Source organism: Brachycentrus maculatus, unplaced genomic scaffold (genome assembly GCF_059751285.1).
Source record: "Brachycentrus maculatus isolate JH-2025_06_01 unplaced genomic scaffold, ASM5975128v1 h1tg000261l, whole genome shotgun sequence".
NCBI lineage: Eukaryota > Metazoa > Arthropoda > Insecta > Trichoptera > Brachycentridae > Brachycentrus > Brachycentrus maculatus.
This window is the reverse complement of record NW_028281012.1, coordinates 883,533-1,027,711: the sequence shown is the minus strand read 5'-3', so window position 1 is coordinate 1,027,711 and position 144,179 is coordinate 883,533. Positions and strand designations below refer to the sequence as shown.

General features: G+C 33.5%; 7 protein-coding genes across 11 annotated transcripts; 6 read left to right on the top strand and 1 right to left on the bottom strand.

The window, feature by feature from the left end:
* The first annotated feature begins 23,400 nt into the window (after positions 1 to 23,400).
* Positions 23,401 to 25,258, top strand: LOC148305806 (rhythmically expressed gene 2 protein-like). The gene has a single exon (XM_088266055.1). It carries the CDS (start codon positions 23,474 to 23,476, stop codon positions 24,212 to 24,214), a length of 741 nt encoding a protein of 246 aa, XP_088122181.1. The 5' UTR covers positions 23,401 to 23,473; the 3' UTR covers positions 24,215 to 25,258.
* A 9,063-nt stretch (positions 25,259 to 34,321) lies between these two features.
* Positions 34,322 to 42,847, bottom strand: BtbVII (BTB-protein-VII). Its single transcript, XM_088266090.1, has 6 exons — positions 42,709 to 42,847; positions 36,842 to 37,019; positions 35,803 to 36,125; positions 35,466 to 35,697; positions 35,279 to 35,369; positions 34,322 to 35,202 (listed from the first exon to the last, which is right to left on the bottom strand). Exons 2-6 carry the CDS (start codon positions 37,010 to 37,012, stop codon positions 34,526 to 34,528), a joined length of 1,494 nt encoding a protein of 497 aa, XP_088122216.1. The 5' UTR covers positions 37,013 to 37,019; positions 42,709 to 42,847; the 3' UTR covers positions 34,322 to 34,525.
* Positions 42,848 to 47,215: 4,368 nt separating this feature from the next.
* On the top strand, positions 47,216 to 68,935 carry MED23 (mediator complex subunit 23). The gene is made up of 17 exons (XM_088266068.1): positions 47,216 to 47,381; positions 49,176 to 49,420; positions 51,986 to 52,118; positions 52,622 to 52,804; positions 52,890 to 53,668; positions 53,771 to 54,174; positions 54,269 to 54,443; positions 54,519 to 54,682; positions 55,880 to 55,998; positions 56,783 to 56,970; positions 58,184 to 58,364; positions 59,006 to 59,151; positions 60,133 to 60,356; positions 61,930 to 62,166; positions 63,083 to 63,527; positions 63,808 to 64,014; positions 64,718 to 68,935. Exons 1-17 carry the CDS (start codon positions 47,340 to 47,342, stop codon positions 64,878 to 64,880), a joined length of 4,035 nt encoding a protein of 1,344 aa, XP_088122194.1. The 5' UTR covers positions 47,216 to 47,339; the 3' UTR covers positions 64,881 to 68,935.
* Positions 68,936 to 72,710: 3,775 nt separating this feature from the next.
* On the top strand, positions 72,711 to 101,258 carry fax (failed axon connections). Of its 2 annotated transcripts, none has more exons than XM_088266018.1 (6): positions 72,711 to 73,086; positions 96,466 to 96,601; positions 97,189 to 97,391; positions 98,641 to 98,778; positions 98,897 to 99,214; positions 99,663 to 101,258. In XM_088266018.1, exons 1-6 carry the CDS (start codon positions 72,814 to 72,816, stop codon positions 99,744 to 99,746), a joined length of 1,152 nt encoding a protein of 383 aa, XP_088122144.1. In that variant the 5' UTR covers positions 72,711 to 72,813; the 3' UTR covers positions 99,747 to 101,258. The 2 variants fall into 2 exon arrangements, with proteins under 2 accessions (XP_088122144.1, XP_088122143.1); XM_088266017.1 differs by having other exon boundaries at positions 98,632 to 98,778.
* A 5,074-nt stretch (positions 101,259 to 106,332) lies between these two features.
* LOC148305802 (uncharacterized) lies at positions 106,333 to 114,765 on the top strand. Its single transcript, XM_088266092.1, has 3 exons — positions 106,333 to 106,517; positions 108,157 to 108,265; positions 112,007 to 114,765. Exons 1-3 carry the CDS (start codon positions 106,510 to 106,512, stop codon positions 113,168 to 113,170), a joined length of 1,281 nt encoding a protein of 426 aa, XP_088122218.1. The 5' UTR covers positions 106,333 to 106,509; the 3' UTR covers positions 113,171 to 114,765.
* A 3,296-nt stretch (positions 114,766 to 118,061) lies between these two features.
* LOC148305801 (uncharacterized) lies at positions 118,062 to 126,419 on the top strand. 4 transcript variants are annotated; one of them, XM_088266073.1, is made up of 5 exons: positions 118,062 to 118,259; positions 123,293 to 123,376; positions 123,907 to 124,095; positions 124,275 to 124,419; positions 125,272 to 125,432. In XM_088266073.1, the coding sequence occupies exons 3-5, from the start codon at positions 123,982 to 123,984 to the stop codon at positions 125,304 to 125,306; spliced, it is 294 nt and encodes a 97-aa protein (XP_088122199.1). In that variant the 5' UTR covers positions 118,062 to 118,259; positions 123,293 to 123,376; positions 123,907 to 123,981; the 3' UTR covers positions 125,307 to 125,432. The 4 variants fall into 4 exon arrangements, with proteins under 4 accessions (XP_088122199.1, XP_088122196.1, XP_088122198.1 ...); XM_088266070.1 differs by lacking the exon at positions 125,272 to 125,432 and adding an exon at positions 126,195 to 126,419 and having other exon boundaries at positions 118,063 to 118,259; XM_088266072.1 differs by lacking the exon at positions 125,272 to 125,432 and adding an exon at positions 126,195 to 126,419 and having other exon boundaries at positions 118,063 to 118,259; positions 123,183 to 123,376.
* Positions 126,420 to 127,642: 1,223 nt separating this feature from the next.
* Positions 127,643 to 143,815, top strand: Adat1 (Adenosine deaminase, tRNA-specific 1). Its single transcript, XM_088266095.1, has 2 exons — positions 127,643 to 128,809; positions 143,250 to 143,815. The coding sequence occupies exons 1-2, from the start codon at positions 127,803 to 127,805 to the stop codon at positions 143,533 to 143,535; spliced, it is 1,293 nt and encodes a 430-aa protein (XP_088122221.1). The 5' UTR covers positions 127,643 to 127,802; the 3' UTR covers positions 143,536 to 143,815.
* Positions 143,816 to 144,179: the final 364 nt, after the last annotated feature.

Sequence of the window (144,179 nt, the reverse complement as noted above, 5' to 3'; positions counted from 1 at the left end):
GGAATGCCCAGAAAATTTAGGTACTATATCCCAGCAGAAGCGGCATATTTTTAACTTAATTTTTACCCGCCACAGGGCAGAAAGTGTTGTTTCTGCATTTTGAAGAAAAGGTATTGTTTAATTATTTTTCAAATGGAGAAAAAACCTTCAGGTTTTACTTAAAAAGATCTGTTGCATAGTAAAAAGTTCAACAAGTGGCTTGATATTTATTTTTAATATATTGTATTATATTTTTAAACTTTAAAAACGTTCTACTGAAAAATCGAGTTGTTTGATTTATGACGTTCTTGAAAGGAGTGAGCGACATAACAAAATTAAATTGAACTCTGAATTTATGTACCTTTTATAAAATATCTGAAACAAATAATTCATTATCAATAGTGTATGCGGATGAGGGTCGAATAAAACGAAAAATAAGAAGAAAATCAACAATATTTATTAATTTATTTATTTTATTGCCCTCAAACACTGGATTTTACCCCTAAGGGAGAGAACACTTGCAAGGGAGACATCGAAAATATATCAAGATATATATAAAATATTTCAACAGTTGCTATATACCTAATTACACAAAAGATATATGGAAAGAGCTTTGAGTAATCAAATCCACAAACGGAATCAATAATGCCGGTGAACAACTAGTTCGATTTTTTTATTCGATCGCCAATCACTGATTTGCCTGTCGCTGGCTGGCTTAAGTAAACATTTTAAACACTGCATAATGTACACCATTCTTTGTATTAATGAACATCCATATCGCATAAATTCTCTCAAGTTATGCATATGGAGTAAATTAATAACCGTCATTTGTACATCAACAATTGTCATATGTCGAGAACTGCCGATATAATGTAATCAGCAATACTTATGTACTTACATATTTAGTAGTTTATTCGGTCCATGTTTTACATAACAAAAAAGTAATTGGTTGAAGTTTTTTTATTTATTTATGTAATTTTTATTCCTCACTCACAAAACGGTTATTTCGGAGTACGACTGAAGAACAGGGGATATATAATGGAAGGGGGTTCTGATTTCTCCCAAGGTCAAGATCAACTGCTAACAAAATACTTGAATACTTAAAATACTCATTATTTTTTATCTGCTTTAAATTAAATATAAATAATAAGGATAAGATCCATTTTACCTACATTAATTATGTAAATATTATACCTTTAACATTAACAGAGTATTTTATGAACAGCAATAACAATCCTTGGGAGAATAAAAAAGATGTTGGAACACCTCAATAAAGATCGGCTGTCCAAACTCAAAACACATTAAGGGACATTTTTTTTGTACTACATTTTTTTGCATTTTTGGACTCAGTAGATTCTACTTAGTCCAAAAATGCAAAAAAAAAAGTACTACAAAAAAGATGTCTCTTACTGTGTTTTAAGTTTGGACAGCCGAGATGGTACGACGACATGTGGGGGGTAGAAACGCTGCCCGCTGTGGAGGGTAGAAACTGGCTGCAAACAGTAAACACCGAAAACAATGGAAGGATACGGAAAAGGTCTATATCCAGCAGCGGTGGACAGAAGGCTTAAGAAGAAGAATTACGAAAAGGAAGTATCAATTAAATAATTCATATAAGATCTACGAAATGAATACATATAAAATTAAAGTAATTGATATTTTTATAACAGTATTTAAATCATTTCTAGTTACTACTTATACAATATAACGCTTGGAACTAGGACCATCGCATAGCTTTCGCTACCATTACATCATTTCTCCGCGGGGATAAGCAGAGAGGATGGAGCCACACACACCCGTCCTGACACACTTCTAACTTAATACAGACATACTTAGACAAATAAGGCTTTGATTGATTTAGTGATACCATGTCGTTTTCTTGTATTTCTCTCTCATTCTTATTTGACTAATACATAACATATTTCTATCACTCTCCCGTTATGACTGACAGTCTTATTTTCACCTTGCATTAAAAATTGACGTTCACACACTCAAAAGGATCGCACACAATCGAAATAGTCTTTATTATTCCAATGTCATGTTTTACTTCCACGACGCAAGTTTTTACATATTCCATGCAAGCTCCAAGGATACCATCTATGAAAATTTAAAATTGTTAGGTAAGTTAATACATCAGGGCTTAAACGAAATATAAATACTCATACGAAAGTGAAGACAAATTATAAGCCCTGATGTATTATTAACTTAATATAAATTATAAATTCGTCGTGTAGATAAATAACACTTTTCTTCTATTCCCAAAATATATAGATTTATTTATTTCTCTTTGTAACCATTTACTCCTGATAATACTCATCAATAAGTAGCCTCAAAATACCAAAGTCGTCAAAAATATAGTCAAAATCTAGAAGTAAAATATATTCACCTAAATCACGTTAACGCTTTATCTTTTACTGTAATTTTAATCCATAATCATTTACTCTAAGCTGATGAGATTGTTTTACAATTTATTTACATACCAGAAATGAATTTTTTATCGTCGTTGAGATGTGATATGATAAATTATATTTCACAGAAAGGAAAAAAAACAGAAAATCTGTCCCAAAGAAAGCTGACGTGTCCCAAAGAATCTCAAATCTGCTCTAGAAAGAGAAAAAAAGTCATCGATACTTGTAAAAACAGTACTATTTGTATAACATAATATAGAGTTACTTAAAATTACATTTCGAATGATATTAAATATGATTAAAAAAATAACTAGAACCAATTACTGGGGGGGGGAAACCCTATTATTATAACTAATAATAGTTGAATTTCACTTGGTAAATATAAATTTTATAAACAACTTTGTTTTTAATCACTTTTTTATTGGAACACTTTTTCTCCGACCGATTTCGACAAGAACCTTGTCACTTGTCATCGTCAGGGTTTAACATGTAGGTACTAATTCTAAAACATTGAAATACTCATAGTTATAAAAAAGTGGTTAAAAACAAAGTTGTTTATTTTATTAATTTTATAAAATGTGTCACAATTTCAAGAAAAACATTGAAAAACATTCAAGAAATATTAATTTCACTTAAAAATCTATTGTGACACGTGTTTCGATGCATTTCGCATCATATTCAAACACCGTATTCAAAGTCACATTTAAATTAAAAATGAATCAATATTACCACAAAATGACTGCCGTATCAACCCTTCACTGCATAGTGTATCAAATTTGTTACATACCCAAAAGTTAGTGTTAAAACGTTCTTCAAAAATATAAGCAACCATTCTTTGTTGTTACTGATTAGATACATTCATAACTCACGTATATAGTTCATAATTTAGCCAAAAGTGGCGCTATGAACGCCAAAATAATAACTTCGAAGACGAACTGTCAATGAAGTCATGCAGTCATGCAAAAATAGTCATGCAGTTAAGGGTTATGTAAATAAATAATCATATTAGTATATTAGCTTAGGAAAATACTTTAAGATCCTCTCCAGCAAAGAAGATCTAGGCGCCTTTTTAACCCACTTGAAGGTGACCGGATGATGCAGGTAATGTGGCGGGGGTGGTCTCGCCGGGGTGAGGGGGGCGGGCGACCGCGGCCAGGAGGGGATGGGCGGCCGAGGCCGCGGGGGGGAGTACTTCATCTGCTCGTTGACTTCCACGGCCAACGAGTTGTAGGGCCTCCTAGAAGGCAGCGAAGGCAGCGACGTCTTCACGAAGGGTCTCATGCTTTGCAGATGGTGAGGAATGATGTTAAAAAAACCAGGATCAGGGTCTGAGGACTCTTCGTGAACTTCGTAAGCAGCCGCGTGAAGATCAACAGAAGGGTTATTGAATATTTTGGGCGAAGAAAACCCCATTCTCTTGGCGTGATCTTCTTCTCTGTAGTATTTCAAGTGTCCTGCTGACATACTGTTGATATCCGCAAGCAGTTTGGCGTGCTCCACTTTGAGCTGGTCGTTCACATCCATCCTTCTATCTGCTCCGCTTTCTATTCGTTGATCCCTTTGTCTCTCTTTCGATTCGGAACCGTTGTACTTCTTGGGAGGTTTGTGCGCACCTTCGAAAGCCTTAGTTCTATCGGGTGTCTTCGGCCTCCACTCTCCTGCAACAATGAGTTGGAAAGTTGTTAAACCTGACAGGTCAACCGCAAAGTGTAATCGATTTGGTTTCGCGATCGTTCATTACTATTGTCGGATTCACGGATCTTTGATCATTTGGATTCGATTTGATTTTATTGCTCGTAAATGGCTGATAAGCATTAAGCATTAAGCGCTGTAAAGATTAATCGAGATTGTCACAAAAAAAATTAGTGTTTTCTTTAACATTGAAATACAACGTAGTAGACTCAAAAAATCAGTGTTTAATTAAACATTTAATACAAAAATTAAAATGGAGTTTTACAAATTAAACGCCAAATCCATAAATATATAAATAACTCATATTATTTTTTGACATCTCATCGAAGATGAAGAAGAATATGGAAGTCTAAGCATTTACGGGGCTGACAACGGTCATAGGCTGGTTTAAGTGATAACTTTACACACGTGTAACATTCACCAATTCTGCCCATTATTGACAACCACTTTACTCAAATTCTTGGAAGTACTATATATATGAACCAATTTTGAAACATTATTCTTGAATCACTAGAACTTCACTAGAGACATCTATTGGTGTGATGAAAAGAAGCTTTTTTTTAGGTGAATGCCCAGACTTCCATATTCTTCTTCATCTTTGATGAGATGTCAAAAAATAATATGAAAGTAACTCCTGTAATTGGCGATAGTCCAGATTTTGTGAACAAGTTTATGGACACACTCAAAATGTTGAATATAAATAACTCATTTTTACGTTTTCTACATATCGCTCACTCCTTTCAAGAACGTCATTTTTTTAACCTAATATTTACCCGCTACAGGGCAGAAAGTGTTGTTTTTGCATTTTGAAGAAAAGGTATTGTTTAATTGTTTTTTCAAATATACTAAATATTTTTCAAATGGAGAAAAAACCTTCAGCTTTTACCTAAAAAGATCTGTTGCACAGTAAAAAGTTCAAAAAGTGGCTTCATATTAATTTTTCATGCATTGTATTATTTAACATTAAAAACGCTCTCCTGAAAAATCAAATATTTTGATTTATGACGTTCTTGAAAGAAGTGAGCGATATGACTATATTATCTTTTCACTGTAATAGCAGCCCTGAGAATGTAAAGGTAATTTGTACGATGGGCACAATGTAAGACATATTATATAAGGTACATAACATATATCGTGTGTCGGCCAATGATTCTCTATGTGACGGTATTGATTCTCTTTATATCTTCCCTAAGTCTAGGCCACGTTGCTGTCCATAAATCTGGATTTGTGGAATGAGTTAATATCCTGTATTTGCTGCAAATGCCTGTGAAATACAGAGGGCTTATTGGAATCACGTTTGGAGCCATTCGACCTGATTAATTTTAAACTATGGATATTTTTGTGACATTGCTTTTTACGTGTCACTGTATCTAAACTACGCATGCTTGTATGAGTAGTGGTATTTGACTATGAGCAGTGGCATGCACAGAGAATTAATAAGGATAGGCAGTAGAGGTAGGTAGTAAGGTAAGCTAGGTACTACTTACTAGGGTAGGCAGTAGATGTTGGTAGAAGGTAATCTAGGTACTACTTAGTAAGGTAGGGTAAGTACTGGTTGCGTTTTTATATGTCACGCGGGTAAGTTAGGATAGGCACTGCTTTTCTGCCTATATGGAATGCACACCGCTGACTATGAATGGTGTAGGCATATCATTGTATAAAAAGAAATAAATAGTTGATAGTAAAAAATGTTTGATGGGATACAGCTGACGTAAGTAAAGAAGTTCAGAGTTTAGGGCATTACTGTTGAATGGGAAAATAAATGGAGGTGAAAAAGTAGGTAGGAATGGGAGAAGAGCAATGGGTAGGGCACTCGGTGATGTTGTGAACAAGTATTTGGACACACTAAAAATGTTATGAATAAAATATAAATGTGAATAAAATAATAACCTGCATAAAATTTTATAATCATGTTTTCGGGCGTTTCCCAGTATGTTAAATAATCCGGTTAGGATTTTGCATAGATATAAATTTAAGGGTCTCTGCTACATAAAAGCTTTCCTAACTCAGCCATAGATAGCTCTAGTGAACTCAAATTTACAGTGTCATGAGATAATTAATATATGGTGGAGTATTGTGGTTGTCATGGGTAAAATGGTGAATGTTGCACGTGTGTAAAGTGATCACACAGACTTTCATAGTCTTCTTCATCTACTAAACTATCTACTTGTCAATATCTCACTGTGCTTATTTATGTACTAACTGTTTATATTACTTTGTTTTATGTTGTACCATTTGTAATCTCTAGATATGTATATACATATCGCTCACTCCTTTCAAGAACGTCATAAATCAAAAAATCGTCAATTTTTAGTTATGCATGTTTCGGAATGCCCATAAAATGTACTATATCCCAGCAAAAGAGGCATATTTTAAACTTAATATTTACCCGCTACAGGTCAGAAAGTGTTGTTTTTGCATTTTTAAGAAAAGATATTGTTTAATTATTTTTTTAAAATTTACTAAATATATTTCAAATGGAGAAAAAACCTTCAGGTTTTACCTTAAAAGATCTGTTGCACAGTAAAAAGTTCAACAAGTGGCTTGATATTTATTTTTAATACATTGTATTATTAAACATTAAAAACGTTCTCCTGAAAAATCAAGTTTTTTTATTTATGACGTTCTTGAAAGGAGTGAGCGATATGTTTTAAAATATAAATGAGCGTCTTGTCACGGATTCTGCTTAGTGAAGTGTTCATCCAAAATATAATAATGTATTGTAAAAAGCAATAAATAAATAAGTAAATAAATCTAAGTTGAGATATCAGAAATGAAATAAAAGTAAAAACGGTACCAACCTTCTAGTGCACATTTATAGTATCTTTTGGAAGCTCCTTGATAGTAAAAAGGATGCAAGTAGTGCTGCAAAACAATAAATTATTATGTTATTAGTAAATCAATACTAGAAAATGGAGCCATTTCGCATTAAATGAGGAGAAAGTTCAAAAATTAAGTAATTCATAAGGTAACAGACCGCTTAGCTAGTTGGTATAGCAGCGGACTTGACATCCAATGGTCCCGGTTTACAGTGAAACCTCGATATAATGGACCTATATTTAACGAAATTCGGATAAAACGGACAAAAAATCCTGTCAAATGCAACGTCCTGTTAAATATATGCTTAAATTCAACTGTCGCCGCATCAAAAAACTTTTTAGCGGAATAAAGTTTTGTTTGTACTTTTGAAGTTTTGAGACATAATTTATAATTATGTCTCAAAACTTTACCACTACTAACCGCCAAATATAATTTCAATTGACCATTAAATAAAAAAAATATGCCAATTAATAAACTTTATAGTATTGAAGTAAAACCAGATCGGTCATATTACACACTGTGCGAGTGTCCGAAGAGGTTAAATAGAATTTTGTTTGTGTTTTGTATCGCTTATTTATATCTAAATACAATGTTCAATTTTTTATTTATTAATTTTAAACTTTTTTATATAATGGGCTTTAACTGATACCCCTTCCCTCCAATTAGTCCATTATATCAAGGTTTAACTGTACTTTTCCTGAGACTGTCGTAATAATTTCCTTTATCAATAATTTGAGACAAATACTATATGTATATCCATCTGCCACCGTGACCATTATAACACATATATACTTATGTACGTTTACGCAACATTTTAAAGGATACATTCAATTCCGCGGATAAGCGAAACCGCGGGAAAATATACACGGATAACAATGACTTATTGCTTTTTACAAAATTGTAATTTGCCTACTTAATTGAAGACGACAAAATATTATGAATGTGCTTGAAGCAGGGACGCATTTACCCTGAAAGAAAAATTCCTGAAAAAATACAAAATGTAATTTATGCTTTTTATTTCGTTGTGCGCAGAGTCAACACTTGAAACAATTTACAGTAGACTTAAATATGTAAATATTTGTTCAGTTTAGACATGTTTCTCAAGATGTGAGTCAAGTAAAGTAAATTAATTGCAAAAAACGGGAAGGGGAATGGAAATGTAATTAATACGGCATTAAAAGTTCAAACCAACAATACCATATATATGGTATATGTAAGAAGAAATAAGCAAAAATAAGAAGAAATAAATATTCTAAAAAACTAGTTTAAAACTAAGTGAAAACATCCGATTTACGAAGTCGCTGACGGTACGCATGTAATGTTTTTTTTTAGTTTTTACATTTTAAATGACGCTAAAAATGAAGTGAAAAAAAAACATTTAAAAAAATCTTTCTAAAGTTGTAATGAAACTTAATCGGAGAGTTATTTTTTCCCCACTCTAGAACTACTTCTAAGACTAAATCTCATCAGAGCGTGCCAAATGTTTGTGCTACAATCGTTATTGGCGGTATGACTAAACTGACCATTTATTTTTGTTCTCAAAACGGGACATCTCCCATTTTTACGTAATAGTACGTATATTCAAGAAAACACGTATTTTTTCATAGATTTCATGTATTAATAAAAATAAAAAGCGTTGATAAAGAAAATAAAAGGTATATATATATAATATAAATATGAAATGAATAAGTTGTTTTATATTTTTCTGATGAACTTTTTTTTAAAGTTTTTTAAGGGTTTGCTTTTAAATAAGAATGGAATTCACATTATTTTTTGACATCTCATCCAAGATGAAGAAGAATATGGACACACTCAAAATGTTGTAAAATAATGGAATTCTTGACAGGATTTTTAAAAATTTATCTTAACAAACAGCATCGCTTTAAGTACTCCAATTTAATTGTGTTTTTTCTGTCGTCCGCAACTTATTCATCAGTGAAAAAACTCTTTCTACAGGCGATACTCTTACATCTTTCTACCGTTGATTTTTTGCACTTTTTAAAAACTTGTTACCGGGTGTTGTTCTTTTTTTGAAAACGGGGCATATCGACGTCCCGAAACTTTACTCGGAGACAACGGGACATGCTATCTAAAAACGGGACGGTCCCGTTCAAAACGGGACGTATGGTCACTTTAGGTATGACTCCGCAGGTGAACTTGGAAGACACTTATCAGACCGTGGAAGTATGATAGACCTATTCCCGTACCATCTAAGTTGATGTTTTAAAAGAAAAGGGAGTGGGTTCTTCTTGTTTCTTTGGGTTTTATATGACAAGATTACAAACAAATATGCACAGATGTCATTGTTATACAAGTTTCATCATACCAACTATCAAACGGACTTCGACGTTCATTAGGGTCGATACTCCTTTGAGGAAAATTCGCGCAGACGTTCATTTACGTCCATACTCCCGGAAAAGTTAAATCGTTGCATCTACTTCTGATATTTGGCTAGTTAGACTGTACCGACTACTTGAATAGTTCAATAATTAAAGCAAAACTGTACCTATATAGTTAGACTATTGACCAGTTTTTTTTTCTATTTTAGCGAGGTGGTAAGGGAATAATAGTTCCAATAGAATCAAAGATTAGTTTATTAAAGTATGCGAACGGTTCTCATCTGTCAATGTTTGCCCACCATTTGATAACGCTTCAACTAGGACCATTTTTACGTTCGAGAAATGAGGGCTGCGTGCTGTAAATTTCGCCAGCAAGTCACCATATTGATACAAATAAAATAGTAACGGTATCGCCAATAATAAGGAGAATCTTGAGAAAAATAAATATCGCATTTTTTTTCACTATCCGGAATGTCAATAGAAACTTTCAAAAGAACGCCAATCTTTCACAAATGTGTTTTGAGGTAAAAATAGCAAATAAAGTAATTTGATTAAAATGACGCTAAAAAATTACCGTTTTTCATATTTCACAAATGTGTGGTGACGTTAAAATAGCAAATAAAGTAATTTGATTAAAATGACACCCAAAAAGTACTGTTTTTATCTTTCACAAATGTGTGTTGACGTAAAAATAGCAAATAAAGTAATTTGACAAAAATGACACTAAAAAAGTACCGTTTGAATTAAAACCATTCAGTTGATAAGATACGTTCTTATTTTTCATTTTTTTATTACATTTCATCGTATGTTTACGCAGAATGAACCTTAAAAGGTTTTCCCAATATTGAAATAAAGAATAAACAAATAAATAAACAGGCAAAAGGTGTTTTCGCTCAGGAGTGAAATACCTTGTAGGCACAATGAATTAAAAACGAACGCTGAGATCTGAAAATCAAAAAGTAAAAATTCATAATACTTCTAACCCATATTAGCACCCAATGGCAAACAAGTTAAGCAAATACAAATTTTCGTTTCGGTTAATATACCTTCATGTGAATAATTATCAAGTTGATCCAACCATCCGATGCGGTGCCCTATGCACCATCTGGTCAAAATATTTAATACAGGTAAAAGGGAAAGGAAAACCAAAAAATCTGAAAAAAATATATTATTTCACAACAAAAAACATTAATTTTTCATTCATCGCCAAAGAATCCAAGGATCGCTAGAAAACATTTTTTTTCAGATAATTTGTTTATTTTTTTCAGGGCATCGATTCTAAAGGGAATTAATTTGAAAAAAAAAATCATTTAAAAAATAAATTCGGTAACTTCAACATCTCGACTATATGGATCGCCTATATACAAAATTAAAAAATTGTTAGGAATTATTACTAAGCAGTAAATATATCTACATAGTTAATGCTACGACTATACGACCGAACACAGGAAATTTATTAAAATATTTACATAATTAATGTTAGCCGGGAAGGGCCAGTCCAGTAATTATCATTATTATACGAATTCAATCAAAACTCTTAATCTCTAATATGAACTAGGTTTTGTTAGATGAAAAGAAGCTTTTTATTGAGCAGAAACTTTTTTATTAGTATGTGAGGTCCGAATCCTGGATTATAATCACAAACACGAGAAACACCAGAAAATATCATTTTCATTTTTATTGTAATAGCTAATAATTTGATCAGTTAATTTATTTACAACATTTTGAGTGTGTCCAAATACTTGTTCACAAATATGACGGTCTTCAGCCCCGTAAATGCTAAGACTTACATATTCTTCTTCGTCTTTGATGAGATGTCAAAAAATAATATGAAAAATAAATCGTATAATTGGAGGTAATCCAGAATCTGTAATCCAGAATTATTTGGACATACTCAAAATGTTGAACTAAGTTTAATGAAATGTATTTTCTAGAACTAGTTAAAATTGAATTCGGGTGTTTGCTTTAATTATTATATATATATATATATATATATATATATATATATATATATATATATATATATATATATATATATATATATATATATATATATATATATATATATATATATATATACATATATATATATATATATATATATATATATATATATATATATATATATATATATATATATATATATATATATATATATATATATATATATATATATATATATATATATATATATATATATATATTGTATGTAAGGTCTAAGAAAACAACAATATTCAATAAAAATAGACAATTTTAACTAGATGAAGAATATTGAAGTCTATTTACGACCTAAGGCCTTGGTTAAGTGATCACTTTAGACACGTTTAACATTCACCAATGCTACCCATGTTTAAATATAATATATAAAAAATGAAAAATAATACTCCTAATAGGTAATCCAGATTTGTAAACTAGTATTTGGAAATACTCAAAAATGTTTTAAATTTTAACTAGTTTTAACTATATTTTCACTAGAGAATACGTATATAGCAACTACGATAATACATTGTGATGCATTACTAATAAATTTATATATTATAGTATTAATAATATTAAGAAAAAATAATATTGTATATACATTTTCAATTACCCCGTATCCGATCCCTTGAGTAATATCGGTACTTTTATATCCATGGATACTGTCGGCTGTTTTTTCAACGTTTTCACCAAGAGACAAGCAACCAAAAGCGCACTGTAATACGAGGACTGCCAAGATGTGGAAGGCGTGCATCTTGCAAGCAATTGCACCGGACGCGACTGCACCACACTTTGCACTACTTGATAGTAAATACTGCAAGAACCGAATGGTAGTGCACGCCGCAGACCAGGTAGGAGCCGGCTGCGGCCCATTGTCAGACGGCAGTGGCGAACCGTAACTTTTAAAGCGGAAAAACTATAGATTCTATACAACGCTCTCAACGTTTTAGCGTAAACAAATGGTAACGTACGCTGTTATTGCTAAGAAAGCTCTGGAGATTTTCACACCGTTTGTTACAACATATCTTGCGAGCAATCCTTTTCGAGGATGCTGGATATAAAAACGAAGAAAAACAACTGACTTTGTTGCGACAGTGACATAAGAGTGGCACTTGCCAAGGTAAAGCCGCGCATATTTCTGAACTGGTCTTTGAAAGGTAATAGTAGAAATCACACTGATTTGCAGTAAATATTCATTATTTTGTTTTTGTTTTTTTTTTTATGTAAAAATCAGGTTATAATGGTTTTGTTCATTGTTTTAATAGTTTTGTTCATTTTGTGCACCTATGTATTTTATTTTTCCAATTCAGGAGTTCGGTGAATGCGCAAATGAAACTGGTGGGGTTCGGTACCTCCAACACGGTTAAGAACCACTGCTATAGTATAGAAACACAGAGATTTTTTGCTGAAAATCCATACTTATACCCTGTTCAACGATGTAAGAAAATCACGTGTTAAAAGTCTTTTTATTAAATATGTAGTTATTTATTATTTTAAAAAATAAACTCTGGTTAACCTCCTATTGAGTTTTATTTCATTACATACGACTAGTTTCGAAAACTACAGTAGTTTTCATCGACAGGTGAATAGTAAAACTAACAATTGTAATAGTGTGTATTGAAATAAAACTCAATGAGTGGTTTTATACGAGTGTTTATTTTTTTTAAATAATCATCATGTCTCTCCACACAGTTAATGCCGAATCAATTAAGTAATTATAACTATTGAAGAAAGAATATCAATAATTATGTCACAGTTTTTTTGATGGATAATCATGTAAATTATTTTAAAGGTTTAAAGAACATAAACGACGCTGAATTTTGTTTGATCGTGAGTAAATAATTTTGAGTAATCTATCTGTAATCGATAGATATGTAGGGTTCGCAGCTGCCTGGCGGCCACTTTCTTCTGAGATTTTCCGCATGAGCGGAGATGACTCTGAAAGCGCTCGCTTGGCATTATCGACGCGGAAGAGCACTTCGGCAAAATGCTTGCAACAAGGAAACTGTATCATCCAATGGTACATAAAGCACCGCATGGCACGAAGCGCCCTTGTGGTAGTACCATATATTACGAAAATAGCGCTATATAAATTACACATTTTTTTATATCGTAGGCACGGTACGCTGTCAACTTAAATGACAAATATATGGAAGTAAGGTGATCAGTCCTGAAATCCAGATAAATACAGGAGTGAAAGATGATGGAAATTGATTATTTATTTATTTAAACTTCATGTACAGAAAAGAAATAAGTACACTGGCGGGCGTATTACTAAAAGCAATATATATTCAAACCAACCAAAAACAGACTAGTGATATTGGTCAAAACGTTTGATATATATTTTTTTCTTTATTTTAAATTATTTTGCATTACATGACATAAATTCAAATACAAAAAATATGAATAAAATATAAATGTAAATACAAAAAAGATCCCACAATGGCATGTATAACTATAACATGATCATATATAACTGTTTGCAATCAGAGGGTAGATAGTTCTTGAACATTAAAAAACATAAATTACAAATTGATGATAATAAGAAAGGCAAAGGAAAAATAATGTTTAGGAAAGGAGGTAGAGGGAAAATCTAAGGGAGGAGGTTTGATGGACAGTTAGGATTATAATGATAGATAGTAATATCTCAGATATTGCTTAAAAGTTATTAGAGAAGGTGCATTTTTTACAATGCAATTCATTCCATAGTCTGGCCGCTTGGACAGAGAAGGAATTACTGAAGAATGATGTGTTATGGCGAGGAAAGGAAAGTGTCCTTTCTTGGGAAGAACGAAGTGATAGACCATGATCTGAGAGGTAATATAAAGTTTACAATAAGATATTTAGGTGCAATAGGATTGTGAAGAATATTATAAAATAGCGGAAATGAAGGACCTCCAGAAACCCCAGATACAGCAAAGGTATGATCAAAACATATCAACTGATATTTTTAAGAGCAAAAAGTGAATCTTAGAAAGTGATCAAATAGTATTTAGTGCTCCAGTGAGCACATAACACGCGTGCAAAGCCATGTCGTGAGGTGCGTTGTCCTGGCGTGCACATTGCGCGTGCATTATTAGAGATATGTGCAACTTTTACTGCGCAGAGCCGGCTTTTGTTCTGTATGTATTTATTTAATTCGCAAAACCCCATCCCACTACCTGGTCAATTAAAAAAAATAAACAAATAAGATTAAGAAAGGTGTGTTGAGATGGTTTAAGCTTGATAAATATTAATTTTACAGAAATACAGTTACATAAATACATTTATATCAATGAGTAACAGCATTTTGAGTGTGTCCAAATACTTGTTCACAAAATCTGGATTATCTCCAATTACAGGAGTTATTTTCATATTATTTTTGACATCTCATCAAAGATGAAGAAGAATATGGAAGTCTGGGCATTTACGGGGCTGACGACCGTAATTGGAAATAACTCCTGTAATTGGAGATAATCCAGATTTTGTGAACAAGTATTTGGACACACTCAAAATGTTGTAAATAAATTGTCTGGTTAAATTATAAGCTTAAATAATAAAAATGAAAATGGTATTTTGTAGCGTTTCTCATGTGTGTGATTATAATCCAGGATTCGGATCTCACATACTAATATAAGAGTTTCTGCTTAATAAAAAGCTTCTTTACATCTCACCAATAGATGTCTCTAGTGAAGTTCTATTGATTCAAGAACAAGGTTTCTAAATTGGTTCATATATACAGAACTTCCAAGAATTTGAGTAGTGTGGTTGTCAATAATGGGTAGAATTGGTGAACGTTACACGTGTGTAAAGTGATCACTTAAACCAGCCTATGACGGTCGTCAGCCCCGTAAATGCCCAGACTTCCATATTCTTCTTCATCTTTGATGAGATGTCAAAAATAATGAGTAACAGGCATTATGTCTCAAGTTTTATGTTACCTACTATAGTTTTTAATACTGATTTTTTTAAAACACGCTTTAAGGGGATTCTAAGGAGTAGGGACGAGGTGTCGGCCTCTGTCCATACTTCCTCCTCCCCCCTCATTATTCTACGTAGAGTTTTTTTTTACTCCTTAAAAACATTTTTTCCTTAAAATTTGCAGCTAACAAAGAGTCCCCAGGACACTTTGTTGTCCCAGGACCAGGACAGGAGTCTCAGAATAACCGCTGCGGGTGGATGGTGGGTTTGGAAAAAATGCTTATATAGGGTGTTTTTGTAAGAGCTTGAGAACTTAAAATAATAATACAAGACAAAAATATTGTTGAATGAATTTTGTATTATTATAATCTGGTAGATAATTTTATGGTATTTATTTTTTAAATATCGCTCACTCCTTTCAGAAACGAAAAAAAAAGATTTTTCAGGAGAACGTTTTTAAAGTTAAAAATATAAAAATATAACGCAATGTATTAAAAATAAATATCAAGCTACTTATTAAAGTTTTTACTGTGCAACAGATCTTTTTAGGTAAAACTTAAAGGTTTTTTTCTCTATTAGAAAAATATTTAGTTTATTTAAAAAAAGATAATTAAACAATACCTTTTCTTCAAAATGCAAAAATAACATTTTCTGCCCGGTTGCGGGTAAATATTAAATTTAAAATATGCCTCTTTTGCTGGGATACAGTAAATTTTCTGGGCATTCCGAAAGTATGCACAACTGAAAATTGACGATTTTTGATTTATGACGTTCTTGAAAGGAGTGAGCTGTATGATTTCCGGCATATGTCCGCCGCGGCCACGAGTTACATAGTCCAATTTTTCAACACTTTTCCTAATAAATCTGGCCTTATGGCATCATGTATAACCCCTTTTTATTTATTTGCTGCATCAGTGCCTACGCTACAAAGTAAGCGCGTAGTCCGGCCCTTGTCATGTTCGCGAGTAGGTACCACGGCGTTCATTGTCCGGCGTCTGTCCACCGTGGTAAACAGTAGGCTATAAGGCCATCATCAACAACTTTGTACACATGTTATTAGTACCTACTTACAACACGAATGCTTATCAAACATTCCGACGGCTGTTACCGCGTAATGATCTAATTTGCATCATTTCTACCATACCATCCCTATGTCTACTATTCTACCATCCCTAAAATTTGGCATAATGTCTACTATTTGTGTCTGTCCACTGTGAAGTAGGCCTATAAGACAACTCATGAATAACAACATATGTTATTAGCACCTACTTACTTGTACTTACAACACGAAAATTTATCAAACATTCTGGAGGATCTTATTTGCATCATTTCCACATTACCATCCTTAAAAATGGGCATAATTTCTACTATTTGTATTTTGTACATTAAAAGCATTGAAAACTTTGTGGTATGGTAATAAAACACTCTCCTTACCATCTATAGTTTACTTTGTGTAATACCACTTTTTTAAACACTTATTTGTGACTAACGGTTTCGGAAAATTATTCCATCATCAGTTCATTAAAATAAAATTACTACGATTTGACATTTCGCTCACTCCTTTCAAGAACGTCATAAATCAAAACACTTGATTTTTCAGGAGAACATTTTTAAAGTTTAAAAATATAATACAATGTATTAAAAATAAATATCAAGCCAATCAATGAACTTTTTACTGCGCAACTGATCTTTTTAGGTAAAACCTGAAGGTGTCTTCTCCATTCGAAAAATATTAAGTAAATTAAAAAAAAATTAAACGATATCTTTTCTTCAAAATGCAAAAACATCAATTTTTGCCCTGTAGCGGGTAAATATTAAGTTTAAAATATGCCTCTTTTGCTGGGATATAGTACATTTTCTAGGCAATCTGAAAACATCCAGAACTGAAAATTGTCAATTTTTGATTTATGACGTTCTTGAAAGGAGTGAGCGATTTGTGTATTTTTTTTAAAAGAGATTTCAAACACCGTGTGATGTTGATGCGTTGATGTGGAGTAATGCAAAATGTACCAACCGTAGGATAGTGCAAAATGATGCGGAATGCATCGAAACACCTTTTACAATAGATTTTTGAAAATAGTAGAAATTCAAATAAAAATGGATAGATTACAAAGTGACTGCCGAATCAATGCAATGAAATCATACGTATTTGTTATTTTTCTTTATCTTTATTTATTTTAGTTACGAATTGCAAGTTTAAAATACTTTCGTATACTGTGTTAAATTGATAATTTTATGAATTTTACATCAAGTAACAAATTTTTCTAGAAATAATGAAATTAGGGTATGTTTTTCATCAGGGTAACATTGTTTTGTCTTGACGAAATTTATTGATATCAAATCATAATAAAATGATTTATCAATTGAATAATGATATCCTAATAAGTTTTGATAGTGTACGATAATAATGTGATTGAATCAATATATTTCCTTAATAATTCAGAGCCGAACAAAAGATACAATAACCAAATTAAAAGCATGTAACTATTGCTTAAAAATATAATTAACTTAACCTTAATATTAAATTATTGAAATAGATGACATATAACTACTGCCATAGTGCTTTATATTTATATATATATATATATATATATATATATATATATATATATATATATATATATATATATATATGTATATATATATATATATATATATATATATATATATATATATATATATATATATATATATATATATATATAAATATATGTGTGTGTGTAAATAATAAAATACCTACAGATTTTATTAAATACGTATAGTACCGACATTCAATATTGTGACAGTCGGTAAAGCAGATCGCGCAAATCTACCACCAGACGCGCATGGGTCGCACTGAAAAAACAAAAGACTTCGGAAAGCAAAAATATTGTGTTAGTTGAATTGTCATATTATATGTAATTTATAAAATATTATTTTGTAATACAATTGTGATTTTCTAAGCAATTAATACTTCTACAGAGTGAGCTGACAAATGCTATACTAGGTATTCACCCTAAGCGATAAATACTCTATTAGCCGTTAGTATAAGAAAATATGACACGAAAATATATCACTCAATTTTGTGTCTGCCTTAGTTTGTGTTGTGTGTGATTTTAAAGGTATAGTAAAATATTAATCGAAAAAAATTATTCACTGAATCAATTTCAGTATCGTGTCATATATACAATAAATGATTCTCATACACCTTCTACTGTGGAGTGCATCTTTAGTACATTTCTCGTGAAGCATTGTTATCCACTTCCCAGTGTAGATCAATTACTATAGAAAAATCCAAGTTTCCATGATGAACTACATTTCCTCTTTATTTTCCAATAGAAAACATATAATTTTTAGAAAGATCGACATATTTTAAATGACCCTGGATTAGTGAGTACAATTTCGGGATGCCATACCTTTGTCAAATCCCCGATTTAGAAATTTCCAGTTCCGGGATTTTTGACATTGAAAAGAAATGTCTCGTACGAGCACTTGACAGTAAGGGCGCTTGTCCACTACTCGGAATTACACGGATTTTTACCGTCCGGCAATTCAGTTAGCGTTTTAAAACGTTGATTGGCTTGGATTGGCTTGTGCTTTTGTCCATCTTTCTTCGGATCGGTGCTCATGATCGGTACGTGAACACGTTACGCGTAAATTCGATCACGCTAAACTGTCGTAGTCGCTTTCATTTTTCAAAACCGGACTGCCGGACGGTAAAATTCCGTGTAGTGCACAAACGCCCTATGAATATATTAATGCAATACGAATGAAATTTTTTATTTTATTATTTATTAATTACTTTGTGGAATGACGTGTTGAATATTTAATAAATTATATAATTGTTTCATGTACCTACATATTGAGTTTTATTTCATTACGCACGAGTAGTGTAAAATAAATTAAATAATAAATAATAAATAATTTAAAAAAACAACATGTTTCGTAGAAAAAAAAAACATGTACATTTTTTTCTTTATCACAACATTTATTACATTCAAGTAATATTAAATAAGTGTTTAATTTAAAAACATATGCATATATTAATTGATAGAAATAAATAATAATAGTTGATGGACTCATATTTTGGAGAAAAAATTTTAAATAAAGAAAATAAACTTTAAAAGCATTTCATTTAGTACAAATATACGAACTTTTATGATATTGTTACTACATTTTATAATACATTGCATCAAACATAAAAATCATTTATTAAAACGTGCATTCAATGTTCATCCAGTGAGGTATTGTGACTCGGGTACACGATTTACATAATAATCATTAAATGTAAAATTTATTTATCGCCAATCTATCGCTTGAATATGAAACAGATTATACGATTGGATTTACGGACTAGACTAATTTTAAATGCATTGCATGAAATATCCGTAATACATGCAATTCAGACGTGTACGTTAAAAACAATCTACAACATTTTGAGTGTGTCCAAATACTTGTTAACAAATCTGGATTATCTCCAATTATAGGCGTATTTTTCATATTATTTTTTGACATCTCATCAAAGATGAAGAAGAATATGGAAGTCTGGGCATTTAAGTGGTTGTCAATAATGGGTAGAATTGGTGAATGTTACACGTGTGTAAAGTGATCACATAAACCAGCCAATGACGGTCGTTAGCCCCGTAAATGCCCAGACTTCCATATTCTTCTTCATCTTTGATGAGATGTCAAAAAATAATATGAAAAACAATATCAATGATTATTGAATATTCAAATTTTAAACATTGATTTTATAAAATTATTTGGTGAGTTTTATCAGGAGAATTAGAGCTATGAAAAGTTAAACAAGACTATAGCCTTGATATTGACCTGACGCGACGACACCACGACGCCGATGTCACCCGCCCGGTAGGAGGATATATAATACATAGTATAACGCTATCATTAAACGAAATAAGGCTAAGCGAGGCATCGAGAAATAAGCTGAGAATAAAATCAGCCTAAATATGCAATGCCATGTTTATGTCACTCATCCTCCGATGCCTTGAAAAAAGATAACTGCCTCCACTGTGTTAGAGAGAACAAATCCTTGTCATGTGATAAAATTGATCGCTGCTCTATTGTGCTAGAGTGCACAAGTCCTTGTCATGCGATAAAATAGATCGCTGGCTCTACTGTGCCAGAGAGCACAAGTTTTTGTTACGAGATAAAATGGACCGCTGGCTCTACTGTGCTAGAGAGCACAAGTCTTTGTTACGAGATAAAATGATCGCTGGCTTTAATGTGCCAGAGAGCGCAAGTCCTTGTCATACGATAAATGGATTGCTGGTTCAACAGTGCTAGAGAGCACAAGTCCTTGTCATGTGATAAAATTGATCGCTGGCTCAATTGTGCTAGAGAGCACAAGTCCTTGTCATGCAATAAAATAGATCGCTGGCTGTACTGTGCCAGAGACCACATGTCTTTGTTACGAGATAAAATAGACCGCTGGTTCTACTGTGCTAGAGAGCAAAATTCCTTGTTATGCGATAAAATGGATCGCTGGCTCAACTGTGCTGGAGAGTGTAAGGATGTGTCATGCGACCGTAAGGCGCCGGAGATGGCGTCACTGCATAAATTTGTCTCCATTACTTTTATGCTGAAAAAGCTAATCGGTATGTTTGTACAAATTCGTTCGACTTCAAAATAATAAAAAAATTCACATTGACCGCCCAGAATTTTTCCAAATATGTAATTTTTTATTACGATCTACAATTGTTCATCATTTTTCATCAAAATTGGTCAACGATGAATATAGGAAAACAATGTTCTACTCGACATTGTCAGCAGTGATATATTCATATCGTGGTGCGTCCCAATCTTCACATAATTTGTCTTGGACTTGAGCTTTGATATTTCCCTTTTCCCCTTTTCTTCCCTCCCGTCCCTCTTCCAGGTATTTATATTAAATTGCATATGTGACAATTTTGTGATTGGAATGTAAATGTATTTATGTAACTGTTCTGTAAAATTTCCAAATAAAATAAGACCGTTCTTGAAAAATTTTGCCTTAACACTTATTTTACTAAGAATTTGCTCATTTCCGCTCCATATGCGTGTGGAATGCACAACCTCCCTTCAGGGTCTTTTGCCCCAAGTCAGGCCCGTTGCACCTAGTTCAGACGATGTCTTCGAATTATCAAAGAACCTGGCGTCTCGTGAAAGAGGCACTCGGGAGAAATACGAAGTACCACGAAGACGGACTATATGGTGTATTAATATTCCTGAAGCGCAGGATGTATCACCTTGCCTTTATATAATTAACGATTCTAAAAACAATGCTTTGGTACCATGCAGTGCCTTATGCACCATTGGGTGCGGTTAAGGGTAAGAACAAAAGATAACGAAACAGTATCGCACGTTATTCGACAAGAAACAGAGAAACTTCGGTTTGGTTCTCACACAACACTCTAATTATAAACAAATATAAGCGGAAAATGAAGAGAGAAGCATTAAGTTGTGCCTGCCAGTGAAATTTATGATTCTTTATACGTTTGTATCATCAATATATAATGGTGTCGTCTTTTTGCCGTCATTCATAAGACGGCGACCGTAATATTATTATGTAGATTGGTGGGAAAGCAATTAGGTTCGCATTCAATACAAGATGTTGATAAAAATTAACGATTGTAATTTTAAAATTTTGCGGCCTCTCTGTCGGTTTTTTCCCGCAACTTGTTTTATTTTTCAAATTGCGCATGCGCGCAACTTATCGAATCAGTTGGGAACTTTCGTTATATTTAAAGAGTCGTTATTCGTAATCGTTATTTTCGGTAAATATAACGTTACTTCGTATTTGGTCAACTTATTTTGGATTGTACCATGTATTCGGTGAAGGGTAGAACTGCAGCATGTATACAATATAAAATAAATTATAAACGTATTTAACCCTTAGGCATACCGGCCGCCAAATCTTAGCGACTAAGAAAATTTTACATTTCCACATCAGTCGCGGTTTAAACCACGCCTCCGTCCGTGGTGGTTCATGTTATGAAGATACTAAGTGTGATATCTACAAATCAGTACAGAAAACTTTTTGTAATGCATTTTTTCTTATAATTTTTTTACAAATTTACTGACGACACTTGACCAAAGATATCCCTGTAAGGATAGAATGATCATTTTGATTGAAATATCAACTAAAATCAGTTAGAAATCAAAACTTTACATCCCAGGTATAATGTTTTAATCAGTTATTTTTTAAAGTTTTCTTGTTAATTATCACATTTCTGATTTAGACACACGATAAAATACGTACATTATAGTTATATGTACCATATTTATTGGTAAAACTGTAAAAGTTATAATTTTAAAAGATAGTTTATTTTTATAACTCGGTTGAATTTGAACGCCTTTCACGTTTCAAAGTATGAGTCACAAGCAAGCGTTATGATTGGTCGGACTGATTTGTACCACAAAAATCAATCTGTTTAGTGAGTGGTACCTTTTTCTGCATATAGATTATTTCTATGTTTGTTCTCGTTTTATCAGGTGCAAAATATTAGCACCTCATTCGTTCGACAAACCATATCACCTCCCCTCCAGGCGGGGCAACTTACTTGCGGGGATACATTCAATCAGTGTAGTTGTATACATATTTTGAAAAAAAAAACTGATATGCAGATGGGTTAACAAAGAAAGTTCGAATTTTTTTACAAAATAAATAATCTCTTGATATAATGAACGTTTTTTCAAATAAATAATAATTGACCAGTTAGTCTGTACGAAATTAAATTCTCACACTTTTTTGAAAAAAAAGTTTTAAAAAAAGTATACAATTGAATTTGCTTTAATTGTTACTTCCTTTCTTGCAGAATCACAGAGAACATATGTTAACTTTTCTATGGAAAAAAGGATACGAGTTAGATCGGCCGTTTTTAGGGTTTCCCCATAATTGTTTACTCATGCTTTTCTTCTTTGAAATGTTATTTCGGTCAAAAAATTTGAGCGCAGCAGGGCAAAAATAATTTTTATACATTTTCAAAACAATTTTGCTTACACAATAGCCTTCTCGCGTACACGGTAATATAATAAAACAACTCTATTAGAACTGCGGCATTTTGGTGTTTGCTGAACCGGTGAATCCCACTGGTGTCGGCTGAACTAAGGAGTCCCACTGCCACCACAAACCAGCGTAATTGTGAATCGGCGTAAATCGAACCAGCGCAAAACGATGGTTACCTGTTCTACATGTAAAATAACGAATAACAGATACATGAGAAATAACGAGTACATCATTATCCGATACAAAATAACAAATAGAATATAACGAGTACAATATAACCAACTAGTGATTTGATCTTTCAGCGGGTATCCAAATGTCAAAGTGACAGCGGACGGTGGTTTTAGGTTATATTTTTGACTTCGGCGAAGGCGAAGATGTTCCACAAAAACATTCGCCTTGTGACATTTGATGTAACCAACACTCTGCTCCGGTTTCGCATTTCTCCCGGTCAGCAGTACGTGGAAGTAGCCGCGCAATGCGGATACAAACTGGACGGTGACGCGGTGGCAGCTGACTTCAAGAAAAGCTACAAGGCGATGACAAAAAATCTTCCTAACTTTGGACGATCGAGTCTCGTTCCATGGGACGAATGGTGGCGCCGGGTCGTGAAGGATACGTTTCACACTTATGTAACCGACTCTCGGTCCTTGGATAAAATAGCAGCCCTACTTATCGAATCGTATAAATCCGATAAATATTGGGTCTTAAACGACGGTTGTCTCGATCTTTTGAGCTTCTTGAAATCCTGCGGAGTTACTATCGGAATCGTCTCTAACTTCGATCCCAGGCTTCACAGCATCTTGTCAAATCTTAGATTAAAAGAACACTTCAATTTTGTGGTGGTTTCGTACGAAGCCGGTTTCGCCAAGCCCGATAAAGACATATTCTTAAAGGCCCTGGTGGAGTCGAGGATGACCGGACTTTCCCCGTCGTGCGCTCTCCATATCGGAGACAGCTTGGAGCTGGATTATGAAGGAGCTCGCGGCGCTGGCTGGCAGGCTGCTCTCGTGACTACCAAACCGACTGGTTTGTCCCAACATGCGTTTGCTGATCTCAATCAACTCCATCAGTATTTAGAATCTAATAAAGCCTTATTTGTGAGTGATAATATCTAGTTTAATATCGGAATGACAAGATTGCGACACTCAGTATTTAGGGAAAAATTGTATTTTTTTTATATTATCTTGAAAAATATCCATAACTAATTAGATTATAGTTATCTGTTGATATTCTCTTCTCCTGAGAATTCCATTTTGAAGATATTAATTTATAGAAATAAAAATAAAGTATACTTATATGGTACACTTCCAATTAAAAAATTAGTGCTTATAATATGTGTCCGCCTTCGTAGTTTAATGGTCAGTACAATTAGCTACCGTACTGGAGGTTCCGGGTTCAATTCCCAGGGGGGTTTTAAATAAATATGAGTGATTTTTCATTGTATTCATTCAATTTTACTCTGGACTGGTACTTGGAGCAGACGGGTTTTTACCTTTTTACACCTTTCTTTTATGTGATAACGATCAAGATAACACTGATTTTATATGATGCAGTGCCCTGCAAGGGTTTGAAGTAGACGGAATACGTACAACTGTAATTAGATTCAAATCTGATGTTTATCCATATTGTTTCTCTACTGTGATATTCACCATAATCTTCTAAGAGCTATATAAAATATGAGTATATTGTGGATGAATTTTTGGAATACATATAATATTAATTAATTAAAAAAATAACGATTTTTACAAAAAGTTTAATTAATTATACCTAATTTTCTCATTTTTAGCGAGTGCGATGGTTTTTGTGTCCTTAGCTGTATATTCGCTGATAGATTTTTATTTGCTAAAACTGATTTTAGTGCACATTCACTCTGTTCCCAGCATTCACTCCCCTTTCTATGTCTTTATCAATCTTTATATATTTTTTTTATAAATATAGTCAGAAAAATTATTTTTCTTGATTTTAATACATATATACAGTATCGAACAGATTAATTGAAACAAAACTATTTTTTCGTTTTTCAACTTTGAAAATATTTATCTTCCTTTTTCTTGGCAACTTAGTCCTTATTTTGACATTTAAATAATAGTTTGCATGTACTGCAGGTTATGTCAACACGTTTTTGAGATTGTTTAATACACTCAAATCCTTTTTTTGTTATTTTAATAAAAGTTGGTGAATTCTGATATTTCAACAGTGGCTTCAAAGATAGATAGATGTATCAATAGATAAGCGGACAATCAATGTCCAAGCATACTACGAAAACTCAAAGAAACGTTGCAGCCGAGGTTGGACTAAGTTTGGCGATAGTCAGTGAAATCATAAAACGCTTTGAGGAGTCAGGGGATATCTCCGTGAAGAGAAAGGGGAAATGTGGCACAAAAAGGAAAACAACTGAATGAGATTACCAGTGATTGCTGATTTCTAGTTGAAATGACTGCCGCTAAACCACTGTGGACCTTGCACAATAATTGGCTGACACTGGATTTAAATTAACTCCAATGACTGTTCGTCAAAGACTCTTGAAAGCGGAAAGACCAGCTAGGAAGCCTGTCAAGAAGCAACTTCTGACTGATGATGAGGGCAAAGAGACTGACTTGGGTAAAAAAATAATATGTGGATTGGATTATGGAAGGTTGGAAAAGTGTCCTGTTTTCTTTTGAGAGCAAATTTATTGTACAAAGCCAGCAATTCCGCTTCATTCCTTCAGGAAACCAAAGCTCAACTTTTCTCACATTATTTTGGGGTGTTCCTCGTATTATGGACCAGAGCCGCTTGTTTCAGTGATTGAAATGATGAATCGCGAGAAGTATCAGCCAATTCTACTGGAAAGGACGCCACTTGAGATACAAAAACGAAGGTCAAATGGAAATGGAATATTTCAGCAGGATTTAGCCCCCTGCCACAAATTAAAAAAAACTTATGAAATTCTTCACAGAAAACAAATTAACTGTGTTGGACTGGCCAAGAAATTCACCAGACACAAACCCAATTGAAAATCTACGGGCAATCTGTAAGAATCGGCTCTTCAAAATTTATTGCACTACTGTGGAAAAGGTCAATTTGTCCATAATTCAGGTATGGTTTCGAGACGAAAAAATGGCATCCACGTGCCGAAACCTTATAGAATTGATGCCAAGAAGAGTAAAATCTTTAATTGAGGCCAAATGACATCATGTAAAATATTAATATACAATCGAACTCGGTTATTACAAGCATGGTTATAGCGAGATCTCGGATATAACGATGAAACATTCGTTGACATTTTGGTTTCGGATTTTCTCCATTCATTTATTCACGGTTATAACGAGCAACTTCTCGGCTATAGCGAGCATAAAGAGATCGTCTTCTTTTTAAATTTTGTAAATATTAGAATGTTTTAAAAAAATTTCAACCTTAAGCAATAAAATCCTACTACCGGGCAATTAGACCGTTGCCCCCGGGATCGGATTATGTTTATGACTAAGTTCTAAATTGGTGTTGCCACCTACAATTTTTAAAAAAGGTTTCACGCATATGGGTTTGAATTGCATGTGGCAAATTGCAAGCTTTGTCATGTTTGTAAGGACCTACTTTATTACAATAAATAACTTATTTTATACTTTTTGAACGTCATGTTTGTTTCGGGGATTTTTACGATAGTTTCCATATTTTGTATGTTCTATGGTTACTATGGACATTGCATAATAAACATTACGAGGTGGGGAATTTCAGATCAATTCTAGAGCAGGTCAGTGAAAAACAAACCCTTGAATTATCAACATATCTACCAATAGTAAAAAGTGTCTCTCAATTCATGAAAAGGCGGAAATTATTCGTGAAATAGAATATGAATAGGTGTATAAAAAGTTTTCATCATTATCAGTGCCAATATTGTATTTATATCTGCATTTAAAAATAATATTACGATTTCGAATAAAAAATAGGAACTGTGAAAGTACAAATTTTTTGATGATACTGCTACAGTGATTTTGCTCTCAAGCAGCAGGATTTTCCATTTTTTATAGGGAAACTGGATTGACAGAAAAATATGACAGTGTGTAATGGGTGAATTGTATGAATTTTGTTTCAATTGCGACATATGATTAGTATGTTTTACTTCATGTGATAGGTATGTTTAAAAAAATACCTATTCTCGGATATAATCAGGAACAGTTATAACGATCAAATTCAGTCGGTCGCTTCATCCTCGTTATAACCAAGTTCGACTGTATATATATATATATATATATATATATATATATATATATATATATATATATATATATATATATATATATATATATATATATATATATATATATATATATATATATATATATATATATATATATATATAATATATATATAGACTGATCTGACTAAAAACTGATCTAAGGGGTAGATTTTCGGGAAATTCATTTAAGTGGGAATATCTCGAAAACTAAACACTTTTACTAAGGTCATATTTTCAGTTTTAGGTGAGTTGTTTTAAATATATGTAATATAAATTTAAATTATAATTAATTAAATATTATAATGTAATATATATATATATATATATATATATATATATATATATATATATATATATATATATATATATATATATATATATATATATATATATATATATATATATATATATTTAAGATTATATTACATAGTCATTCATCAATGTGTTACAATACGACAGATAATTATTACCAATAACAAAGGTAAGAAATTATTGTCTGTATCAGTACCGAGTTTTTCAGCAACATAATTGCATCTAAAGTAACTTAAAATGGTTCTAGACTTACATTTTATAGTATTCAATGTATCATACTAATAAATATTCATAATACTCATTATTTTAGTATTACTGCCAAAAACGCGCGAGCTTCCGCATCATACGTCATATTTGACATTTGACTCACAGATCAACCCAAAGATTATATACTGAAAAAAATCAAGAAATATAATTATTCTGACTATTCACACTAAAAAATAGCCTACGCAGAAAAATCAGCTGATCGTTGTACTCGACAGTCTTAAAGACACAAGGATGAAGAAGAAATTCAAATGTCAAAATCAAAATAACCTAAAAATGCTATCGACATAAAACTCGATGTGTTTCGTCATTTTCCCGCCTTTTATTCAGTGCAGGAAAATGGCAAAATACGCATTTTACAGAGTTTTATGTTAATGAAATATTTAGGCTATATTGATTTTGACATTATTCAATGAAATTGAAAAATCATTTCGTTGGTAAAAGGTTTATTATATCCATATCATGACTCTGAACCAGTAGGTGAACCAATCACATACTCGAGTTGTTAAAAGAACTCGTAGTTTTGATTTAGTTTTATCACAAATTGAAAATGCTGAGTTTTTAAGAGCATTAACAGCGAAATGATTCCGAAACTATGGATGCAGCGCTCGGCTCGGTGTACTGACTGCCTGAATGCTCGCATCGTAACGTGTTACGTTACGACAAAATGCTCCGGTCAGTCTCCACCTTTTAACTTTGTCTGATAGTGAAGCATTCGAGCTCATTGAATTTGCTGCCCGGATTCTCTTGAAGCGGCCGCTCTTTGAATCTCTGCAGCGTATCGTCCTGAATGTTTCCCCCCGGGAATCCGCGGCAACAAGTTCAACGAGCTCGAATGCTTGACAATCAGAAAAAGTAGGCGCCGAAGTAAAATTTTTAAGTAGGTACTCTTGAATTTGATTTCGTCCCTGCAATATTCTTTATCGTACTTCTATTTGTATAGTATTTATTGTATTGTTCAAATCAATTGTTTACAAGCACGTTTCTTAATAACATCATCTTCTTCGCCCAGTAGTAAATGCGGCTCGGAAATGAAATCAGCTCATACGATTCGATTTGTATGAAAATTGGATTTGAGATTCCTTCAATATTTTCAAATGTTTGTTTCCAGAAATTCCTCAATATTACAGTACTTACGTGAACGCGTACCTACTTGAAAATTAATATCCAACGCACTTTTCCTCGTACAATACTCGGGGATTTTAATGCCCACCACAGTCTGTGTGGCGCTCCGTCATGTGATAGATTGGGAAGAGATATTATTGATCTCTCGGATGAACTGCATATGTGCATCCTTAATGATAGTTCACCCACACGCCTCCAAATTCCAAACCAACGACCCAGTGCTGGAATGGCACTAACGGTTCACTGAAAAATCATTATCGATATCATGTCCAATCACAAACATTGTAATCTGAACCGCTAATTTTTAGTTTTCATATTATTTTTTGACATCTCATAAAGATAAGGAAGAATATGGAAGTCTGGGCATTTACGGGGCTGACGACCGTCATAGGCTGGTTGAAGTGATCACTTTACACACATGTAATAACTCCAATAATTGGAGATAAACCAGATTTGTGAACAAGTATTTGGACACACTCAAAATGTTGGTAATTTTTTGTTTAATATTTATAAAAATAAAACATAAATAAATATTACACAAAGAAAAATGAGATTTATTTTTTTGACTACATTGCAAAAATAGTTTTAAGATGTTATCATAGATGAAATTACAAAAGTAAAACACAATAAAGAAATCGATAGCACAAATAAATCATTAACAGTGACAAGTAAAGAAAAGGATATTCATTGTTACTTAGCAAGTTTTAAATAAATATCAAAGTAATTTTTTAAAGTGATGTCAGATGTGATTCTTTAAACATAATATAATTTGAAGTAGGCATATTAAAAATGAGTTTAAATATTTAACAATATACCCTTTATTTGCCCTATAGAGGGTTTGTGGTAATAAACCAGTTTGTTTCAAAGTTGTAAATCTTATAAAATTGTCTTAGTTCTTAGGTATCTCGGATAAATAATATTATCCAGTCTATAGCAGGGTCTACGTTTGTACAAAGCAACAAATGATGTTTTAAAAAAATATAAGGGAATGGATCTTTGTTAGACGGGAGGAATATCTAATTTAACATACTCAACCTATAAAGGATTGTATTAGACTCGTTTTGTGTTTATAACAGCCGATATAATTAAAATTTTCATTAATAATTTTGTTTTGAAAAATTCGCCTTCGAAAAAACGTTATTTTCGTAAGTTGGCAATGAATGACGTCACAGAAATGATGTAGTTATTTTAATGTTGCTGTCATTGCTAAATTATTGGCATCTCTATTTTTTATGTCTATGGTCCACCCCCTCATATTTGTATAACACAAATGGTAGTGTAGTGGAAAACAAACAATCCCTACTACTACTATTACAGCTCTATAAACCATATGACGTCATAAAACGTTTGATGACAGAATTGTGATGACGTATGCGAATGCACGTTTTTCGTTATATTCAAATATCTTTTAAACTTTAATATCTCCCTTAGTTCCTTACAGATTTTAATAAAAATGTTATCGATAGTCTTGTAATTTTTCATTTTTATTTATTAAGCAATAATCCAACATCGTGACAAAAGCATATTAAATAAAATAAAAATTGATGGGTGTCCACTATGAAAACACATCCAAAGTAATATTTTACAAACTATGTAAATTAGTATGTATTATATTCTGACAAATATTACATGAACTAGATAGTCAAGAAATAAGTGCAAAATAAATTCAAGATTTATTTTCAATTGGTCTGGGTATTTGTGATGTATTTTTCACATTTACCTTCTCTATCCTTATTATCCTACCTGTAGACAAGCCTCTTAAAGAGGCTTTGCGGGTTATTCGTTTTTAAAAAAACCTATTTCACTACAGGAAATTCGGAAATGGTAGAAAGAACTGTGAAGATGAAATAAAGGTATGTAAATAAAACATTGTTGTACGTAAAATACTAGGCGAATACCCTTTTATGGACATGTAATACTGGCTCTTCCAATGGGTGTAGTAGAACTTGAATCATTCATTTGACTGCCTTTTAATATACAGCCTATTCCATAATAAACAACTGAATCAAAGACCTTAATTTACCATCTACAGTCGAACTCGGTTATAACGAGGATGAAGGTACCGACTGAATTTGCTCGTTATAACTGTTCCTCATTTTAGGTATTTTTTTTTAAAACATACCTATCACATGAAGAATGTTATCTGGAATGGTCACATAACACAAAATCTATGAAATAAGTTATTTTATAATAAAGTAGGTCCTTACGGACATGACAAAGATTTCAACATGCAATTTAAACCCATATGCGTGAAACCTTTTTTTTTTATTGTCGGTGACAACACCAATTTAGTACTTAGAGTCATAAACGTTATCCGATCCCGGCGGCAACGGTCTAATTGCCCGGTTGGATTTTATTGCGAAAATGTTTTAGAACATTCAAATATTTACAACATTTAAAAAAAGGCGATCTCTTTTTGCTCGCTTTAGCCGAGAAGTTGCTAGTTATAGCCGTGAATAAATGTATGGAGAAAACCAGAAACCAAAATTTCAACGAATGTTTCCTCGTTATATCTGAGATCTCGCTATAACCATGCTCGTAATAACCGAGTTCGACTGTATTACCATTACGTTAGAATCTAGCTAATGGCATTGGATTGTTGCTCAATTACGAAAATTATCTGGATCCTTAATTTGCAGTACAATGCCAAGTATATTATGTTTCATGATACAAAATTATGCTCAAAATGTTATATTTTTCATCCCCCTGAAAGGTTTGTTATCAATATACTGCTTGTGTAGTACGGTTGCAACTTATTGGTTTGTTTTAAATGATTTTATGTGTAGGGGAAATAACTCCATCCGTTCACCTTTTTATCAAGTGATAATACATATTACACTGTAAATATTATACATATCTAAACTTAATTCACCTTTACATGTATGTACAATAAGAAACATAAGTTACGGGGTTAAAATAATAACTTAAAATAAAAAATTGTTAAGGCACATACGCTACATAATCTTAAAGCCCTGATGATAATACTATTATGGAAATTTCAAAAACCAAGGAATCTTAGAAATGTGCCTTATGAAACATAATACTTTATGAGTTGAACTGAATTTTACACATCGGTAACATTTATATAATTTTAAGCAAAGTATTTTAGGATGAAAATAACCTAATTCACATAATTGATCACAGAAAAGAAAAGACAGTACAAAATCTTACATCTCCTTTAGGCTAGCATAAACATTATACATACATACAACACTAGCCAAAGAAGATTGGATGAAAATATATAATTATTTCAGATTTCAGATGCCGCTAAAAAATCTCATTGGGCGATTCGTTGTTCCATCAACTTGTGATGTAGCGCTGTAACATTCTTATAAGAGATCATGTATACACTTGTGTATATAATATGTGTTACATATTATTTAACAGTGGTTTGATATAGTGTTTCTTTTGCGATCATTATGTACACTTGTATCATATGTGATTACACAATAAAATAATACAATATTAATTGCTTATCGGCTATAATATATAGGAGTATTGGTTATGTCACTAAAAGCCCTATTTTACATATACTGTACACAAATTACTCACTAGATGTCAGATGAATGTTGACAATACACCTTTAGAAGACTCCAATTCAAGTGTATATTAACAAATGTATACATCTATTCTACGTTATTCTAAAATTAATTAAGTACACATTGTAATACAAAAAGTAATAACAGCATTATTATTATTCAAATTTATGCAAACATACAGATACACTCAACGCGAACAAGGCGTAATATAGCATAAGTTGTATAGATAACAAAACAGGATTAAATGTTTACAGTAGACTGTGGCTGAATTGGTAATTCCACTGGGAATGGTAATTACAAAATAGCAAAGGACAACTTTCCCCTACTGTCGCACTGGGCAGTGCGAGCAGCTGTTCCACAAAGAGCCGTACAAGGACTGTGTGGTCCTTGCTTCGTCAGACATCCGCTAGGGAAGTTGTTCGGCGAAGGCTCACTGTACACCCATAAACACTAACAAAATAATAAAAGGGCCCATTTTAATAGCGATATTTTTGTGAAAAATCACATTAAGGGCACTTTAACTAGTTATTATTTTTACTATGATATTATGTAATGATGACCTTTTGTGATGACCATATTTTTTAATATCTTTATCTTAAGGTGATAATAAATAGATTCATAGTTATTATTTGATGTTAAAATACTTGTTAAAGATATGTATTTTCAATCATTATTCCAAGAGAAAATAAATTGTTATTCTTCATATAAATAAAATTGGATGATTCTCATTAATATGAATATTATGTAAAGCGCCCTATACATGGATGATAACAATGATTTCTAGTTTAATTTGACAATAGCGGTGTGGACCAGAATAATATATTATGCTTTACTATTATGCAATGAATCATTAACCACTTAAATATTGGAGTAAAACGGTAAATCACCAGCGATTAATCATTCAAACAAATAAGCTTACTGAGCTACCGGGCAGAGACAACAAATTAAAATGGGAGCAATGTTATTCCATACTTAGTCAATCGAGGAATAGTACAGTTTTAGCTACTAGTTAAAGTCCAAGCGATTGTTTAATGTTTAGTGACTTTTTGTAATTAAAGACCATTCCTGTGTAACAAAGTAATTCAGTCTATGTTCTTTCGGCAACACTACGTTGAATGAGAAATCGGTCAGTAATCATTATTGTGTGTAGGCAAGACAATATTAAGCCAGATCAATATTTATCAGGATAATCCATCGTCTTTATAGAGGGCACTTTAAAGAATATTTAATAGAATAGTGGAATTTAAAATGTGTGTGTGTATATAGACAAGACGATACAAGCCCAATCGACATATTGCGGCAACCCATTGTCCTTATAAAGGGCACTGTTTTCATACTAGGGTTGAACGAATGTAATGACCCTCATTGCCATTAATACCTTCAATATCCAAATCTTAAAATACCACGTAAGTTACACAATAAAACCATTTGCTTAATTTTCCAACCCCACTTCTGATAGAAGAATAAAACTCCTAGAACTTCATCTAATACTTAATAGCAAAATTGTCAAAACAATATTGCTAAATGCAAGTTATATTACTAAAATGATATATATCAGGACACAAATACAAAGTATTCTAAATTGTTGCGACGAAATTTGCTGTTAATGTCATAATTTCTAATCTGAGCCACGACACAATGGTTTTGGATTACTGTGTTCTGTATCAGAATAACCTATGAATACGTAAGTGTATAATGATTATTAGATTTGCTGTTTCTAACATTAATAATATTTGTGAATTTATCGTAAATAATGTGAAAAAATATTTTTTTAAATGTTTATCATAAAAAAAAATCACAGCACATATCATTATGCATACATTTTCAAACAACTCAGATCATCTTCATGTTTACAGTAAGAATAATATATAATAAAAATTAACCAGCAATCAGATTAAAGATTTGTAAAAAAAATGATAAGTGTTATTTTTTAAAAGAGCTTTTCAATTAATCAGATTTCAGAAAAATGATTATATGGCATTGAAATTGATGCCATGTAAGTTCATGGTGTCTTCTGCAAATCTGGGTCGGTTGATGTTCTGTATAGTAGTGGAGAAGTCCACGTGCCGTGAATCAATAAAGCCCATCATACCGACTGGGTGCTGAGGGCACAGCAGAGTCAGCTGCTGGTCTTGTATGTTAGGGATATTTTCATCTCTCACTTCGGGAGGGGGAGAGGTGTGTTCCTGCTTTATCCTATTTTTAATACTGGGTCGGTTATTTGGGTAACCCTTCTTCTTATACTCCAGCCACAGAGTCCTGTTGTTGACTCCGAACATTCTGGCGGCCTTGCAGAAGCCGATTCCTCCAAAGCGAACCGCCTCCAGGGCCCGCTGGAAGTTCTCTTCCGACTGCGGGTTGGAGGTCCGCCTCCTCTTGGGAGTCGGCTGCTGACCTTCCTGCATCAGAGTGGACATGGCGGCCGAGCACGACGGCCCCGGCGAGTTGTCCCCTACTTCTTCGTTCTGCTGGCCCAGGTTCTGCGCTTGATAGTCGTACGGATTGATCATGGACTGCATTCCAAACAGGTGCGGAGCTTGATCCGGATTGTGCATTGAATTCATGTTGATAGCTGATATGCCGTGGCATGCCGTTTGGCACGGGGCTGTATACCTGGGATAACTGTGCTCCATTAACGTCCACTGTCCTGCAAAGTTACAATATTTATGAGTTTTGTGACTATATGATGAGTTATTCCACCGAGGTTTGAATGGAATTATTACCCTGTTGGGGTACGCCCATCGCACTGGTCCCTTCAAGGGGGTTATCAGGTACTCGCATCAAATCACAGTCATTTGGTTCTTCTTCAGGGTCCTGAAAATACCAAATGTATTAATAATTCTTATCATATCATTGAATATCTTTAAAATCTACCAACTAAAAATATACACATAAATAACATTTGCTTACAATGATTAAATTACTGTCCATTCCTCCATTTTCTTCAAAACTATCCTTAGATGTGTTGTATTCTGATACCTGTGGCTCCTTCATTCTACCTTTTACACAAAATGGATTTAGGTTGAAATTGTTCAAGGAAATCCCTTCAGGTTTGGAAGTCATGTTGGCTTCATCAAATGACTTATCTTCCATCAGCCTTTCCCTCGATGCAGATCTGGACTCTGTCGAAGGTTTTCTATGCCTAAAATAATATTCAAAGTATGGAAATAAGTCTTATGCACTGAGCGAAAGGACAAGGAAAATAATACAAATATTTTATGACAAAATATTTCGAAGAAAAATAGACCTTTTTTTCCTTGTAGAAGGCGAGAGGTTGCACGGTGACATTGAGTGATGCGGAACATCTGAGTGCCACGAAGAATCGCCTGGCGTCAACAGATTGGTCCTTTCTGTCGTACTGTTTCCACTGTTACCAGTTGCTGGTTCTGGCATCTCGGTCAATCCCTTTATTTTAAGCATTTTAGCTGTTTCCAGTATTTGAGGCAGCTGTTCTTGGGAAACATTCACCTCGCCATAGTACATAAAGTGCACAAGTATCTTGAGATCCGAATGTTTCACATCTTTCAGTATTACTATGGGGTGACGAGAAGGGTTTGCAGTAAACAGTGTCTAAAATAATAATTTTAATTAAAAATAAATTATCTTCCTAATTGCCTTTCTTCTAAAATAGCTTAAATGAGGATCGTCCTGTAACTAGCTCAAATAGCCTGTTTACCAATACCACCTAGAAGAATGATTGAATAAAAAAACCTTTCATTTTTCACACAATTCTATTAGTATCTCAAATGTCATGTGGATTTATGAAGTTGTCAGTAACCTTAGATTTGTAAAGCATCTTCGATTGTCATTGTACTGCCCATTTTGTCTATTTTTATTATTATAGGTATTACAAGATTTTCTTAATCTAATAAATAAAATTCAAAAATGCATTTAAAAATTAGAAAAGAAAAACTTTCAAATTGACATTTCTTGAAAATGCACAGAATTAAGTTTTTTTTTACAAATTTCTACTTTTTGTACATATATAACGCATAAGGTACAAAGTGGCAGTAATTCACTAAAAAATGATGATTTTAGATGAGGATAGAATACAGGTTTGGCTATTAAATGATAATCACTGACATATTTATTAAATATCACCCTGGATTGGTGCAAGAAGCACAGAACTGACACATAATAAACCATCTAACATTAAGTAATTACTGTAGACTGCTCACTGTCCAGAAGAGGTGGAAATTTAGGCATTTATCTCACAATCCGGTTGGCATGGTCCCAGATAATAGAGACTACAGAACACAAGTATAAATAATCGCATCGGAACCAACCTGAAAGTAAACACTGCAAGCTGAGAGGACTACTTTGTGCGCCTGCATGTGCTTGCCCTCTGCGGCTAAAGTCACATCTACGAGTGATTCACTGCTCAATAAGGAAGTGAACACCGATATGAAGTTGGGCTGGTGGTTGTTCCACCGGAGGCAAAACTGTTGGACAGACATTTTGGTCCTGAAACAAACAAAATAATACCTCAAACATTATCCTAATATTAATTTAAAACATGCTACAGATTTACATTGTTGTTTGAATTTCATTTATTGATTCAGCAGTCACTTTGTGGTAAAATCTATTCATTTTTAATTTAAGTTCTGACAACAGAGGCATACATTTTATAAATTAAACTGCAACTGTGGAAATTCGTACATTGGTAAGACTTCCAGAAAATTCATAAAGAAAGAGGGATAAAGATTTATGTTAAAGATATAATGTTTTTTTTTCAGGATTCGCAAAACATTTAATAGATATTGATCACAAATTTAACAACAATAATGTAGAAATCCTAAAAATTATAAATACGAAAAGTCATAAACTGCAACATTTTAGATAAAAATCCATAAAAATGTAAATAATAATAAACCCATAATTAACAATATGACAATGACTTAAGCCTCCCCTCAATTGTCTATGTTCCCACTGATAATAAATAAGAACAAGAAACAGCTCCTACCCCCTTTTCAACTTTCCCAAGGACACAACTCTAAAATTTAGACTTAGCTTCACACACGGGGTTTAAAAATGATGCGGAATGCATCACAACACGTGTCAAAATAGATTTCTAAAAATAGTGGTATTGTTGTTTGAACTCTATAATTTATAAATTTATTATTATTTAGAAGATTTAATAATAATTAAATGTTGTGTAATAGATGATTTTTTAATTTCTTATGTTTTTATGATTTTATTGATATTTTTATAAATTAAACAAAGATGTCTATAAAATAAACAATTGAATAAAAGAACATCGCTGACAAACCACATTGGTGGCTTATCCAGGTCTCCGCAAAACATATTGATATATTGCACAGATATAAATAAACAGCAACAATACATAATTAAGATTTGCAACCGATTAAATAAATTATTTTGCATTGAAACTTTCAATGACGATTGTCAATGTGTTTTCATGATTGACGGTTTGAACTGAAATGCGATTGCAGAATTTCAATATCTGACACAATATTTTCCCCCAGTCACTACGATGATGTTTGCAGAAACAGTACCTTAAGTAAAGGTGAAATAAGTGTTATTTTTGTTGTTAAATAACGAATTCTGTTTATGAAGTTGGTTTTTCATTAAATACCAAATGATAATAATGCAATTAAATGTAAAGGCTAGCAAAAATGGAAAGATTGTCAATCACCTATAAAATGATCAATTGCTGCGTCAATGCTTTAAAAAAAATGGGTTTAAAATAAATGTGTTACAAAAAAATTCACACCACTCACAAATAGCAGTTGCTTCTGTAAACAATCAATTGTTCCCTTCATTTACAAAACAATGACAGATTTATTAAATATCAATTGTTAATTTAATGTATAACAATTTACAGATTTTCAGGTAAGGGGAACAGTTCATCTAAACATAAGTAAAAGCTATGTACTTGACTCTATAATAAGTGCATTAAGAGAATAGGAGAATAGATGGCTCAAAGATTGAAATTTAACCCGTCTAAAACAGAACAACTCCGGATATAGCCACACCTAAATGACAGAAATTAATTGATAATGCGACAGTACCCAATGCAAGGAATACCACTTCACCACCTGTCAAATTGCTGAGCGTATTCTTAGATTGTGATCTCTTCCTCGAGAGACAAATCAGCAAAATAACAAGTACATTTTTATTAGCTAAGGCAAATTAAGAGCATTCGCAAGAATTTCCCAGTTGATGCTGCCTGTCAATTGATAAACGCATTTGTAGTATCTATTTAGAGTTGATTATTGTAATGGTATATACATGGATTTACCGTTTACTAAACAATAGAATGACTTGACTGCAAACAGTGTTAAAAGCTGCACAGAGACTGATTATTGGAATTTTTAAATTCAGTCACACCACCCCACTACTTTACCAACTGAAGGGTTGAGTATAAACTCTGTCAACTCATGTAGAAATTAATACATAATATGGCTCCTGAGTGTCTAAAAGAGCTATGTATTCTAGACAAATCGGTTGATAGACATCTCACACTTCGATCGGCTATAACAACTGCCATGGGTAAGGTGATCTTACCAGCTTGCAACAAGCATACTAAATTTGCTGAGCGTGGCTTTGATGTTGCGGGACCAATGTCGTGGAATGTTCTTCCACCAGTAGTAAGAAACAGTAAGATGATTTAGAAAAACTAGATAGAAAAAAACTAAAAACGCATTTGTTTGATTAATCATTTTCTTAATCTCCTTCCCCCCAATTAAATCAAAGTGAAGCTTTCTAGAGATAGTATTTTACGAAAATGGTATTATATAAATTATCTAAAATTATTATCATTACTATTATAACTCCCAAACACAAAGATATTAAGAATCAATATTGAGATATGTACTGTGATTTATCATATTCTAATACAGTTTTTAACATTTATTTCTCCTTTAAATGGTTTAGATAAAGCGCCAATGAAAAACGGAGGTAAAAATGAGATAAAAATTTAACATTCTTACCGATAAAGACAGATGAATCGCATAAGACAATTAAGAGTTATTTATACCAGGGCAAGTATGTTGACGAGAGCTATTTGGACAAGGGCAAGTATGTTAGAAAAAATATAAAGTTGTTGGCAAGAGGATCCTTTTAATGCGGAGATGAAGGCGAGAGCATCCTCTTCACAACATAATTGATATCTATATACTGCTGAACTGTGGAAAATTTATACGCAATCCGCACAGATCAAAATGAAAGTAGCATACAATATTGAATACCGATAATTGCTCTGACTGTCTTCATACTACAGTGATTTGGAAATATGTACAGCTGGATACGAGAATTCTTTTCCTACCCTAGAACGCCATAGATCATGGGGCCTATAGGAACGCATTTGGAAGTCAACAAATGATCTATTCAACCGGCCATCTTAAATAACATTTTATATGATTTAAAAAATATACATATTAATCTTGTGGAATAAAAATTATATTCTATTATTGTTATTTTGAGTTCTTTTTTGCACGATACTATTATTATATATTTATGAAGATGCATAAAATAAACAGAAGCAAGACCAACTCACGAGTGCCACTTGGACCACATGCCGGAGACTAATATTCTTTACAATTATGAAGATAACATTTCAAGGAATGGAGGCTGCAAATGCGAGGTCTATAGGAGAATCAGTATGGCCAAGTTTGCTATGTCAAACGTCACCAAAATCTGAAAAAACTGTCCCATCTCGAGGTAAGTCTGAACAGTTAAAGCTCTCGTGTTTACCATAACCCAGTGTGGTGTCGACACTTGGATTCTTATTAGGAAAGGAGATAAGATGATGGCGTTGTATGCTTCGCTTATCACGGACTGCAAGACAAACTGATGCGTCCATTCATCGGGAACTCCATGTGAGAGCGGCTCTATACAACATGAGGTAAAGAAGACTATTTGCTTAGGTCATGTTGCTGGAAGAGATGAAGAAGACTGGTGAAATCGGTGATCAGTGGGAATGTAGCGCGGCAGGGGTCAAGAGGTCCAAGAGGTTCACCAGAGGCTTATTGTAGGCCGCACTAAATATTGCCTAGGATCGCAAGAGGTAGACAGATAGTTCGCACTATGGAACCAAAGCAAGAGACCATTAATAATAATAATAATAATAAACATATCCGCTCCCTAGGTGGAGCATATGGAGTCCACAAACTGTCTCCAGGCTTTTCTGTCGGCTGCCAGCTCCCTTGCATCCTCCCAAGTCAGATCCGCGTCGCGAAGTTCTGACGAGAACTGCCGACGAATTGTCAGCAGTGGTCGTCCTGGGCGGCGCGAACCTGATGCCTTGTAAAAGAGGCAAGCTTGATTAAGGCTCTCAGGAGGCATGCACAGTACATGGCCAAGCCAACTGAATCGCCTTTTTTTGACGACAGTTGTGACCAAGATTTGCTGCGTCCTACGCCTTATCTCTTCATTCCTCACAAAGTCAAACCATCGCACGCCTAAGATTCTCCGCAAACACCTGTTCTCAAAGCTTAGTACACGGCTGCTCTGGGCCCTTGTAAGGTGCCATGTTTCACAGCCGTATAAGAGAACAGGAGCAATGCAGGCATTGTATAGGCGGCATTTGGTTTTCAATTTTAATTTTGTTCCACACTTGGCTGTTGAATACATAATCTTGATTATTGCATCGACAGTTAAAAGAAAACGTGAATAAAATTACTTAATAGTTGTAAAAGAATAAGTATAGTTTATGAAAATATTCACTTCTGTAACAAGGATGAATGAAAGAAGTCAGGCAGAAAGATCTATTTTTATTATTAGTTATTAGTGGTGACTTACTAATTTGTACTCTTCGCACTTTAAATATATGTTTTAATTTGTACCAGAAGATGAAAACATCTGTAAGTTTTCAAAACTAGTCGTATATAATTTAAAAAAATTTAATTAGTTTAATTTTTTAAAAATAATCAACATGTCATTCCAAAAAGTTAATGCCAAATCAATAAATAATTAATTATATCCATTTGAACATTTAAAAAGCAATTTTTTTTTCTTTCAAATAACTAATTTTTAAAAAAGTACCATATGTTGGGAAAAATGAAATTGCCCCAATTAAATTTGCGTTTAAGTTTTTTTTAATGAATAAAGTACCAAAAAGGCAAGCAAAAATAATAGTAACTAAGTTGTATTTGTATTCAAGTTGTAATGTCATTAAAAAAAATATATGTATATTAAAAATTTAAAAAAAATATATATAAACTTTGTATTATTATGTTAGTATTCGGCTCAACACAGGCCATGCCTAAAGAGCCGTAATACGTATAATAAATGTGTATATGAAATGAATATGTATATTGAATGTATCTATGTATTATGAAAATAAATAAATAAATAAATCTGTAAATGTAAGCATTTCGCCTCTACATAGGGTATGCCTAAAGAACCAAAATATACATGTGTAATGTGTACACATAGTAATGAATTTAGATAGAAGGAGAAATATATATGTATAACCAAATTATCTATTAAGTAGTGAAATAAAAATTTCGACAAATAATATAATTATTGTTTTAAAAACTTCTAAACTTACTGTTAAAGAAATGAGCAAAAAAGACAGGAAAAACACTTGCATGGGATTTTAATAAGACCAAAGTAAAAAAAAAATATATCAACTTAATAACACACTTATTTTATGAGGAATAAAAACATGAAACGCAGTGTGTTGAAAAACGTGTTTAATTAAGAAAATATGCTATTTTAAAAAGCAACAGAGATGACAGTAAAAATAGTAACAAAAACATAATGTGGCAAATAAAGAGCATTTTAACACCAGAGTATTAGAAAATCGCATCCATGACCGTTTAGTTGGAATAATAATGTGTTGAGAGAGTCCGCGACGCAACACAAGTGAGTAAACTCAGTCCTCATAATAAATCAATAATATTGCGCCGATGCAACCAAAGCAATAAAAATTTGACATATATCCCAGATAACCATAAAATGCAACAAAGTAATGAAAATGATATGTTTGCACCATCATTGGACAAATATACACATCATAGAGGAAAGATTTTGATTCAAAACAATCAACAACAATTCGTATGGCAGACGCTAGCTAGTGGTATAAAAGAACAAGTATGAAATTTCAAAACCCGTAAAATTACACTACGGTAAACCATGTAAATTAATTTTAGTGAGACTTACGCCTTAAATGTAATATTTTACTCACCAGATTTAGTAATCTTTACAACAAAAATAACAAACAAATCCAGAACATCGGCGCTGACTGCTTTGTGACGCTAAAAAAACCACAGAAGTCGGAGAAAAAGAAGCGAGCAGAGATTATGTACGAGAGAGAAGCACGTCCGGCAGTGTTTTTAGGCGATGCCGGCATCGAAATCTCATTACGTCAGTGTTGCTATTGGTTACTTCACATGCGCAATTTGTACGGCAACACTGCCAAATTTTCAGAGCCTTCTATACGTACTTACGTCATGAAGTCCAGTCAAATTTAAATGTCAAAGTGCGGACGTTCGTCCTTTGAAATCCGGACATACAATTACGAAGGGGCTACAGCTATTTTAAAACAGGGTGCGTGGGAAGGAAATGTGCAGGTGGTGTTTTTCTTCGCTTTTTCACGGACATAATCAATAAAGTACCAAGTAGATGTTGCGCAATATTGTAAAATAAATTTTACATTTGAGAATCTACTTGACAGTATTTTTTTTACATTCGTTATTTAGGTGTATTTACTATATTTATAATTATTTGCTTTATTTTTTCAATAAACTTTTTAACCATCACAGCGCTTTCCCGCAGGAGTAAGCAGAGAGAATAGAATGCTACACCACTCTGTCGTTGCAAACAATCTTCGAGTCTTCCACATTTATGTATCTCATTATCCATGCCCGCCGATTATTCCGAGTCCTAAACCGACCATGCTCAAGTACATGAATTACTTATTCATGACAATATTTCCTCGGTTCTCTTATGTTCTTATTTCAACAACATTCACCTGATAAGTTTATTTTTCTGTTCTTTCCACACTCATTCGTTCCCATGTATAAACCATCTCAACACATTATTTCTATCGATAATGCTTATTTCAGCCGTGCATTCTTTCCTAACCATCAACTAAAAATAGATACTAATTCCAATAGGGATTTCTCATGATGATATTTAATATGGCTAATAAATGAAATGAAAAATCACAAGACTATCGGTATGATTCTAATTGAAATATGTAATTACATAGGGGTAAGTACATGGAGGTTTAAACTTTAGATATTTTAATAAAACAAAAAATGGACATTGCATGAAAACAACGTTTTTACGAAGGCGAATTTTGCAAAAGAAAATGATGAAAGAAAATATTGATTAAATCGGCTGTTATAAACACAAAACGATTCTTACGAAATCCTTTTTAGGTTGAGTATGCTAAATTAGATATTCCTCTCGAGTGATAATACCCTATTAGACCTTTAAAGATTGTTGCGGTCATACGACATTTAAAAAGGTATAAAAATATGAAGTCGGCTTGGAACGAAGTGACAACTAATCATTTAAATTATGTGTGACGTAAATTTCTGCCTGGATCTATACAGGGTGCAAGTGTACACACGCGCGTGCGCGCACACACACACACATACACACACACAAACACACACACACACACACACACACACACACACACACACACACACACACACACCCTCTTACACACTTCACACATGCACATTTCCTCTCATAAATAAGTGTTCATTTGCTAGATCTACACTAAATATTTTGTACTAATCTTTATGTTTCTATGGTTAACTACAATTGACTTGTTTAATGTATATCTTTAAACGTTTTGTTTTACATATGTTGCTGTTGTTAACCCAAATAAAATATAAAATAAAAAAAGTTAATGTCGAACCAGTAAATAATATAGAGGTAAATAACATGAAAACATTATCAGGCTTCCACCCAAATGCGAATTCGAAGTTGTGATCAACCACTCTCAAATCAAGAATTTAAAAAATTGATAGAGGCATTAGATCACCTCAATCACAAAATCCTAAAAAAGATCATTTTTTCTTAAAATTTTGACACGGAACCTAGCTTTATATGGTCCATTATATTTGTGTTTATTTTACGATGGTGTCTCTGAGAATTTAAACTAAACCCCTGCGTAAAACGACGGTTACCTGTTATACATGTTTTATTCTTTGACGTGCAGTATATACTACATGTATTCACCTTCTGTAGTGACAAAATCGATGACTTGGAGATTTTGTTTGTTTTGGGCGAGTGTTGAATTTCATCTAGGAAGATTTTTCTTTCTTCTTATTCTTATTTTCTTAGGACCAGTGGAATACGGAAGGAATCACTACTTTTCTTAGTGTTCGATATAAAGGTGTCGCGCATCTAAAATTTAATTTATATGTTTTTATTATATTTATTTATAATTATTTATCTATCCATCGTACGACAGGATTTTACAAAGAATTACAACGTAAGTTTGAGTTATACATTTAAAAAAAATACTAAGTTGACTTGGAATGAAATACATAATACAACCATAAACTTCTATTACCATCACGCCGTTTCTCCGAAAGGGTAGGCAGAGAGGATGGAACGCCACACTCTTCTGTCCTGACATACACTCCTCGCTTCCTTCACATCCATACATTTAGGTTCTGATTGATCTGATCGTGCCAAGTCTTTTTCGACCGTTCTCGTTCTGTTCTCTAGCTCACATTTACCACATATATTTTCATAATCATTCTCTCACTATCCATTCGCTCCACATGTCCATACTACCTTATAGAACTTTTCTTAATCCTTGTTTACATCCCTTAGTCAGCCTTGCATTCTTTTCTTATATCTTCGTTTTTGATTCTGTCATAAAATAATTTCCACACATTTGTCAGAAGGAGCGCATTTCCACAGCGTTTACTCTGCTTTCATCCTTCCTTTGCCAGTTCCATGTTTCGCTTTCATATAAATATATATAATTCTTATATCTTCATTTTTAATTCTCTCATATAACTATTTTCCTTACAATCGTCCAAGGGAACGCATTTCAATGAAGTTCACTCTGCTTTCATCTTTCTTTTGCCAATTCCATTTTCACTTCCATAAATAGGTAACAGCACTCCGTTGTGTACCGCCAGTTTGGCTTCCATGGACATATTTTTATTTGCAATCACTCTGTTTAATCACCATTTATTCTGTTCCCCTGATTCACTCTTCTCTCAATATCTTTATCCACTTTTCCATCCTTTGTGGACATGCTTTCTAGATATAAAAATTCTTGCACCTATTCCAGGGAATCAATATGTACGATAGTTTTACATTCTTTTATATTTTTTTCGCTTTCAAATACCATGACCTTTGACTTACTTTGATTCAAGGCCAGATAATTTTCCATACATACATTTTACATTATTGACACTATTAGTATTAGTATTATTAATAGTATTAGTAGTCTTTTGGCTTGGCGCTGTATAGTCACCGGCCGAAGCTGCTCCATAAGTTTAAATTTATTCCTCCGGATATTTGCATTCAAAATTGGTGATAAATTGAAATAGTTAAAAGCGAAAAAAGTTCTAAAGTGTAGCTGTTATTTGCGAAAAATGCATCAATAATGCAACATTTACTTGCAACTCAAGTTAGCTTGTTGCATTTCCGAAAATGGACCGTTGCTCTAGAAAAAAAACACGTGTTAAATCCATCCCTTCGACGATATAGTGAATACAATTGACGATAGCGACCCAAAAACATGTGCTTACTCCAACTTCTATTTGTGCTTCATGAAAAATATCTTTGCAGTAAAAAAAAACATAAAAAAATTATTTAACTTTATGGAGTACAGGGGCAATTTTAAAACTCCTAAATACGCTAGTTCGCACCTTTCACGTTGAGAAAGTTGCCCGCGTACCTTGCCGCCGTCATGGAGTACCTGGCTACCAAGGTGTTGGAAATGCCTATCAACGCCTACAGTGACAGCAAGAAGACCAGCATCACTCTCGCCATCTGCAGTTGAATATCCACAATGACAGGACCTTAACAAGCTGCTCTCCGGCAAGACCGAGAAAAAGGCGCAATAATACGGCGGCTCCACTTTCCTACCTTCAGCTCCGATTGACGACGTTTTTCATCAATATACATCAGACGAGTCTGATGATGTCGGTAACGACGAAACCCGGTCGCTGGTCAAATAAAAAAGTGGAAAAGCTAAAAATATTGGTTTTAATCTAATAATAAATTAAAAATGCAATTCCATCACGAAGTGTCAGTGGATAATATAAATCTATATATATATATATATATATATTTATATATTTATATATATATATTAATAAATAATCCAAGATTATTATTTATTATTATTATTATTATACTAATATTATTATTATATTAAAACAGATGGTATGAATTTAGTACAAAAAAGAAACAACAAGCAGCCAATACTATTAACCGTCACAATAATACAAATATGTACTAAGCTTTTAAACAAATAACTGCAGGCAACTAACTACCTACCAAAACTTAAATTACAATAAGGAAATGTTTTTATTATCTAGGAGGCTTTGAAATACTTAAAATATGGATCAAAGTGCTTACTTAGATATTGAGTTTTGTCTATGATTTGTCATATTGTCTATGATAATGCCTGTGGCCTGTTTACGCCTATTTGTATATATTTTAATAGGTACAAGTCTTTGACATTGAATATTTGTCTATGCGTGTGGCTTATTATTGGCTTGGCGAGGACGTGTTTTAGGCTGAGCGTATCGTCTTTATTTTTGCCGTTTTTATAAATGATAAAATAATCGATCTTATTTTAGAATTGTTTTGGAGATACTGTACACCATGGGGGAAACACAAATTATCACAATTGTCAACGATATTTTGGTAAGTTTGTCATTGCACTTTTACTTTCTCAACGATTTACGTCAATCGCTTGTTATATTCGAATTTATGAATGAAGTTTTCTTAAATCTTGTACGAAATGTCGCGGTTATTAACAGTGTATTTGCAAACAAGTGTTATACTATATTTTCCTAATATTCCATGGAAGTTTACATAGTATTTTCACCTTTTCTCGTAATAGGTTAATATTATATTTTGATATTTGATATCGGCGTTTTCGTAAAATACTACCTCAAGGGTGCTCCTGTAATAAAATTATGGGGAACAGAAAAACATCGAAATTATTTGTTAGACAAATGTGTTTTTCTTTATGAGGCTCTTGTTTTAAATCTGTCGTGTTTTGTTAAAAAAAAATGCGCGTGTAGCACCGTGCACGTGATAGAAGTGAAACTTCTTAAGAATACAATACAATTCTTTAATGTTTTATAATAACAAAAATATTTTGTTCACTCAATATTTACACTATCATCGATTAATGCTTCCATTTCTAATTCTGTTATTATAGTTTGTGATACCTAAATATGAGATACATGAGCGTGATATTTTTTATTGTAAATATTATAATTTTTTTATTATCATTTATTTTATTTTTTTAAAAAAGAGAAATATTTGTGTTTTTGTTATTTACTCAAATATTTCAATTTCATACTATTTCTGTGAGCCTAAGCGGCTCATTATTAGAAATAGGTATCAAATTGTGGTAGAATGGGTTCGAACCGAGAAACTCTGACTTAAGAATCCGCGACACAAACCACAGGACCACAATCTGACATATATCACTCGACATACCCGATTCGATGTTTTGTTTCCGTCTATTAATGTCGCTCTCTTTTTCTCCACTCCCGTAGCTTCAGAATGTAAAACTCTATTTCTTCTTCTTTCTATGTTATATATTTCTTCTATCTCACGTAACGAAATGTGCCTAATGAACGTGACGCGTCCTTGAAATTTCACTCGTCCAACCATTGATTATCAGATCGCTGCCTAAGAAGTTTCACTTCAAAAAATACTACTGCAGCTTATTTCACACATGATTACTTAAGATATGTGCACTTCCTGTAAAATTTCAACTAATTATTTATTTATTGAACGACTGAAGCCTTTAAGATAATACCTATATACAGTATCTAATATAAAAATATCTAATCTAATAGAGAAACAAAAAGTCTTATGACAAATAGTCTTATAACATAAAATCATAATAAAATAACAAATAGTAAGCACTGGTGAATACACGTCTCCTTCAAACACTATCAGCGAGCTGCAAGAGAGAGTGAAACACAACGTTTAAATTTATCCATTATAACATGGAGAAGAAATGCTGAGAAAGTACAGATTTCAAGGAAGATAACAATATATTAAATAAATCTATACTTTCAAAAGCATTGGCTAACATGCGAAGCCGCGGAATTGGAAAGAACAAGGCATAGTTTGCATTATGTACAAATACTGCGAATACAGATTTTCGCCTAGTACCTCTTAGACGCACGCTAAGCTTTATTTGATTTAGGAGATCAGGGCTGTCCAAAAATTTTCTAAGAATTTTATATAACAGGACCAGATCAGTAATTACCCTTCTATCACTAAGATTTATTAATTTAAACCGCTTCATTATGCAATTATAATCTAACTCAACAATGAGTATATTTAGTTTAAAATGAATGTATCTAAGGAACTTGTGTTGTACTCTCTCTACGCTGTCAGCGTGTATAGCGTAATGAGGAGACCAGACTAATATCGATTGTTAAGTAAAAGAGTTTGGTTATTTTATTTTAGAGAGTGGATGCCATCGAAGAAGCATTTAGTTGTTTCCTGATGTACAGACCCGAGGTGCAGAATGAGAAGGTGGTCAACTTTCAGCAAGATCTGGCTTCTGTCATGACCACCCTGAGTTCAGAATCCTTGGAGAATTGCATTCGAGTGTACCTCACCAGCGCTGCCACCATTCCAAACAACTGCAAAATGAAAACTCTACTCAAAATATTAGAAAACCTTGTGAATTCTAATGTGCTACAAGCGAGGTAACTCCAAAATCTACAGCTGCTATAACGTTACATCAGATGAAGTTCAAATTACAACGAGGAACTTCTCTGTACTCGGATGGTCAACTGGTCGCGGCAGTTGAGACTCTATGTGGGCTATGTGATCAGTCTTTAGCTCCAAATCATTGGCTGCGAGAAAGAAATGTGTTTTATAGTATGTAGATGATGAAATGGAAGAGCTCAGGGTTGAGGAAATTACTGCTATATGGGAAAAGAAACAAAGAAGGAATAGTAGGTAGAAAAAATAGAATACCAGCAAAGCTAGGTCTTTGTAGGATTAGTGACTGTGTTTCACTTAAATTGAAATGCATTGTGGACTCAGACGACTCAATGCAAATTAGCAGTTTTCAACATACCTCCTCAAACCCTCATTCGCACCCGATGGTGCATAGGGCACTGCATCACATAAACGCAGTGTCATCTTGATTGTTAATACATGAAGGAAAGGTGATCAGCCCTCCACTTCAGGTACCAGTCCAGGGTAATATTGAATAAATATTAGAGTGAAAAAATCACTTATTTCTATTCGACCCCCCTGGGAATTGAACCCGGGACCTCATTACAAACTTACTAATGCCCTAGCCATTGTTACTATTCTCCCTACAAATCCTCTTTAATTTAATTTCCCATATTGCTGTAATTTCCTTCACTCGCATCATGTGTATCCCAAGATTCAAGCATTCTAATAACCAAAAATCTGGAACGCAGGACTGGTCACTTTGCCTTCATGTACCTAACTTAAGTTGATGCCACATTGATCAAACGCCGCACACTATGCACCTTAGGGTGTGGCAACACATAGCTTATAGTGTAATATAATTTTAGAAAATGGATATGAATGTAGATCTGAGTGTGAAATATTGGTAAATGGGGAGATTTTGGAATAGGTAGATGATTTCGTATATTTGGGTAGATGTTTTTTAAAGATGGAAAGATTGATAAAGACATAGAAAGGAGAGTGAATGCTGGGAACAGAGTGTATGGTGCACTAAAATCAGTTTTAGCAAATAAAAATCTATCAGCGAAAGCTAAACTGGCAGTACACAACGGAGTTCTGGTTCCAACCCTTATGTATGGAAGCGAAGCATGGAGTTGGCAAAAGATGGATGAAAGCAGACTGAATGCAGTCGAAATGCGATCCCTCAGATGAATGTTGGGCAAAACGATGTTTGAATGATGAAATAAGGAAAGAATGCAAGGCTGATATAAGCATTATTGATAAAATTAAGAAAGGTGTGTTGAGATGGTTTGGACATGTGGAACGTATGAGTGAGGAAAGAACGGTTAAACAAATTTATGAGGCTAATGTAGTTGGAAAAAGAAGCAGAGGAAGACTGAGGAAAACTTGGCATAATAAAAAATGTCAAATACTTGAAAGCGGCCGGGTCAGGAGTCGTAATAATCGTCGAGTATGTATGAGGATATGCATGAATGTAGAAGAGGCAAAGAATGTTTGCAAAGACAGTGGTGTGGCGTTCGGTTCTCTCTGCCTACCCCTGCGGAGAAGCGGTGTGATGATTAGTTAGTTAGAATAGAAAACAATACTTAGTCCCTTGGGTTATTAAAATCTGATATATTGGCTTTTGGTACTGAACCGAGAAATACCGGATCCGTCGGGTCTGACATCACGATTTATAAAAGTATCAGATACATTTTGGACAGTATGTGATAAAATACTATGACAGTATGTGATCAGGGTTGTGTAAAATTTTTCGATTCGTATTGTTTTTTTTTTCTTTTCAATAAGTTATAAACCAATATTTAGAATTTAACGAACATTTATATCTTACAATTAGTTGTAATATTACAATAATTGAAGTTACAAAAATACTTAAAAAGAAACAGGAAAAGCTAAGCACGTGAAACCAAATTTGTTTTTGCGAAAAATAAGATGTGTAATGTTGTAATATTATACTAAAATATACATACACGTGTCATGGTTAATAAACAATATGCAATAAATTGATACAAATATAATACATTTATTGCATAACTAAAAAAAAAAACAAAATTCATTACACGTACCCCTACTCTATTTCTTTCAATACCAGATGTCGTCAATTAGGTCAGGTGTCATTTGATTCAATGTGTTATGCGCACGGCGTAAAAAGGAGGTGGACATTAAGTGAGCAGCATTTACTTGTTTCTTGATTTTTTATAACTTTGCATACATTTATTCAACTAAACTCTTGAGACATATTAGCGCCATGAAACTATGGCACAGAGTATTTATAAATTATCAAACACATTTTACTTTTTAATTATTTATGTTTGAATCGTGGTATTTCTGGTATATTCACCCCAAAAGTCCTGGTAACCAAAGGGTTAATGGAGCAAACACTGGAAAATCTAATCTATAACTAAGAAATGGACTTAACTTGTTGTTTCCAGGAACCTGTTATTAGATCACTCTTTTATTTTAATCCACATTGTGTTTTCTAAACAGTTGAATGAAAAAAAAAACATTTATATATGTATATATCTTCTTAATCTCAAACATGAACTCGTCTTCATAGTTAAGTTGCATATTAATTTTATTTTCAGGATGGTATGCGATGCAATTTTGTCGTGTGATAAATTAAGCCACGAAAATGTAGATTTTTGGATAGAATCCTTTAACCTTATGAGACACATAATTGGAGGTGTGGATTATAAAGGTGTCCGTGAAATTATGAAGGTAACTATATCGTAAAAACAATTGAATTTCGTGTACTTTTGTAATTTACCTATTTTTATTTTTTCTGTGAAGTTTGCGATTTTATCCAATCATTGTATGCGAATTTTCTCGTGTGTAAAATTGACATAAGTGCGAATATTATAATATGTATCTTTATTGTTTGTTATGTAATTGAATCCTCTTTTTATACATATTTTAAGCTCCTTATAACCATTACTTCTACATTTTTACTAAATGTGGAAAAAAAAACAGTTCATGCATAGTTTTGATATACTGCATATAAATAGATGTACTTAATACAAGCTTAAAAATAATTTCAGTGTTTTTAAACATTAAAAAAATTGTTTTCATCCCTTATATGTAATATATAAATATATTGTATACTATACATATTTTTTATTTTACATAATGGTTAACTAAAATATGATAATGTATAGCTTGTGACTTATTGATTCATTTATACTCCATTTTTTTGTACTATTATCCATGTAATTTTTTTATAGGGATGCAGAGAAAAGGCCCAAACTCTACCCGTGCGTCTTGATACAAGTAACCTTCCTCAACTAAAAGCTTTACAAAGTATGATGGAATATATATTTGACCGTAATGCATCACTGCTTCCTGCTTATTTTATTGTAAATGAAATCCAAAAAGCATATCCTGACAGCAACAATTGGCCTCATTGGGTTAGCTCGCTACTTTTATTTTCCTTTTTTTATATATAAATATCCTTCCACAATTACTTTACTTATATTATTCCGTATTTTTCAGCAACTAGCAAAACTTTTATCAAGTTTTGTAGAAAGCTTTCGGGCTTGCGCTCAAATGGTCTCTATAATAGGTCATTCTCATATGTTGCCCGTGGTAGAGCACTCTGGCTATGCGGATCACCTCATAAATCCTTGGCGGTTGGATCCGATCACATTAAAGTTTTCCTTGAAAGGAAATCTGCCCTACGATCTAGAGTTGCTAAAACCACAAACCAGGCTATTGCGCCATGTTTTGGAGCAACCGTACTCGAGAGATATGGTCTGCTCGATGCTCGGGTTGCAGAAACAGCATAAACAGCGGTGCGTGGCCCTGGAAGAGCAACTCGTGGAGCTGGTCATCTTGGCTATGGAACGATACGAGCAGGACACCGAGTCTGACGAAGTATCCTCTACCCACTGGCTGTGGCTCCATCTCTCCTCGCAACTTATTTACTTCGTTCTATTCCAATTTGCTTCTTTCCAAAACATAGTTATGGCGTTGCATGATAAACTCTCTGGAAGAGATCTGAGGAAAGGGAGAGACCACTTAATGTGGGTTCTTCTTCAATTTATATCCGGTAGCATTCAAAGAAATCCTTTATCTAACTTCCTGCCCGTGTTGAAGCTCTATGACCTTTTATATTCCGAAAAAGAACCGCTCGTAGTACCTGACTACAGCCGGGCACATTGCACCCACCAGATGGCAATTACATGCATATGGATGCATCTCATGAAGAAAGCTCAATCTGAGCACATTAATATGCATCGCCCTATTCCTCATACCTTGAAACTCCACTACGAGTAAGTATGATAATTTTTACTTGCCAAAATTTACAATGATTTTCAGAATTTTTAATGTAATCTAGAAAATTTATTGATATTACGTATTACTATTTCTTGTAGATTTCTTCAACATTTGGTGATGCCTTCAAATAATGCGTCTCTTTGTGTGGGCTCAGACTTCAGGATTGCGCTATTGTGTAATGCATACTCCACAAACCAAGAGTTCTTCACACGGCCAATGGCAGCCTTAGTGGATACCATTCTGGGAAGCCAGAAGACTGTACCAAACTCCAGTCCTGCCAGCAACCTACCAACTGTTCCGCTTTCGATGTGTATTCTGGACAGTTTGACAGTCCACTCCAAGATGTCTCTCATCCATTCAATAGTCTCGCATGTTGCTAAGTTGGCCCAAAATAAGTCCAACGTGGCGGGGAATTGTATCATGGCTCCGGCTCTCGTGGAAACTTACAGCAGACTGTTGGTATACACAGAAATAGAATCACTCGGCATAAAGGGTTTCATTAGTGAGTTACATTTTTCTTTCACTTCAATATACACATGTACAGGTATATACGTAATCAGCAACTCTAGGACATGGTTCTCTTTTATGTTTTACAGATCAACTCTTACCCACAGTGTTTAAGTCTCACGCATGGGGTATATTGTATACTCTTTTGGATATGTTTTCATACAGAATGCATCACATTCAACCACATTATAGAGTCCAACTTCTGTCACATCTACATTCCTTGGCTGCTGTTCCGCAGACAAACCAGACCCAGCTGCATTTATGGTAGGTTTTAAGATAAATGTAAGAAAAAATATCCCTGCCATGCATCCTTTTCAATTTGTCTATTTGTCATTTCAGTGTTGAGAGTACAGCCCTCCGTCTTATTACGGGACTAGGCAGTGGTGAGGTTCAACCACAACTTTCTCGTTTTCTAGCCGAGCCTAAACCCCTAGTATCAGCTGAAAGTGAAGAACTCAACAGAGCCTTGGTTTTAACATTGGCCAGAGCCATGCACGTAACAGGTAACAAGGCTATTATTTTAATGCAACTACATTAATCAATTTTTGTAAAAACTTAAAAGGCAACCCTCGTATATATTTGTGTGTGTGTGTATATGTATATATATATATATATATATATATATATATATATATATATATATATATATATATATATATATATATATATATATAATATATATAATATTTAATGATACTATAATATAATATAAATACTGGCTAAAAGAGGAGTGCTCCCGGAAATAGTCAATACATATAATCAGGCAACTCAACTCAAACACAAACACCAGAATCAGGCAGGGCGATAGTCTGAGTCCATTCCTCTTCAATCTTATCATAGATGGGATTGTGGAGGATATTAAAGGACTACATAAAGGATACAGACTGGAAGAGAGAACCATTGATGTTGTCTGCTACGCGGATGTTGTATTCGCTGAGACTGAGGGGGACCTGCAACTACTCTTGCACGCATTCCTTTTTGCTAGTCAAAAATACAATATGACCATATCCGCTACAAAGACTAAGAGCATGGTGTTCTCTCAGATCCCAGTGGGATGTAGCGCGACTGTGGATGGCGTCTTAGTAGAACAGGTAAAAAAGTTTAAATACCTGGGTGTGGACCTGTGTGGTGAAACGGATCTGCGATGCGAAGTGATGGGGCAAGTAAACAAGGCTAGAGCCATCTCAGGGTGCCTGAAAAATGCTATATGGAAAAATCCTGAGATGAAGATCGGTATCAAAATCAAGATTTACAAAACTTGTGTCCGATCCATCATGACGTATGGATCGAAAGTAGATCGGACACCGTTGGCACAAAAAACGCGCTTAGAGTGTCAGAAATGAAGATTCTATGAAGCATATCAGGCAAGAGTCTTAGATAGAATAAGAAACGCCAGTATCAAGAAAATATGCGAGATCAAAGATGTCGTCCAAGAGACAATGGTATGGGCATGTGAGGAGAATGGAACCATCCAAACTCCCCCACATCGCACTGTATGGCCAACCCCATGGTAGACTACTCCCGGGCAGACCACCAAAGAGATGGGTCGATAGCTGGGAATCGACATCGCAGGAGGCTAATCCCTCTTAAAAACAGGCCAAAGGGCCTACACCAAGATGAAGAAGATATTTAATGGACTACACTTATGTGAAGTTCGCTACTTCATTCATATGATAAATTATCAAAATATTACTTTTCAGGTGGAGATGGTTCGTGGTGCAAGGAATTGTTAAGTGCTATAATGCAAAGTACGCCACACCTTTGGTCTCAACATACTTTGCAATGTTTTCCACCAGTTTTGATAGAATTTTTTTCCCTGGTAAATATCCACATCAAGTTTTCTTTAAGCATATCATTTATCTTTTTTTAATTGATTTTTTCACTACTACTAGCACATATAAGCAATCACAATACTTATTACCAACTGTGTCTACATATATCTATATTACTAGTGATTACATTTTATGAGTTTTATTTATTTATTGCAACTAGTTTCGAAAACTTACAGATGTTTTCATCTTCTGGTAAAAATTAAAACTTAAGTTAATTAAGTTTTAATTTGTACCAGAATATGAAAACATCTGTAAGTTTTCAAAACTAGTCATTCATATATATAAACGAAACTCATTAAAGTGGTATATTCAAGTGTTTAATTTTAAAAAAATATACATTTTATTGTTTTGTCTGCGTGTCACAACTGCCAACCCATCATTCACAGTTGACTCAGTTTGCAGTTGATCTGTTTGTGAAAAGATGCTTAATATTGTAATGATATACTGGAATATTGATTTGTTGATGTGCCCGAAGCATATATAATATTATTTTTTTACAATAGGATTGTAGTTTGATTAGTCCATGTACTAAAAATGTAATTATCATTCACACCGCTTATCATTGAGGATACTTGAAATCTTATAAATTTATTAAAAGTGATTCTCTAGTATTTTCTGGTAAAGAATTAAAAGGAACAAAAAATTCTCCCTTAAAATAATTCTCCCTGTCTGCAAAATAAGCGAATGGCCAGTTCTGGGCTTGACGTAAAAAAAATCTCTTAAATTTTTTTGTAGTTCTAAATTTGTATTTAATTATAAATTTATTTTCAGAACCCTGTTCCTAAAGAAAACAAACAACTGCTCAAAAAGTCTGTCGATGAAGAATATCGTAAATGGACATCAATGAATAATGAAAACGATATAATCGCACACTTTTCTGTGCCAGGAACACCATTGTTTTTATGTCTTTTGTGGAAAATGGTTTTTGAAACTGATCGAATTTCTCCCATTGCTTACAAGCAAGTATTTTTTAAAAACTTAACTCATGTTTATTTAGCTAGCAACTATTTTTTTGATATTTTCTACTTACCTCATAAGGGTATAATTTTTACCCTATTTATGGATAATTGAGTCTTACCTTACATCACCTATTCTCTATTTTCTTATTAAATATTATTGTCTGTGTTTGCTAGGACCAAGTGTCTAATACTAGAAACAGCAAAAATACCATTGACAACATTTCAATATAGTGATTTACTCGATGACCAGTAATACAAAAACATTTCAAAATGAAGTGTTCATAACATTACTTTTTTATCACGTTTAAATGAGAAGTGAGGTAAAAAAAATAAAATCGAAATTCTGCAAATATGGTATATTTTTTTGGAAATAAATACAAGGGTCATTTATAAAATAAAGTTCCTGTATTTTTTTAAAATATTCAGCTTTATTGTTTTCTATAGCATTATACATCATTTTAAAGCTTACAACCTACTTTATTATTCTACATAATTGCCAGAAAGAAGGTTGTCATGACTTTCCCAACAGATTGCATTTGTTTAAACTTCTTCGGCTTTGATGAAGTTGAATGACAACATTTACATAATTTCAGGGGTGAAGTGAAACACTCTTGTTTCATCGCCAGTAACGATGGAATCCAAGAATTCTTCCTTGTTGTCTTCACACTGTTGAAGAAACTGCTGGGCACACTCAACACCATTCGGCTTGTGGTTTCCGGCTTTGAGGTGCCCACTGCGCGCGCACACCTTTTGATAGCCTAATTTTTTAGTTTATTTTTTGTGAATTGGAATGGCGGTAGAATTTGTAACTGGGGGAAACAAAAGTTGGAGCATTGTCTGCAAAAGTGTATAGACAGAAACGGCGATTATGTAGAAAAATAAAGTAGGTTTTAAGCTTTAAAATGATGTATAATGCTAAGGAATCAATAAAGCTGTATATTTTAAATAAAATTTGGGAACATTTTGAGTGTGTCCAAATACTTGTTCACAAAATCTGGATTATCTCCAAATTATGACCGCCGTCAGCCCCGTAAATGCCCAGACTTCCATATTCTTCTTCATCTTTGATGACATGTCAAAAAATAATATGAAAATTTGGGAACCTTATTTTACGAATGACCCTCGTATATAAACATTTCAAATATAAATTTATCTTCTGTTATGTACTTGATGTGTATTTGCTTTTAAAATAATAATAGACTTTATATTTTAGGATTTTGGAAAGCATTGGCGCCCGTGCATTGTCCGCACATCTGCGAAAATTTTGCGACTATTTAGTTTTTGAAGTAACAAGCACAGCGGGAAGTCCCCACATTCACAAATGTGTTGATGCCATTAATGACATAATTTGGAAATACAATATTGTGACCATTGACAGAATTGTCCTGTGCTTGGTAATAATATTTTTTCTTCCCCCTAATAAGAATTAAATTAGTTTTCTTTGCGCATGCCCTTGATGTAATAATTTGCACAATGATTCTTAACAAATCATATATTATTATTATATCACATTGTACATAAGGCATTGCATTGTTATCAGTTTAACACTTCAGGTGTTTCTAGGGTAATTTAAAAGATTTATATATCCTTATAGAATATTTCCTTCCTTAAAAAGGCTTACTATGTACATGTTAACACAAGCTGGTTCGAAGTTCAGATATTCTTGTGCAAAGTGTAAGTGTATGGTACATAATAAAACCCTTATCCGCACCCCAATGGTGCATAGGGCACTGCGTCATATAAACGCAGAGTTATCTTGATCGTTTACACATGAAGGAAATGTGATCAGCCCTCCGCTTCAGGTACCAGTCCAGGGTAATATTGAATAAATATTAAAGTGAAAAAATCACTTATATTTATTTGACCCCCCATGGGAATCGAACCCGGGACCTCCAGAACGGTAGCCGAGCGTGCTGACCATTACATTAGGGTACATTATGGTACATACCTTGTTGAAACCACCTAATGTTAAGTTTAATTATGATTATTGTTAATTTTAACTGATTATTATCATTATATTGTTGAACTCTTTCAGGCTTTACGAGCTAATCCCGATGGAAATGAGTCACAAGTATGCTTCTGCATTATCCAGTTGCTACTTCTCAAGGGATCCGAAGTACGCAACAGAGCTTTAGAATTTGTTAAAGAGAACTCTCCTGAACATTGGAAGCAGCGAGACTGGTAATCAAATATTAAAACATGTATATTATAATTCCTTTTTCTTAGTAATTAAAAGTTATTAATGTGGGGTACAGAGAAAACTCTTTTCCCTTCGTGATCCCTACCTTGTCTTGGTGAGAGGCTTGCGTTTCTCAATGATCCACTAGGCTATGTTGGCGGTAGTGCAACTACCAGAAGGGTCTCTCATGCCAAACAGGTCGGGGATGAGAGGCCAAACGAAGCGGGAAACAAAGTTGAGGGGTCCTCAAACCTCAGGCTTCGATAGCGCAGGGCCAATCGCTCTGCCTCCTTAAATATTTTGATTACGTTAAGTCCACGAAATGCCTCGAACAGCGGCTTCTCTGGCACCCCCCGACCTTTCTGTGTTTATAGGACTACTATAGGGAAATGACTCCTATCTAGGTCTTACTGTAAAATGAAAATATTACTTAACTTTTTTTTTTTTTTTTAAATTCTTTTGCATTATACAAACATGACATAAATTCAAATACAAAAAATATGAATAAAATATAAATACAAAAAAATATGAATAAAATATAAATACAAAAAAATATGAATAAAATATAAATACTAAAAAGATCCCACAAAGGCATGGCCTGTGTGTGGGTATACAATATAATTTAGGTCATAGTAAAGGGCACTGGCAAGAATACAATAGGTATTATAAGTAGAACTAGAATAATGTTAATATAAAATACAAAAAATACTTGACTATCAGAAAACAAGAAAAAAAAAATTTAATTAAAAAAAAAATGAAAAACATAAAAAAGATAAAAAAAGTAACATGTTAGCAAGCATGTACTACATGAGTGATACGTCTACAAGAAAAAGGAGCTTGAATCTGTCTTTTTAATATACAATACAATCTAAGCAAAATTTTAAATCCACAAAAGCATCGATGATCATGGTCTCTTCGGACTTAAACAGAATACCAATTTAAAACAGATTTTCACATAAGAACCTCAACCTTGTGTTTTTCAGGCATGAAAAGCACCTGTCTTTTCATCGAAAGTATCCAGAGAAATTTGCTCCCGAGGAAGCTTCAGGCCCCTATGGAGGTTCCCTTCCGGTGTATTTGAGCAATGTCTGCCTTCGTTTCATCCCCGTTTTGGACATCGTGGTCCACCGTTTCCTTGAGATTCCACAGAACAGCAAGAGTCTGGAATTGCTCCTCGACCACCTAGGATGCCTTTATAAGTTTCACGGTAAGTATATAAATATTTCTTTACTTCCTACGTATGTTTCCTATATAACAGACACACTTTAAACGCTTTTAATTTTTATATCAAACAGTTTGTTTTCTGAAAGTGGTTTTCATTTATAAAAAAAGTAATTCATGTTTTTGATAGTATTTTGCACCATAAGCTTCTATGTTTTTGTTTTTTAAATACTTAATTAAAACCTAAATTTAAGATGACTTTATTCTATTAATAATAGATCAAATAGTGGATAGATACCATCACGCCACTTGATGTAGGGATTGCTGAGAGAATAGAATGCCACACCACTCTGTCCTTCCAAATATTATTCACCTCTTCCACATTCATGCATCTCCTCATATATATCCGCTGATTATTCCAGATCTTGAACTAACTACGCCTAAGTATTTGAAATACTTGATCATACCAAGTTTTCCTCGGTTTTCCTGTACTTCTATTTCCAACTACATTCACCTCATACATTTATTTTACTATTCTTCACTCATTCGATTCTCATGCCCAAACCGTCTCAAAACAGCTTTTTTCAGCTTAATCTCAGCTTTGCATTAATTTCTTATATCACCATTTGAACACCTATCATCCATAAATTTTCTGCACATTCGGCTGAGAGATTGCATTTTGACTGCATTCAGTTTACTTTATAATTTTTTTGCCAACTCCATGCTTCACTCCATATATTAGCGTTGGAATCAGAATTCCGCTGTGTACTGCCAGTTTAACTTTCGCTGATATGTTTTTATTTACTATAACTGATTTCAGTGCACCGTTCACTCTGTTCCTAGCATTCACTCTCCTTTCAATATTTTTATTATTCTTTCCATCCCTAAACAACGTACATACTTCCCAAAAATATGAAATCATTTACCTGTTCCAAAATTTCCCCATTTACTAGTGTTTTACACCCAGATCTACATTAATCTCTTTTCAAAACCATAACTTTAGATTTGCCAACATTGGTCAACAAATCACTTTCCTAGCACACATTTTACACCTTTGCTACCAGCGCTCGCAGTTGTTTCCACTATTGGCAAGAAGCACAGCATTGCAGCTTTCAAAAGCAACAGTCAGATCTATCATTCTAACTTCAATATTTAATATTTTTCATTCTTTGCAATTATCCATGTATATATCAATTGGCTACAGTGACATTACACATCCAAATTGCAGGCGTAGTTGGGTAGACACTCGACTGCGAAACAGGCGTTGCAGGTTCGATTCCCGGCAATCGGAAAATTTTGATCTCAGCATGAAGAACAATCCATTTAGACAGCACAGTCTGCTCAGTTTTGGATTGAATTTTTGTTTGTTTTTGTAGTTGGAATTGTATATTTCTGCTAATTGTAAATTTACCAAATAACTATAAGTTTTCATCACTAACTCATTCTTCCGACTTATGACACGCAATTGTATTTGTATTGTCTTAGGGACAAGTATATATTCCAGCTCTGTTTATGTAAATCCATACCTCGCTTGTGTAATTGATCTAGTTACATTTAGAATGTTAATATTTCCGGTGTCCATATGATTGTTTACGAGTCTGGGTTACTTTTGTCGTCAGATCGGCCAGTGACATACCTGTACAATACGCTGCACTACTACGAGCGGAAGTTGCGTGACCAGGCCGCGCTGAAGCGCAAGCTGGTGAGCGCTGTGTTGGGCTCGTTGCGAGATGTGCGGCCCGCGGGATGGGCCGCCTCCGAGCCCTTCCAGGCCTACCTCGCCGAGACTGAGAGCACCACCACCTGGCTGCCTGACCTTAACTACTACATGGTACTGATCCGGAGAATTGTGGACAGTATCCTTTTTGCTACATTACAATCTAACTTGCATACATATATCGCGCACTCCTTTCAAGAACGTCATAAATAAAAAAAACTTGATTTTTCAGGAGAATATTTTTAAAGTTTAAAAATATAATACAATGTATGAAAAATAAATATCAAGCCACTTATTAAACTTTTTACTGTGCAACAGATCTTTTTAGGTAAAACCTGAAGGTTTTTTCTCCATTTGAAAAATATATAGTATACATATTTAAAAAAAGAATTGAACAATACCTTTTCTTAAAAGTGCAAAAACAACACATTCTGCTCTGTAGCGGGTAAATATTAAGTTAAAAATAAGCCGCTTTTGCTGGGATATAGTACATTTTCTGGGCATTATGAAGACATGCACAACTGAAAATTGACGATTTTTGATTTATGACGTTCTTGAAAGGAGTGAGCAAATGTGTGTACATATTAGGAAAACTTTTCTGCACAGCATCTTAAAATGATATGTTTTTTTTTTATTTATTTTTAAAAATTCCTTGATTTATTTCATTTCCTCAATTAAACTGGATAGTTGAACGTCAAATCGCATGAAATTTCTTGAATAATGATGTTTGATTATCCGTATTTTTTAAAATCATAATATTAAAACATTGTTGTCGGGCAGTTTTTTTATTAACCCCGACCCTAATTATACTTAGCTGCCGATCCTCAGTATACTATTCACAAGTAACTGCAAACCCGATTCCAATGTATTCAATGTTCTCTCGCGCTCTACCAAAAGTAAGCAAATAGGAAGCTTATAAGCATCATATAATGAACTGATAGACTAATTTTTAGTGAAACATCAAACCTGTCTCAGTTTGAAAATTCTCACGCTTATTGCCTTAAAAAATATCAGCAGGATTGAAATAAAAAACATTGACTTACATCAACATTCAGCAATGGCCGGAAAGACTCACTTTCCAAATACAGATTGGCGCTTCAACGAATTCCCGAACCCATCAGCTCACGCTCTACATGTGACATGCGTGGAACTCATGTCTCTTCCCTTAGTACCTTCTGTAGTGGGAGCCAATCTCTTGGATGTCATAACTAAAGGTTTCACAGTCATACCCGCTAATCAGCTGCAATCTTGGATCAACGCCGTGGGCCTCGTGATGGCGGCCTTGCCCGATTCGTACTGGTCAGTGCTGCAGGACCGCATTCTGAAGGTGATTGTTAGCCCGCAAATGGCAGAGTGGCAGTACAACAACTCACCCTTCCAGCTCTTCAATCTGACCACCACACGCAGTGCTCTGCTCGAGAACAAGTTTAGCTTCACTCTAGCCCTGGCACATTCCATGTGGTACCACGCAGGGGTTGGGCAGGTTGGACAAGTTCCGCAGTAAGTACTGATTGCACATTTTAAGTTCTAGCTGTATGAGCCAGCATTTAAACCCTCTTATCTTTGTAGCTCTAATTTGTAAGCGAAAACTTTCATGTACACTATTTATGTGAAAGAGAATGACAGAAGATATGAAACGTATGTGAGAATATATGAGAGTACAGGGTAGATAAGTGTGGCTATTGTAACCTTGACCTTGAGTACATGAATATTATATAGTCGGCAAATACATTTAAAAAAAGTTATTTATGAATAAACATTATAAAATTGTTGTTTTCAGATTTGTAAAAGAGAAACTAATACCCGTGATTCAAACTGAAGTACAGTTTCTATTCTTGTGCCACCTGGTGGGACCTTTCCTGCAAAGGTTTAACACTGATCTACCGAGGGCTGTTATTGAAGTCACCATTATTTTATACGAACTCCTGGCGCAGATAGACAAGGCCCAGACACACCTGAGCCACATTGACCCAATATGTGACTTGCTGTATCCTTTTCAATATTTATTAAACCTTTGAAACCCAATCTCCGCCTCCGCCTCCGTAGTGTAATGGTCAGCACGCTCAGCTACCGTTCTGGAGGTCCCGGGTTCGATTCCCAAGGGGGGTAAAATAAATATAAGTGATTTTTTCACCGTCATATTTATTCAATATTACCCTGGACTGGTACCTGAAGCGGAGGGCTGATCACCTTTCCTTCATGTGTAAACGATCAAGATAACACTGCGTTTATATGAGGCAGTGCCCTATGCACCATTGGGGTGCGGATAAGAGTTTTATTTTATTATATTTGTTTTGAAACCCAATCTAAATAAAAATACATACCGTATTTTACAGGCTATAAGATGCACTGCTTTTAGTATAGATATAAAACAATGTCGTGTTAGTTATACCATTTATTCACTCAAGAACGGTTGAACTGATTTTAATGATCTTTGATTTGCTGCATTTGTCTCCGACCCGAATAGCAGAATAACTATCAAAACATCGGAAAAAAATCACAAAAAAAAACATTTTCTCATACATTTTGTATGGAACATCATTTGAATCACGTTGAACTGTCAATGGATGTGTGCCCAACATTTGGTGCTGCTGTTCTTATTAATATATCAGTTATCCAAATTATTATTATTATTATTATTATTATTACATATAACTGGCATGGAGGTTATCCTTAACATATAAATATAGCTACCACATAAAGTACATGTTTGTCGGTGACATGATGAAGAGTGAAGTGGAGGGAATCATCAGGAGATTGAGGCCGGCTCTTCAGATGCGCCTTCGCTTTATAGCCCACCTAAACATTGAACAAATCAACCCCCTGAAAAGCTGTGACATTAACATAACCTAACCAATTAAGGACTTGAAGACTAGAGATGCAACGGATCCCATCAGATACTGTTTGTGGTTTGAATTACTGGCAATAAACTATGAATTTCTAGAAAGAACTAAAATCAACCTAATTTTGTAATTATTTTAAAAGTTTCATAATTTCTATCTCAAGTTTGTGATATATATTTGTTTTCACTTATCTATTTAATTTATATCAAAATAATATTTCGAGTGTATCCAAATCTTTGTTCACAGATTGCGGGTTTGTCTCCACTTAGGAGTTATTTTTATTATTAACTCAACAAAGATGAAGAATAATATGAAAGTCTAGGCATTTACAGGACTTACGACCTGTCATAGGCTATTTTAATTGATCACTTTATACATGTGTAACATTCACCAAATACCCAGGCTTCCATATTCTTTTTTATCTATATCATTGCATCAAAAGGTTTTTGTAAGTAAAACAGCGTAATAATTTTTAAAAATCATCAAAATTTATTGTCACTAATGGTGAATTTACTCTTTGAATCACATTCTTATAGAGAAATGTATATGTATATTAAGATTGCAATAATCTCGCAATATGGAAAATCAGGACTTTGTTTTGTACGACAGCCGTGTCCATTTTAGATTATTATTATTATTAAAACTATTGTAGATTATAAATTGATATTTAATTTTTGTTAAATTTACAATTGTTGTCAATTTTACTGTCAAATATTGTAATCACTTAGAATTAATTATTAGAAAATATGGGTAGGTTGTAACAGGCAATAATAAACATTAAATTCTAGTGTTTCCGTCATAACTAAGACACATTGAATCGGATAAGAATTCTTAGTACAAAGCCACCAAAATATATTTCTTACGTGGGGCTTACAGTTTGCATTTCTGCCGACAATATGCTGTCTTCTTTTCACAAAATAATGTTAAAGCTGGTTCCGATATTTGGTGGATTGAATACCTCGTGTAAACCTGTTTAAAGGACGTTTAAGTAAAAAATCAAGAAATATTGAAATGCGTCATTTATAATATTTATTTCAAATCAAATTTAAAAACAAAAATACTTTTATATTGAAGAGCAAGTGTCATAAAGATCAAGTTTTCTATGGTGGTTTTATTAATTAGCAATAAAATTACAAATTCGTAATTAATAGGGTATATTCACTTAATTTCTTACTAGAAAAATAATTAATATTAAACAATCACATAACAAAATGGTGCGAGTCATATTGAATTTGATAAATAGCAAATAAGGGATATATGTAGGGGTAAACTGTCTATATTTCAAATCAATAAACAAACTGTGTCATTTCTTTATTTGATTCCCACTCACGGAGCTTGCTGTATGTAATGCTCGCAGTGGGTGCACAAATAAATTGACATGAAGTTGTGTGTAAGTGCTGATGCAACGTGTCACCGGCAAAGTGAAATGCTGCTTTTTAAGGGAATTTTACAAATCAAAATAATGAAGGAAACCATGGAATTTTTACAATTTTCATAAATTCAAAAATAAACTTAACGATCCTTTTATTTGTAAAGAATGTAAATCTCGTTATCCTCCTAAGTGAAAATACAGATACTTTGTCATGACATTTAGTGTAGCGTACGAGAGTCTGTGTTCGAATCTGGGTAGGGTTCACATTAAATGTATGTGCTTTTTTTATAAAGTTTTACTGCTAATAAATATACTTGTAGTACTAATGGAATCCTCCAAAATTAATAGCATAACCAATAATAATAAATAAGACTGAAGTAAATGTATGTATGTATTTGGGAAAAAATCAATAGACCTAGTGACTATGTATTATGTTATTGGTCATACTTGCAAATAAAATTTACATATCAATTCATATGGAGAATAAAATAGCTTTGTTTTTTTAAATTGTAATATTGTGTGTTAACAGGTATTAGAGTGATATGTCTTCAAGGAACTCATACAAATTCCCAACGGCTTGTATGTCCCACAATTTGTGCGAGTATGGATAAATGACCGTAGCCATTGTCGCTATTCTCCGTTCTGCTATCGGTATTTCTTGTCCAATAATGATCAAGTTAATGCTACACTGTATGAATCTTATGCAGTGCCGTGTACAATATTTAGGACAAATAGGGGTCCAAAAAAGAAGTGCACCATGTAGTCAGTTACTTTCCCTACAGTTATAATTACTTTATATCGGGTATTGCGTGTTTGAGGTAGCCAGACTAGTATTTCTGCTCTTTTAAATGAAGAATTAATCATAAGTAACTGTGTATGAGATATTGGCAAGCCAGCAAATGCTACCTGCCTTTGATCCAATAATTATAATAAATTATGCAGGAACACAGGCTCGCTCATGGCTTACAGCTTTCTTATGTAAGTATGTGAAAATGGGCACCTGTGTTAGTCCTTGTTAACTAATAATATTTCAAAGCCCTTTATTACTTTATGCAAAAATGTATAACTATCCCATAATCTTGCCCTTATGAAATCATTAATAAAATTTGATAACCAGTAATCCCTTTTTGAAATCTAATTTTATAAATAAGTTTATGGATCTTGCATAATAATCCATAATCACATCACAAATCTATTCAAATTTTTGTAAATTATGACTATTAAATACAATCGGAAGATATGAACTTACTGTGTAATAATAATATATGTATGTATGTATGTCCGCCACCGTAGTGTAATGGTCAGCACACTCGGCTACCGTTCTGGAGGTCCCGGGTTCGATTCCCAGGGGGGGGTCAAATAAATATAAGTGATTTTTTCACTGTAATATTTATTCAATATTACCCTAGACTGGTACCTGAAGCGGAGGGCTGATCACCTTTCCTTCATGTGTAAACGATCAAGATAGCACTGCGTTTATATGAAGCAGTGCCCTATGCACCATTGGGGTGCGGATAAGGGTTTTATTATTATATGTATGCATATATTAATATTACATAGTAAGTATTGAACGACATTTTCAATAAGGTAATAGGATGTTATTACTTAAAAGAATATAAATAGATATTAATTAAAAAATATGTGAGATGTAGCTTTATATTTAGATTAAAGGTATGTTTGTATATCTTTATGCATGCTCCGTTTGCTCATGACAAACATCACTCTTATCCATGTATTTAAATCTGCAATAAGATTTCTTGTAGAAATCATAATTTTAAAAATTGTTTTACTGTTTTTATCATAATTTATTTTATTTACGGCAAATGCCTTTAACAATATTAACAAAAATATGTACAATCACAATTAATAATACACTAATGAAAATCATCACTTACAATAATCATCACCATCATACAATAGATTTAATACAGTATAATAGATTTTCAAAACAATTGGTCACATAAACTACAGTTACATACTAAAAAGAAATCTGGAATGACTTCCAGATTGGTGCAATAAAAATGAAGTCTATCTAAACACACAAAAATGCCAAATATGTCTACATATATAACTTCTCACGAAATTTTTCCTACCCTTTAAAATATCTATAATGCATCTTAGTTTTTATTTTTATACTTGCAGGTGCGTTTTATGTTCCGGGCCTATTTAGTTTAGCCACCATTGTGATTCGGCTGTCATAAGTGTTCAATACCAATTTATGAATATCAACGCCGTAACAATGTGTTGATGTTTTTAATGCCTCCGTTATATTAACATTTATTCCTATATTAATTGGCAACTTTTGTCAATACAAGAGCTATAAGAAAATGGTTATAAAATGCCAATATGATTTGAACGCTTGAGTTTTACAGGTCAGCATAGATGAGCACTGTTTCTGGTAATATATCATGAATGATTAGGGATATTTCGACTTGGTTGCCTTTGTTTATAAACAGGATAGTTGCTATTCCGGCATTGAAAACCTTCAATTGGTACCACACATGGTTGCCACCGGGTATTTGCAACTAATTACCTTTGTAAATAATTAAAAAAACAAATATTTCTCTTTTAATTAATATTTTTTTTTAATGTGTTTGCTGAAATTAATTCGTCTATTTAGATTTTTTAAAAGAAAACAACAAAGGTTTCTAAGGCAATTTAAAATTATTAATAGGACGGAACAAAAAACTCACCTGTGATATGTATACTAATTGATATAATATTATTGTAAAAAAAAATAATATACATATAAATATATATATATATATATATATATATATATATATATATATATATATAAAAATATATATATATAAATATATATATATATATATATATATATATATATATATATATTTATATATATTGTTTTTTTTATATTTATGATAATTTGTTGTGGTTTTGCGTTAACAAAACTGATTTTTACATAATCAATTTAACTTGTAATGCTTTGTTATTGTTTTGTATCTAAAAATATTCGTAAATCTCACACAATAATATAGTTCGCCAATTAGATACAAACATAACTATACCATTTAAAGCACCTATTTTTTAATATACACATTTATCAATCGCAATATATTATGTACTTATTTGAATCACTAAGCATTTTTTTACACATTTTTACTGTAATGTACCCTTTGAACGCTTAAAGCAAAAAATAAAAATAAAGTATTCTATAAATTTATTTTATTTCCTTTATTTGTAAATTTCTTTTATTTGTTAACTTTAGTCCATGACTTGTAAAAATCCATGGACTATAGTTGATTTACGCGTCCAAAGGGTTAATAAATTTTCTAATATATTAATATTTTTCTAAGATGTAATTGATTTTACTATTTATTTTTAAAATCCATAATAAATGTTCATTATGAATCAATTTTTCTTTAAATAAATTATGTACTTACAAAGGTGTTTTCATTAAAAGAAAATCTCAAGAATTCCACCAGTTTGTAAATACTAAATTCAAAAATGCTATTTCAATTGTAATAGGAATATACACAGAATTGGTGGCAAATTTGGAGCCATGATACATTGTAGAAATGCAGTATTACAACGCCCAGATAATAAACTGCGCAATAAACCTTTTGTGATGCGTCAGACTGCGTATGCAGATTTTGGCGTTGTGATTAGCATCGCTGATGATTTGTGCAGAGCCTACAGGCCTAAAATAATTGTAATTTACGATTAAGGTGAAGTTTATACTCTTTATTTATCCATATATACTTACTAAAAAATAATTATATTAAAAAGCTGAGTCTGGAACAACACTGGTGTAAATAAAAAAACACATGCAATATGTTTCTGTCTGTCTACCCCTGAAAAAAATATTTATTTTGGTGGTGGTAGTACATATAATAGGTCATATAAAAAGTCTGTGCGGTTTTTTGCCACTAGATGATGTTGACGCCCATATATCAGGCAACACTCACCCGACTGTTTTAAATGAACATGTGCTTAAAAGGGGATATTTTAGTCTACATTTAAATAAAATTGATTTTCAATTCATTGCTTTTGTAAAAAGTGATATTGATTTGAAAATGAATGAAATATCTGAAGAAATACGCTATGTGGTGGTTTTTTTACTATAAAAAGGGTAAAAACATTGCAAAAATTGTCGAAATTTTTGTGAAGTGTGCGGTGAGAATGTCTTGAGTAAATGAAGGACCCAGGAATTATTTGCTCGACCCGTTCTTGAAATTTCTATGTAAAAGATGCATCTCCCTCTAGTCGGCTAGTCAAAGAAAAAGTCGATGAAATTATTAATCTAGTGGAGCAAGACTGATATGCAAGCTATCAAGAAATAGCGGAGACATTAAATATTAACCACATGGCAGTTTGAAATCATTTGAAAAGTGCAAGCTACAAAAAGAGGGGCAATGATTGGGTGCCATATGAATTAACGCAAAGAAATTTTACTGACCAAATTACCATAAGTGAAATGCTGCTGAAACGCAACGAAATCGAACCATTTTTGAAGCAAATAAAGACCATAAAAAAGTGGGTGAAATGCGAGAATATCAAATGCATGTGATCATGGTCTAATGCTGGTGACCCTCCACAAACGACTTCAAAGCCTGGATTAACGGCAAACAATGTTATATTCAGTGTTTGGTGGGATTGGAAGAGAGTTGTCCATTATGAGTTGTTGTAACCTGGCGAAACCATCAATGCAGTCCTGTACTGTGTACAACTTGACCGTTTGAATGAAGCAATCCAGAAATAACGACCAGAATTGGCCAACAGAATGAGAGTTGTGTTCCATCATGACAATGCCTGGCCACACACATCTTTGATGACTCTGAACTAATTGATGGTACTTGGTTGCAAAGTTTTGATGCATCCACCATATAGTTTGGATCTTGCACTGTCTGATTACCATTTGTTTCAGTTTCTGTAAAAATCTCTTGATGGTAAAAAATTGGTCGACCGATGAGCCGCTGAAAATCACTTGTCCAAGTTTTTCGAAGATAAACCACAGAAGTTCTATTCCGATGGAATTATGAAGTTTCCCGAAAAATGGCTAAAGGTCACAAATAACAGTGGTCAATATGCACTTGATTAAATTGATTTTCAATAAAGACAATTTTTGTTCAAAGATGTACCAAAAAACAAGAATAGAAAATGCAAAATGGATTTTTTCTTTTCAATTGCAGCTTACAGAAGGTGTATGTTGGAAAGATTATCCTTTGATTGTGATGTTTAATAAAAGGGACTTATCGTTTATATGGCACCCCATTTACAAAATAAATGAAATTTGTTAAAAAATAGTGACTATTTTGAAAAATGTAACTGGATGACCTCAATATGCAACAAGAATTACTGCTACAAATAATTTCACTGTGTCGTGGTTGCCAAATATTATCCTTCAAAGATGTGAAATGACCAAAGTATCAGTTCTTAAAGTAGAAAGAAAGAACAGCACCTTAAGAAGGCAGTGTTTGTCTATGTTCATTAATCTAAAGAAGTGTTTGAAATCGAATTTCAATTATGGATGACATTATAGTCTGGCTACTACACTCTTTAGTTAAAATAGATGCCAAACAAAGTGTAAAGAAAGAGCAACTAAGAGGGCGAAGACTGTTTGTCTGCTTGGAAGGTTATGGTAATGTTTATTTTTAAAGGATTTCCAGGAAATCCTCCTCCTTGACTGCTCGAAAAAGATTGATACATATGGAATATTATTTGAATAAAAAATATTTATTACCAAATTACTAACAAGTGTATGGTCTAAAAAGGTGAATTTCGAATTGAAATGCGATCCCTCAGACGAAACTGTGGGCAAAACGGTGTTTAATAGACATTTGAATGATGAAATAAGAAAAGAATGCTGAATGAAATAAGGAAAGAAAGGCTGAGATAAGCATTAAAGATAAAAGTAAGACAGGTGTGTTGAGATGGTTTGGACGCGTGTAATGTATAAGTGAGGAAAAAAAGTTTAAAAAAATTATGAGGTGAATGTAGTAGGAAAAGATGCAGAGGAAGACCGAGGAAAACTTGCCACAATAAAAAATTCAAATACTTGAAAGTATTTGCAACAACTCTCTGAATAACCCTGCAGGGAAGCGGCGTGATGGTTAGTTAGTTAGAGCTTTGAATCGATTCCCACGCCAGTATTTATTTCGCGCCTCAAAAGTCCGGAAAAAGTCACAAAAGCAAGCTCTTAGTCCAATTGGGTCGAATAGTGGCATAAAACAGTTTTCATCATTGTCATTTATCATTACGTTTTTCTTCAGAATGAAACAACTTAGTAATAATAAACGTAAATTGTATGGGGCCCTAGAGTTGATTTTTCGCGAAAACAGCGCTATGTGAACTGGCAATTATTACTGTTAATATAACAACCCTCCCCGAATAATTCTGGCAGCACCGAACGGGGCTGGGTGTGGCGGTTGCTAAGCAACGGGTTCGTGACGTCACCGCGCAGCGCTGCGAGCGACGCTCCCCGGCCAAGCGCGAGCAACCGGCATAGTCGAGTCGGCGTCCTCCGTGGCTTGACGTTATCTCGGTTCGCGCTCGCCGTCGAATACTCGCACCGATTACTTATAACTGAAAGTGTCCACCAGAGACAATGGCAACGGAAGTAGCGAACAGCGTGCCCGAAAAGGAGATGAAGGAAGAGGTGCCAGCGGAGCCCGCCGCGGAAGAGCCGGCTGCTGCCGAAGAGCCGGCCACCGGCAAAGTGGTCGAGCCTCCGCCGCCTAAAGTGACCGTGCACAAGGCGAACTACGAGACGGACGTCGTGTGCCTGTACCAGTTCCACAGGACCCCGGTGCTGCCGTCGCTGTCGCCCTTCTGCCTCAAGGTGGAGTCCTGGCTGCGAGTGTCTGGCTGCAAGTACGAGGTAAGTCCGTCATGTCGGCACGTATTACTTCCACCTTCCCGAACTTAATACAAGAAAATCGATACCCAAAACACTCCTCATCTTATACGGACCGGCACCTTTAATCTAAACCAACTCCAAATATCATTTCTTTCGCTACGACTTCATTCATTTTTAGTTGGAATTTAGGCACCACAATTTCCCTCGATAACATTTCTTTGTTGTCCGGTATGCGCTTTCGCTCCGAAGCTTTTTACAAAGTTGCTGGTTTTTGGAATTTAGCTTTTTAAATTGATATTAGTTTCGTTAATTAAAGAATTATTATTCGAAATGATCAGGCTAGTGATGTAAATTCATATAGCTTTTGTTTTACGCGGTATATTGTTTAAGAGGTATAACAGATAAAGTATTTGAACTCGCAGTGCGGTGATTTACGGGTTTTTAGTTTCAGTTAGGTTTTGAAACTTTTTAGGGGTTGTCACTTAGTCGACATGTTCTGATATCTCGCAAACCGAAAGCTCGGTCGAAAGTCCTCGATGACGCCAAGTTGCGGAGGTTTTCTTTCATATATGCTACCACGACGCGTGATTCGGGAAATCAGACATATGGCAAAAAAAAATATTTTAGACTATTGCCAATTATTTGATCTGACTGCATTTAGGCCTTGCGTGCATCCCTATTCTACGACATTTTATTACTTTTACTTAGTAATGTGCTAGCGTCAAAATGCGATAAATTTTTCGTGATATTTTATTTGTTTTTTAAAGTCTGTTATGGGAATCGTCGAAATATAATTTACTTCAGTATTTGAAATGGCTTATTTTATGAACTTGTAAAATATTTTATCAAAATTCCTGTACCAGACTTTAAAGTGTAATTGCGATTGCATGTACTTATTTCTAGGATTCGTAAGGTAAGTAAAAGGTTGCCAACATCTTCGCTCGCCGATATCAGAACATACAAACACATGATGTTTGTGCGAGGAAATGGTTTAATATCGCGCGAGATTCATCTCTCGATGCGCGCGTTTGTGGCTTCCTGGCGTGGATCCGCGGGCGAGATGTTGGTAGCTTTTCTCTTCATCCACTTGTACGAGATGGGCGGCGACTTGCGGCGAATGCGCTTACTATGTACCTTTGTTTTGCAAATATTTCTAATTATGTTCTCTGGATAGCTGTAGGTTTGTTGGGCTTATTACGAGAAATACAGAGCTATTTTTGTCTGCAACTTGAAAACGTTCGTTACATTCTATAAAACGGAAGACATCGAGTATCCTGTAAAAACCGGCAAGTTTCCAGTGTAGTTACGCATGCGCGGCAATTGCATCTCTTCTCTAGAAGCACTCGGGGTCCCCGGAAAAATGGTATCGACTTCTCGTATATGAGTTATCCGCAAACCTCGTTATCGATTAGATGACCTTATCCCAGGGGCGGGCTAGTCACAGTAGCAGTACTTTTACATGTTATTTGTGGATTTACCGCGAAAAAGGCGGTAAAAAGTTACGCGCGAGATACATAATCGCACACCCAAAACTCCAACTGTCGAAGAAAGATGAATTTGTGTTTTTTTCAGAACTTCAGCGAATAATTCTTCGCTGCAAGTTCTAGGGAGTTAATAATTATACTATATTCAGTCATTTTATATTTGCAACCTAAAAACTCGCGGGAAATTCCTAACAAAGCACTTATTACGTTTTGGATTTACGACTTTACGAAAAAATGCGTTCATTCGTTTGCCAGTGATTTTGGAATTGTTTATTTCACATTTTTAGATATTACGCACTGCTATCGTCAAATATTCGTATCAGAGGTAGGAAGGGCTGGGACTTTAGTACACACTTGGGCCGAATAACGCGATCTACGCGGAATTTTCCATTCTGCCGATATTCATCTGCCCATTGTCATTTCTAATCCTAATGGACTCCTGACCCCATTAATGCCAACCCCGCCGGGAATCGAATCGGGGTCCTCCACAATTGAAGGTATGCGGATACCGCTCAACACGTGCGGGATTGGGGCTTCATGTGCGGCTTAAGTATTTTAGGTAATTCGTTGACAAGCCAAGGCCTCCCACTGTTAACGAATTCAACGGAGATGTGCACGTACGTATGATATACACAAATGTGCATTCGTTGAATTGATTATGAGCTTTGCGAGGATCGCTACGAATTATAAAGATGTAATCATTATGCAAATGAAATGCCACGGGGTGTCCTATCGTTCGGTTGAATATTTATCAATATTTGGTCTCGCTTATACAATTTCTCTTATAATCTGTATCGTCGGGGAATTTGGCTCCCTCGTGTGTGTATTTCTCGAGAGTGACGTGACACATTGTCGGGACTTGAATTCCTCAGAATAACCCCACAACCTTAATCTAAACCAATTGTCGCCTCTATTGGGTCGCGCGGCATGCGGGTCGTTACAAAACTACTTAATCGCCAACCTCTCTCGACCAATCTACTGGGTATAGACGAACGCTTTCCGAATGACGCCTGGCCGAGAAATATCCATAATATAAATGCATGTATATATATATATATATATATATATATATATATATATATATATATATTCTACCATTGCAGAAAAGATACTCACTCCTGTAATTTACCGCTCCTATTGCTTAGTACTTAGCAACAGGGTTTGTGGTGGGAGAAGGGTGATAGAACAAAGATGGCTAGTTAGGCTCTAGATACCCTTTTGACTACTCACTTCGCGTCGTTAATATGTTGGTGTAGTTTCATTCTTCGTACTCCCTTATTTATTTACATATTTCAATACTATCTAATGTCTCGCGATATCTATTGTATATTATTTGGAAATGCCAACAAAGATAGCATGTAGATTACTGGTTTGCGCGTGTTAATCACTTTCTGAATGCATTCAGTCTGACCACTTCGTAGTCCACTTTTTTATATGACGACTTATTTTTCGCCTTAACTTATATTAAATTTTAAAAAAGGTTATCTGACATTACATCCGGTGTGTGCGCCTTGCGTACATATTAATACTGTCGTATGTAATATATGACAGTAAAATAATATTATGGAATAATTCATGTATGCATGTGTGAACATAAATATACACAGCCAGTTCAATTGATAGTACTTAGACTGATGTCATAAACAAAATGTACTTTATTTAGAAGTTACATGTATGGGTCCCTTTCGAAGTAGTCACCTCTCTGACGCACACACTTCTCCCAGCGGTATTTCCACTTTTGGAACAGTCCTAGAACGCTTCCTTTGTGAGATCTTCAGTTCCTTTGTCGCATTTGCCTCAATCGCGGTAATCGTCTCATATCTTCTTCCTTTCGAGTCTGAAGAAGTTAGAAGGAGCGAGATCAGGTGAGCAGGGTGGATGGAGGAGAACAATGAACGGGTATTTGGCCAAAAACTTACCAGTTCTGCAACTGAATGGGCTGAAACTGATAAAACGACAACGCTCCGGCCCATTCAGATTTCAAAACTCGTCGGTTTTTGGCCTAACTTGTTCTTGTTCCCCAAACTCAAAAGTCCTTTGAAAAGAAGACGATTTGAAACGGTTTCCGAGATTAAGAAAAATGCGACGAAGGAACTGAAGGACGTCACAAAAGAAGCGTTCCAGGACTGTTTCCAAAAGTGGAAATACCGCTGGAATAAGTGTTTGCGTCGGGGAAGTGACTATTTTGAAGGGGACCCATTCATGTAACTAAATAAAGTACATTTTGTTTTAAGACGTCAGTTTTCGTATTAATTGAACAACTTTTGTAATACACATCCTGAAAACAGACAGCTCCACTCGTTATGAAGTTTTGATCTCTCTTTTTTGTCGAATTGTTTGATTTTCCTATTCGCAGTTAGTATTTTAAAAAATTCTCATTCACCGTTTACGCGTCCAATTATTTATACATAATATATTTTCCCTAACTGAGAAAATAGCTGCGCCCCTGCAATCCTGTGCAGTGTCCGATATCAGCATCGTGTTGCCGCGCTCACTCTGCTCGGACAAGCTATACTGAATTTCTTGTTTCTTACTAAATTAGTGAGTTTATCTGTACGTCAACGCACATTTTGTGACGACCATGTGACGATTACCAACTAGACAGTACGATAACATTGTTATTTTGTGATTTTATTTTACGAAAAAAATAAGTACGATTAAGTTTGTACTCACAACTAATAAATTTATTCCAAAAAATAAAGAGTGTAGGTATTTAGGTATCGATTTATTTTTCTGCGAACGCGAGATGTTAAAATGCGATAGTTGAAGCTTTACATGGTCCGCATGATGTTACTGATAAAGTCCCTCGGTCCAATACTATGAAAGCTCAACAATTTGAGTTAATAATTACAAATATTGGTAATATTAACTATATTTGTTCCAGTCTTATTTTATTTAACCTTTGGAAAATATTGCTTTTAAGCTCCGAGCTGCTTACTGTATTGAAATTAATTTATTGATTCGGCTGTCACTTTGTGGTAAAATCTATCCATTTTTAATTTAAGTTTTACTTAGTATATGCCACTGTTTCTTAAAATATATTGTGACACGTGTTTCGATGCATTCCGCATCATTTTCAAATACCGTATGTGTAGCTAATTCTTTAGAGTTGGGTATTTGGGACGTTGAAGGTATGCCTATTGTTTATGTTCTCAGTGATAAGAAATATAAAAATAAAAATAAGAAACAGCTCCCAGCCCCTCTTCTACCTTTAACGTCCCAAGGACCCAACTCTAAAATCGAAACACTTGTTCGAATAGATTTCAAGAAATAGTATTTACCAAGTGAAACTTAAATTAAAAATGAGTAGAAATTTACCTACGAGGAAGATAAAAATCAACCTACAGACGTTTTTCGATTTTAAATCTTCAACCGTTTTTTGTTATTGCGGTTTTAAACTGTGGGTGCGATTTTACAGTGGTAGACAATGAATCCCGAATCGGATTTTCTAAGAAGTTCTTGTTATTGGTGTTTCAGGGGCTTTGTGTCTTGGGAGTTTAAAATATCTTTATATGTTTATGGTGCATATTTGACAATCGATTTAATTTTAACCTCTACCTATTTTTTATGGCTTTCTTTTTATATCAGTTGACAATTACAAAAATAATTATGAGTAAATGGTACATACAATGAGAATAGAATTATACGTGTTTTATTAATCTGCGATTTTAGTAGGTATTCTTATGTGTGACATATTGCTTACCTGTCCCAGAGAATAGATATTTCGAAGGAAATCGGATATATAAATCTAATATGTATATCCAAGCTCATATTTACTATGATTTTTGCCCACATAATTAATACCTATGCGTATATAATGTTACGCACACACACTTTCACTATTTGTGTGTACCTAACTAAGAGTAGCTTTCCCTGACATATAGCTTACACTAGCATTTATAATAATTACGAACAAAGCTGTCACATACTCGGCAACGCTAGTAAAGTACTGCATAATCGTCAGTCATCTGACAATTACAAACAGGGATCATCTAGTCCAAATAAATAATAATATTATAGTAATACTACTAATTATTCACTTTTGAAAACGTACCTAAATACTACGTTTTCTATTCTAATTATAATTCTAAAAACTATAATCGTACTCCATTCATCGCAGTTCTGTTTTACTAAACGAACTAAATGTCTCTTTCGTAAGAGGAAATGCTACTTTTTGCCCAAAATAAGATTTAGTTTTCAGTTTTCCAATATATTTAACACAATTTCCCTTTAAAAACATCACTAACGATAAATGAGAATATTCACGATAAAACAAACATAAACTTTCTCATTGTGTGTGCGATTGAAGAAAAAAACTAATGTACCCGGTTAAACGAAATAATTGTTCGGATAATGAATTTATTTGTCAAATATTGTATACACATTTAGCTAAAAAATGTTACTTAATATTTGTTCCCCTTTCACTAAGGCACAGCTCCTAAAAATGCTTTAAAATCATTTATTTTAGTCCTTCATCGTCCGCCACTGTATTTGATATATATGTTATGGTTAAAATTGAACACAATTTTCAAGAAACAAGTTATCTCAGTCAAGGGGATAAGTAGCGGGGTTTTGTTTTAAAAATGTTCAACTAAAAGAGGAGTGTTGACACCCGTATTTTTACAAAATTCTCGTATTAAGAGTTTTATACAGTAAGAATAAAGTATCGATTACACTAATGACACTTAAACATATTGCTATGAAGATTCTCGAAATTTTAACCATAATCGAATGTGCAGCAACAAAGCATAATAATGATTGTTTTATGATTTCTCGAAAAATAAGTTATAATGTATAATATATGAAGGTTGCTGTAACGCGTTGTTACAAAATACCGCATTGCTTTTTTGAAATTCTGATTAGCGAGAGTATGACTTAAGTTGAACGGGCTCTTGTCTCTTATGTATAAAGTGTAATAATCCTTTCGTTGTAATGCCAACAAGGGAATCTACAGTTGACCTCCCGAGGGCGGCCATAGCAGTAATTTCCCCGTGGACTAAAACACCCGCCAGCGCACGTCTCAAAATTCAATGTAAGATATAAGAATCCGCTTGATACTCTATTCTCATAACTGATGTGTATAGTAAATGTGAATCTCCGGTTAATGTTCGAGTGCAATCTATCGGCTATCGAAGGTTCGGTATTTTCCAGCATTCAACACTTGCGACACACCGAGATTTGTTATTGTATTTATTATATTGAACGGTTCTAGTAACATCGTTATAAAATTGACGTATTTTACGGTTAAGACAATGAACGCATTAATAATACGACATGGGTGTATGTAATTTTAAGGGTTTTTATACGCAGTGAATTTTTCCAAAGGTAAAATTTTAAAATGTCGTTTTATTACTCATTGTCACGTAGACAGTTCATAATGTATTGATTCGAGCCGGTATCGAGTAGGTATAATATACTAGTAATTGAACAATTTAAAAAACTTATTTAATGTTTTATACCTTTTCTCACTCGTTTATTGTTCTATTATTATTTTTAAACAAAATTTCGCTTACATTATTTAAAATCGGTCATTTTCATCATTTTAAGCAAGGATTCTTCTATTGTATAATATGAATACTTGGCTGACGAAGTATTTCCAAAAGCACTTAATTAAATTTCTTACAATTTCAAGGACGCGTCACGTTTGAGTGAAGCAAAAGAGAGCGACATATACACGACGATACAAAGCGATAGAATAAGGTGGTGTCAGTCAGCTAGTACGTAGTAACAGCTCAGGTGGTTCGACAACATATGTTCGTTTTCGCGCTCCGCACTGTTGACTGCATGTAGTTAATATTTTGAATTACATGATTCTTCACCGCTAACTAACTTTCTTCGTGAAAATTTGGTCTGTACATAAATAACCAACCCAACGAATTCGGAACACTGACATTTATCTCATTTTTACTTATCACAAACCATGAATTAATACATATTACTGTTACTAATTGAGGCACCAATCTATGACAGTGTAAATATTGAATAAACATAATATTCTCTTGCAAATTTTGTATTGTTGTATTTCTTTTGAGATGTTCTCTCTCTCTTTGAAGTTTCACTTCTTTCGTGTATAGGGTGCACGCCTAGTACTCCTAATTTTTAGGTCTGGATAATGTTTTTTTCATTAAATGCACACTGTAAACGGCAATTGTGAGTTATCGGTTTCAACTGTAACGAAAGCAGTATCTAAAAACTAGTTATGTTGATTTGTACAGAGCCGCTTTTGTGCATTACTGAAAATTGATGATATGGCACATATCATGAATGCCAAACTTTGCGTCTATCCTGGTAGTAGAAATTAGAACACGTTTAATGAAACACCCTCACAAATTACACGGGGTTCGTAGACGTGTAGTTATGTTAACACCGAGATGTATCAACCATTGAATGACAATTCATAATATTTGGAAAATTATCATGGATATCGAACATCAACAAATGCACAACATGTGGTCACAATCGCGCTGTATAGAATTCAGGTTGTTACTTGGTAATGATGAAATATTTTCTGTCACCCGATCTGATTCTGATATAAAACAGATAACTAACAACTAATTTTACAAATAATATATATTTGCCATTGGTAAAAATCAATGAGAATTTTTATTTTGATCGCTTCTTATATTCTTTCTCGGCTGGTATCTATGACCTGATGCCCATACCGGGGATAAAAATACTAGGTCTTAAAATAATTTAAAATAAGGATTGGCGTATATTTTGTTGGTCAGCTGCCTTAAAATGGGTATCGAAGGACTTGAAGTCAAAGTTCCGAGTAATTTTGACGCACCTAACTAATTTGCAATCAGGGTCTCTATCGTATTATTAGTAGCAATAAAAAGGAATCGCTCAACCACTTCAAATGCGCCTTGTAATGTTTTTCATTCTGATTCTCACTTTTTTCAACCGTAAGGATAATGAGCCGATGGTAGATCAATACCTCTTTAGGACGACTTAAAAATTCTAGATCCTCTTCAATGCGGATCCGTCTTGATCTTGCATGATTTGTTTATAATACATGCAAATGGAATTAATTTCTCTATATGAATTCTATCGTCCATTTTAAACCTGTTTTTCGGCAACCTGCATATATTGACTGAATAGGTCAAATCATGTAACCAGCATTCTTTATTGTTCACAAGAAATGATACTAACATGGCATTTTTTTCTAATACACAATATTGAACACTTTGTGATTGGAAAATGTATGGTATAATTTAACACCGTTTCACCTATCTACAGTCGATATATGTACCTTTCTTTGTATACAGACAATTCCGAGTATTCGATGCAGCTGCTTATTTGGACCGAGTTCAAGAAATGGAAACCAAATCGAGGAACTAATAGTAATTTCGGGGCATAATTAGGGCAACTTTTCTGTTAATGGGAGAGTAAATTTATAATCACAACACAAAAAACACACATAATTGCAGTAATAATCGTCCCTCTTCTTCGTTCCTCCTCCGTTCCCGTTGTTCAATATGAGAAATTTTCGAAAATCGATTGTGATACGATGAAAATTGAGACTGAGGATGCAAGTTATTCAATCTGTCTGCGTCCGAATGACCAGCCCAACAGAAATATAGTCGAGTTACAGCATCACTTTATTTAGGAACATCAGCACCTGCGATGTGTCCCGATTACGTGGAATTCAGCGTGCTTGTTGTTGACTTATGTCCCGACCTACGAATTTTTACCGCAACTTAGTTCTGATTCGGTAAAAACGCACCTTCCCACACTCGGTTGTTCTACTGCCACGGTTATTATATTCTCCCTCATAAAGTTTATCAATCTGACACATAAACAAGTTTTTCTTAACTCGTTCGTGTATCATTTTACCGGTTAATGAGTTCTGTTAGTCGCTTCCCGCTACTCGCTTTAACACTCACGCTGTATGAACTTGGAAATGTTATCACAAATATTTCAAGAAACCGCTGCACTCATTTCGCGATCGCGTCACTCAATATTTTCTGGCCGCTTGTTTCACGTGTCATGCGTGATCTGCTTGCTTGTTTCTTGATAAGTGTGATTGGACATATTTATCTGATAACAGATTTCTACGATTAGAAAGGCATTTAACTTTGAATACATCATATTTCTTTACTTTTACAACGAATTTATTAGTATTTTAATTTGTAGATACTTGTTCTTGAAATTGTGTTTTATGATTTTATGTGATTATAATATATCTATATATGTGCGCCTAGCTGTTATTTTATGTATTTTAAATAATATATAGAAGGGCGCAATATTAATTTAGCGTTGCACAATACAATTTGATAAGCGAACCTCTTTCATTTAGTACAAATCCAAAAAAATATAAATGCTTTAGTTTTAAGAATAACAAATGTATTTGCTCTGTAAATCGATACAGTATATTGCATTATAAAAAGTGCAAAGTGCCTTTGAAATGTGGTCGGATAAATATGATCGTAGGCCAGTGGAAAAAGGAGAAATAGTCTAGGCTAGGGCACTCGTGGTCGCATTCCCGCACGCATACACTAACTTGCGTAACTTAGACCCTTCACATATACGCGCGAGTCGCTCGAGGAATAGATAGCGCTTGTTATACGAGTATACTTTCACACATAAAATGATGTCTTATTTCATTAGCTTATTGGTATTGCGACGCCAACGCAATGTCTACTGCAATTTCATTTGTCTCTCTATTATTATTATAGCCTTAATTCTCGTATTCTGCTGAGCAAATGGCTCGAGTTAGCAAAGGCTGGGAAACGAAGCTAAGAATATAAGTATTTTATCGGTAAAAGAGTGAAGCTAGCTATAAAAAGACACCGTTGCTTATGATTAAAAAAATAATTAAAAACCACAGTGCTGAGTACTGTATTATGTATTATTTCGAGAAATAAAAATACTTTGTGTTCTGATCCACTCACATCCACTGATGGCGTTGAATGAAATTATCGTTGTATCAATAATCAATCGGATGTTGACAGAGACCAACTAAGTTTTAACGAGAAGGGACTATGGAGGCCTCGGCGATCATAGGGCTTACGAAGTGGCCAATCTGTACACTTGTCTAATGTTTACCCGTGATTCCAACATTCTTACCACTCAACGACAAACTAGAAATATTCTCAATCCAAACTTAGTTTCAATAAATAAAATCGCTTTCATTCCTTCGGTTTTATCGTTTTCCTGAGATATGACTTCGTGTGTCATCACGACTTGATGGCTACGGTTCAACCATGATTATACCAGGGGCCATATTCAGGGCGTTTTGGTGCTGCCATATTTAAAGGTTACATTTCGTTAGTTTCAATGGTTCTCAATATTTCGAAAACTTGAGTAACTAATTATGTGACAAAGACCTACGAGTCGTGTCCAAACTAGTTTTTCTTACTTTAATTTAATTGGAGTATGATATCCATACGGGTCTGAAATCGAGTTAATTAAGCCATATATACAGTATCTACTCAATGAATTAGGGCCACCCATTATTTTTTTGAATACTCTGAAATCTTTTGGATTATTATATTTATTTTACATAAATACTTTAAGTTTTCTATTGACATCTAATATCATGTATATTACCTTCAATAATATGTAAAATTTACCTGTATTATTTAAGCCTTTACAAAATTTCAAACCCTTTTTCTGAGAAAGGTCCCTAATTAGCACAGGTAGACAGATAGTTGAAAGTTCAAAAAATAGTCCTATCTCATTTATCAGTGAAATTTCTTGAGTTCTGGTTGTTGTTTTGTTCAGAGAGGTTATATAGTTATCGTGTCTTGTGAAAAAAACTTAATTTTTAATTTTAGTTCATAAAGTATAATTTTTTTTTGTAAACACAAGTGTTTTTTTTGAAAAGGACAAAATGGGAAAAAGTAAAGACATTTCTGAGGAAAAAAAGTCTAGTGTTATAGTGCTACTGAAATAAGAAATACTATCTAATAGAGAAATTTCAAAAAAAGAAAACGTTTCTCGTCAAACAGTGGACAGAATTTCAAAATCAATAAAAAATCAGTCACCCGCCACCAGCAATCGGCGAAAGAGCTGTCGTAGGATTAGAAAAACAACAACGAGGACTGATCGAAAAATCGTTCAAAGTGCCTTAGAAAACCATAGTGCATCAGCAAAAACATTAAAAATAAAATTGGAAGAAGAGGGTATAAATATATCGGTATCAACACTGAGGCGACGTCTTTACGAAGTAAATCTGAAATGCAGGCGCCCTGTAAAAGTACCAAAATTGACACCACGAATGAAAGCGGATCGATTAAAATGGGCCAGGCTACATCGAAATTACTCGGTAGATGATTGGAAAAAGGTATTTATTTAAATTGAATTTTCAACATATCATTTTAGTAAATAAACTCATATATTTGAATTAAACTTAAATTTTCATTATTTTTCAGGTCATCTTTAGTGATGAGTGCCGGTTAGAAGCCGTGACAGAGAGCCGTCGATTCTTCAGGAGAACACCAATGGAACGTTACAATGAGGCCTGTGTGGTAAAAGTTATGAAACACCCCCCTGCAACAATGATATGGTCATGTATTATTAACAATTTACCTGGGCCGTTGTTTTTCGTGGAAGGAACAATGAACCAAAATTCCTATAAGCAGGTCCTCGAACGAATTTTATTGCCCTTCTACCATACACTCGACCCAACAAAAGGTCCATACACCTTCATGCAGGATGGGGCACCTTGCCACCGGGCTAAATCAATAATAAAATTTTTGTCTAAGAAAAATCTGCCTTTGCTCCCCTGGCCTGGAAATTCTCCGGACCTTAATCCTATAGAAAACGTATGGAGCATGTTAAAAAATAAGGTATACTCATTTCCAAATCCGACAGTAGACTGTCTAAAAAAAAATATTCAAAAAATTTGGTCAGAAGACGAAGAAATAAAAAACATGATAAAACAGTGCATTTTAAGTATGCCAAAAAGAATTGAGGCAGTTATTTCTGCCAAAGGTGGAAATACTAAATACTAACTATATTTATATGAAAATATATGCATAATTTAAGCGTAATAAAGTGTTCATGTGTAAATAAAATTCAATGTTGTTTTATTCAAGGTTTTCTCTGAGTTATTCCTGTTTGAATTGAGAAATTGCGCGAAATTCTGCGTGGCCCTAATTCATTGAGTAGATACTGTAAATTTACACTCAATAAGGCATTTTAGACACGATATCAATTCTCTGACACACGACAATGGTATGTATTATTTGGATCATTTGTCATAAACATATTAATACTAGTTTTATACTAGTTTTCGGTCTTGTCCGCTCGTTTCACTCACTGAATCTACTACTACCGCTAATATTCGCACTAGCGTGATTCTTCAATATGTAAATTTGTGCTTACCATACACAACACAGAAATAATGTACATACGTATTTTGTTCAAATAAAAACATCGTAAGGGGGTTTTAGTGCTTTTAAACAATGACAATCAAACCAAGCCTTGATTTTGCTTCTGATTCGTGTAGGATTTGTAAGAACGAAAATGTATTAGTAAAACGTAAAGTTACTTACTGATTGGAATGTAAAATTAGTTACGTAAGTACCTTATAGCCTGCCGAATGGTTGCAATTGCACGTTAGTCAAAAATGTCCATTATACAAATCCATACAATATCACCCGTTGTCACAATATATACTAAAACAATTTATTTTATTTTATTTAAAATGTGAATGGGAAGCCTTCAATTAGTATTCGATTTATGTTTTCGCTCTAAGGTTTTATAATTTTTTTCAAAATGTAATCGTAAAGCAATCTATTCCTTTTCTTGTGTCATTCACTGAGCCTAAAGCATTGAACGAAACACTTGATAATATTTGCCGAATTTCTTCATAATAAATGTATTATTTCATAACTCGCATAACTACGGTAATTTATGCTCGACGAGACACCCTGGTAGCCGTTCAACCCTTGATGAAAGTGTCGTTTGTTCGAGGGGTGGCAATTAATAACTTAGGGGACTACAGTAATAATGCAAAGAGGGAAAATAATTACTTTTGCTCGGAAAATAACAATTGGAGCAATATGAAATTCAACTTTGACATTTTTATACATAAGCAAGTACGCGTCACACTGGTCTGGTTTTCTCTTTGACATAACACACATACGTGAAATTTAACATTAATGAACTTTGACTTCTTAGTATTTTTTTAGATAACAATTCAATATTTTTCTTCAATATCATAATAATAATTTGTTTATGCGAGAAATAATATAAAACAATGTTAAACTCACTCTTAAAGTGAGGGGCTGTAACTATTTTTCTGTGACTTGTATCATTACGTTCCAAATGTGCAGTACTAAACTGTACCCCGTGTTGTTCTTTAATTCTTGAATATATAATGAGTAACTAGAGAATCTTGTTTGTTCCAACCCGTCGGACACATAAGCATAAGAGAACATAAAAATTCTCATCGTGTTATCCAAGGGCACACTTATCTGCCGTTGAATATGTACGGTAATAAAGAGATCACGTTTGACGCCGCGCTATCACTTTCTTTCGTGCACGTGCAAAGATTTCAGGATGATCTCATCTTGTTATCAGCTTTGGGCAGGAATTACAGCAAAAACGTTACAAAATAATTACGTTGTGTAGTAGATAACTATGTCCGCGTCACCACGCTCGGCTACCGTTCTAGAGGTCCCGAATTCGGTTCCCAGGGTGGGGTCAAATAAATATGATTGATTTTTTCACTCTAGTATTTATTCTATACTACCCTGGACTGGTACTTGAAGCGGAGGGCTGATCACCTTTCCTTCGTGTGTTAATGATCAAGATAATACTGCGTTCTTATGCACCACTGCGGATAAGGGTTTGAATTTTGAATGAAGATAACTGCAACTTTTATTTCCAACGACTTATCTTTTAAAAATAAACATATAAATCGCGTTTTTATTTGTGTGAGCCTGCCAACACCGCTTTTGTTATTAAATCCTATCCCACAACATCCCCGTGAAAGTCGATATAATGTACAATGTACGCGCAATACACAGTGCCTATGGTGGCACGTAGAGTCGTGTTTACTGGATCTGTTTTGTGTACCTTCCAGTCCGCGAAACTGTCAGATAGCAGTCAGTTCTGTCGCTAAAGGTACGGCCAGCGGCGGGGGGGGGGGCGAGGAGCAGGTAGAGATGGCCGTACCTCCAGTCCAGGTACCGGGTACCGGGTACCTGCTCCCGGCTCTCTGGGCGCATCTCCCCGACAGGCGAACTACTAACCGCCCTCTGAATGCCCGTTGCTCGTAAAGATGAACTTAATTATACCAAAAATTAGCAGAAATAAACACATTTCTCGACAGTAATAATGCGTATTACACTGAAACATATATCGCTCACTCCTTTCACGAACGTCATAAATCGAAAATGATTTTTCAGGAGAACGTTTTTAAAGTTTAAAAATATAATACAATGTATTAAAAATAAATATCAAGCCACTTATCAAGTTCTTAAAAAAATAATTAAACAATACCTTTTCTTCAAAATGTAAAAATAACCGTTTCTGCCCTGTAGCGGGTAAATATTAAGTTTAAAATATGCCACTTTTGCTGGGATAAAGTACATTTTCTGGGCATTCCGAAAACAAGCACAACTGAAAATTGACGATTTTTGATTTATGACGTTCTTGAAAGGAGTGAGCGATATCAGTAAATTTGTAGTAAGTTTAGTTATTATAATGACGTTGAAATGTATGTAAGCATACGCTCCGGCAGTGGTTGTGATCTTTGTCCGCTTTTGGGGAGTAAGTTTACCGTTCGAGTGACGCGACAAACTGGTCCGGGGCTGCCGGTACACGTGCACTCGCACGCGAACTGGGGTGAGTTCCCGCACACGGCACGGTACACGAGCTCCGGGTCCGCGTTCTCCCGAGTTCCCGTCGCATGCCTGTCCATTGTGAAGCGCGGCGCATACCCGACTCGCATTCTACCCCCGTCTGATCACAACCAGCCACTTCTGTATCGTTTAAATGTCCTTTTTAATACCTTATTTGTATATGTTATCATTTTTCATAGATAAATAATATGCGTGTTGTTTGCTTTTCTGTGTGAAAACGTAATTGATAATATACTCGGCTAATTAACGTTAGTTCGTAATGGCTCAAATAACACGCCAATTTTGACGTGCGTAAACCGTTCTCTCTTTGTACATCGTGCATTACTTGTTGCGTCCGACGAATTTGCGTCGAGTACCTACATATTTTCTCGGGAAAAGTATGTGAGAGAAAGGAGAGTGCAGTTGGTGTAGACGCAACGTAAATATGCGGCGATGTTTCGCCGAGTACGTGCGGACGGATGTACCTCCGGACGTAGTACGGACTCGAGCACGCGATAATATGCGGCTCGGCCACATATGCCGACGCGCGACGTGCAGTGATCCGATGTCGTATTTGGTAGTGAAACGCTCCGACATTCGTCGCGAACATTCCGCGCGACCATGTAGGCGAATCGGCCGCGCGAGGCGGAATGCCCGAAGCGTCCTAACTGAATCCCATCCGCGCCAATGCCGAAAACCTAACCGTGTCGACCCTTTTCGACTCTGCGCCCTACCTTAATAAATAGAGTAAAGAGAGCCACTTACCACGCGGGGTATGCGGCTCGCTCGCAACGATTTCACTTCTTCATTCATGAATGCTCTCTCTCTCTCTCTCTTGTGGCTACTTGTAAATAAGTGCTTTAAATTCTCGCGATATATCGGGCTCAAATAATATTTCGACCGAATGAAAATATTTGAACAATTAGTTCGGTCAGCTTTCTACGCAGCTCCAGGCGTTACCCCAAACTCAAACCGCGTTCGTGTTTCTAGATATGAAATGTAGGAATGTCAAGTAGGTCCCAATATAAATCATCTTTGGATGACTCGAGTGTCGTGAAAGATACGTTGTTAATCTTGCAAGATAAACCCGGAATGCACTCGAGATAGTGCATTCCAGGGCATAGAAAAATCGTCCGATATCTCAGGAACAGGACTAAGATTATAGACGTGACAATAAGAGAGAAGATAAAGGTGGCGCGAACGTATGACTGAATCTAAGTGTGGCGAATAATGATGTGGACACTCAGATGTAACGACCAGCTAGGTGTCGCATTCTCGGATAAGGGCAGAACTTGAACGTTACCAAGTTGTGGCCACATTATCTCCAATGCAATCAGTTTTGAACTGCTCGGAGAAAACTACGCAGAAAATTATTACAAGATTGAATTAAGCAGACAATTTCATCCCGTAGAATAGGTTTTGTATTTGTATTCTAGGTAATATATTTAAATGATTTTGAGGTTTGATCAATGAATGCCCTTATTATTTTGTGTTTTTATATTGTAATACTTGATTACACGACATTCTGGGTTGTAATTGCTCTTAAACAGAGCATGTCGCACACGTTTTCCTTTCATCCACACGAGCTGCGCAGTAGCTGAAATTGTTTTTGTTATTAACGATTTGTAAATTCGTCATTAGATAGTTGCCTTCCGGCGTGGTTAAGGCGCTTCTGGACTCAAAGGTATCTTTCAAGTCGACTCGTGGCGTCCAGTTTTGAATCGCATCTTAACACCCTTTTCACTTTGTAATAACAGGTTATTAGCCCAAACTCATATTTTCTTGGTATAAACAGATAATACATCTCTGTTCAGACATTTAATATATCTCGATAATGTTGATGTAGCGCCAAACCATGCCCGGTAGCCTAACGTGTTAACCACTGACTGAACATACATATGTAGATAGCACAGTTCAAGATATAATATTCGATCGGGTTATTACTTCGATGTTTTATCGGTAATTTGGGTTATTCGGGTGAATTATTTATTTTCTCATAATTATCTGAAGACAAACCTTGTTTGAATATGTTATCGACACAATAAAGTGTACTTCTTTTTGTTTAAAGAGTGTGCTACAAATAATTTAAAACAACAAGAACGAGGAATGTATACGAGTATATTGACTATTCGCATTTTGCTGTTCATTCGATAATGCGTCGAGGTTTGTTGGATATACAGATGGTTTTTAAGATCCATCCGTTCCCAATTGCACTTTCGATTCGGTCATGAGACAGCGAAATGTCAGTAGAGATCCGCGAAATTGCATTTCGCACCGGAAAGTCGGCCGGCCCCATATGTACAAGGCGCGCGCACACTGAACTGAACACTGTTGTCTGACCAACTTCAGTGGATGCACACCATTCCGTTTAATTGGGTTCAGCCTACAAAGAAGTAGCAGCCGTTTATTATTTTATATCAAGTGGCAGTGAGAGCGTTAACCGCGATGTTTGATCTGTATAATTGTACGAGTACACAAATCGTCGCTCTCAGCCACCGAGAAGCGATGCATTCCGACCGCAATAGCAATATTGTGTTTCCAACAAGTTGGACGAACAGAAATTCCCGGAATCACCACAAAAAAACACATATTCACTACAAATCACCGTTTGTGTGATACTGTATATTGGTACCTATCTTTGTCCGGCCAGTCTTATCCCCGTATTGCGGTTCTTACTTTACGAATTTATAAGATAATAATGTTCCAAATTTACTACTTACCTACATATGTATATGTACTAAATTTATTTGTTTCTTAAACGCATTTCTGAACGCTGGAATACTTAATCGTAGGAAATTACCAAAATTGTATTATGTATCGTGCAGAGGATACTATTGGCATTCGGAACCATTTGTGTAAAAAGTTGTCTTTAAATTGAAACGCTTATTAATATGTATAAGTTGCATTCTAAATGAGTACCGTGCATTTCCGTTGCAAGAAGCATTTATGGTTTTGAAAAAAAAAATCAAACCGGGTTTTCCCGGGTTAACTTGGTTATTTTCAGGGGTTCGATAGCAGAGAACTAAAATAATAAATAGTTTATTAGAAGCATTCAATTTATATAATCTAGAAGCGAAGTTAAAAGAGTTGAAACACGTCCCCTGAAAAGTAGCGATTTGTCACTAATAAATCCACACATACTTAATTCGACTCCTTCCAAAAATTTTCCACTGGTCATTCTGAATTTTATTTAAATAAAAACCGTGTGTTGTTATCGGCCGAAATAATAATAATCACGTCTCCAATATGCGATTGGGCGATTGATTAGTATTTGTGGAACGTAGTGACGAGTAATTCCTACTCGTATTTCAAGCGTCAACCTAATGTTGCATTGTTCCATTCGGCGTTCGTACCAAGCCAAGGTGACACTAACTTGGTGACGTTATACACATACCAACTGATTATTTTCTCGTCCTTGTCTGTTATTTTTCGTTTAAGTTTTAAAGAAATGAAGCGTGAATTCTTTGTACGTTTTATGAGAGAAGAGGAATACGATGTAATATGTATTATATTATAAGGCAAAGTCAAAGAGCGCATACTAGGAAGAAAACAAATATCAAGCATAAAAACTTGATACGGTGGTTCCACTGCACATAGCACTGGGTCGCTGATTGGACCGGCTGCAGACAAAGTAAACATTCCCACGATGATTGCCAACCGTCAATGTGAAGAAGCACAATGAAAAGAAGAAGTTTATTGGCATATAAAGAAAATAAAATATTTGGGTGACTCAGCTCAACATTTCCGTTTGTGACTTACTCGCAGCAAACATATTGAAGACCTAATTTGAAAGAAAATCTTTGATAATAGGTCTTCAATATGTCCATGGTTCAGAAATAATGTTTTAGTTATTACGACACTGAATGAAGTATCTGTTTATAAGAGCTTGAAGAGTACGTAGTTCGTTATCTCATCTCGCTGCTAATCGGCATCCGCCGTGAACTTAGCGCTTAGCTTAAATGAACCTACTCGGTCCGACATTTAGGGCGAATATGCGCCAATGCACCGAGGCAGTGGAAAGATGGTGCCTTCCGTAGAAGACGGCAGAATATGTTACTCTTCCTCGAGTCGTACGTTCGACAAAATTGTCTTCTTCCGTTGAATTGCTTGTCTCTTGTCCCTGTTGTAGTTATTGTACTCTGTGTGGATGTTATATCAGTTTTTAAGATAAAATATTGCTGCTTCCGCATACAACACATTGCTATAAATAACTATTTGTTCCAAAAAGATAATACATTATTTTCCATTCGGAATATCCGGAGTACATGGAGTTACCATAGCCATCAGTCGATCACTTTTGTTACACTGGGTAGATATACCTTCAACTTCGTGTCAGTGCTTGTGTTCAGTATATACATAATACGAGCAGTATATTAGTTATAGTTACAGTATATTAGTGTAATATTTTAATCTGTCTAGTTATCAATATAAAATTTACGTGTATTGATGTCTTATGCTTCGAGTAAACGCAGACTGATATTTCATGCATATGATGTTTACATTGAAAGCTCCCAGATCTGTGTAAAGAACATTGTTTTTTTTCAAAACCTTATCTTGCAAACAAATAAATGTTAGATTCTCTAATCGTACAAAAAATGGACACGGATAGTAAGGGAACCTTGCTCACGAATGACTTTTCCATGACTATGGCCACTCTGCCAAGAGTGTCTGACTAAGAAGAAGAATTATAAACGTTTGAATCGCTCGCGACTTAATTTTATTATTTATTACTGCTAGTACCAATATCTTATCGACTACTTATACATTTTCAATTGTGGCTACGGCTGTCGATTCTCCCAAGATCAAATTAAATTTGGACTCCCTCTATGGTATTATGTTTACATATTTTATTTATTTTTCCGGATTCTTTTGTATAGTTGTGCAACTCGTGTGAACATTAAATGAACCTATTCGGTCCGACATTTAGGGTGAATATACACCGGGGCGGTATGCGAAACAGGACAATACGTTGGGCGTGGAAAGATGATGCCTTCGGTAGAACACCAAAGAATACTCATCCTAACTAAATTCACCATACTCCGATTAAATACAAGGGATATTTACTGGGTGTCATACCTCGACGAATGGCAAGCCTGATGTCGCCACATAATGTACGATAAAATGCATTTCTCTCTTGTGTAGGTAGTTAGTTATCCTCTGTCGAACAGGTCCAGTTGGTTCATGCGAATGCTACCAGTGTTATCGATCCTGTTGGAAAATAGCTTCGCTAGACGGAACATTTCATGCGTTTTCTCGTATTCCATTGACACAATTAGAATCGTGTTACGTTCGACATTACCGTCTATGCGTCTATGTTTCAGGCACCTCGCCTCGGTCAATCAGTCGAACGAAAGGTACCGACTGCCGACTTCATGAAGCCTATCCGTTATTGTATTACATACTATTCGATTAATTACGTTCCGACTCCAGACATATCGAATCACACAATCCCACATTTGGTGCGTATTGTTTGTTTGTGTTTTTCTGTGATTTACTGCACAATTATCACTTTCTATGTAACAGTTCTGTCACAATACATGAAGCCAATCAATGTCCAAGTTTTTTGTTCTTTTGTGACTTGATGCACGAAGAAACAAAGGGATCAAGGGGAATCTTTCCCGATATGACGTAGAGGATTGCCTTCTTAATTTATTATATTTATTGCTACTACTATCACATCGTTTCACTGCAAGGGTAGGCAGAGAGATGGACTCCACACTCGTCAGTCCTGACGTAGCTTCCTTCACATCCGTACATCTAGTCATATATGCCCTCCGATTGCGTAGACTTTTGACGGGTATTGGCGGATATGTATGAGGAGATACATGAATGTGAAAGACGTTAAAAACGTTTGCAAAGACATAATGGTATGGCGTTATATTCTCACTGCCTACCACTGCAGAAAGCGGCTTAATAGTTCGTTAGTTTTATTTATTATGTTTTATAATTTGATCCGGCCCTTGACTCAGAGATACAATAAAAAAATTGCTCCAGACCTAGGGAAGCTGCTGAATGATATTATATATATATATATATATATATATATATATATATATATATATATATATATATATATATATATATATATATATATATATATAAATATATATGTATATAAGAATATATTAAATAATTAATGGTGAACTCCCAAAGCGCGTATTTATCTCAAATAATAATTGGTTAAATTCCTAAATATTTTTTTAAATTAAAAAATAAAAATATGATTCGGCATTTTTGCGACGCGTTTGCCAATTTTGTCTCCTATCCACCGATGGCCGCGCACGATTGTTGCACTACGGGGCGCGCCGTACCCCGCCGGCAGATGGGCCCCGGGGGCCGAGGGGTGCGGGGCCGGCGAGGGCGTTTACCCCGGCCCGATCAATACAGCCAGTCGCCATGGAAACCGCCGAGATGAGGGCTAGCGAGCCCGGCCTGGGAGACGAGCGCTCTTATCTGCGCCAACCTCCTGCCGACTCCTGCCTTCCTGGTACCTACCCGCCCAACTAACTAGCGAACTCGCGGTGGAAGGGGGGGGGGGTGGAATATCAGGCGGTAGAATCACTTCCGGATCTTTATTGACTATTTATAAATGTTGACTACGAATTCGATTGATTATTTTACGAAAAGGAAATTGATATAAAATATAATAATATCGGAATACGTGCGTGGTCTAAAATGTGCATACATTGTATCTACAAATAATTTTTTAACATACTTGTATGTATTATTTCTTTTAAATATTATGTATCAGTTAGCCAATAGGAAGATTATCACACAATCTGAACTTACATGAATTTATATATATATATATATATATATATATATATATATATATATATATATATATATATATATATATATATATATATATATATATATATATATATATATATATATATATATATATATATATATATATATATATATATATATATATATATATATATATATATATATATATATATATATATATATATATATATATATATATATATATATATATATATATATATATATATATATATATATATATATATATATATATATATATATATATATATATATATATATATATATATATATATATATATCAATGTTTAAATAAAAAATAACGGATCTTTAAAAGAATAAAAAATCATTACTGCGAAAAGGAATTTTTAAATTTTACTGCTAGAAAGACTGTAGGGTTACAATTGATTGTGCATTAAAAGGCCGGAGCTAAAAGCTTAAGCTTTTTTTAGTTTTTTTTTTAAATATTATAATTATATTACATTGACGAAATACTTACCATATATTATAAAAATATGCCCAAATGCCAATTTTAGTAAAAATTTCGTTTGTGAATTATAAAAAAATATATTTAATGGTCGGTCAGTGATGTGACTGACGTAGTTAACTTTTTTCTTTTCCACGGTCTTATGCATACTTCTCACCATCGGATAGGTGTTGTGTTTACTTGATTGTCAATCATGAAATATTATGATAGTAAATATCACACTCCTAAATACGTCTGTATATTTACGTACCTACCATTTGTATGTACCTAATTTGTGTAAGCTTTTGAATTTATTACTCAGGCTAATAATTTGATAATTTAAAAAATCTTCAGTTCATTTTAGTCAGCTTAAAGTTTTTTGTAGGCATAGATCATTTCTACTTTTGACAAAATTTAAGTTGTATATATTACTACGAAGCGTTACCAGTTCAATAATACACGCACCTATTATGTTGCCACCGCTAAATATCGGATTTAGAACCCCATGGATGGTAGATTCAGCTGCTCACCACTACACTAGGTAGTTATTCCGAAAAGACCAGGCTAACTTGTTAACACAATATGTATAAAATAAAACATCGTATGAAATTGTTGAATGCTGGAATTTTTTATTAGTTTGACGATCTCTTTTTTATACTCCTTTCAATAGACGGTTATTGATTTCTGAATTATTATCATTAGCAGTAAAAATAATATTCACCATTACAAGAATTATAATACTTTATTTTATCGTATACACTGATCCTGCGATGAAATGGAGAATTTATGCAATATTTGTAAAGTTTATTCTATTTAATGTACATTCAAAAACTGAAAATAGCTAATTTCATAATGTTGTTTTCAGAATGTTGATCATAAGATGAGATTCAGGTCTCGAAAGGGCCAACTCCCATTTATTGAACTCAATGGAGAAGAAATTGCTGATAGTGCCATTATCATCAAAGAACTTACACAGAAGTTCAACAAGGATTTGGATGCAGGTAAACTACGTGTATTTTTATATCCCACTTAGTATAATATAGTGTCTGTCTGCTGCAAGAAGTCTCGGGCGACAGTATGGCAGTTTCAAGACTGAGTTGTCTAAAATAATATGCTAACTTTATTATAACATGATACAAGATCAATTTAATGATTAACACTTGGAACCTAGTAGTTGAATGGAAAAAAGAGATAGAATCTAACCAATAGTGCAAAGAATACAGTGATTGCTGCTAACAAAATATGTCAGTGGTGTAAAAAAGTAGTCACAAATTGATGTATAACTATTAAGAATGTAGGAATTATTTCAGTCATCTTTTTTTTTGGGTAAATTCATAGGATATATCAGCGAGACTGTAGAAAATATCTCGAATGTTTCAAGGCTAATTATGTACCTTTAACATGAAATGTAGTGACAACCTGACAGGTGATTTCTGTTAATAATTTAACTAAGTTTTCTACAGTAGCAGATTTATTGCTAAGGAGCGTTATCCTAAAGATATTGAAGGTAGTAGAAATGAGAGAAAGGCAATTTTTCCAAGATAAAGACGGGTCATTTGGATGTTTTATCATATGTGTATTTCTCTAGGTTTAACTTCTGAGCAACGAAATGTGGCACACGCGATGATTTCAATGATCGAGAATCACCTGGTGTGGATCGTGTTCTGGTGGCGATCCAAGTATCCTGATAATTTCATCAAAGGATACAAAGTGAACCTACAACATGCTTTTGGAACCAGAATGCCAAATGGGATTCTGAACTTGCTCTTCAAATTCTACTATGGCCGCAAGGTATGTCTCTTGTCTTTATTTCAAGTAATATTTCATTATTTACATGCATATTTTATTTTATAGTTAGGTCGTTTAAATTTCAGAAACATTACACGTTAGAGTGTGGTCCTTTCCATTTAACAAAAGCTACTTCCAGTCCATCCATTCTCTGGACCAGTTTTTTCCAATTAGTAGTACTCCCAGGGTTATGCGAACATTTGCAAAGGGTACACGCAGCAATCTTTTGACTATATCAGTATAAAACCACTTCCAAAATATATTTTAATCGATCTGTGTAATCATTACACTGTAATGTATAACACAGATTACTGAAATAATATATTTTCAATTAATCAGTGTAAATGCACCGATTGCTCTTTGTCGCCAGTTGAGACTGAAAATAACCAAAATGCTACCAGATTTTTTGGACAAAGAAAAACGTGCACATTTGTCATGTTAAACTGATTTTCACCATCATTAGAACTATTTTAATGGTGATAAATTTCATTATTTTTTTTTTCAATTATCCCCGCAATAAAGGGTTGCAAGTTTGAGGTCCTTCTTGAAGTTGTATGGTGGAAAAATTATGGGGAACCACTGCTCTAGAAACGTTTTATTACAAATTATTGATTTAAGGAAAATAAATATTTTGTCAGAACTCAAATATTATTCAACCATTTTTCTAATAAAAATTTCCACTGTAGTTATTTACTTGGTTCTTATTGTAAGGAAAATTGCTTTCATACCTGTAATTAGTAATGTGTTATGTAAAAAAAATGAGTTTAGTACAAGTAGTGCGTATGTCAAGCATTTTTGTTTATAGTGGATATTGTTGAAATTATCATTCGTAAATATCAGTGTAATTTATACTGACTTTTACTCCCTCAGAGTAGTGACTGGTTCAAGCTAATATGACTGGTTTTGTTTGTAAATGGAAATAAACATTTTTTCATATATCTGTTATTTCTTCTTAGTTAGTTTGTATGTATTTGATAGTTGATCATAGTATATTGAATTGAAGAAAATATGCTCAGTGCAGCACATTTTGTCTGTCGAAATTGTGGTTTAGATTAGAAATGACTATTTGATTTGGTTCTTAGATTGCTTCAATAGAGATTTTGATTTATTTGTTTTAATTGATTTATTTTATTTTAATTGATGGTTCATTTCTACAGAGTAAGTATGCATTTTATTTTGTTATTCGCATGATAAGTGTTATGTGTTGTGATAATTAATTTGATTGTTTATTTGACAAACCTAGTGGTTCCAGGGAACCAAAAAAGTGAAGGCTCAAGGAATAGGAGTACACAAACCCGAAGAGATTGCCGAATTCGGTAACAATGACTTGCGTGTACTTTCTGAGGTTCTGGCTGATAAGCCGTTCTTCTTTGGAGATGAACCGACTAATGTAAGTGTTCTTTTACTGTACTATTATTAATGATTACATAAAAAATTTAATTGCGACAGACACAAGATTTTTTTATAAATTAATGAGATGGTATAAACCTTTGTTTTGAAATTTTCAGCTGGATATTGTGGCATTTGCCAATCTTGCTCAGATTTATTTCATTGACAAGGAGATTTCGTACTCGTTGAGAGACTACATGACCACCGAGTGCCCGAACCTGGTGGGGCATGTTAACCGCATGAAGGAACGTTGCTTCCCTGACTGGGACGACATCTGCACCAATCTGGACCTCAACTCTCACCTGCCCAAGCCTGTTAAGGACATCAAGGAGGGCAAGGAAGGCAAGGAGAGCAAGGAGGGAAAGGAGGGAAAGGAAGGCACTGATCCTGCTGAGAAGCCGACACCCACCATTGAAGCTGAGTTAGACAAAGAAAAGGTATGACTTGTGTGTAATCAAACCTGGCCCTGCCCAGCTCTTTCTAAAAGCGCGCAAGAGCTCTGTGTCATCATGGTTGATTTTTGTACATGATGCACAATGCTATCCCCATGATGATTTAATAAAACATCTTCCTTACTTTGTGAAAATCTAGAACCCATTCTGAATTATGTTCACCCATCTAAAATTCAGTATTAATAAATTATTTCTGACACTAGATTGGATGTTTATACATTGATGTTCAGTAGTATCGCATCCAAGTATTTTCTATTAATAAGAACTATTAAAATGCAAGTTGGGTTTTTAATAGTATTTGCAGTATTTGTAACTAAAAATACTATGGTAAAAGTTATGATGTCCCATAAAACAGTCGTTTTATGTTTGTTCTTTAAATATACTCTCCTGAAGACATAAAAATGATGGATTGTTATTTTGCGGAATGTTTCAGGCCGAAGAAAAGGAAAAGGAGATGGAAAAGGAGGCTGAAGAGAATAAAGAAAAAGAAAATGAGAAAGAAAAGGATCCTAAATAAGTACCTTTGCACTTCATCAACCCTTTGTAATGCTAGAGTCATATTGGTATTTAATTTATGAATCATGAGGCAATAGATTCAGAGGTCATTTGTTTATATTTTATACTCATAATCATATTTAAAATAATAACATCTTGTTATACCTAAAAAGATGTAATTTAAAGAAACTTTTGGACTGTTTATATAATTATTTTTGTTGCTAATCCATTTTAAGCATTTATTTTTTCTCGCTTTAGCAGAATTAATATAGAAATATGTTTACTTTAACCAATGTTACATTATAAGTCTACTCTTTTAATTAATAGAACTTTTGTATTTTTTTACGTTAAACCGATTTTACTACAAAAAATAAAATTAAAAAAAATACCAAGTCTGAATGTCTCCTAAGACTGTATTCATAAATATTTTGATAGTTTTAACATAACAGTTTACATAAGATATTCCTAGTAGGCCACTTCATCTGGAAATAAATTACTTGTCAATGTACATTAATAGTATGATATGATAACTATATTAAAGTATACATAAGACATAAAAGTAGGCGAACCAGTAAATCATTCTTAAAACTCAATGGGTATTTTGGATTCATTTCACATGTTTATATAAACACTTAAATTTATTCCTCATTGTCTACTCCTGTGTCGCATGCTCATAGTTAGGTATGATTGTTTCATATAATATAAAATTTGCACTCGATAATTCACGCAACATTATTTGTGCGAAACCATTTGGTCGCCTCTTACGTTATGAAATTGCACATATTGTACTCGTATAATCTATTGTCTATATATACATACTCCATTGTATTCTAGATTTAGGCATTCTGCACCATTCGGGTCAGAGTGTGTAGATTTTTATAAATCTCTGTGTGTATCGCATATAGGAACATCTGTTTAATTTCCTCTGCATAAGGCACATACTGCAATCGTTCAAGCATCCAAACATATTTTGTCAGTCGTAAAAAGTTTTGCATATTAAGGAGGTTTGGTGATCAATAGTTTAAAAAGGACTCGACAAACATGTGTAACATCACTAAGACTAATGCATTTTTACAGAAATCTGCTTTGTTTCCTCAAGACTCTATACAATTGTATTGCACTGAAAAGGATTGAACAAATTCGGCTTGTTTTGTACTTTCATTAGCGGGTTTGCTAGCCTGCTACTTTGCGCTTGTTGTCACTAGTGCAGAATTTTGCAGCCAATTAGCCGCAGTGTAGGATTAATATACATTTACCATCAGTGTTTTTACGTAACCCTTGCTGTAGTATTAGCATTACATACTTCATAAGTAACGTGTAGGAATCAATTTTTCCCGCTTAGTATTGGTCCTTTTAGTTTCCAATCAATGCTTAATAATCACCAATCAATACGTAATATTCATGGGTCATTGTTGCATCTAACGTCAAACCTTCCAAGACTGTCTCAACTTATATAACACTGAGAATCAAAATCGTAAATAATGTACAATGAAACTTATTTTCTAAAACTGGATTTCAAATAAGAAAATAAAAATAGTTATTTTATAGGATGTAAAATTAAGTTTTCTCTAAGGTAATTGATAATGAATGCTAAAAGCACCGGGTTACAGAAACCATATTACTGGCTTCCGCAAAAGCTGGATGTAGTCAACTGATCCACAATCCAAAGTCCCATTCCTTGGCACAATAGAGTCCGGTACAGGAAACTTTGCACAATATCTAGATACTGTTAGATATAACTAATAAGTTGCCAATATTAACTAAATGATATTACTACTCGTAGCATACCCGTCATTTTAAAATATGTGTAGTATAGATAAGGATAAATGTAAGTTTTTATTTTATATTACATATGTATTTATATATTATACAAGGGTTGATGCTTTCACGCTCACCCAGAATAGACGCCCACTGCCTAACTTAATTAAGATTTCAGCGATGCCCATTGGCCGCAACTAGAATTAAAATATTAGATAACGTGTGTTTCAAATCATTTTCATTATTGTATCACCATTCCTCAACATTTAGTAGATAATGTTTAAAATTCAGTTAACAAAAGAATTATATCTTATTATTTTTCGAATTTTAAGTAGTCAATTATGACAAAGATCCATAGAAAGCTCATAAATTAAGCGCCAGAATTGAGGTATCTGCAAAGGTGTATTCCAATGTTAACTCTTGCAGCCATTTTACAATGACTTAACAAAACAAACTTTCAATTACATTTTCAATATCGGCCACTAAGTAATATCGGTGAGCAATATTATTAACCTCGTGATTGATCAACCCTAAACTCTTATTCTTTATTACAGTTGGAGACATTTTTTATATCAATTCATTTTAATATATTTTATACATGTTATATTTCTGTGTGTTAGATAATTCCAGTAATTGTAATAAGAGAAGATGATTTGATTTATTATCTATGGTGTAATTTTAAGGATACTTAGAAGAACAATGATATATGAAAATGTCCAATATTTAAATTCACATCCATGTACTTTTTTTAAAATTAAATTACTCTTATAAATTTAATATACTATTTTATGGTTTATTTCTTTAATTTAGTATCTATTGCTGGAAATTATTTCACTTAACTTTATATTTAAACAATAAAAAACCTTTTTTATTTTCCCATTAACATCACTTTTATATTTGCTGTACCCCTTCATTTATTTATTTACATTTACCATATCAAAGTTTTTTTATTATTATTTTTAAATTATATACATAGATGTTTAATTAACTCATATTATATACTACTATTAACTATTAGATATGCCATACTCACAGAATATTATTAAATGTCTTTTATTATAACTTCTATCAAATAAATGCGTGAAATAAATTGTGTATCAAAATTTTTATTGCTAATAAAAGTAATTACAACCATTCTTTGTTTTATTTATTTGGAGAACTCTTTATACCCTTTTGTAATTTACTTAACCCATATATATATATATATATATATATATATATATATATATATATATATATATATATATAAATATATATATATATATATATATATATATATATATATATATATATATATATATATATATATATATATATATATATATATATAAAACTGTTATACAAATTGCAAACTCAAATTAATCTTGATAAATATAATGTGCATAGATTATAAAAGTAACTGCAGAATCAGTATCCTACAAGCAAAAAAATAAATGGAATTTATAAAAATATTTGAATGGGTTTAAACATTCAATCATAAATAAAGAAAGTATATTAGCAGTCTTAGAATGGAAAAAAAAGCAAGAGTGATTTTAAAGTATAAGAATGTATGTTGAAAAATGGGGTTTACAGCAAGAAAAATAAATTATAAGGTGAAACGACGGTGCAATTTGCACATTATCAAATTCATCGCTCTTTAAGAGCATGGATCACTATTAGTAACCTTAGGGAGAACTTACTTTTTAGGAAGTGGGCCGCTCCTACAGTCCCGCCCAGTGACTGCACTCGCTCAACGATCCTGAAAAGACCTTCCGGCGAATCCTCCCAAGTCTACTAAGTACCAAATGGAGGTGTGGAGAACTACAGTCGAAAAGCAAAGTGCACCGACTAACTTCCTCAATTTTTTCACCATCCTTGATAGAGCCATCACCATCCTTCTAACCATTTTTTGGCACAATCAAGCAGAGTAGTTTTTATTTACGAACGCTGTCTGCCACACGGATCGCTATACCCACATGAGATGCTATTCTCAGCAGCAAAATATATGAGATGGATCTATCGGATACTCTGTTTCCCAAGTGAGGCAAGTCATTTCTTCATAGAGGAAGCAGACCTCACCTACATAACAAACTATTTGTTTTAAATATAGGGGCCGAATAATACTTATATTATCCTCTTAGCTAGTCCGAAACAAATGGTACATGATCCAAATTGGAATTTTTTACCAAGCAGATTGAAATATATCAACTCTGAGCAGTCTATGTTATCCCATTTGAGAGTTTTCTGCTCAGTTTCGGAAATTGTATTGGTGGTAATCTTTCAAACCAGAAGCACATTCTGGTTTCCTCCAGTCCATTTTAAGCCTTGAGGGAGTTATAATTTTGTATGTGAGAATAGTAGAAGAGGTGGATTGGAGTGCACGAGGGTGTTAGTGTTAATAAAAGTAATTTTTCTTTAAGATTCTATCAGAAATAAAATGTAACTCCTTCAGACTGTAGAGATGTGAAAGTATTTTACGAGAATATTTTTGTGTGTGTACTCGCATTTCTGAGTGACATTATAGACAGTATATTAGCCTATATCAATAAGCTCACATGATGAATGCTGAAAACCATTGTGAAACACAATAAAACAGTGAGACTAATATAATAAATAATAAAAATCGCCAATGGGTTAATTTATTTTTTGGAAATAAATAATTCTTTAGATAACCACACATACAGACTTCAAAAGTAGGCCACTTCTAATAAAATGTCAAATTTGGAATATTGATATTAATTTCTGATATACGAGGATGTTTAAGTATCGCTAGAATCCAAAGCTGCTTACCAAAGGAAAGCTGTGATTGAATATTAAAATTTAGGTTTTGTACTGACATTTCTGTCTGATGATATCGGTTATGACGAAACCCGGTCGCTAGTCAAAAAAAAATATTGAGGAAAAAATAACATGGTTGTTATTTTATTCTAGAATATTAAAAATGTTTATTTTCTGAGGTCACATATAAATCATACACATTGTTTGGGTTTTATTTTTTAAGTCACAATATTTTTTTAACGCCTTAATGTTTCTTTTTCTAGGCTATACAAATACCTGTAACAAAGATGCCTGCAAAGGAAATTAGCATGCTCCAAATTTAAAAAGGTTTATTTTTAGACAATCATCATTTCAAATTGTAGTCCGCCAGCCTTAGAGTATTTTTTTTTACCTTACGTCCAAGTGACTCTGAAATCTAATTGCGGCTTATGCAACACCGCTTATCATGGCCCTACTTAGGCTTCAACTTTTTGAGTTTTATAGCCTATGCCTACTCGTGGGTGGATTTACTCTTTATGTTTATAGTTACTATAATTTAATGTAATTCATCCGGCGTGATTTCGTGTTGACGTTCGTGTCATAAATGTGAAAGAGCGGTATAATATTAATCAATTATTAGTCTTTGCAATCCCAAAATTCATACGTAAACGCGATGGACCAGAGAAAATACAGAAAAAGTCTACAGCTGCCTTATGCATTCCGGCTCCGTCTGTATATAGCCGCCATCTGATTTAGCTTGCTAGTACACGGGCGTTTCCCGAAAATGAAATATTTTTATTGTTATAAATACTAAGAGAATCTGTATGATAAAATAAATAAAAATCTTTATTTGGACACTTTCATAAACTAATAGCTCTTGGTATGGTGTAAGTGACGGTTTGTTCCAAATATTTGCAATTCTTGGTACCGACGGAGCCGAAATGCATGTGGCGGCTGTAATTTTTTTCTGAATTGTCTCTGGTCCATCACGTTCACGTATGAATTTTAACATACCAGGGGATTTAGTGTTGATGTTTGTGTCATAAATGTGAAAGAGAGGTGTAATATTAACCAATTAGTAGTCCTCGTCATCGAGAAACGGAACGTGATGTACCAGAGACAATACAGAAAAAAATAAAGCTCCCATATGCTTTCCGGCTCCGTCTGTACCATGAGCATGAGGTCTAAAAATATTTACATAAAATATTGTCAACATTCAAAATTATTATTAAATTATCCGAATATTGTTTTCTTTCAATTTAAGGCTTGAAAGTTGCTTGGTAATAGTTTTTAATTTCATTATTGATAACTTAAAGCCAGATATTGATTCCGTGGAAGCATTGTTTACCTCAAGTCAAAGACCTGTGGTATCATTCCTCATATGCCTGATGGCTGTTTTCATACACGATCCACTAAGGCTTACCAAAAAAGAACATTTTTTTATGTGCTGTGCCGAAAAACGCAACTACTTCCGTTTTTATGTATTTTTGTTTTATTTACTCATTATAGGTTCCACAATTAATCATACAGATATGCAATAATATACTGGTAGAATTTTGTCCACCTTCGTGGTGTAATAGTTAGCGTGTTTACTACCGTGCTGGTGGTCCCGGGAAGGACCACCAGCACGTATTCGTAATTCGTTTTCAAAAGGGAGGGTAAAAGTATATATATATATATATATATATATATATATATATATATATATATATATATATATATATATATATATATATATATATATATATATATATATATATATATATATATATATATATATATATATATATATATATATATATATATATATATATATATATATATATATATATATATATATATATATATATATATATATATATATATATATATATATATATATATATATATATATATATATATATATATATATATATATATATATATATAAGTGAATTTTTTTATATAACCCTGGAAGTCCCTGAAGCGCAACGTCACACTTAACAAAATCTTGTGAAATATTTAACATATTCTGGTGACAAAATATCATAACATGAAATCGAATGAAAATAATTACGAAATCTAAAAAAGCGCGCGTGCTAACTACCTTATCGATGACAGCGTTCCGTTTCTCTGACTTTTGTTGAAAACCGTTCCGAGCTATTTAGTGTTCGATCTGAGTTTTGTTTTCGTAATCCAATTTCTGATGAGATTAATTTTATTATATGCTGTTGGCTATTATAAATGTTTAGAATCTAATTTTCACAACGATATTTTTTGGAACACTGTAGCTTTTACAGTTTTGAAACAACATGGAGAAGTAAGTTGTAGCTTTTTTACCTTCAATATTGTTGGAGTATCCACTGCATTAAGTGTTTAAAAAAAAGTTCTAGTGTAACATTAATAAAGTATTAAGTATGAAATTATAAATTCAGTCTAACTCTGCTATGAGACCATACAAATCATTAAATTTGCTGGCAATGATCAGCAGAGTACAAGACGCAATATGCTTATTTTGTAGGGCATATTTCTCTAGGCTTCAATAAGGCCTTGATATAAGACGTCCTGGTTTGATCGGGACGGTCCGGTGTCCTGGACCGTTCACCTCACGTCTCAGTTAAGGTTAAATTTGATTGTAGATGCCAAAAAAGTCTTAAAATAATTAACTGAAGGATTATTTAGGATAATTACTATGTCATTTATTTCACTGTACTGTACGCTGGGGGCTTTCTGGTGTTCCGGTTGAACATTTGAGAAATCTGCCAAGCCTACACATTACCAATATGTAATTGATAACACTGGTTCAAAAAACCAGTCAAAACAACCTTAATTTCCATCAAACAAACTATAAACTAGGTGACTAAACAATCGCCTGTGTTTTATGTTTTAACACGTTGTCAACGGGCGTGCACATATTTGTGCATTTCAGAAACTTAATGTCGCAGTGGTGTGCATGTATTTCTTTGTTTCACACAACCTTATGTTTCGACGGTGTGCATATTTTTGTGCAATTTGATTACCTTCGACCTCGTATACAAAAAAACACGTCTTAAATGTCTAATTTCTTTTCTAGCTTTGCTGTGTAGCGAATAGGTGTCACTATAATAGAAAAATATCACCAATTATTTTCTGTCATCATTCCATCTTTGTTATCTAATGTCACCCACATTAAATCACATTTCTTTAACAACCTTACCATAACCAATTATCTGAGCTTAAGTTTTATATTGATTACAAGTAATTGTCTTTTCCATACATTTTTGTCCGCTTCCGTAATGTAATGGTCAGCACGCTCGGCTACCGTTCTGGAGGTCCTGGGTTTGATTCCCAGGGGGGTCAAAAAGTATAAATAAGTGATTTTTTTACTCTAATATTTATTCAATATTACTCCTGGACTGGTAACTGAAGCGGAGGGCTGATCACCTTTCCTTCATCTGTTAACGATCAAGATAACATTGCGTTTATATGATGCAGTGCCCTATGCACCATTGGGGTGCGGATAAGAGTTTGAATGAATACATGTGTTGCTTGGTGGAGTATTCTATAAAGGAACTATAAAGCGTTAACACATTGTTTGCGGGAAACGCTTAAAATTGCCTCTTACATGCTGTTGGTAGAGAGCGGGAGACACTTGCAAGCGTTCTATTTGCTTACTTTAGGTAGAGCGCGAGAGACGCCTGCAAACATTGTACAGATGGGAACTGGGTTTGCTGTTACTTGGGATTAGTATACTGAGGGTCGAGCGGCCGATTGTCTGATTATAATTAGGGTCGAGGTTGATGAAAAAACCTCCCAACAACAATGTTTTAATAATGGGGTAAAAAGGTTTTTACTTTTGTATTTCTATTCTCTTTATTCCTTCAGTTTTTAAATGGTTCAGAAGCTAAACACGGTGTGGTTTGGCTCTAAACGTTTCCTAAATGCATGCAATAATAATAATAAATTTTGTTGATTTTCAGTGTTAACATAAAGGAAGAACCCATAGATTGGACGGAGAATTTTGGAGACGGAACTTCTGATTCGGATCTACTTAATTCAAGTGCATCTTTTTTAAATGCACATTTTAAGGTATTATTTCTTGTGGCTGCTTTAAATTTTTTACTATACGTGCGGAATATTGGTTTTGCAAATAATCCTCGCTACATTGGAAAAGGGGGTCAAGACTGCATCAGTACACTTTAAATTACAGTAGATTTTGTAAAAGTGTGAGAAAATCGGTAAATAATGGTTTTGATGCAAAAAATCATCAAGACATCTCCTTAATAACATTCAAATAAATTATTTCACAAATTAATGACTTTAAAATTTCTTAATCTTTTCAACTATCCCTAGTTCAGCCATATATCTTTATCATTTTTAATTCTGTCATACAACAATTTTCAATTCAATTCACTTTGCTTTTATCCTTCTTTTGCCAATTCCATGTTTCGCTTCCATAAATCGGTATTGGTACTTGCACTCTTCAGTCTTGTGAACTGCTAGTTTAGTTTCCAACGACGTATTTTTATTTTCAATCACTCTATTTAAAGCACCATTTATTCTATTCCCTGCATTCATCCTACTCTCAATATCTTTATCCACTTTTCTATCTCTTGAGAACATGCCTCAAAGATATAAAAATTTTCGCACTTGTTCCGCGCATCAATTTTTCTGTATACGATGTTAAATCTTTCTTTCAAATTCTATGATCTTTGACTTGCTTTCATTCTTTGGCAGCTCTTTTTCCATACATACATCATACATTCTTGACACTATTTGCTGCAAATCCTCCACACTGCTCGCTAGCAGCATGGCGTCGTCCGCTTACAGCATGAAACCAATAGACGTGTTTGCCATTTACACTCCGATTTCTCTCGTAGAGAGAAGCAACTGCTTGTATTAATTAATAATTCCGTATTTGTCCAGCACACTCCATGGTTTCATTCTATCAACCTTTTCATACGCTTTTTGCAGATCCACAAAAGCACAGAACAGTTTCAGTTTTTTAGCCAAAAACTTCACCGTTTGCATTAGTAGTTCAAAAATTTGGTCTGTGCAGCCTCATCCACTCATAAAAGCACTTTGCACATCCTAAATCCATCTTATGTCACCGATCAAATTATAATATTGCTACAATCTCTCTTATCCATGTTAATATAGTGAAAAATTTGATAAATTGTAAGAAGTTACTGAATATAAAATTTCAATTTTCAGATTTGATTCCCTTTTCCATGTCTATACTAATGTTTGCAATTTTTTATTTATGTTTTTTTTTTATTGCGTATCTGCTCATTTTGTTTCCTGTTTGAAATTATACATATTCAGAGGTAAATTGGCCCATTTGGATAAAAAGAGAAAAAGAGATTAAAAAGCTGAATTGGTCCCAATTATTGCTTCCGGAATGAAATTTTTTGGTTCTTCAAATGGTAATGAAGCTGTTTCCAATTGAAGAAACCAAATCTTGGACCTCATAACTTTATAAATATTCCACCTACTCTCAAATCCATTATTTAATTACAAAATAAGTAGATAACAGTTTAACTATTCAGATGAGTATTGTTCATTTTTGGAAGGAAGAATTTTTAAAAGCAGTAGCATTTTTTAAAATATATTTTCAAATTGCCTTTCTATGTATGCGGCGAAACTGAATGATTATGTGTTTAAAATTTTATATTATTTTAAATATGAGAAATTCATTTCAAAATTTATTTGTTGAATTCCACTTATTAAAATCTATTGTGATACGTGTTTCAATGCACTCAACATCATTATGGTGTTTGATAACGATGTTGAGTGATGAATGGATTTAATTATAACATGAATACAAAATACCGTAGTGATGAATATATTAAAAAAATATATTAGTATTTACTAAGTAAATGTTAAATTCAATGAAAAGATATTACCACACCTCAACCTCTGAGCTACTCAATTATCATATTATTTCGAGAAATAAAAATACTTTGTGTTCTGATCCACTCACATTTTTATTAACCAACTAGTTTCGGCAACAACCTGTTGCCCTCTTCAGGGTTTCATTTATTACTGTTTTACCATTTTATTTAACCATTTTATTTATTACTGAAGAGGGCAACAGGTTGTTGCCGAAACTAGTTGGTTAATAAAAATGTGAGTGGATCAGAACACAAAGTATTTTTATTTCTCGAAATAATATATCAATATGATCCACAAAGTTAATGCTTTCAATATTCAAAACATACTCAATTATCAATTATCGGTGTCATCCTTTTCGTCCTGTGCTGTATTATGTAAAACTTTCGGTCTAAGTAAGTCTTTTGGATATCTATTACAGAGATCACAATACACAATTCATTTTATTATGTTTTTATAGTGTATTTACACAAAAACATTAACATTAACAGACTTCCTGCAGAAAACCTGGCGGCCGTATAGAAGATGCGGCTGTAGTACAGTCTATTCGTTGCATGCGCATTTTGTTTTTTTTTTAAAAAATAAATGTAAGTTAAAATGAAATTGAAAAAAATATTTTAAATAAAAGTTTATATTTAAAAAAAAAATGGACATTATTAATATTTCAAAATTGTGTGAAAACCTTCAAGCAGGGATCAGGGAAAAAATGCATTTTGCATGTGGGACACCAAAATTGTTTGACTTTCTTCCTTTTTTCGCTTTTTAGTCTTGGTCGTTTTTACCATTTTTGCTTCCAGAATCGTTGTTCATTACAAAAACATGATATTATCGTCATTGACGTATAAGTTTTCATTAGGTGGAGACAGACATATTTATGACGATACAAGTTATAACAATAACAAACACTTTGAATATTTGAAGCACAGCACGATAAACAAAGAAAATAAATAGTGCAAAAATATCACAAAACACCTTGTTACACAATCACTTGTAATAAATAAAAAAATTATTAAAATAGTTAATGATAATGATCGCCTGAACCGATTGACGAACACGGGACGACCGGAAGTATTCATGATAAAGTTGACACTAAATTAAAATAATTTTGATATTTTATGACACTAAATCAAAGAGAACTAATTAATCCATACCTCGAACTAAATTTGAGTGGAAAAAAATATCCATAGTGTTGATATAAGTTTGTAAAATTGAAAAACGAGTTATGTTATGTGCAGTTGATGGTACTTCTATAGAAAACGACAAAAAATGTGATGCGCAGCTTACGGTTTAGCTGCCGAATCAATAAATAAGAAATTCATTATTTCAACTCGCTGTTTCCTAAAGTATGTATTGTTGATATTTATTTTATTATAACTCTTTGCTAATAAATGATATATCTTCAAAATTAGAAGACAAAAAATTTGATTATGAAAATATTTTTATTCATAGTATTTAAAATTCATATATTTTTTTTTTTTAAAACAGTACTTTCATGAAATTAGATTTGTAGTAGTCTCAGTTTCTTATTTTATAGATTCATATATCACTTGAAGTAAAGAGTTTATGGTAATAGAATTGCGTACAAAAATACTACCCTGTAATTCCCTCTGTAACTTAATTATACATTGAAGTTATTTAATTGGCTTTTTTTATTTAATAATGATTTTACGGACGTGCGGCCCTGATTATAGATGTCTCATTGATATATAGAATTATATTTATGTCGTTGTGTATGAGCTATACAGAATTGTGAGCGAAGGGCTGTTCCTCTAATAAAGGATTTGTTTGCCACTACGAAGAAACAGCCCTTGCGATAGGTATAGGTTTATACAGGCATTGCATATAGTGCTTAAAAGTAAAGTATTGACTAGAAATGCAATGCAAGTTAAATGACTCTTAAAATAAAATGGTGTTCATTTGGTTAATTTAATATTTCAGATTGAACCGGACATAGATGACTCTGACCAGGTACCGTTAGTGGCAAGTGTCAGTGATGAAGATTTGAGACCAATTTTAAGGATTAAGAAAAGACTTCTATCTGATGAAAACCTATTTGAAGCCGATATCAAACCGTCTATTGCAAAATTTGAACAGCTTGGTTCTTCTAGCTATGACAGTCCAGTGGCTGAGGCTGCTAACTCATCGGCAAATGTCCATGACTCCAAAGATTCTATACAACTTATTAACAGTGTAAAGGTTTACTCCCGCCGTAAGACAGTCAAAAATTCTCCTCTCACTGTTAAAAAAACATCAAAATCTCCAGAAAGTTCATTCAGTTGGTTTTCCACTGAACAAAAACAAGATCCTTTGATCTACAATGTCAAAAAAGAAGTTATCACACCGATTATTCTTAACAGCAACGTGTGTATGAACAAAAAAAAGCTTGTGATTCCAGAAATTCCAGAAATATTCTTGTCAAATCCTAATACATCGAGGGAGTCGAGTCCTGAAAAAGAAATTGTGTTAAAAAAAAAAAATGGAATAGAGTCTGAGAATTTTGAAATTGATATATTGGAGACATCCATTAAGGAAGAAGTGGCTGTCAAAGACATAAAAACTTACAAGAGCCATAAACTCTGTGCTACTAAATTAAAAGAGTACTTGTGTACGGAATGCATGAAGCCCTTTCCAAATATTGTCAGTTTGGAGGAACACCGCGAGCTGCATACACTAGGGAATAAAGTGCAGCACTGTACGGTTTGCAAATTCCGCACCTCCGACCTAGATAGTCTGAGGAGACATACCTATACCCATAACAAAGGCAAGAGCTTGTATTCTTGTCCTTTTTGCGATTACACTACTAAAGTCCTTCGACAATTCAAGCAGCATAAAGCCAGCCACATAACTAATAAACAGTACTCCTGCTCGCAATGCATGTTTGTAACCGAATCCTTCGACAAAATGGACAAACATAAGAAGTCACACCTGGCGGATGTTTTCCAGTGTGACCAATGTGACTTTTCATCCCGCCGAATGTATTACTTGGATATGCACAAAATCATCCACTCCGGGCACAAGGCAAACAAGTGCGAGCAATGTGATTATACCGGCACGCACCCTCGCTACTTGAGACTGCACAAGAAAATCAACTCGCACCATTAGCTACCTAGCTAGCGATACTGAGTCATTTGTCATCCTGATGGATGGATGACAATGATAGATAATGGATGTTACCTCATAGCATCTTACATGGTATATAATTAAGAAGGCATTTTATAAGGGTATATAATGTATATCGGTAACTAAGTTTATGATCAACAAGTCAAAAGAAAAGGATTTTATTGAAATATTTGTGTTGTGGTGATTTCATTCAGTAGATTTGTGTTCCTTTTTGACATTTAAGTCGGGGATTAAATTTTATTGAACCTTTGTTACTAAAACTATAAAATATAAAAAAAAATGCAAATACTATATAATATGCAACAATTTTTTTTTTAATTGTGTAAGCACTGCATGTAATTTTTTTTTCTTGTACAGCAGAGCGTAGTTATAATGAGTACGATGGAACTAACAAAATTTTCATATTTTTCTGGTTAGTAATCATGCTCGCAAATCTAGGATTTCTTTTTGATTGATTAGTGAATGAGTTACTGTTAACAAATATATGCAGTAAATGAAAAAAATGTTTAGTTTGTCAAACAAAACTGCGAGAACACCTAACCAGTCTTTAAAGAACTGTTCTTCTCTAGTCCATGTCTGTCGACAAATAGGAATACAAAAGAAGTTATAAAAATACAGCAAATTGTTTATACATATGACTTAAATCTTTTATGGCACTTTTAAAAAGTTTTCAATAATGCCAACTAAAAATTTTTTGGCCGAGCAGAAAACTTAAATGAGTTTACTGAAAGTCAAAAATTTCTTATTTTGAACAGTAATTTTTCTGAAAATTATTTGTATCATATTTCCAATAAATGAGCTCTTAATGGCATTAAATATTTGCATCATTAAGTATTTTCTCTTATATTTTTTTTTTACAAAATTATTTTCTTATAGCTGTTAACTTGCCGCTTTTATCATTGGTTTAACCAAATTAGACTATTTAATCAAAAATAATAAATTTATAATATGTACAGTAGCGAGCAGTGAAAATGCCACACTTAAAAAAGTCTAGTTTTTCTTCAATTATTTCGTACAGACTTAAGATATGTACAAAAGTTATAGATTAACCGATAAGATTTGACCGATAAGATAATTTCTTATCGGTCAAATCAGTGGGATGGTTTTTTTTTAGAGAAATATCAGCACAGATCAGGGGACAGGTAAAAGCAGATAAAAAGTCAAAAATTCGTTAATGTGCAAAAAAATAATTTTATTTAAAATAAAAAAAAAACCCTCCTAAATCCACCCTCTCTTGCAAAATCACCATTTTACCTGAAAATTTTATGTGTGGCCTTTTCACTGCTCGCTACTGTTTATTAAATCTTTATCTTTATACATATTGTATATCAAATTTATAATAGTTATCTCAAAAATGCTAATTTTATAATATAGTTTTTTTGTAATATAGTTTTTGTGATATCTTGATTCTTTTTTTATTTTATTACCACGACATAGGTTACTGTTGGGATGTGGTCATATATTTAGCGCAGTGGACTCTTAGCCACAGTTTCTTATTTACATATATCCCATTTGGTCACATTTGATTCCTATTTCCAAACGAGCAAATAAAAAAAATTATAAAATCAATAAAAAAATACTTGCTGAAAAATATTGGAATTGTGCAATTAAATTATAATCACTAGACAATAGGAACGTAATATTTTGTAGTACTTTTAGTAAAACTTATTTATTTTTATTATGACTGTTGAAAATCAAGTAAAACAATATTGTATCTACCTTATGTTAAATGTAAAGAGATTTGATGTTGCTAACGCAAACTATAAATATTATAAAATTTTAGAAATCAATTTTATTTTGTTTTGTACTATGCAGGTATTTTATTGTAATAAATAAATATAATAAATAATACCCTATTTTTTTAAACTTTAAAGTACAATCTTGCCTCTAACATATAAACACATTTGACATGGCCACCGTTATTATTGGGTAGTGTAAATGATAGATCGCAGATCTTGATTGGATAAAATTACTGTATCATTAATAATCAACCAATCAGTGTCATTATAATAATTTGTTACTTTCTGCTTTTTTGTACTATTTAACTTCACTTCTTTAATTATCAGATTTCTACAGTAAAAAAAAAAATGCATAAGCTTTCTCATATACAGGTTGTCCCAAAACCCAACGTTTTCCTTTCAAGGGGTGTTAGGCCAGCTTATGATTCACCAAAAAATGAAAATATGACCTTACTAAAAGTGCTTTAGTTTTCCAGATATTTCCGCTTTTATGAATTTCCCCAACATCTACGCCTTAGATCAGTTTTTTTGAGTGCCTTTTTCAATTTTTCATGTTTTATATATAAGACGCTTCGGAAAATTCATAAAAGTGGAAATATCTCAAAAACTAAGGCACTTTTACCAAGGTCGTATTTTCATTTTTTGGTGAATAATGAGATAACCTCAGTAAAAGTGCCTTGCCCTGCCGGTTTACACTTGACTTAACATTTACTTGATTACATTTACTACAACTTGACTTTAAAAATGAGAATATCAATATAAAATATTCTAGCTCAGAATTTTTGTATTCTTCCGTAATACAATTACGTATTTCATAAAAGTATTATAATATAAAGTTATTCATTTGTAGCGATGGAAATAAATAAATTGTTAAAAATCAGGCATAGAATCACCAATACACAAACGTTTCTTAGTGTGTGCGTGCGTGCGTGCCGTACTTTACGTACATGCGCATGTGGCTTCATACTTTTGCATCGATATCCTTTTAGTAGCGCGCAAGTAGTCTCTCAGGGTGGTTGTGCCGCTATGGTGGCTACTTGCGATGTATTTTTTTTCTCGTTTGCAGATACTTACCAAATTTATTTACATTACAAAATTTAAACACTTCATGTTCAACTATGGTGTATAAAAGCAGCAATTAGGAATATCCACACTATTCTTGTTTTTAAATATCATTTTCATAAGGTGTACAAAATACATATCACCGTTGGACGCGGAAGTTTTTAGCACTGTAAGGGAAAGGTTAACCACATTATCGTAATTTACAGTGTTTTATTTTATTAAAAAAGCTGACTTTATTATTATATTGATGGCACCGTGTGTATGTATATTTCGGATCTGATCAAACTGCACAGATAACTTAATTTCACAAAAAAATGGCAGATAGCAAGTTTGGCACAATGTAGAGGTAGAAAACATTGTCTTCCTCTGGCAAATTGGCAATAATAATTATATCTACAGCAATGTTTCTTAGATGTTTCCCAGAATGACTTAAGTTAATTTTCACACTGTTAGACGAATTAAAAATCTTATTTTTAAGCGAATAATCCAAAGATCGGAATAGGTGGTAGTCAGAGGATGCAATATCGGAGGAATATGGTGGATGCAGCAAAACTTCAAAGTCAAGCTCCCTGATTTTTTCTTGCATGATCCGTGCCACGTGTGGTCATCAAAATATTCAGTTTTGGTGAACAATCAAAATTCAGCTTTGATTTTAAACCAAAACTAAATGTTTTGATGACTAGTTGGTCACTGTATAACTCGTAATGGATAATGCCAATCATACCCGCCATACACAAAGAAGATCCTTTTTTGGTCAATGACGGTTTAGGTGTAGAAATGGGTACTTATAAACCGGCTAAGAATCCTCATCTTTACCCAACACGACTCCCGGGTTTAATGCGTGGCTGTAATATGATGCACAGAATGTGTTAACTAAATCCCAATTATTCTGAAAAAAACTAATCTCATTTGAAAAATCCATCTCTTATTTTGTCTTTTTAAAATACTGCAATAATTGGTAAGTTTTCTGTCAAAAGTTTAATTTTTGCCAAGTGATTGTTCTAAAATATCTTATTTTAGACCATTCCTTTTAATACCGTATTTAAAACAGTCTTACAAAGTGGAGGGGGTTCTAGTTAATTAAATCTGTTTATTATAGTCTACAAATCTATTCCTTTTCCGTTTTAAGCCTGAATAATAAAAAGTGATTTTATTAAAACTTGCAATATCATTCACCTAAATGCCAACCTGTGAGACATTCCAACTCGACTAACACTAAGATTCTATAGGGGAGTCTCTTACTTTTATTGTTGCGAGACTTGTATGCAAACACAACCAAATCACATTGTGAAGCAATATCTTCCAACCGACATGAAATAATCGGTAATAGTGGTCAAGGTAGCTGTTTGAAATTGGCAGACAAATAATATTTGTATAGATAAGAAGAACAAACACAAATTAAAAAGGAGTTACAGCGTGAATGATTGAATTGTTAAATTGTGCTATGTTGATGACGACGGGGAAGGCACAAGGGGTAACTAAGGAGTTGTATAAAGGCTCCAAGAATAGATGTTTCAGACATTTCAAGGTGTACAGAGAAGGCACATTTTTCACACGAAGAAGTAATTCATTCCATAATCTGGCAGCTTGAGCAGTACAGGAATTGTGTTATCAGCTAATATCATAAGTTGCTTTCTGCGAAAATGCATGAGGTCAATAAGTAATCAATAAAGAAATTTTCTATACATTATTAAGTCATCTTCTATAAATATTTTTGTTATTGTGACCCACTTGACAGCATACATGGTTAAGGTATGAAATCATGTATAATTCATCGCCGCATATTGTCACTATAATATGCAGTAATAATAATGATACTTTTAATATAAATAATAATTAAGAACCATTTGAAATAAGACACTCAATATTTCTATACTCCACTTTTAATGTTTTGCTGTAGATAATTTTATACGATGTTGCTGATTGTGTATAATTTGATATTTAACACTGAAAATTTCTGATATCTAACTTGTGATTTTTAGTTCAGTTAAGAAATTATCTGTGCCAACTAAATCTTTCAAAAAATGTTAGCTACTTAAGAAAAATATTCCAATTTTAAATGACAAAAAACAGATAGTTATCTTTGGAAATTTCAGAGCATATTGAATTACAAACATCAGCAAATTTTAAGTGTAATATATTTAAATATATAAATAAAACGATGATTGGACAAATTTAAGTTATAGCATTAGACTACACTTGAGTATTTCTGAATCTTTTGGCCATTTTATTAGCAGCTCTGTAAGATTATCAACCGAAAGTGTGTTTGGGTAAGTCTGAAAAGACTACATTGTTTTATTTAGATCATTATCTCCTCGGTTAGCAGTAAACCGTGGGCATATCACACTTTAATTATTGCTATTATTACTATTATATTGATACTAATTTTTCTAGATTTACAAGGAATTCTTTGTGATATTTTATAAAGTAAAACCTCTTTATTCAATATTCGGCATATTATGATGTTGAGCAAATGTTTTAATATTTCATTCTCCCTGTGAGTGGCGTCACTCACTGAACCCATTTTTTAAAAATAGACAACAACAAATGACATTGGACGAGCTACAGTTCTTTGTTAAATCAAGGCTACTGAATAATCAAGAAAACAAAACCATTTCCAGATGTGCTATTATTTATTTATTTCATTATAAACATGATAAAATAATTAAATAATGTCCTTAATGGATTTTACTGTGCTGAGGAGACATTTTACAATCATTATTTAACTTATTTATTAGTTCACCATTTTTTCGATGTAGAATTATATCACACAAGTTAAATTCTTCGTCAACTATTACTATCGCCACTTTATCAATTGTTGGTGCATTATATGGTCTTTCGTGTTGGTGTTTAGGCGTTTTTTCTGCTCTCACTACAACTTTATAGTCATCATTTGGCATTTGTTCAAGGACAGTTCTGAACAATCGAATTAATTCATTATGTTGATCTAATAAAGTTTGTAATGAAGCGACAATTTCTTGTTTAGTGCCTGTATTGATTTTTCAGCGTTGATCAATTTGTTCGTCAGTATTTCCCATGAAATAAACTTGTAGAAATTTATAATCTATGTTACGGAAGTGGCAGTAGTGATCCTGCACGATGATATATTTGCCCTTGCACTTTAAATGTCGGCATGTAGTTTTCACACACTATATTTGTTGCTCCGAACGATGTCATTTGAAAACAGGAGTTGTGTTTGCGTAAGTTAGCCAAGAAATGTCTTGATTTGGTTATGTTACCGGACACCAACGTTGATAATGGTTCCGGTGGTGTATGAAATTTTGGTAATTTTACTTTTCCACCCGCGCAGCATATTCCTGGTGTTTCATTTTTTAATTTGTAAGCATTGCAATACATGCATAATTTATCCATTTTTCCAATATCAATAACACTTGGATGACTACTATAATTATAATTATTATTATTGCAATGAAAAGTAGTGCGCATTAAATCTGCGTGTATTGTTTGTCTAGATTGAGTACTGCGAACTCGATTATTTGTTAGTCTTTCCTCTCGTTGCACGTCTGTTTCTGATCATCGGGATTGAGCAATTTGAAGTCGTTCGGTTGTCAGTCTTTCCACTCGTTGCTAGCCTGTTTCTGGTGGTCAGGCTTGAGCAATTCGAAGTCATTCGGTTGTCAGTCTTTCCACTCGTTGCTCGTCTGTTTCTGATGATCAGGCTTGAGCAATCCGAAGTCGTTCGGTTGTCAGTCTTTTCTCTTGTTGCTCATCTGTTTCTGATGATCAGGCTTGAGCAATTCGAAGTCGTTTGGTTGTCAGTCTTTCCTCTCGTAGCTCGCCTGTTTCTGATGGTCAGGCTTGAGCAATTCGAAGTCATTCGGTTGTCAGTTTTTCCACTCGTTGCTCGTCTGTTTCTGATGATCAGGCTTAAGCAATTCAAAGTCGTTTGGTTGTCAGTCTTTCCTCTCGTTGCTCGCCTGTTTCTGATGGTCGGGCTTGAGCAATTCGAAGTCGTTCAGTTGTCAGTCTCCCCTCTCGCTGCCCGTCTATTTCTGATGATCGGGCTTGAGCAATTCGAAGTCGTTCGGTTGCCAGTATTTCCTCTCATTGCTCGTCTGTTTCTGTTGATCGTGAAATCCTTTTTATTTTTGCGTGACGTGTTGATTTTCCAATATTTGTACGTTTGGGTGGAATTCTACGATTTGATTACAATAATGTGTTAGCCAAAACTTAAAAGTTTTTTTTAAGTATTAAATTTCTAAGTATAATTATTTTTGTAAATATTTCTACATGTGAATGTTAATATTGGGTCATATAAAAAGTCTCTGCGGTTTTTTGGTACATCTCTGAAATAAAATTTTCTTTATTGAAAATCAAATTTCATCAAGTATGTATTGACCACTATTACAATGACCTTTTGCCATTTTTCGGGTAACTTCATAATTCTATCGGAATAGAACTTCTGTGGTTTATCTTGGAAAAACCTGGCCAAGTGATTTTCAACGGCTCTTCGGTCGACCAATTTTATACCATCAAGAGATTTTTACAGAGACAGAAACAAATAGTAATAAGACAGTGCAAGATCCGGACTATATGGTGGATGCATCAAAACTTTCCAACCAAGTACCATCAATTAGTTCAGAGTCATCAAAGATGTGTTTGGCCGGGCATTGTCATGATGGATTGATGGTTTTGCCAGGTTACAACAACTCATAATGGACAACTCCCTTCCAATCCCACCAACATTTATTTGTGTTGACAAACATTGTTTGTCAACACAAATAACATTGTTTGTCGATAATCCAGGCTTTGAAGTCGTTGGAGGGTCACCAGAATTTGACCATGATCACATGCATGTTATATTCTGGTATTTCACCCACTTTGTTATGGTCTTTAATGATTTGCTTCAAAAATGGTACGATTTTGTTGCGTTTCAGCAATATTTCACTAATAGTAATTCGGTCAATAAAATCTTTGCGTTAATTCTTGTGGCACCCAACATTGCCATTCTTTTTGTAGATTGCTCTTTTCAAATGACTCTTAAAATTGCCTATTTAGGTACCTATTTCTTTCGAATATTATATATATATATATATATATATATATATATATATGTATATATATATATATATATATATATATATATATATATATATATATATATATATATATATATATATATATATATATATATATTGGGTTAATGCAAAAGTTTTGACCGTTTTTTACATTCATTTTTTTAATTTTTTTTTTTCTTGTGTATTATTTATTTAATAAATTGTATAAGTTCCATCAGTTCTTATAACCTTCTCCCATCTTTCTATCAACTTATTAATACCAGTAGTATAAAATTCCGTGGATTTTGATGCGAAAAATGAAGTAAGGGATGTTTTTACCTGCTGTTCAGAAAGAGCAAGATCTGGAGAATACAGTGGATGCTTGATAACATCCCAATTTAACTCATTTAGCTTGTGTTGGGTCATCATAGCCACATGTGGTCGCGCTTTGTCGTGATGAAACACTGCCCCTTTTCTGTTTACCAATTCTGGTCTATCCTTTTGAAGGACCATGTTCAATTTGGATAAATGCTGACAATATCGTTCTGCTGTACTTGTCTTATCGTGTTCCAAGAGTTCAAATTACACAATACCCTTATTATTCCACCAAACACAAAGTATAACTTTTTTTATGGATTTCGGCCTTCGAAGTTGTTAATGGGGCTTGTCCAGGTATAGTCCAATGTCTTTTTCTTGTCACGTTGTTGTACACGACCCATTTTTCATCTCTCGTCACCAAACGATGCAAAAAAGGTTCATGTTTTTGTCTCGCACTCAAAACAACGCGCGTTGAAACACGATCCAATAAATTGGCAGCCGACAATTGATGAGGTATCCAAACCTCGTACCGCGAAACCATTTCCATACGCTTCAAATGTCTTAATGCGATTGTTTGGTTGACTCCCATCATTGACACAATCTCCCTGATGGTTAGACGTGGATTGGTGTCAATTATGACTTTTAATTCGTCTTCATCAGACTTCAATGGCCGCCCGGTACGTGGTTTATCAATGAGTGAAAAATCTCCAGATCGGAATTTTGCAAACCATCTTCGTACCTGTCGAACTTTGATGACATCTGCTCCGTACACTTCACAAATGTTTTTGGTTGCCACACTCGCGGTATTGTCTTTACGGAATTCATAAAGTAAACAATGACGTAAATGCACTTTATCGAACGACATTTTGAAAAAATACAACGGGTTATTACTGTACTCTGGCCAGGCCAAAACTGAATAGAAAGTAGAGGGAAAGCATCCTTTATACAATGGAATCATAAAAAAAGAAGATACTATTCATAATTTATGAAAAAAAAAATTTTTACCTGGGATCATAAAAAACGGTCATTACTTTTGCATCAACCCAATACATTTATATATATATATATATATATATATATATATATATATATATATATATATATATATATATATATATAGTGTGTATTTATATTGTTTGCTTTGAATAATAAAATAAATTTTGTTTTACGGCCCGGTAGGAAATCTCATTTCTAAAATTTGGCCCGGCTACTAAAAATGTTGGCCACCCATGTTATAGAGCTTTATTACGAAACACTTAAGTTTCTTGGGCTAAATCGTAGTATTGGTTTGATGTGCTTTTATGATTGTTTTCATATAGACTATATGACTTCCCTTCTAAACAATACTCTTCGTCCGCTACTGCTGTAACGTTTTATCAATCACAATAAATTCCAGAAGTGAAAAGACTGATTCAAAATTTTAGTTATTGCATGGCATGTCCACTTCTAGGAGAAAATAAACAGATGCAAAAGTATAAGCTATAAATATTATAATTTAAATTATCCTGCATTCATTAATAATGTGTCTATTTAGTAGTGGTGGGCGTGATCAGCTACCATGTTTGATACCATACTAATACCCTGGACTGGTATCTGAAGCATAAAAACTTGTTGCCTTTGTAAGATTTATTACAAAGTCGCATCATTCAATGTAGTGCCATATGCACCATTGAGTGCATAAAAGAGTAAAAAAAATCAATTTTAAGTATTAAAATACCATGTTCTGTGGGAACAATAACTTAGTCTAAAATTTAGTACTTTAGTCATAAAGAGGATTTTCTTGTTTTTTTTCTATTTCTGTCCCTAACAATAATATTTTGTTATATTTTTTGTGTCATGGTCAATTCGCTTTTACAGTCAAATCATTTCGAATAAAGAAAAATGTTTTGAATGTATTACTTTACACGGATAGCGTGTTTTTGCAATTCAAATCTAATTCAAGAGTTGGAATAATTTGTTATTCCCAGACACAGGCAGTTGCTCTTCGACACTGTTGGACGCCACTCCAAAAAGAAGAGTTCTACTTTGTAAAGAATTTAATGTACCTTTATGTGAGTATTCTTAGATACGTTTTCCCAAAATATGCTTTTATTTGAATATGTTATCAAGGTTCATCTTTAGGTAGTTGTACATGGACCTGCTAAATGATCTGATGGTTTTAGCTCCCGTATTGTTGAGCAAGTAGGTGGTGGAGGGCAGTGGTGATAGGCACGTATCAGAGCTGGACGAGCTGAAAGAAGCCATGAGCCAAGAAATCTTGTCTGTCTTGAAACTTGAAAACCTGTCTCCTGCAATGTTAGAGAAGGTATCTGATCAGTTTCAGTGCAAGACTGGAAGAATGCTTGGCAAAGATGGTCATCATTTAAAGTACATTATCCTCAGATTTTAAACGGATAAAATTGGTTGTTCTGATGTTATTTTCAATTATTTACATGACAACCCTTCTGTAATAAACAATAAAACATTTTACATCACTTTTTATTTTTTGTGTTGTTTTTTCTTTAAAACCATCAGATCATTTTGCCACTCCTGTATAATATACAATATTAGCTCTCAAATTTTATGTATTCTATTTTTTCAGCCTGTTTTTCAGTGATAACAATCAGTCTCCGTTTTTTCTTCACATCAACTCTCGATTAGCTCTTCACGAATCAAAATGAACGCTCACGATAATGAATTGCTCGATAAGCTGAATGAAATAATTGGAATTTCTGAAAAAAATGAGGCGAATATTATGAAAATCAAAAAGAGCCTTGCAGAAATAGAAAAGGTAATATTTTCAATGATAGAATATTGAGAAAAATAAAATATTGTGTAGTTTTCAGTCATGTACCAAAACTCGAGTCACATGTTCTTTCTATTTATTTACGGTATTGAATGCAACATTTATTTAGCTTTGCTACATTTTCTCTTTTATACTCTTCACCAATTTTCGTTGTGTTATTTTAGAGGTCACATTTAACAGATGATGACAACAAGGAATTGCATAAGAATTATTTACTTTTGAAGCAAGAGTTGTTAAATCAAGAAAAATTAACCCGTGACTTGGAAATACTTACATCCAGTACACCGTGCGGTAATGATCCCAAGTCGGGTAAGTCAATTTTATTAAGTGTCTCACAATGTATTTCAGCCAATCCATTCTATTATTTTATCTGATTTTCATGTATAATCAAGACTTTCTTCTTTTTCCATATTCGCTCCCTAAGTGTTCCAATATTTGTATGGACAAGGGAGCCATTTCAACGCACAGAACATATTAAGTAAATCCATACATTTGCGCTAACAAATCTTCTTGTTTTATTTAAAAAAGGAATAACCCGCAAAGTGTCTATTTTAGATGCTCGTCTGCAGGTAGGTTAGTAAGGATAGGGAAGGTAATTGTGAAAAATACATCACAAACACCCAGACCAATTGAAAATAAATCTGTCTGAATCGAACCCGCGATGCCAGTTTCGTAGTCGAGCGTCTACCCAACTACGCTACCTGCGCCTGTCTTAATGTGTAAACGTCCTTAAAATTTACTAGGTTTTTAAGTTTATGGGAAAGAAATATTTATTCTAATATTTGAAAGATTTATTTCATATTTTTATGTATATTACCAGTGCAGGACTTGTAAGAAATCAAGATGTTCCTATTGATAATGCAAAAAAACCTATTGATTTATGTATGGTGAAATACGCTAATAATTTTTTCAAATAAACATTTATTGTTTGCCTTCAAATATTATGGACAGTGCCAGTAACAGTAGCTTAAGCTGAAAATAGTTTTTTAAAGTCAAACATCCAGCAGTTCACCAGGAATGGTTTACATCTCTGGTCATCTGATCGAAATTGAAGTAGCAAATTTGGTGAGCTTTGATAAAGTATTGAAAATTTTACTAGAAAAATTACAAAAAAACAATAAGATTAGAATAAGAATAATTTACTTATGTTACTTTTTTTAGCCCCTGGTCAGTTTTTTGGTCCCGCGACAAAATGAGCCAGCCCTGTTGCAGCCACAACGTACTTTTTATTAATATTATATAAAATCAATAAAATATTTAGCGCACTTTGACTTGGTCTCTGAATTGAGACGCTAAAGTTATGTCTTTCATCTGTGTGTCAATTTTAAAGATTTAATAAAAATAATTTTTCATTGATAAAAATGTTGTTTTAATGCTCAAATAGTATATTTTAAAAATAAATTTAATACCTTATTTTCAATATTTGTTAACTCGAGTTTAGGTGATGGTGATACGGTCTACAGGCATGAGAAATGTTAATTGATCAATAAATATTTAAAACTGATTTTGGGATTTGAAAACAGGTTATAAGCCCTGTAAATAGATTGAATTCTATATTCCCATCTCGATAGACTTTTTTTTTATCTATGTTGAGATGTCTATAAAAATGTTTATAAACTATGGCTAAAATGTTTATTACTATAGATTCAACCAGCATATAGTATAGGGAATATAGGGGACATATTGTAATAAACATTTTATTAATAATATTTCGCCAGTATTACTCTTAGCTTCCATAGTCATAAAATAAAGTTTTAATCATAGTATAAAAGATATTGAATGCTAAAATGATAAAAAAAAAATTACAATAGAATTTTAGGTGTAAGCTTCAAAAAATCCTGATAAATGTAAAATCGGATTTTTTTCTGAGTTATCTGACCGGATGAATGATTTGAATAATATAATGCCACTTAATAGTCTAAATTTGCTACTGATTTTGCATATGTAGATACTTCAACTGCTTTAACCTATTGACAACAACATGCCCGTACTATACAAACTAAAATTTAGAAAAGTAAATAAAGCACATGGTGTGATATGTGATCCATCTTAATTCATACAAAAGCTTTAATTCTTTATTTCAGATTGTCCTCACTCCTGCAATGTTGATGAGCTCTTTATGCCCCAAGTACTTATTTGTGGAAATCCTGATGATATCTTACCAAAAGTTATAATGTGGTAAAATTGAATTTCTGCTGCAATAACGCATTGTTCAACATCGAATCATATAAACAAAAGAGAATATTTCAAGTTAATAAATGTAACCATATAAAAATAAAATGCTTTTTTCCCTAAAATAAATACTCTTTACTGATTGATCTAAGAATAAACCATAGGTTGAACTGCTTATTATTTTACATGTAATCGGTTTGATTTGCAAAGTAAGTAGTTTCTTTTGGAAGGAGAGTAAAATTTTATTTCAACCTTTAAGTGAAATATCTCCATTTTTTTAAATTGTGTTCATATAGCAGGAATCGAATAATGTGAAGTTTTGTATAGTAAACCCGGATGGAGATTGATCTGTAAATACTTTCAGAAACGAACCGATAGGATTCGTAACCCTTCGGCTACCAAAACCCAATTTGTCGGCTTTCGGTACTCTAGTGAGAAATACCGGATCTGATGTCATGATTCATAAAAGTACCAGATACATTTTGGACAGTATGATAGGGATTCCTTCAGGTTTGTGCAAAAAAAATCGATTCATATTACATATTTTTTCAATAAGTTATACATTCATATTTAGAATTTAATGACCTTTTATATATATATTTTATATATTATGTATATATATATTTAACAATTAGTTATATAACAAAAATATTCAAAGAGGTGAGAAAACAAAATAAATATTTATTTCTTTAAATAAATTTTCAACTTGAAAAACTTTGCATTATTAAATACCGATGTAAGATTTAAAAAAGTTTATGAATAAGTGGGTCCGAATGGAAACCACGAGTTTCTATACCGGGCTTGGGAATGTGGCGGGAGCTTTCAGAGTCCAGATTACAACGTTTTTCATCGGAACTACAAGAATTGTACAGTTTTATAATTTATGGTTGGTAAAATAGTTCTACATGAGAAATGCGACACTGCCGCATGCAGAAATTCTCCGGATAAGTCTGTCTACTGGTATATTTTTTGTTGACATTTTGCAAAGGATCTTGTTTTGACAGCTTGTCATAAACAATAATGTATTATACTTTTAAAATATGGCTGTTGTGTTTTGTTGAATGCGGTAGGCTCCATCATATATATATTTTTACTCTAGTTCTAGTAGGTATATGGAGAAAGCTCGCACGAATGCACATGGCGAAGGATCTTCTTTTCTCTTATTTTTAGGTATTAAAGTACGGTTTCTGGTTTAGTAATGATTTTTTCACTAGAGAACACGATGGCCAAACGGGAAACAATAGACAATACTCTACCTTGAAGGTATATTTTCCATAGAAAATTTCAAAACATATTAATATATTTACAATGTAATCTGTGACTGTTTATTCTCGACTGTCAGCCAGTTTCTGCTGTCACCTCTAGGGCGTAGGACGTGCCATCGCTTTTAGGTTCGTCTGCTAAAAGTATACTATTATTAAGCATCAGGACGATGTTTTGACTCGAGCATATTTTGCAGTCCAGTTGTAAATAGAATCCATCGGGTTTTAAACGTCAGAGCGCACTTTAAAACTTTTACAATGGCTCTGGAAAATCGCAATTTTGCAGAAAGTGTTACGAACTTTTGCTACGAATTTTATAGAGGTCTGCCTAAAACTGGAAAACCGAACTCGTCTACAGAGTGGACTGTCCTCAGCTGCATAGTGAAGTCTTCTTCCGATTCCAGGCCAATTAAACTCGAGATCGTGTCTCTGGGAACCGGCTCCAAGTGCATCGGCAGGGGAAAACTCAGCCCCGATGGAGATATACTGAATGATAGTCACGCCGAAGTCATGGCTCGCCGCGGCTTCCTTCGATACCTCTACGAACAAATAGATTTCGCTTTTCAATCTAAAGCATCCATCTTCGTCCTGAACGCTGAACACAAATGCGCTCTCAAGAAGAATGTCAAATTCCACTTCTTCTCGTCCCAGACTCCGTGCGGAGACGCTTCAATAATCGAAAACGTCGGTCCCGCCGAGATCTACGCAAGCTTCCATCCGCAGGCGATGGAAGAAGTCGGAACTCTCCAACAGGCCAGCGAAGAGCCGAAGACGGGTGCCAAGAAAATGAAAACGAACGACGGTGGCAGTATATACATGACGGGAGCTAAGAGCGTGTCCGAAGAAAACCCGAACGAAAATGTGATTTTGGGCCACGTGCGACTGAAGCCGGGAAGGGGAGATCCCACGGCCTCGCTCTCGTGCTCGGACAAGTTGTCTCGGTGGATGCGCGTGGGTCTGCAGGGCGCGCTGATCGACACGCTGCTGGAGCAGCCCATCAAGCTGACCTCCATCATCATCGGCGGCGGCTGTCCCTTCTCCAAGGGAGCCATGTACCGAGCGCTGGTGGACCGCTCCTTCGCCAAGCAATACACGCTGCAGTGGACCCTGCTGCGCCACTACCCGCCGCCCACCGCCCACGAGAGCGACACCGGCCTGCTGGCCATCCCCGTGGTGGAGCAGTCCTACGTCGTGTGGGACTTCTCCAAGAAGGCGGGCAAGGAGCCCTGCGCGTCCAGCATCGTGTGGTGCAAAGTGAGCCAAACGTGAGTAGCCAGTTTGCAATACCGCGATGTCTCGCGCGCTATCTATCCCACAATACCCCGCTACCTCTCGCTCTACCTTCGAGAACACGAGAGTACGCATCAGCGCTGCCCCGCAATCCCGCGTGCCCTGCCCTAGCCATTCTCGCAATTCTCCTCTTCCAGACACTACATTTCCTCAACCTGAGCTCTTCCTCTTACGTCATCTGTATCCTATCAAATTCATTCCACTCTAGATCCAAAAATATGGAGCGCAGGACCGATCACCTTTATTGTGATAAATGATGGAGTTACCACGCCGACGCGGTACCATATGCACTATCTGGTTGCGAACAAGACACAATGAAGTTATTAGAAATAGAGTATGTACTATTTTGATAAAATTGTCTGGCTTTAGGAGTCTTATCTTCGTAAAACAATAAAATATAAAAATACATATACGGTCGCTGCTCTCCCGACTGATTGTCGTAACTGGATTTTTTACACTATTTCAGTTACGAACACTTTCATTTAGATTTTCCTTCCCCTTTAAGGCCCAGTATTCGATAAGACAGCTTAATTTTCTTTAAATCCAGGTAATATTTTACGTTATAGATTTTTTTCTTTAAACATCGTTTTTGTATTGAATTTTTTTTTCGAATTAATTCTTTGGTTTTGAAAAGAAAAAAGTTATCGAAAGGTAAGGAGTTAAAAAAAATCAATATGCATTCTATAAAACGAAAAAAATCCAACATACATTCTAAAAAATAAATGAGCGTGAATGAATACTCGTCTAGCCCTGAACGCGGTCGAGCGCATTGTGATTTGAACGCTTGAGATCTAGGCCTTAAGCATATATTTGTCTTAGATATTTTCTTTAAAAAAATGAAGAAAAAAAACTTTTTAACTTAAATCGATAAATATATTTTTTTAAATGACGACCAAATGCTACCAAATACAAAAAAAGTTTTTCCTTAAAATTTCGTCAACTGAAAGTCAATTCGTCAAACTATCCTGTGTCGCGTACAAACTAAATTTGATTTTTTTTTCTCATGTACCTACGTGTTGCAATGTTTTTTTGCCACTTATTTTCAAGCCCAATATACGATAAATAAAATCTTAAATTTCTTTAACCCAAGATAACTAACTAAACTATATTTGTAGATACATAGCAACTAAATATTCGTCAGGCGGACTACGCATTTAAAAACGTGAAAATTATCAAAAGTATTTATTAAAAATAGTAACTGGTTACATTACACTTAAGTTTGGTTTATTAGGAATGAATGTAAGAGCCATTTAACAATAGATCACTATTCCGTAAACAAAGCCTGGCGGGTGCGGGGCGCAGGGAAGTAAGTGCACTTGACTTTTTCGTAGAAGGGCGTCGTCGCGTGGACGAATGTTTAGTTATCAAGGGTGAAAGGGAAATCGCAAAGACAGAACTCATTTGCCAGCCAACCGCCGAAAAGGCGATGTCTTTCGACGCCTGATGTTTTCAAGAATGTGTATGTTTTTAAGAATAAACTGAATTTTTTTTTTATAATTTTTTTTTTAACTCTTTGTCTTTCAATAAACTTTTCTTTTCAAAACCATATTACTATTTCGAAGAAAAACTTTTCAATACAAAATCAATGTTTTAAGAAAATATCATTTACGTAAAATGGTACCTGGGTTTAGAGCAGGCCTGACCAACCCAAATAGCATCCCGGGCCGCATTGATGACTTAAAATTTTCCCAAGGGCCGCATACAGACATTCTAATTTTTTTTATTACAACGAATTTTATACTTATTGTTTTTTTGTAAGTACAAATTATAATTAATTTGAATGCGGAGGTAACTAGAAAGTAAAATCATGGTTATTGTGAAGAAATAAAACATTACTAAAACCAGAAGTGAGTGAAAAACATACAATGAACCATAAAAAATGTATTGGTATAGTAATAAATATTTTGAAAATTTTTAACCATCAGTATTATTAATTAGGACACATAAATCAAACAATATTAAAAATTTTATTTTAATAAAAACCAATTTATAAATGACCAATCAGTTTGAGATTTGAGTTTCTCTTCGCTTACTTAATTTTTCTAAATCTAATGGTTGAAGTTGCACACTATAACTGGTTTTCGAGATTTTTTGAGATTATCGTTAAATCGGCAATGCTGAAGAGCGTGCGAACGGATATTGTTCACTGTTTTTATAACAACATGCATGACTTGGCTCATGGAATACTTGAGGGCATAAATTTTGTTGATGCAACAAACCGTGTATCACAAATATATCACTGGTTTAAAAATATATTCTTCATACATGGCCGCGGGCCGCGGGTTGGCCACCCGTGGTTTAGAGAAGTTTAAGTTGAGACTTAACGAATACTGGGCCTTAACGCACAACGATATTTTTTTTCTTGAAAACCAAATCTGTGTGCAATTTTGGTTCACCTTAATTATAATTTTAGACCTTTATTAAATTACGTGTGCACTTAATAAAACTAGATCTCACAATTAATAAGGATTTTATTCATCGATAAAAAAACTTTTAAAAGTCAAGTATCCATAAGAACTGTCTGTCCAAACTTAAAATACATTAAGGGACATTTTTTGTAGTACGTTTTTTTGTTGTTGCATTTTTGGACTAAGTAGAATCTACTTAGTCCAAAAATGCAACAAAAAAACTTACTACAAAAAATGTCCTTTACTGTGTTTTGAGTTTGGACAGCCGAACACTACTTATTGCGAATAATGTCCTTGCATCTCCTTTGAAAGTTTTGATCAAGTCGGGTTTGTATGTCGTTATTTCTAGCACGTTTCCAGGTTCTCGTCAATAAGACGATTTCTCGGTTCGCTAATATGGTTTAATAATGTTTGTCAATAAGGTTCATACTTCAAAAAGATACGTCGAACAGCCATCTCGCGGATATTTGTTCTGGAGCTGCACTTTTTTTATTTTTTTTATTTGTATACATTGATTTAAATCACAATTTATACATATTTACAACTTTTTTTTGCCACCCACCAAGCCACCTTGTGTGTCTTGTCGGTGGAGTTCTTTTTTAATACATTTTGTATTGTTTTTAACGATTTTAACCTAATATAGACACAAAAAAGGGAAAAAAATTAAGAATATAAACATTTTACAATTTTCATAAAATTAACTCTTGATCATTTACCCATTCCTTTATTTTACCTTTGTTTCATATTTTATTTTGACCTCTAACATCCGTCGGCAACAAATTAAAAATGTTCGGAACGATATATTGCAGTGTTCGACTCCCATATTTATTGTTAATTCTTGGGACTATCAAACCTTGTTTGTGTGTAAATCGCGTATCATGGTTGTGTACTAAAGGATTTCGATATTTTTGTCTAGTTTGTTGTTCAACGATGATACTCATCCACAACATTCCACGTACCGGCAGTAATTTTAAATGTTTATATATCAAGATTGGATTGTCCCTTTAATTATATATATGACTGGGCACAATTTTTTTGATTATGGAATATAGAATACTTAAAAATACTTAATACTTATTGGAATACTTAAAAAGTCAAAAAGCCGCCTGCGGGTCCGGAGTCACACTTTGCCGATCTAGGGAATGAGAAGACGTAAAATCGAGGAAAATATATAAAGGGAACTAGCGAATCGAGCAAATTATCAAAAAAATATAGGGAAAACGGGATTGTGCCATTTCAAACTATTATGAAACCACGATTAAACGTTTTCCTTGGTTTAAAGTTTTTTCTGTTATTCCTTTCCATTTTCATATAATTCGTACGAATTAAACTTTGATTTAGCGAACTAAGGACCCCAAATGAAAACAAAAAATAAACTCGTATTTTTTAATAACATTGTTACGCACATATCGCTCACTCCTTTCAAGAACCATGTCACCTACTGATGCTGGACTACTTACCTCAGCCATTTTCATTAAATAAATCTATTTAATTTATGTATTAATCGAAATCTGTGTTTGATTCAACAATTAATACATAAATTAAAATGGAGTTCTACAAATTAAACGCCAAATCAATAAACCAATCTATTTCCGCGTTACTAAATCCATTTTTTTTGTATTTTTTTTTTGCAAACACATAGAAAAATATATTCGCTATAAAAATATATTCGTATTAAGTCGCAATTTTCCCCTCAATTCGGCAGTATTTTTGTGTTGAAACTAATAATGTCGCATCATCCTTTGGTAGTGATTACAATGTCGGCGCCGCTAAACTCGTTTTTACATAATTTTTATCTGAGTTTCTCATTTATTTGTTTTTGACAACGTTGTCGCTCAAGAATACGAAGCACAAATATCGACAAGAGACCGCGATACGGCGGTTTTGTCGCACTAAAAATATATGAATATTCTATGCAAATTAACCCTCGACAAGATTGGATAGTAAAAACTGGTGTAAATCGAAAAGCTTAATATCTCTGGGCGCATATCCGCGCATTTTCAATATAGTTTTAGGCAATGGTTTCCCCTTTTTTCATGTTCTCTTCGAATTTGTTTCGTATATTTTTGTCTGCTTATTTTTTTCGAAGCGTCATTGATAATTTAATTTAACCTTGCAATCTCAAAAAGTTCAATACTTCACGCTATACTAGCGTGCATTTAAAGGTGGGGCTGACCGGAGCATTTCGTCGTAACGTAACGTCGTAACGTCGCTCGCGGCGAGCGCTCCGACTATGGGTGGCGCTCGGCTCGCTGTACTGACTATACGAATGCTCGCATCGTAACGTGTTACGTTACGACGAAATGGCTCCGGTCAGTCCCCACCATAAGATGCATGTTTCTGTTACGTGAAGTTTGTTCGACATAACTCGTGTAATAAAAATAAGAAATATTAAAAATAAAATAAAATTAAAACAGCGTGTGGCATTTTGTAATGTTATGTTAATTTATTTGAATGTACATACTGCTACTATTACCATTACGCCGTTTCTCTGAAGGGGTAGGCAGAGAACATGGAACGCGACACTCGTCCTGACATACACTCCTAGCTTGCCTTACATCCATACATGTATTTACTGACCATCCTCTATTCTCCCATTCGCACTTGCCATAAATACTCTCTTAGTCATTCTCTTGTCATCCATTCGCTCCACATGTCCAAACCATCTCAAAGAACTTTTCTTAATCTTCTTAATTATCCTTAACTCAGCCTTACATTCCTTTCTTATATCTTTAATTTTTAATTATATATACATTGATTTTTCCACCCATTCACCTTGCTGTCATCCTTCTTTTGCCAATTTCGTGTTTCGTTTTTATACATCAGTATTGGCACTAGAGCTCTGATGTAAAAGTAAAATGGAAATTTTTAATTTTTCGGTGTAAATACCGGAAAAGCGTTAAAATAAGGAATGCAAAAGGGAGGTTTTATTTATCAATCTTCTAGTATAAAAAAATGTGCATTTACTATGAAGCAATGTCTTCTAACCAACTAAATCTGTATCCATGTTGAAAGCAATATTACTCAATAAGTTAAATCTCTTCCAATGGTTAAGTTTGTTACTATATACTATGTGTGCGTGTTCTATTTTTTTAAATTAATCTGTACCATAAATGTAAATTGGGATATATATATATTATATATATATATATATATATATATATATATATATATATATATATATATATATATATATATATATATATATATATATATATATATATGTATATATGTATATATGTATATATGTATATATGTATATATGTGTATATATGTGTATATATGTGTATATATGTGTATATATGTGTATATATGTGTGTATATGTGTGTATACATGTGTGTATATATGTGTGTATATATATGTATATATGTATATATGTATATATGTGTATATATATGTGTATATATATGTGTATATATGTGTATATATATGTGTATATATGTGTGTATATATGTGTGTATATATGTGTGTATATATGTGTGTATATATGTGTATGTATATGTATATATATATATATATATATATATATATATATATATATATATATATATATATATATATATATATATATATATATATATATAAGGACACAAAAACCATCGCACTTACCTGTTACCGCAACCCTTAACTTTGCTGGACGGCTGATGTAAGAAATTATTTTTCTATAAATGTTTCTTTTGTACGTCGCATCAAGGATATTATCGGTTATCTTTCTACAAAACTTAATGTTTTAAATATAACACCAGTCTTGTTTTACTGGCGTTAACGTAAACATCGCATAAAAATCATGGGAAGGTATCGGCAAAATAGTGCCGCGATCAAATGGAATATTATCACAGTGTGGAAGGAAAACATTTCAAATCATGAATTTTCTCATTGAGTTGGATACTCTAAATATACTGTGAGGAGTCTAATAAAAACCTTTCAAGAAAATGAATCTGTAGACTGGAAAAAAGGAAGCGGTGGAAGACGTGTAACTTCTTCTAGATAGGGCTGTATGAAAAAAAAAAACGGTTGTGGAAAATCGTTTTTTAACGACACCCAAAATACACAACAAGGTGCAATCTGCTAACATTTTTTGTGAAAAAGCTGTCCAGAAGACTGTTAGAATTTGGTTTACACGCGCTGAGTCTGACGAAAAAACTATTCTTAATAGAGAAAATGTAAAACGAAAGAACAAAAAAATTGCACCTTGGAGGATTGATAGAAGGTCATATTCTCCGAAGAATCGAAGTTTAACTTATTTGACCCAGATGGAAGAAAGCTATTGCGCCAAAAATCTGGGAAAGGATTTCTTCCCAAGTGCATCTCTCGAAGTGTCAAGCATTCACCCTACGTCATGATATGAGGGTGTATGACAGATCACGGTTTGGATCCGCTGCACTTCGTGGAGGGTACAATGAATGCCATCCAATACAAATCAGACTTCCAGAAAACCACGTCATTCCAGCAATTGAGGACATTAGTCAATATACTGCCGATTCTATATTCCAAGACAATTCTGCACCTTACCTTAGTAGGGCCCGTACTGTGGGTAAACTGTGAGAATTTTTCCGGAGTTAATCACTTATTTGGCCCGGGAACAGTCCCGATCTGAACCCAATAAAAAAAATTTGGGCTATAATGAAACAAAAACTTGCAAAAAAAGGCAAATAATATCCACGAAAAAAACAATGTTGATTGGAGTTTGAAAAAACAAAATGTTTTCATAAATTTTAAATTCACTGTATGCTTCCATAAATAAAAGAATTTCAATGATTTTTAAAAATATGGATGTAATGACAAAATATTATACTACTTAAAACCTAATAAACTTGTTTTATTTAAAATTGTCTATCCTTAAAATTTAAAATTAAACTTTTATCAAAATGTAAACCATAAAATAATATCTTTCAATAATAAATTGAAAGACACTATACCCCAAATCAACCGTTATGCGGCCGCGGGTCAGGTAATCTGCTACCTGAAATATAAAATAAATTTTTATTTGCAACTCGGAAGAATAAAATCTTATTTATACCGAAAAGTAACGAATATTCATCAGAAATATTAACTAATTGAAAAAGAACAAATTTTACATAAAGTTTAATTAATTATAGCCAATTTTCTCACTATTAGGGTATGCGATGGTTTTTGTGTCCATAGCTGTATATATATATATATATATATATATATATATATATATATATATATATATATATATATATATATATATATATATATATATATATATATATATCCAGAATGAGTAGTTGATGTTTGCTAGATGGATTGATCAATCATTAAATTTTTCTCTTTGTTGCGAATTGCGGAATTGCTTATAAATCTTCTATCTTTATTAAGGTAAGCGACGAACTACAGTATCTACTCAATGAATTAGGGCCACCCATTATTTTTTTGAATACTCTGAAATCTTTTGGATTATTATATTTATTTTACATAAATACTTTAAGTTTTCTATTGACATCTAATATCATGTATATTACCTTCAATAATATGTAAAATATACCTGGATTATTTAAGCCTTTACAAAATTTCAAACCCTTTTTCTGAGAAAGGTCCCTAATTAGCACAGGTAGACAGATAGTTGAAAGTTCAAAAAATAGTCCTATCTCATTTATTAGTGAAGTTTCTTGAGTTCTGGTTGTTGTTTTGTTCAGAGAGGTTATATAGTTATCGTGTCTTGTGAAAAAAACTTAATTTTTAATTTTAGTTCATAAAGTATAATTTTTTTTTGTAAACACAAGTGTTTTTTTTTAAAAGGATAAAATGGGAAAAAGTAAAGACATTTCTGAGGAAAAAAAGTCTAGTGTTATAGTGCTACTGAAATTAGGAATACTATCTAATAGAGAAATTTCAAAAAAAGAAAACGTTTCTCGTCAAACAGTGGACAGAATTTCAAAATCAATAAAAAATCAGTCACCCGCCACCAGCAATCGGCGAAAGAACTGTCGTAGGATTAGAAAAACAACACCGAGGACTGATCGAAAAATCGTTCAAAGTGCCTTAGAAAACCGTAGTGCATCAGCAAAAACATTAAAAATAAAATTGAAAGAAGAGGGTATAATTATAGGGATCAACACTGAGGCGACGTCTTTACGAAGTAAATCTGAAATGCAGGCGCCCTGTAAAAGTACCAAAATTGACACCACGAATGAAAGCGGATCAATTAAAATGGGCCAGGCTACATTGAAATTACTCGGTAGATGATTGGAAAAAGGTATTTATTTAAATTGAATTTTCAACATATCATTTTAGTAAATACACTTATATATTTGAATTAAACTTAAATTTTCATTATTTTTCAGGTCATCTTTAGTGATGAGTGCTGGTTAGAAGCCGTGACAGAGAGCCGTCGATTCGTCAGGAAAACACCAATGGAACGTTACAATGAGGCCTGTGTGGTAAAAGTTATCAAACACCCCCCTGCAACAATGATATGGTCGTGTATTATTAACAATTTACCTGGGCCGTTGTTTTTCGCGGAAGGAACAATGAACCAAAATTCCTATAAGCAGGTCCTCGAACGAATTTTATTGCCCTTCTACCATACACTCGACCCAACAGAAGGTCCATACACCTTCATGCAGGATGGGGCACCTCGCCACCGGGCTAAATCAATAATAAAATTTTTGTCTAACAAAAATCTGCCTTTGCTCCCCTGGCCTGGAAATTCTCTAGACCTTAGTCCTATAGAAAACGTATGGAGCATGTTAAAAAATAAGGTATACTCATTTCCAAATCCGACAGTAGACTGTCTAAAAAAATATTCAAAAAATTTGGTCAGAAGACGAAGAAATAAAAAACATGATAAAACAGTGCATTTTAAGTATGCCAAAAAGAATTGAGGCAGTTATTTCTGCCAAAGGTGGAAATACTAAATACTAACTATATTTATATGAAAATATATGCATAATTTAAGCGTAATAAAGTGTTCATGTGTAAATAAAATTCAATGTTGTTTTATTCAAGGTTTTCTCTGAGTTATTCCTGTTTGAATTGAGAAATTGCGCGAAATTCTGCGTGGCCCTAATTCATTGAGTAGATACTGTAGAACTATCTCCAATTTTTACCAATTCTTGGGCAGCGAATTATATCAGATGATATTTTATTTTGATACCTATGGATTAGACCCGAGTAAAAAAAAGTGTAATGGTCAGCACGCTTGGCTACCATTCTGGAGGTGATTCCCACAGGGGGGTCAAATAAATATAAGAGATTTTTCCACTCCAATATTTATTCAATATTACCCTGGACTGGTTGGTACCTGAAACGCAGGGCTGATCTACTTTCCTTCGTGTGTTAACGATAAAGATAACACTGCGTTTATATGCAGTGCCCTATGCACCATTAGGGTGCGGATAAGGGTTTGAAGAAGAAGAAAAAACTACCATAAAACATACTTGCTGTCATTTTCTGCAGTTTTGTGCGTCCAATATTCACAATTAACATGTTTCCAGCTTGTCACAACTCACTAGATTTTTTTTTATATCACAAATAAGGATAGTAGCAAACTTGGATCATCAACCAAAATTCTAAAAGTCATTCTTGCCAAAATAAAGTTACTATAATGAGCTGCATTATTTATTTTAATGTATAAAATTCTAAAATAATAATTTTACACCAGAATGATTGAAAGATGTTTTAACTAAATTAATTGATTATATGGATCCTATATTCTATCTTTTTCTCTTTCACTTTATACGTACATATATTTCAGCGATAAGTTTTTTCTCTTTCCGGTAGACTAACTCAGATACAGCGAAAAGATACAAAATTACAGTTAAGAAATGTAAAAAGGTTAAATTCAATTGTTGGTAAATATAAGATAATATTTTAGATAACATAAATGGCTAGGATACCATATGTTAACCTAGATTGGTATCTAAAATAATGTTGACCCCACCGATAGTCTTATTTGGCATTCTATTCTTTCTTCGTACCCCTCTGTAGAACTCTGTAATTTTCATAATAATAATAATCCATCCCTGCAATTTTAAGTCACTGTTAATTAACAAAAAATAATGTCATATCACCAAGTAGCTATAAATAAATTTATTTAAAATCACCAAGCCTTTAGAAGAATTCTGGTTAGTTAAAAAAGGACTACAATATGTAGTTGTGTGGCTTTATTTGAAATGAAGCTATTTCCAGTAATTGCCGTGAATCCACACAATTGATGCTTTGAAAAGGGTATTTTTAGTGTTTTATAATATTTTCAAATAGCTTGATATCCTTTCAGTCGCAGCAATTTCTTTATTTTTTTACCAAGACAGAGATTTTTTTTATCTTTTACAGAAATAGCATAAAGATTTATTACTATTTATGGAAAAATAAAATGAAAGTCATAAAAATATCTTATCAATTATATTTAATTTCCTGATGGAATTGAATATTCTTTATTAAAAAACATTTTCCTTTTGTAACGCGCTTGACATCATTCCAGTACTACCTAGAAATAAATCAAGGTTCAAACAAGTAGGATTGCTATTGTGATAAATATCTTGGAACAGGGTGAAGGGTCACAAGAATCGTTTCTGTTATTGTTTGAGGGAAAGCAACATGTATTATTATCATGTTGGCCCGGATGTTTTTTTAAAAAACGAATATGAAAGACTTTATATTCAAGATTGGTAATATTTGTGTCCATATATAATGTTGCCAAAACTGCGGCTGTAATTAGACATAGTTGGGACATGAAAAGCAGAAATGACAATTCTAATAGCTTTGATGAAAAACGACCTATCCAAAGTCAACATAATTTATGACATAAGCATATGGATAAGTACAAATGTACCCCCTCAAGTGTAAGGCTTTTTTGGGGTTATATTTTTGTTTTACTAATTGGGTACTGGGCAAAAGTTTACTTTCTACTTGAAGAATCTCAGTCGCAACCAAATGAGGGTTAAACCAAAACTCTCACTACATCGACGACTTGATGAACATCTTGCAGGAATGCCTCATGCTAAAATAACAAGGTGCAGGTTCAGCATTAAGGATGATAAGACATTGTCTGTGGATATGTCACCCTAAATCACACAACAAGGTGCATCCCCGGAAGGCACATAGACAATTCAGAGGATGTGAGAGTTCCTCTTATATAAAAGACCTAAGACTAGAGGGCGAGATTTATCTTGAGAATTCGGCACAATAGATGTTTACAGTTCCGCAGTGGCATCGGGAACCTTCACAGGCTAACCACTAATCGGAAAAAGAATTCGTTTTTTTGTATTGTCAGAATACAATAAAATCAGTAATTGGTAAAATGTAGTTTTTTCTTTTATCGATATAAAGTAAAAGCGTTGTTGGGATTAAATGATCTGACCATTGGCAGGTCAAGAACTGTAGCAGGGTGACTCCTTATCAATAATTTTTTTAACCTTACATTATAAAATGTGATAAGTAATGTAATAACGGCCATAAATAGCACAGAAACAATCTCAAATGAAGGCAAACAAAGCTTGGCATATGCAGATGACTTAGACATCTTATTCTCAAGTCGAGGGAATGTTGAAAGGCCTTACTTCAGAAACTGCAGCAATCAATCTGAAAATATATGTTGACAAAATGAATTACACAATATTGCCAAGAAGGCCTCAACTCCCTAAATACCTCTATATCCTAAACTAAATTATTACAAATAAAAATCTGGGGCGAAAATTCAGAATAACCCCCAGACCGAATGTGTGGATAGAGCATGCTTATATCTGAGGGATAAGGGTACATTGTATAATTTTTGGACAAATATCTCAGAATGGACAGTGAACAATCAGGTGGAACCACGAGAATATTGTGAACCAGAACCGGACCAAAGACAACTTCCCCAAAGGTATCCACGGATAGCGTCAAAATCATATTTACTAACGAATTACAACAAAATTTGATTTGATTATTACTTTGATAGCAAAAATAAATTCAGCAGACAAAATAATGCAAAACGTATTCACAGGTTGACTGTATGGGTTTATTAGAGATTGACCCCTTATTGTAACTTACAAATCAGATAAAAATACATCATACTGTGTTGAACAATGAGCGTACTAAATATATATATATATATATATATATATATATATATATATATATATATATATATATATATATATATATATATATATATATATATATACATTTACATACATACCAAGCGCGGTCCGTCCATACATGCTGTGGATGCTCCGCATCCCTTGCATTTTAGAGTAAAAAGATTTAAACTTCTATCCTTAAACAGCAATACTGCAATTGAAATATTTTGATATTTCTACAGCGACCATATTATGTTATTTTTTTACAAAAACAGCGCTGTAGAAAATCATTTAAATATTATTATTAAAAAGAACGTGCATATATCGTCCCATCTCAGCGTACGCGCAACGAGCTACACGATACAAAGATCGCGGGCGAGTCTAAATACACATACATTCTCAAATACTGTGAAACGCGTAAAAAGCATGTAAACAAGCAATACTGGATGCGATTTGTAAACCGCGTGCACAATGTCAGAACCTGAGTTCTTTCCGCACATGCGCACTGAGACCCGCAAGCCAACATCCATAACAACTGTATACGATATTAATGACAGCATCCGACGTACAAAAAACGTCTTTAATACTATGTGTATAATGAACAGAATCACATACCCTATTGGATTGTTCTTAGTGCGAAGTACTGAAGTTAAACTGTTATTGAATATTATTAACCTGCGATTTAGTTGATAATTTGAATAAATAAAAATTAATTGATGATATTTTGTACCTGTAATTATTGACTTTTGGATTTATGGAGTTGGCGTCTAGATGTGCATATTTGATATCTAGTACGTAGTAAGTACTAGTATAAACATTTGATCTCCAGCATCCCTTCTACAAAAAGTCACCGACCGCTACTGATACATACATATATTTATTTTACAGATAAACCTTTTGTAATTCCAATACTTGCGACATGTGTACATTTTGATGAAGTTATGCTTTTTAATAAACATTAATAATTTGTTAATGTTTTACTAACAATAAGATATAACATTAGCGTTCAATTGATACAAAGATTAGTGTCACTATAGGTGTCTAAGAAGATGGAATGCTTAGTATCCCAGAGCTTATGATCTGGCATTTAGCTGGCTAAAGTGATAATTTTATACGAAGAAGATGGAATTCTTAGTATCCCAGAGCTTATGATCTGGCATTTAGCTGGCTAAAGTGATAATTTTATACAAAGAAGATGGAAATCTTAGTATCCCAGAGCTTATGATCTGGCATTTAGCTGGCTAAAGTGATAATTTTATATGAAGAAGATGGAATTCTTAGTATCCCAAAGCTTATGATCTGGCTTAAGTGATAATTTTATACAATTATGTAACATTCACCATTCAGCTCATTATTGAACATTAGTATTTCATTAATTTTTGTTGTATATATGCCATGTTGGTGAATTCCTTTCATATATGAGTGGTTATTTGATAGATTTGGAATGTGGTCAACGGTAGTGCCTTCGGTTAGGAAATTTTTGAAGTATATAGCTGGGATACTGACACCCATCTCCTTTGGTATGGAAATAATAGACACTGCATTTTAAGTTGAGACACCTATAATATTGAAATATCAACTGTAGGGTGTGGCTAATATCCAGAATAAATAATAATAGTAAAAATGTTAATACATTTAGCTAATATTTATTGATGTAATGAAATCGTAATTAAATCTTGACCACAAATAAAGAAAACTTCATTTATTTATTCAAATACAGAATAACAAGGCAAGAACAAGTTTTTTTATTGTTGCCTGCATATATATTAACTTGTTTTGTCACATGTTGAATTGAAATACTTTGTATAATTTCTGACCAATTAGCAAGTTCATCCGGCATCTCTGACCAGTGATGTGAATCAGTCTGAAGTGGCCATTAATAGACAAACGTGGCAATTGCTCAAATGAACTAATAAAATCTTACGTGTTTCATTCAATGTGTGGAACTGTAATGTTGTTATAAATACTATTTTGTTTTCAGACCTACGGAAGTGGCTATAGCTGGAAAGAAGCAGGGATCTACAAAGAAAATAGATAAAAACTTCAAATCGGCTCTTCTTATAAGCAAGAGAAATTTGTTTGCACGCTACATGAAAATTGTGAATTCTCCTTATTTCCCGAAAGGGAGTATTCAGTTCCCGAAGGTAATGTCCTACAAAAGCATGAAAGGAACATCTATGAGGTACTACACAAAGTGGAATCATGTTAAGAAAACTGTTTTTAACACTTGGTCAGAAAAGCCGGAAGAATTAGATTTCACCATTTAAAAAATCTAACCGCCTAACATTGTCATGCAACTTAGGAATGTGTGAATAAAAAATCTGACTGTGTCCAAATACTTGTTCACAAATCTGGATTATCTCCAATTTTTGGAGTTATTTATCATATTATTTTTTGACATCTTAAAATAGATGATGAAGAATATGGAAGTCTGGGCATTTACAGGGCTTACGACCGTTGTAAGCTGGTTTAAGTGATCAGTTTACACACGTATAACATTCACCAATTCTACCCATGATTGACAACCAGACTACTCAAATTCTTGGAAGTTCTATATATATATATATATATATATATATATTTATGTACACACACATATATACATATATATATATATATATATATATATATATATATATATATATATATATATATATATATATATATATATATATATATATATATATATATATATATATATATATATATATATATATATATATATATATATATATTGACAGCTATTAGTGAGAGGAAGAAGCTTTTTTATTGACCAAAAACTCTCATATTTGTAACTGAGGTCTGAATCCTGAATTGTAATCACATACATACATACATGAGGAACACCAGAAAATATACTTTTCATTTTATTATTTTAGCTTATAATTTGACGAAATAATTTATTAACAAC

Excerpts from the sequence above, each read along its gene's own strand:
- fax (XM_088266017.1), top strand. The coding sequence starts at position 72,814 with ATGGCAACGGAAGTAGCGAACAGCGTGCCCGAAAAGGAGATGAAGGAA. Across the intron at positions 73,087-96,465 it reads TGTCTGGCTGCAAGTACGAG|AATGTTGATCATAAGATGAG; the intron begins GTAAGTCCGTCA and ends TGTTGTTTTCAG. Across the intron at positions 96,602-97,188 it reads CAACAAGGATTTGGATGCAG|GTTTAACTTCTGAGCAACGA; the intron begins GTAAACTACGTG and ends GTATTTCTCTAG.
- LOC148305802 (XM_088266092.1), top strand. Across the intron at positions 108,266-112,006 it reads TTTTAAATGCACATTTTAAG|ATTGAACCGGACATAGATGA; the intron begins GTATTATTTCTT and ends TTAATATTTCAG.
- MED23 (XM_088266068.1), top strand. The coding sequence starts at position 47,340 with ATGGGGGAAACACAAATTATCACAATTGTCAACGATATTTTG. Across the intron at positions 53,669-53,770 it reads ACCTTGAAACTCCACTACGA|ATTTCTTCAACATTTGGTGA; the intron begins GTAAGTATGATA and ends TATTTCTTGTAG. Across the intron at positions 54,683-55,879 it reads CAGAGCCATGCACGTAACAG|GTGGAGATGGTTCGTGGTGC; the intron begins GTAACAAGGCTA and ends ATTACTTTTCAG.
- LOC148305801 (XM_088266071.1), top strand. The coding sequence starts at position 123,982 with ATGAACGCTCACGATAATGAATTGCTCGATAAGCTGAATGAAATAATT. Across the intron at positions 124,096-124,274 it reads GCCTTGCAGAAATAGAAAAG|AGGTCACATTTAACAGATGA; the intron begins GTAATATTTTCA and ends GTGTTATTTTAG. Across the intron at positions 124,420-126,194 it reads CGGTAATGATCCCAAGTCGG|ATTGTCCTCACTCCTGCAAT; the intron begins GTAAGTCAATTT and ends TCTTTATTTCAG.
- LOC148305806 (XM_088266055.1), top strand. The coding sequence starts at position 23,474 with ATGTTCCACAAAAACATTCGCCTTGTGACATTTGATGTAACCAACACT.
- Adat1 (XM_088266095.1), top strand. The coding sequence starts at position 127,803 with ATGGCTCTGGAAAATCGCAATTTTGCAGAAAGTGTTACGAACTTTTGC. Across the intron at positions 128,810-143,249 it reads TGGTGCAAAGTGAGCCAAAC|ACCTACGGAAGTGGCTATAG; the intron begins GTGAGTAGCCAG and ends TTTTGTTTTCAG.
- BtbVII (XM_088266090.1), bottom strand. The coding sequence starts at position 37,012 with ATGTCTGTCCAACAGTTTTGCCTCCGGTGGAACAACCACCAGCCCAAC. Across the intron at positions 36,126-36,841 it reads CTTGCAGTGTTTACTTTCAG|ACACTGTTTACTGCAAACCC; the intron begins GTTGGTTCCGAT and ends TTATTATTTTAG. Across the intron at positions 35,370-35,465 it reads TGGACAGTAATTTAATCATT|GACCCTGAAGAAGAACCAAA; the intron begins GTAAGCAAATGT and ends TGGTATTTTCAG.